The 144,179-nt window shown below is 45.3% G+C and overlaps 1 protein-coding gene across 1 annotated transcript; it reads left to right on the top strand.

The window, feature by feature from the left end:
* Positions 1 to 24,153: 24,153 nt before the first annotated feature.
* LOC138258852 (SH3 domain-binding glutamic acid-rich-like protein 3) lies at positions 24,154 to 125,485 on the top strand. Its single transcript, XM_069206145.1, has 3 exons — positions 24,154 to 24,281; positions 24,808 to 24,975; positions 125,366 to 125,485. Exons 1-3 carry the CDS (start codon positions 24,219 to 24,221, stop codon positions 125,483 to 125,485), a joined length of 351 nt encoding a protein of 116 aa, XP_069062246.1. The 5' UTR covers positions 24,154 to 24,218.
* Positions 125,486 to 144,179: the final 18,694 nt, after the last annotated feature.

Genomic DNA, 144,179 nt, shown 5'->3' with positions numbered 1-144,179 from the left:
GTTTCCAGTGATGCCTCTCTAGTGGGCCATTGGGAGGAGCAATCCCACCACCACATACGAAGCTTCTCTCACCTGCTCCTCATGGTACCATCAGGTGGGCCAATGTTAGTACACCACAAGGTATGCTGATGTCACTGGTGGGAGAGTTTGGGAGAGAGATAGGGGTTGGTGCAGCTGAAGTTCGATTTGGGATGCCTTTATTGCAATAACCAGAGTTTTCCCTGTGTCCTCCATCTAAATGACCCTTTGATGTCCTCCGCACTGTGGTGGTAGCAGGGTTGTTGTCAACTGGTTTTACACCGCAACAGAGGAGTCAAATGCACCTGATGAACAGGAAATGAAGGCAGTGATGTGGGATCCTATGCGCTATTTTCTGGTCGCAAACTACTGGTCGCATATGTTATATATATCTCCAAAATTATTTATCTTCTTTATTCCGCATCTAAATTACTAAATTAAGCTACTTGATGGTGTCTTGAAAATTCTGTTTTATGTAAATTGTGTTACGTGTAAAGGCAGATATTCAAAATAGGATTCTGAGTAATTAGGGTTGATTTCGTAAAATAGGGAAGGTCATTTAAGCATTATTCAACAAAGGCCAGTTCCCCTTTTCTCAGAACGAAAACAACAAAGTGCCGATTCACATGAATGTTCACATTTCCCTTTTTATTCGGAAACTAAGCGAACGCAGAAATGATTGGCCAATAAAACCTAACATATAGATCACATGGATGCATTGTTTGCTCGATTAGCTGGTTAGGTGAAAATAGATTGTTTAATCAAATGATGTTTTCAAATCACAAATTGTCATTATGATATTTAAAACCCTATATTAAATGCTAGAGGGGATCGTGTTCTTTAAAACTGTGCAGGTTTCCATGTGGATTCCAGAGAAGGTGTGTACCATTCCCATTATGACCCTGTTCCCTCTGTGAGGAGCCCTCCATAATGGACAACTACATGCAAGAGAAATATGATCGGCTGTGCAAATGCACACTTATGTTTTTTTCCATGGGGATTTTTTTCCTGTTGAGAACCCCCTCGCTTACTGCCCCATCAAATATGTTGTGATCCATTTCCCTACCCACCCTACAAAATGATTTACTATAACCCTTTTGTTTCCAGGCTAGAAATGAGAATGAGAAAAGTCTGTGAGAGACTTTTTTGGGCATTCACAATCTTCCAAGGCTTGGATAGACCATTTCCCCACTTACTGAGGGAAATGTATGGGTGCAAGTAACCCTGCACGTAACCCTGCACGTATGGTGGTCAGAGCTACACATGTAAATTGACTTACGTCTGCCCTGAATCAGTTTGCGATTTCCTGGCTCATGTAAAAAAGGTAAATGCAGCTGTAACTTTAGCGGTATGATAAGATGTACCTTTATTAACAGGATCTTTACTCTCTAGCCCCCTGTTAAAGTGCTTAAAATACCAGGTCCATTTACCCTATTTACAGGGTCATATGCACTATAGTAGGAAGGAAAAAAGAATGCAACGAAGAACGAAAGATGCAAAGGAAGAGAGCAAGAAGGATGGAAAGAATCATAAAAGAAACAAAAAAAATGAGGAATGAATAATGGAAAGGAGGAGATAGATCGAAAGAAGACTGAAAAGCAAAAGAAGGAAAGTAAGGAGGGAAATAATTAAAAAGAAAGATAGAAAGTGGAAGGAAAGCTATTGGAGCAGCAAAAAGACAAGAAAGAAGAAACAAATAAAAAAATCAGGCAAGAAAGGACACCAGAAAATGGAAAAAATAATGCAAAGAAGAAAATAAATATAGAAAGAAGGCATGCAAATGAAAGAAGAGAAGAACAAAGAATTAGAAAATTAGAAAAATTGAAAGGTTTAAAGAAGAGAAAAAAAGAAAAGAAGCCACGCGGGAAGATGGGAGAGTTAAGAATAGGAGGATGACAATAAGGAAGGTAGAAAAATAATGAAGAAGAATAGGAGGAAGGAATTAAATAAAGAAAGAAGGAATACAATGGGATGGAAAGAAGAAATACAGAATCTAAAATAGGAAATAAAGAAAGATGAAAAGGAAGAACTAGTGATCGACTTGAAGAGAGGGAAATAAAGAAGGAACGAATGCACAAGAAATAAAGGGAAAAAGAGATGCAATGAAGGAAGGAAATGAAGAAGGAAGGAAGAAAATAATCAAATAAGAAACCAGGAAAGACTTTTAAACATACAGCTTTTGGCGTAATGTTTTTGCAGTCATGCCGTTAAATGCGTCAGGTTTCATCATTTTTTACAAACTTTCTTTGGAGAAACATTTGCCACGGTCTGTCATAGAAACAGTTAGGATCTCCCATTGGGCTGCTCCACTGAATACCATATGATTCAAAGTAGGTGCGGGAAGGTTTCTTTTTCAGGCTTCTCTGTTGGGTGCAAACAGAAGACAGTGCATCTAATGTCATAATTGGACACAGAGTACTGAATGGTGCATACCAATTCATTTCGGGATTTGAACTCCTATTGAAATCCGACACACAGAGTCATAATCCACACGCACATACACACAAAACTCAACACACACACACACTTTGGTGTTCTGTCAAACCCAAACAGACCTCCAGGCACCTTGCTATCCCCTGTGCTAAAGAATTTGGCCTGCTGCCCCTTCCGGTGATCGTTCAGGCTGCATCATCATACAAATTTCTTGCTTGCACTCGTGAACAGTAAGTCACCTTCAATAATGGACTACTTTTATTAAAATGCATGGATCCATATGGGTACCTTGTTGATTTTATGGAAAATAAACACATGACCCTTGCAGTGAAAGTCCTGTGAGAGATGCATTAATGTTTTCTGTACCAATTGTGCCAGCTGTCTCTGCGTGTCTGCCCAACAGTCATTGCTGTTTGATAAGACCACCTAATGACTAGGTCCCCAGGCTGACACACTACACACCGTAGAGTGCGCCGACACACATGATTGCAGTGGCTTATGGATAACACTATTGATGTTGAATAACTACATAGCTAGGTTTGACCTTCTTTAGGAGGGAGCCCCCCTACAGAGGTCACAGTGGCTGTAGCAGCTTAAAGTTCTAGCTGCTCTTGCACCTATCATGAATATCATCTCCTTTGGTATTGTTCAGAGGCTAAGGATATCAGTATTGTTTCGCAGCCGGCTTTCCCCTACTCTATCTTGAGAACACAGACAATCATCAGCCGGTTACAATGGCATGGGAGAATGCATACCACTACCTGAGCACTCCTGATTCCCACCAGCTCCTGCCCCAGCACGGAGGGCAAGTAGAGAGAAATTGACTGTTAAGTAGGGAAGCTCAGATATCAAGTAGAAACCTATGCTTTTTTGGCCACTAGTCTTGAACAGAGTGTGCTACATATAGTTAGAAGACTCACAAGCTGTAGGTCATCAGTGACTGGCCTGCATGCTTTTTCAGGCCTGGCCAGTTCAGAGGTATCTAGGAGATCACCTGTGAAAGAGATGTGCCCTTTTGAGCTCCTTATCTAATAGTGCGAAGGAACCCTATTGCCCACCATTGTGGAGCTCTGGGTGGGTAGCCTTACAACCTGAAGTCCTGGCATTAGGAAGTCCGAGATCAAGATAGGCTTCTTTGTTACAGACATGGACAGAGAAATGGGTCAGGAGTGAGGCCACGTTTGATTCCTAGAATCTGGGAGCTGCAGTCATGTCATTAGAACACTTCACCCAAGGGTGGAGACTCGTAGCCATTCGCTATTGCCAAAGAGAAGGATTTGCAGCACTGCCTCAGAGATCACCCCATCAACCCTGCTGTTGCTGCTGTGACACTTGCCCTAAAAAGAGCCCAAGTGGTCTTTGTCATAGAAGAAGAAATTAAATTGTGTCACACACCAACTGTACCTGACTTGATTTTGTTGTTGTAACTGCAGCTCCTGCCACAAGTGTGCCTGAATGGACTTGTACCATGGTTAGCCGCATTGCACTTTCTCACTGTGTGCCCATGCACACTACACCCCAGAAGTTAATTTGTTGCCCCAAGGTGCATTGCAACTGTTTGTCCAAGTGACTGTGCGGCTATCAAGCCGCATAGCAGAAGTGTGTTCATTGGACCACAATGATGCTACACTAATGTGCCTTGAAACTACTCAGTTGCAATCCCTGGACCTGCGACCAGAAGCAAACCACATCACTGCCTCAATCCACGGAGGAGCCCTTAAGCAAATTAGGAAGCACTAAATTGATGAATTCAGTCAAGTCGATGAATCCAGTCAAGGAGGAGGGAGGCCCTGCTGCAAGCTAAAGTCCTTCCACTGCCAACACGGCATGTCCAGAAGGGAGCTGCATGCCGCTGCCTCTAGACACTGCTGTGCAGCATGCTTGGAAGGAGTGGGGCAGCAGCTTGATGCTCCTGCAGCCAGTAAATCTGCCCCCGCCATTTCCCCCACTGTGGGAACAAGGTTGGAAAAGCAGGAGGCCGGAGTGAAGCCTAGCACACACCTGATCTGTGGGTGAGCTAAATACTTAGAGACTGATTCCCTGCTACTGCCTTCCAGACCAAAGCGCACAGCAATTGTGCTGAACCCTACACCAACCCTGATGCCATATAACTACTGGGTATTGCAAGTGCACGCATAAGAAATATTGCATACATGAAGCAATATATATGGCTTAGGGGTTGTGCTATTGGAATGAAATAGAATAGAACGTGCAGTTGGTCAAATTCCCAGACCCCTGGATGAGCCAAGCAGGAATTAAGAAGCCTCGATGGGGTTTTAATTCACATAGAGCACAGTACATGAAGCAGAAAGCATTAACCGAGGCAGAATGAAAAGTGATTATCTGTGCGGAATGTACAACTTTCATATAGGAGGTCAAGCCGTACATGGTTTGTCCATCTCTTTCATCTTTGCATCAACAATACGCACAGGAATCCAAGTCTAACCATCAGAGCTTCTAGATGTTAGCTGTAGGTGAAGTCTTGTGCCAGACCCGGAATACAAATCAGAACTTTGGGCTACTGTTTTTGCATGTATGTATTTTTTAAACAAACTTTATTGAGTTTTGTCTTACAGAGAAAATGTACTTATTGAGGCATTTACAGTAGCAAACATTGTATCGGCAAGAACGATATGTAATAGCAACATTATATCGGGCTTTGCAAGTGACACATATCCAGTAGATAATTATATCTTCGCAGGAGATAATCATAGGCTGTGAAGCATATGGTCACTAGAATATTTCAACTCAGAACAATTTGGCAATACATTACCGCCCACCCTAACCCAAACTAGTCGTTTGTCATGTGTAACGTGAGAAAGAATTACTGTAGGAGAAAAAGACTCTGGTGTGGCGGAGCGGGGACTGAAGTGAAGGAAGTGGTCGGCATGAAGGGTGCGCTTTCACATTGGTGCTAGGCAAGCTCCGCGATAGGACAACAGTCATGGAAATGCCAGGGTGGTACCCAGTAGAGCAATAAAGTTGATTCTTCTCTGTGCCTACAGGCCTGTAGACCTTGTCAGCTTGGGCCTTAAATACTTCCAAAAAAGCATCCCATTTTAAGGCAATCGGGTGCCTCCGAAGTTCACAGTACTCTTCTCTGGGCAATGCATGCGCCTCGGCAGCACCCCAGTGTATGACCTCCTCCCGCTAGTTGGTCCAAAGAGGGGGACAAAGGGACTTCAGCCTGGTGATCTGTCCCTGGCTAGTAAGAGGGACAGGTCAGCGAAACGTGACAAGGTTTTAGTATGTTTAGGTCGTGGGTACAAGACTGCAGGCAGTGCTCCACTGTGTCGCAGTTGGGGACCGCCGTTAATTCCACCAATGAGGAGTGGACCTCATCATTCCAATAGTCCTTAGGAGAGGGGCACACTCAAAGCATATATAGTAAATCTGACTGGTCAGCATGACATCTAGGGCAGTCGGGGGGCACCATGGGGAATATTTTATGTCTTTTTGTATTGTGAAATAGACTAGGTGCAGTAGGGAAAATTGGATGAATTTGAACTGAAAATTACGAGGGATCATGGTGGATGTGCAATAAGGAAGCCCCATTCCTAGTTATGGAGGTTGCAATCGTGTTCCTCTTCCCAGCCAACTCAGAGGGGTGTTAGGGAGATGTGCAGGTGTATACAAAGCCAATTATACAGCCATTTGACCAAGTGACAAAGGTACCCATTTTGTATACTGACTGGATGAAGGAATGATTCTCAGGTTCTGTTCCTGTTGGAGCCATGTGTGTCCGGACACATCGGGAAATGGCAACGTGTCAAAAAAGGGAATTGGACAAGTCATGGGTTTGAGTAAAGTCCGGGTGGAACATGAGTTTTCCATTAGCGAACAAGTCTCCCAGTGTGTGAATGTCCGCAGACTCCGTGGATTCCAAACTAAGGGAGGTAAGTGGGCCCATCGTTGTCAGCAGTCCTCGCAATGATTTGTTTGGAGCATAATGTGGTGCGGCTGCTGTGTATTTTAGGGCTTCTCTTCAGTATGTAAGGGCATTTCTTAGGAACAGTGGTAGGTGGGAGGGGTGCTCCACACCTGGTGGCAAAAACATGTGTAGTTTACCCTGTCACAACATTTGAGGGGTATAGTCTATTTTGGTTGGATGAAAGACTGCCAACCAGTTTCGTAGCCATTGCAGTTGGCCTGAATAACAATAAGCCTGAAATTCCAGGTGCCACTCCCATCCTCTCCCGGGTAGCTGTAGGTGAGTTCACTCTATGTCTACCCGTGCCCCATGTCAAATCAGTGAGTAGTGTATTAAGTTGTATGAAATAAACCGCAGAAACCACTATTGGTAAATTTACAAAGAAATACTATAGACGGGGAACATTACCATCTTAGAGAATGCCAAGCAGCCCGCTAGTGATGTGTGACCCAGATCTGTACTTGAGCACGGAGGGAGGTAATGGGCTTCGCTAAATTGCCATCCAGCAAGCCTGCAGGGGACCTATAGATCTGTACACTAAGGTAATGGAATGTGTTGGAAGCAATTGGAATATTACAGTCACCCAGTGGTATAGTATACCCAGTGTGTGCTCCAGAAAGGAAAATGCATGAGATTTGGTGTGATTTACTCAGAGGCCTGAGAGATCTCCGAATAGGTGGAGTAAGGTGGCAAGTGCTGTAAGATCCATGGACAGATCATATATGAAGAGTATGATATCATCCGCGTACATGGAAACGGCATGATATTGTGGCCCTAATGGTATACCCTAGCCCCAGGCCATCTGCCTGATGCTATGTGCCAGGGACTACATTGCCAGTACAAATAGAAGCAGGAACAAGGGACAACCCTGTCTAGAGCCGCAGTATATAAAATAAGTGGATGATATGTGGGGGGAAATTTGTGCTCATGCCATAGGGCAGTGGTTCCCAATCTGTGTGCCGCAGCACCCTAGTGTACCAGCAAGACTAGCCAGGGGTGCCATGAACAGATGCATACAGTTTGGGAACCACTGACTGACACACAATAAGGGTAACACCGGGAGTGGAGGGCATGATGCTACAGACAGGGATTTGTAATGAGTGGCATCAGTTTGCATATTCCTGTAGTTCAAAAGGCATGGTGGCCAGAGGAAACTGGAGTCCCAGGAAAAGTTTTAAAATCCCTCATGTTCTGCAAGGGCACAACTTCTCTCTTCCCAGGGACCACTCAGCAAGGAAGGAGGTAGCCTTGCACAACACTCACACAGAAGGACGGAAAAGCAAAAGCGCTGCAGCACCTTGAGGAGGAGTTCAGGCAGAGCCTCTCCGGGGAGGGAGACAAGGCCTGGGCAGGACATACAAGCTCAGCAGGCCAGTAGACGGGGCTGCCAGGATTTGAGTAGGTGAGCCTGAAATGACACATGGAGGCACAGCACTGAAAGTAAAAGTAAACATTTGCAGACAGCCTGGTTTTACACACAACAGTCCATTCATAAGGATTTACAGCACCTGGGAGCCACCTCTGGAACAGTACTGCAGGTAGAAGCGGCAGGCGAAAACTCATGGCTACTAGCTGCTCCGATGTACACATCTTATGGAAAATTATCTTTCAGTAGGTTAATGTGCCTGCTGCTAAGAGCTGTGCAAAACCTGTGGGTCTCTGTGATTTTGGAAAGACTAACCCTGTGTTTGAGTGTAACTGGTGTGCATTTGGTTCCCTAGGTTATGGCTTGAGCACTATGTATACTTGTCTATGTCTGCTGCTGTTCGTCATTGACTTGACATTTGCTATTTGTTTTATCCATGTCCTCCTTTCACTGACCAAAGTGTGTGTGCTGCCCTCTGGGTGTAGAGCACACCACCCACTAATCTCCGTTTACTGGCATACCACTGACTATTGTACTTTGTCTTTGCCTTCATAATTTTCTATTCTTGCAAAGTTCAAACACAATGCAGTTGTGCAACAACAGTGATTGCCTTTCAATCTTCCATCGAGTCCTGTGCACCCAGACACATCCAGCACTTCCCTCCCCATGTGCACCACAGATTGTTTTGAACAAACCCTATTGTTACAGTTTGCACAATGTCATCCCAATAGTCATTGGACACTTTATTTTCCTAAATATGTCACTGCTTTGAAGGTCCTATTAATAGAAACAGGGTTTGTGTGCATCCCAGACTAGAGTGACTCAAACCAAAACGGGTTGCAGAAGCATCATAAATTGAAATGCACATTAATTAATACAGTCCAGTTTACTTATTGAATCATGATATAGTTTTCAGCATCGAAATCAGCCTTTCCAATCATGCAGCTGTTGGCCTCGATTCAGGCAGCGCTATGTTCACATGAATATACAAGTCGATTTTCAACTCTCCAAAGTTGCCTGCTCTGTAGACTCAGTGGAAACTATGTAGCAATGCTTATTGTCAGTGTAGTAAACACGGCGTGGTGGGACATTGAGAGCAGGACAGGTGCACTGCAATAATCAGAACAGTGAAACTTCAAGTAGTAAGGCAGCAGGTAGAAGCCTGCTCCACATTCCAGGGCTGCCCGTCTACACCATAATGCTGCTAATGCACATTGCAGATCTGCCAGTACATATCAGAGGGCTTCCAGTGCACATTTCAGGGCTGACAATGCCAATCATGGAGCCATCAGAGCCAGTGCAGGCCAAAGAACCCCCAGTCCATATTCCAAATCTTCCAGTGCAATCAAGTAATATTAGGGCAGCTTTGCCCTGCCCTCTGCATGAGCCGATTGCTTCAGGTTTGGTAAAGTACAGTCATGTGCCACTCCATTCCACACACATCCATAGTGCTTTACTGCCCCAAATTATGAAACACACAATGCTGCACTCTTACACCTAGCGATCTTGCGTAAGGTGCCAATGGGAATTATTTCTTTCAGCCTCCAGCCACCTCCCCCTCCACTAGGTTCCCAGGAGTGAGCCCCACATCTATGATTTTAATACCTTCATCGGCATGGTCCCAATTTTTTTCAGGAAAAAAAATGAAAGTACACATGAGGTCAGGCTTACAACCATCCCCACTCCCAGAAAAAGTAAGATAATGGGGAGCCATGGCCGACGGGCAATGGGTCAAGGGAGCCGTGGTTCGAAAAAGTTTGGGAACCACTGCCATAGGGTCTGTATATTGGAATTTGATCCATCTAATGCTGGTCAGAGGGATATCAAATTTAGTTAAGGTTGCGAGCATGTATTCCCAACAAAGGGTATTAAAAGCCTGCTGAAGTTTGGGGGAAAGGCTTCCAACATCTGGGTAGTTGTCTCTGGCTACTTCCATTACCTGGTAAAGGTGTCTAATGTTTAAGGAGGTACTACAGCGAGGGATGAACCCATTCTGATCTGCATGAATCAGATCCTGTAATACGGAAAGCTGCCTTTTTGCCAACACTTTGCTCAGTATTTTATATTCAGTTGACAGTAAACATGGTGATCCATAAGAGGACATGTCATCTGGGTTACAGTCGGGTTTGAGCAAGTACGTTACAAGAGCTTACCGAGTACAGGGTGAAAGAGTGGCAATCTCTAGTGAGGTTTAATACCATTTGTCCAAGTGTGGCAGCAAACGGGCTGTGAAGGTAGCATAGAATTCAACAGGCAATCTGTCCAGTCCAGGAGACTTTTTACGAGGAAACTCTGTTATTGCGCTGCCGATTTCATCCTGTGTGAAAGAAGATTCAAGTTTGGCTCCATGGGGTTGGTGTACGCTGTCCAGGAAAGTAGTGATAGTAGCAAGGGATGCAGGTGGACGAGGTCTTTAAAAGTAGGCATAGTAATCTAGCTCTATTAATGTTCATCTGTGTCGTGTAGCGGGTACCAGTGGGTGTGCATACTGACAGGATGGGAGTGGGGGACAAATTCGGGAGGATCATAGGTGCAAGTAGCGTTCCTGCCCTATCCCCTTCAGCGCGTATCCTTTGTGTATATGTATATGTTAATTACCTGCAGGCACTCTAGGAGTTCTGCATGTCGAATACAACATTCTTGTAGCTCGTCTGCACAGGAATCATTGTGCGCTGTTTCACACTCAAGCATTCACAGTTGTGCTTCTGCTAGTGTAGAGTCCTGTAGGACCGAGTGTAGTGCCCACGCCAATGTGAATACGGACCCCCTCAAGTGATCACTTTAAATGCCTTCAATTCTGTTAGGGGAGATGAGGAATTTTCTGTAAAATAATTAGTGATTCCAGTAGCTAGAGTCTCCTTAAATACAGTGTTCTCTAAGCGGAGGGGATAGGGCACTGGGCTGGGGAGAAAGAGGATATGAGCAATCTAGATGTGTGTCCATGACTGTATTGAAGTCACCTCCAATCATCAATTGTAAATGGGACCAGTTGGCCAGCACAGAGGAAAGATGTGACAGAAAGACATCTTCGTCTGAGTTTGGCGTGTAGACACTACCCAGTACTAATGGTCTACTGTCTAGGTTCCCATGGACAAACACATATCGCCATTTGTATCTATTTTGGTGTCAACATCTTCAAACGGTGTTCCAACCCACACCCAGACCACAGCAACACACTCATAAGCTGAGAATGTAGTGGCAAATAGTTGTCCTCTCTACTCCATCCACAACTCAAGAGACTCAGTAGAGGGGATGTGAGTCTTCTGTAAATGAACAATGTGGGCTTTATGGCAGTTCAGCTGGGACTGGATACAGTGGCGCTTAAGCGCTGAGCCCAACCCCTTGACATTCCATGTCAGCATTTTTAAAGCATTTGCTACTATCAACATTTATAAAGCATGTGGGGAAAAAAATAGAGTTAAGGAGTCCCTTCACAATCTCGAAAGCACAATTACATAGCACATGACAGTTGTTAAAACACCCGTAAACAAACCCCAATACCTGATTCAATGCCTCAAGCACACGCATTCAAGTTCAGAGGTCCAACCTTTATTTGGATTCTCCACCCTTCACCAACATGTGTTTCATCAATTGGGCGTTTTGCCCTTACGACTTCATCAGGGATAGAAATAAACATAAACAAGTACTTTTTGCAAACTAATTACAATTTTCCCAGGATATGTACAAAACACCCTGTGTCAAACAAATGAATGAACATGCCATACTCCAAGTTCATCCTCTGGTGAGAACCCACAAACAATGTTAATTTACATTATCTATAATTTCTTGAGTCACATAACACATTCCAAAACCTTAATGTGTCCAAGTGATCCCCAAACGGGGATAGAGTGGAGTGGATACATACTGTCCTGGGGGAGCTTTATTGATGATTGTTTCATGATTTGGACAGGCACTGTTGAGCAATTTGAATGATTCTGTAAGTATATGAACATGAATGACTGTAATATACAACTTACCTACCTATTTAGTGATGAGAGAATAGTATTCCTTGATGTTGAATTATATGTTCAAGACAGCAAAATACACAGGAAATTATTCCGTAAGCCTACTTCATGTAACTCAATTTTCCATGCATCTAGCTAACACATCAAATGTCAGATTAATGCAATTCTGTTTGGAGAAATGATGCGGGCAAGACATAACTGTAGTGACGAACAGGAATCCCGCAGGTGCCTACCGGATATGGAAATGCGCTTTCTACAAAGAGGATATAACACATGTACTATTCAAAGAGCTAGGAGTAGGATATTAAAGATTAGTATGTCAAGTATTCTTTCTATGAAAAAACGTGATAAAGTTTCAACAGAGACAGTCTGATTGATCACAGAATATAACTGGGTTGCATGTAAATTCCCTAGGTGTCTGCAACAATATTGGTACCTGTTACGAGGGGACAAAATGTTGCCGGATTGTATATCAGAAAGATCGGATATTATTTTTTGTACCAGAAGAACCCTGAGAACCTTCTTAAGTCCCAGCTACCCAAAAACAGTTACTGCATGGGAACTGGCTGACATCGCATACACTTGGCTTTTTTAAATGTGGACACTGTAGAATGTGCTGATGAGCACTCGATAACACTCGAAAATTTCAGAATAACAACACAAGTGAATATGTGATCCACAGCAATATTAATTGTGGTGCAAACATTTGTGGTCTATATTAATGTATGGAAATGTAGGGAGTATGATCAGGGCTCTCAGGGGCAGAATTGAAGAACACATGAGAGCATGAAAAAGAGGTGACGTGAAATATCCAATAGTGGTTCATGCCTTGGAATGTACAGAGCAGGGAACACCTAGATTGTTTCACTTTGTTGCCATAGACCAGAGACCCAGGAACCCTTGGGATGGGAATAGGGAACTGGAGCTGAGGTGAAGAGAAGCCTTGGGGATAATGTGATTATGGGCAGTAGAACAAGGGTTAAACACTGACCATGAACTTCAGTATTTTCTGGGCTATTAAAATAATAGTCTTTTGTGACTTATTATACTTAGCTTTTTAATGTGTCATATGCTTGAGTTGCCTGTCTATCACAGTAATATGAAAACTCAAAATGAGAAGTGATTGATTTGTAATCACTATGGTAGGGTAATAAGTACGGGTGGAAACAACTTATATGTGAATCACTATGGTAGGGTAATAAGTACGGGTGGAAACAACTTATATGAGGATTTGATTACATGTATTCTGGCCTGGTTGCTATCTACAATGCAGTTGTTAAAGTCGATATATGGTATTTATTATGTGGAGGTTTCGCCCTACCCATGGATAAATTTGAAATATTTGAGACTCCTTTATCATTAGAATTTATTAGTAACCTGGAATATTGCAACATGGCAGCCGGTAAAGAAACAATTTGAAGAGCCGGTTTTGCTCAACAACTAGACATGTCAATTTAGACAATACTGAAGATGGCAGCCAGTGAAGAAGTATGGGCTTACAGTCATTACATTGTAGATACATTGGACCTGCTATTGTAAAAGACACTTAAAATGGCAGCTGGAAAAGGCGTTAGGAGTTACAACCTTCACTCTGTAAATATAACATCCCTGTTTAAAGTCAGGGCAAAAATTCTGGGTATACTCTGTGTATACACAGATGAATAAGGATATTAAAGGTATGTATTTAAGAATTTCCCTGGCCATGAAGGTGTGAGCGCTGAAATTAATACTAATATTTATTTCATATAACTCCACATTTGATTTATGTAGAAAATGTATTAACATAGAAAATAATTTGTAAGTCGAAAATGTGCCTACTTGATTGGCCACCATCATATACGAAGTTGATTATTAATAATGTATTAACATGTTTTAAGAGTTTATCTAAATGTCGAAATGCAGTAATCTGCCTTACTTATATCTAAACATTATGAAGTTGCTTATGCTAACTGTAGGCCTAAACTTAGCGAGGCCTCGGCTGAAATGACTGTCTGCCAATATTACTGGAAAATGCAATGTTAGTAAAATGATCTCATGCTTGCTGAATAATTACTGCTCTGTTTAATGTAAAAAGTTGTCCGGAGCTGTAGTAACAAAATGTTATTCTCTCGAGGAAATGTGTGTAAACTCTGCATGTTCTTGAATGGTTACAAAGACTAACTTGTAGGGCCTGGGAAAGCAACGTTCCCAGGAATCAACAATGGGCCTACTGATTGAGGACGGAAGGATCTACAAATTGATTCTTATTGTATTGACTGATGTACGCAGACAGAGAACTGCCAATCATCGACATGTGAAAGACTGCTTAGTTATGTTTTAGATTTGAGAATTACAACCTATTGGACTCATGTTATCGCAAGATGCCGCTGACCAATGACAACATTGAACAACTTTAACTTAACTGCACTGCTCTTGGAAATTCTCAGCACAATTTTCCAATGCCCTGTCACTCAGACACTCTGTCACTTTGACACTTACTAGCCTGTCTCTTGACACTCTAGTATTTGCTATTCAAGTTTATTTCTTATGCTCCATGCAATGATGCTGGTGCTTACTTTAGCGCTTGATGCCTAGAGACTGTAGCGCTTTCTTGCTTGCCCTAGATTTTAATTAGATGGTTCAGAGAACTTAGAGCCCCGATTCTGAACCATTCCCTTTCCTTCCTCTCTGTCCTGATGCTGATGTCCCCCTGATGAAGATAATGCCACATGCTGATCCTTAAGGACAGGTATATGCTGAAATGTCTGTTGTTGACTTTGCTTTTTGTTTTCTAGGTACCAACGGCTGATTTTTGATAAAGCCCTAGCTAGATGTTTTCCAAATTCATGTTACTAAAAATTTAGCATGCAGCCCAACATGGTAATGCTAATCTGGAGTTAGCAAGGTCTTTCCTCAACTCATCTGTTTGACAAACTAACTGATGTCATTCAAATTGTTGATTCAATGTATAATATTTCCATTGTGCAATTACTCTTGCTACTGATCTGTACTGTCATCATTGAAAGTCTCGTTATTGATGCTTTAATCAAGTTAAAATTCTTTAGACGCTTCGGTCAGCCAGTGTTATTCCTCTATCTTTACCATGTGGTTATGAGATTGATTTACATGATCTAAGCATTATTAATCTAAGGAAATAAATATTCTAACTGATACTAAAAAGTGTGATTATTCGTGGCCAAATGGGTCACGGTGCGTGGTTTTACTGATTCTATTGAATTTGTATTGTTGTTTATTGTTGATTATTAATTATTTATGTTATGTTTGGATCAAGGGCATGATCCTCTTAACAAGGTCCAAAGGTCCATTGGCCCACAACAGCACGTCTCCTAGGTCACTCTTAGCCTACAGAAACCATAAGGCTTGACGTACTGCCACAAAGGAGGTTATTTGGGATTTCACGTTGGCAAAGGGTGTTAGTACATCTTATTATATTACTTTTTTCATTGTAATATAGTGCCCACAAATGCTTGGCACAAGTGCGTTTTTAATCTTACTGCTCTGGGCACGATAATTAGAATGGAAATAAAGATGGTAGCCGTAGTGAACGTCAAGAGATATCCACAGTGTATATGCTGTTGATAAGGCACAGACTGAGTGCTTAAACATTCTGCAAGTATGAATGTATAGCACATTTTGGGATAGGACTCAGAGCTTTAATATCAAATGCATTTTTTGAATGAGGTACAATATATATATATATATCATGTTTTCACAGATTTACTACTGCTGAGCTGTAGACGTACACGCCTCAATTAAGGAAGATTACAAAAGCAGTTTTGGAAATTTTGATGAGTGAGAAAGGTGATCTTTTTGTAATAAATTGAGAATTGAGTTTGTGGTGACTTTAAAAAAAACGTTGCTATAATATCTTTGACATAAATCTAAAAGTTTTACTGAATTAGGAAGCTATCTTCCCTGACTATTGATAAAGACAGAGAATGATCATACACTGGAGACTACGGTGTGTTTCTTTTGCATATTCTGAGTTTAAATATTACGTAGTGAGACATATGGTGGAGTGGTGACTTGACCCAGGTCTGGTCGTTGGGGCAGGTGTTATTTCACAAAGATATATGCTTTGAGGATGTACAGGATTGGGATTTTATCACTTTTGGTCTTTTGAAGTGTAATGTTTGGGATCACTTGGACTGTTGGAAGCTGGGTTATGGTTGCAGTACCTCCTCCCCCACTTTGTGCCTGTTTATTGATACAACTTTGATGGAAGTGCACTGGGATTCTGCTAACCACATCCCCAATGCCAGTGTTCCTTTCCCAAAACAAGACACCTGGTCACTTGATCCCGAAGTGACAAGGCCCTTCAGCACCACTGTAAGCCTCTAGTAAATGGTACTATTGGTACCTAGGGCATTGGTATTGAAGAGCGCCGATAAGAGCTGCAGCACAACTTGTGCCACTCTAAGGGATTCTACTTGTATGGGATGAGCAGATGAGGATGGAGACAGACGCTAGCGGTCCTATATTTAGAAGGTATGAATATGCTAAAGTGGATGCAGCATTTTTCTACAGTTTATGTTGTATGGCAGGTAAGCAATTTTAATATTTGTGGATTTTTTTACTTGGGCTTATAGGTTGAAGTCCCCTTGTGTGTTGCTATGGACTCTATTTTTGCAACCTGATGTAAGTAGCGGAATGTAGTTAGTTTGGTTTGAGAGCCTGACACAGTGTATTATGTGGTGCACGCTTTCAATGTTTTTTAGGTACTTCTTGAACTTTCTTTGCCATGTAGGTGGTGGCCTACACTAGTATCCACAGCAGTGTTTGTGGTGTTTTGTTTGGTTCAACAGACGGTACACATGGTGTGATTTGGCTGATTGCACATACTGTTTTATTGATAATTTTCCTTATGTGTAGGTATTATTTTACAACATTGAATCCTGATGGTGGCCTGATGGACCTCTGAGTGCCACCACAAACCGGAACGTCGACATTGCCTTCTCATTTGACAAGCTGAATTGAAAGACCATGATATTGCTTGAACTGGGACTGAAAAAAAAGCAATTACTGTGCAGGACTGTGTCCCCTTCGTGGATCTTCTGTTGAGATACAATCATGTGATCTGGGGGGGGATATACAGTGTTGTCCATGGTATGGACATTTGTTGTATTTGTTGTACATTTTCTGAACTTCCTGAATCCTATTAAATAATATATTGGATTTGAACAGTACGGAGTTGTCTTATTCATGCCTCTAGGATCATTTTTGAATGAGACACTCTAAGGGACCCAGGACTAACCTTATGCAGACTGCCATTGCAGGCGGCATGACAAGGTGCTCCCAAAAAGTTAAAACCTGATATGGCACACACTTTGGCCTATATTTATACTTTTTGACGCAAAACACAGTTTTGCGTCAAGAAGTATAGCGCCGGCTTGCGTCATTCCAGAGCACCAGCCAATCGACTCCTGCAAGCCGGAACAAAGGGTGGTCTAGCGTCTGGGAAAACAATCCATACCACATGACTCCTGTCTTACAAAAGACAGGAGTCAATCCCAACACCCCAATGGCCAGCACAGGGGACCAGGGTCCCCTGGGCATGGCCATTGTCCACTGTGCCATGTAGGGGGACCCATTTCAGGGCCCCCAATGGCACTTTCAAAAAGTTTTAAAAATACTTACCTGTACTTACCCTACTTACCTGGGATGGAGTCCCCCATACTCTGGTGTCCCTCTGATGGGAGTGTTCCTGGGCTTGGGGAGGGCACCTGTCGACCCATTGAATGGTGTCTGACTATGGAAATGGGTCCACATGTCTCTTAACGCCTGGTCTGACCGAGGCATTAAATATTGGTGCAAAGCAGGCTTTGCACCATTATTTGGTCCCTCGTCGCACTCGTGCATCATTTTACCATGGGGGGATAAATATGGGGCTATGGGGAAAGCACAATTTCTTAGATGGGAACACCTACCTTGCTTCTCATTGACACAAGGTAGGTTCACGCATCTAAAAAATGGTGCAAACTCCAATATTTGCATGCTAGACATGTCTAAAGTCAAAATGTAAATATAGAGTTAAGTTTACACTGCATTTGCGTAAAACAAATGACACAATTGCAGTGCAAAAAAGTATAAATATGGACCTTTGTGTGCCATGTCCCCTAAAACACTGCCTGTAATATTTGTATGTCACCCGTACAGAAGGCCTTACAGCACTAAGGCAGGGTGCATTATATTACATGTGTGTGCATATCTGCAAGAGCAGATATGCCCCTGATATGTCTTTGTTGATTTTAGGCATTGTCAGTGTGCAGTGAAGCCATTTTAAATACAATAAATTGCAAATCCCCAAAAAGAACTCCCTCGGAGTAGAGGAGCTGCTTCCGTGCATCCACAGGAACCCAAGAAAGAACTGTGATGAGTGGGACCACCAAAAACCTGATGCCGGACATCACCACTGCACCTGAGCTGCCTAGCCCATGCTTAAGAGGGCCAATGGTGTCAGTGTCTGTTCCCCATGCCCTCCATACATGAAGCCCACCTTGAGTGCACCCACTGGGGACTTGGAAACAGCATCTGCAGCCTGTTTCAGCAGACCCTCTGCAGCCACAAGTGACTAGCAGACAAAAATCAATGCCTCAGGACACCTCTGCACCCATCCGCTCATGACCGAGGATAAGACAGCCAGTGATGTGCCCACATCTCCCAGCCTCGTGAGACCTGAGCTCACTTGTTGGCTTAGTCAGACTAGGCCCCCAGTCCACACATGCAGACTGTTTCTGCAGGCCCTCCTGCAACCGCGAGGAACTCCAGCACCGGACCCGATGCCAGAAGACACCACTGTGCCCACGCCCCACAGCCCAGGGAGAAATGGACCAACGGTGTCCCCATGTGCCCGAGGACCTCAAGGCTCAAGCCCCCTTGTGGGTTCCCCTTAACCTTCCAGTCCATCCCTGCAGCAACTTTGTGACCAGTCTGTTCCTCATTGAAGTGAATGGGACATCCGCCGCCGTAACAGACCTCTGCACCTGGACACAACAAGGTGACCTGTTGGTGTGGCCTTGGACCCTGTCCCATACTCACCTTAGGTCCTCAAGAACAGTCCCATAAGTCGCTGTGAAGTGTCCGAATGCCGTAAATGTTTATCCCCCATAGAATAACATTAACACACTTAAAAAATCTTCTGTCAACTTTTAAAAACTGTAAAAATTCCCCTCTCAATAAGTGTGCACCTGATTCCGATGGACCTGGTATCAAAAGTTATATAAAAGTACATGTTATTTTTAAAAATTGGTGTTGGATTTATTTATTGAGTGTGTGTTCACCTACTGCAGGAGTGTGTGCCTTACATGCTTAGCACTACCACTAATATGCTTAACAGCTCGAACATACTATACAGAAAGAGAGCATTTGGTATGTCACTTGTGCCTCTGTCATATCTCTGGGGTTTGCTTGAACTCTTTGCGCAGTGTACCTCATTTTGGTCCACTATATAAAGAACCAGCTTCCTACATGGACACATTGAGGTTTTGAAATGCGGTCGAGGGGCAATTAGTATGTGACACAAGAGATTATGGATATAATGTGACTTTACATTGTTTGTGGGTTCTCACCAGAGGATGAACTTGGAGTTTGGCACTTTTACTTATTTGTTTGACACAGGGAGTTTTGTTTATATTATGGAAGAGTTGTAATTGGTTTGTACAAAATAGTCTCACAATGTGTTGGACATCTGGTTCGCAGATAGTGATGAGAGGAGGGTCATATTACAATAGCTTACGCTTGTGGCAGCACTGTGGGGAAAAGGGCCATATTGATGTTGAAGTCAGAGTCTGAGGCTGCTGGACGAGCTGGTTGGAGACTGTTGAGGTCATTTCTGCGTGGTCCAAGTTACAGTTACTACGAAAGCACGTCGCTCCACCAGTGCATGTTGAAGAGAGGGGGCAGCTTGATTGAAGGCCAATGCGAGGTCCCCTGTCCACAATGCCACTGGTGGTGCTCTATGGACCTTGCGATGTTTCCGAGCATTTGGGTATTGTGTCTATAGCCAATCCCAAACTGAGTCTGGGGTATCAAAGAACATAGGGGCTTATCTACAAGCCTGTTGCGCCTCCTGTGGATCACTTTTTCAATGGGAAAAAGTAACGCATTGGCAGCAAAAGAGACTTGTAAATAAGTCCCATAGTTCACTAGTCATGTGCTACCCTCAGGGGGGCTGGAAACATGCAGGCGCTATGGTGGACCATCTGCTCTGAGTTGTTTCTTTGCAGCAAGAAACAATGATTGTTTGCTTTTGACAACAAGAGAGCAGTCAGGAAAAAGGGATACAGTAGTGTTATAAACAACTATTGGAGCATTTGTCTTGGCCTTTTTCAGCACAGTGTCTCAGTCTCGGACGTTTAGGATATGTACTATGATGCCCCCGGAGATGGCTGATGTGTGGGGACTCTGTGTGCCCTCTCCACGATGAATATGTCCAAGAACCCCTTGGGGGCCACCCTGGTCTTCAGCCTGGTTTTGATGAACAATGTGTTGTTGGGCCTGAGGCAGTCCAATTATTCGCACATTATTACATTGTGCTATGCCCTCTACATCCTTAGCTCAGTCTTGGACAAGGTGCAGTTGGGAGCGCAAGTTATCCAGTTCCCTTGTGAGTGCCATCTGTTGTAGGGGGGTCAGAGCAAACAGCTCCATCTGTATGTACATCCCACAGCCTTGAAAAAGTCTTGTTGACAAAACATGTGTTGGCTGTTGTATTTCTGGGTTCATGATCGCTGTTACTTCTCAGAATTGTTTTGGAAGAATAAAAATCTCTACCATATACTCACGTTGAGTTGGAACTGTGATTGCTACAACAACAAGGAATGGACTTTTATGGTGTGCCTTCGTATAACAATATTGAATCTTCATGTGTTGATTGATTTTTCAACCAACACAACTGCAAGTGGTTGGGTGCTTACGAGATTGGCACCCTTGATAGTACTTTATGTAACATATGGACATTGCTTTCTGCATTACAATATACTTATATACAGGAGGTGCAAACCTTTTGCATAGCCACTTTTGTTTTGTATTCAGATAAACAGCAAGGTGTCCACTTCTGGGTTTGTGAGCCCTCTCTGTGTGCCCAGCCTAAGTGCACTAGCCAGGCTGATTTCGTGCTCCCTAATAACTCATGCAGCCAGATCTCTGCTACTGCTTTGATAGTGCTTCTTTGATAGCAGATCTGCCAAGACCATACAATTGTTAGGGCCCCAGGGCTGGCCCACCGTGATTCCTGGTGCTAGCAGCACAAAGTCCATTGTCAATAGCACATATGCTGGGAATCATGCACAGTAAGGCCACCACAGATGTGCTGGGTCCCAATAGCAATTCTCAGTTGGGGGCTCGCAGGACTTCAGTGGCAACGAGCGTGTATTGTTTAGGGTTCCCCAAAATAGTCTGTCCCAACCGGGTGTCAAACACTTCAGCAGGGCAGTTGATGGGACAGTGGTGGGCAGTGTGTAGAAAAAAATTGCAGTCCCCCAGAGCTGGCTCTTAAAGGGCTGATCTCCTCCCCGTAATATAGGAGTAGGTGTTAGAGGGTGGGGCCCTCTATGTGCTCATCACCACAAGAGATCTGCACCCACCTTGTTTGAGGCTGTAGGGCCGACAGAGATATGGGCCACAGTGGATCGCTCCCAAGCCATCTCCCTCCTACAGCATGGCCTGTATGGGGCCGACATGCTCCTGCTGGCCCCTAGGACCAGGCATTCTGTCCAGGCTGAGCCTTCTCTGCTGGTGAGGGCCCTGAGAAATGTACCCAATCTCGTGTCAGGCTGGGGGCCGCCAGCGATGCGGGCCGCAGCAGAGCCCCTCCGGGCCGTCTCACTTATGCGGGGAGGCCTGTCTCAGGCAGATGCACTTATATCATTTCCCAGGACCAGGCGATCCACCTGGCACAATGAAGCTCCATCATAGCAGGTCCCGGGGGTCAAAAGTTCAAGGAGAGGGCCTGCAGTCTGCAGGGCCGGATCAAGCTCCTGGCACAGGGTGATGGCAGGGCACTCAGCATCACCTGGCCCAGGCTGCACCGGTCGTCCAGTAAAATAGTCCCTGTGACAGCAGCCCACCGCCTCACCGTAGCCTCCTACAGTCCTTAAGGCCATCGTCTTGGGTACAAGGGGCGATCATCCACACTCCCCCGGCATTGTTCTAGTGGTTGTTGCCAGGATGTTGGCAAATGTTCATTAGTTTCCTAGGCACCCCTCGGGAGCGCTACACGATTCCATCTGCCATCTGAGGCAGCTGGCCACACCCCATTTTTGTATGTATGTAGGCAGTGCAAAACAAGCTAAAGAGCAACAGAGCACTGTTTGTGTGAGGGCTAGTCAGTGATCTAACCAGCACATATGGAGGATGAGGTGCTTTGATTGAAGATTGTGGACCACCACAAGTTCTGCCACTTCAAGTATCTACTCCAAACAAAACATCTGCTTAACTTTAGTACCCCCGATTGGTTGCATAATCAACCGCAGCACCCATGCTCACAAAGCATAAATTGTGAAACTCATCCATCTATCAAAGTATATGCACCTAGGTGTTTTTTGTGTCAAATGGCACCCCAAGATTTCTGGTGGATGGAAAGGAGCAGGGAGATCAAGTGGAAAAGAGATTAGTGGAGTCAAGGAAGATGAAGCTAGGACAGATGAATTTGAAAGGGTGGACAGGAGGGATCGTAAAGCAATCCAGTGTTTAATAGCTGTGAGACAGATGGCGGTACATACGTAGGTAAAAAGTGTGAAGAGAGGGCAAAGTGAAGAAAAAGGTGGTGCAGTCAATATATGTGGTAGCAGAAGGCAAAGGAGAAAGTGATGTCATCCTGTAACGCGTAGAGGGCCAAGACTGAGCCTTTGGGGATGCCAACTAGAAGCACAGTAAATCTGGACAGTGACGAGCACCATGGGGCACAGAAATAGATATAAGGATAGGCAATCTAAGGCAGTGCAAAATGACGTAAAAGAAAATAGTAAGAAAGCTGGAACATCACTTTCAAGGCAGCCATTATGTCAAGGAACACACCTATGGTTTACAGAAGGTTGTGATATGCTGAAGTGATGCAATTGAATACATGAGAGATGACTTATGCTGGCGTGAGCATGAAAACAGGGCTTAATAGCGTCAAATGGATGGATAAAGAAACAACCAGCAACAAGGACTTTAGAGAAGAAAGGCAGTTGGTAAACAGGATGGTAGATGGACGTGGAGGAGTCGCCAGTAGTTGTTTTTCAGGAGAGATGAAACCCCAACAAACATGAAACATTGTGAGTAGGTGTCAGGTTCAGAACATGCTGAGTAAGAGAGAGATGTGTGAATGCATGAGTGAAGAGCCAGAGATAAATCGTCATGGGGTGGAGAAGAAATGACGCATTTTAGTAATGGGATTAAGGAATTGAGGGATATAGTCGAGAAAAAGGGGCCTCAGGAGGTAAGGCGCTTCATATTTTTTCATAGAACGTGATTGTAATTTTTAATTTCTAGTATTTAAATTGACAATGCACCAATGTGAAAGGGTATACTGCGCTGGTTAAAATGCTAATCATAATTTTAGAATACAACAATCAGAACCTAAAAAGCTGGAAATCAAAGTGTATGATCTAAAACTTTCTTTGTGAGTCAACAAGGATAAACCACATGTTAAACAATGTATTATGATTGGCGCGGATTTACTCCAAATATGTCCAGTCTTTTATACTCCATGTTAAAATACATTGAAGTCAGTGCTCAATTTGTGCTTATTGTTTCCAGTGCTGAGCACCATCACTTATTTTTTAGGGCCGGGGCTTATGCTTCTGCCTCAAGCATTTGCTACCAGCAAAAGACACATGGGGAAGACGGAGGAAGAGAAAAAAATAAAGCGTCACAATGGGAGAAAACAGAAAGCTGCCAGTGAGCTGAAGGGGCAGAGAGTGTCTTTAAATGAATTGAAGAGGCCCGAGATGGCTTCAGGATTACTCTGCGTTTAAGAGGAGAGCTTTGGGCAGCCAGCACCTTTTTATTTTCAAATTAAGCACTGATTTAAGTCCTTTCTACCAACTCCTATCTGCGAGCATCAAAAGCAATTAACTTGCACTATGTGCCTAGATGTACGTAGAATATATCACTTTACGTAAAGCGGCAAAATATACTCAGGTACGATGTACCTACATATATATGCCTCTTAGTGTAAGACAATATTCAAGGCTACTCCAGGTGCCTAAACAAAGATCATCTCCTTGTAGAGTTTAGGAAAAGGCTTCAAATTCAGACTGGATCTTTCCCTCACAGCTGCGCGTTCTGAACACATTATGACATATGCAGATAGGCAAGAATGTTGCACACACAGAACATAACACGTAGCTTAGCAACAAGTATATGTTCCTGTATCCTAGAAAGGGAAGTACAAAGCGGATTCCGAGTCGATCATTGCATTTTGGTTTCGTTTCAGGTTGACTTAGTATATTTTTGCTGTTCTAGGTAGGCTGATCAGCACCCTGTAAAGGAGAAGTGTCTAAAAGAATTGTCATCTGCCATGTCTCCAAACAATCCCACGAACATAAAAGTTTACTATACCAGTGTCTCTGGCTCTAGGGAGGTAGGTAAAGACTTGATAAATTCAATTCATTGTAGTGTAATCTTTTCGGATAAATGTGTCACAAGAATCTAATACTCATGTATGTCAGATTATTTTTAGCTGTGGGGAATTGTATCAACAATTTTGTAAATGTTCGCAAAATATTTTATTGGCATTAACCATATTGAAAGACTTATTCTCAGGCGAAGTAGTTTAACAATTTTTGACAAAAGTTTTCTAAACATTTATGATTAGGAGAAACTGGAGCATATTCAAAGCAGTCATTCAGAATTTTTGTTTCAATTAAAGTGAGGCTAGGACAGCTATCTAACACAGAAACGTTCATACTCCAGATTCGTAAAATCCATGCCATAATTTCCCAATGTCCACATAAAGGAAATTAAAATAATACAAATCTAAATACATCTCATTTACGTAGGAGGTGATTGTCCTAAAAGTCCAGAAGGGATCCGCCTCCAGGACTTATACTGTAACTCTATAATGACACATAATGACTAACGCAGAGGTTTTTGCTTTATTCACCCAGGTGAAGAAGAGGCAGTTCGAAGTAACTCACATTCTAGATGCGAATCAAGTAAAGTATGAGCTAGTAGACATATCCATCAGTGAAAACCTACTGCAAGAGATGCGGCAGAAGGCTGGTAACCCATGTGCAATTCCACCGCAGATATTCAATGGCGATGACTACTGTGGGGTAAGAGAAAATGTCTAGTGACATTAACCTTTTCCTTGTTTTTCAATGAAGGCCTGCTCTTTTACGGTGTATTAGGTAGTTGAGCAAGACCATGCATATCAAGCAGTGGCAAATAATTGCTGCAGACACTGATCAAATCGTGCAAAACAAACCTGATCACAGCTAGCACTGTATCTAAGTGGGGCAATACACAGTACATGTAATGTATCCTGCTGGCAGCACCACTCAGTCAGCACCACCTATGGTAGAGGGGAAAATCCAGTGGATGCAGATGTCTGGATTTCTCACTTACCCTCCTAAAAAGAAGCAAGGCTCCAGGGGGTGTATTATAGAATGTGCCCCAGAGGCTCAACGGGCATATGTGTCCACTTTGTGCACCCCTTGGGCACTTTGGTATTACAGAACAGGCTGCAGAAGCTTGTGCAGACCCGTCTGTAATACTGATAGCGCTGGGGTATATGTGGTACTATCCTGGGAGGGCGTGCCCTTACTTGCATGACCCCAGACAAAATGAGGAATCACTTTGACTCTGCGCTGCACCATTACCGACACAGAGGCAAACAAGCTCTCAGGAGGCACACTGAAAGTGCTATACAAAATGGTGGTGCACTGTTAGTGCACCCCTGAGGACAGTCCTCTCATGGGGTGAAGTGGGGTCCAGACATACCCCTGTGGGTAGGTGCAGTCATTCACTGCCCCCTCACGCAAGGTGATCTCTAATCCCTCATGAAAGTGCAGGTGGGTTGACACTTGCACTGTGAAACACGGAGCATTTCTTAAACAGCCATTTCGTATTTCACTAGAATGTGCTGCCTTCGGGCAGCACAAGTTTGTGGGTGCCCTAGAGGCAGTGCATTCATCATAATAGGGTGCAAAGATGTTCAAAGTTATGCAGTGGTGAAAATAGGGAAAATGTGCCCTGCAGGAAACGGGCCCAGGTAAACACTCTCTTTATCTCTATATATTAACACAACAGGACGAGTGCAGAGGAACCATCCACAGCCATTCCAGACCCAACTATGTCCTTCACCCTCCCATTACATTCTAAATTCCTTTACCTCACAGAACCTTTCCTAAAGCATAGTTTTCCATCATCATCATAAACAAACCATAAAAAAGCAAAAGAAAAAGATCCATCACACCTCCCCCTTACGCACATTCCTCACTGTAAAACAATAATATTATAAAATGCACAATTCCATGGAAGTACATAAACATAAATCCCAATTACAATACTCAAAATTATCAGATAATCTTGACATTTAGCAAACAATTTAATTTAACCACACTATTCCTCACTTCAGTCACTCTTTTGGAGAAAAAAATGTGGACTCCCCCTTAGGTAGAATTCCTGATGTTTTACCCTCTCTTAATGATCAAGAGACACCTTGACATTTCTTCCTCTTTTGCAAACATAAATGGCTTGAACATACAATCTGTTATCACCCACATCGTGTAGTTTCATTTTTGGAAAAGAAGCCTCTGCCGTACAAGCCCTCAACAATATGGAAGAAGGAACCCTACCTCTAAGTAACACACAAAGTGGCACTCCTGTTTCAGTACTGGAAGTAGTCCTCACAGCCCATAAACGTTTTGTTAACTCCAGAACACAGTCTAACTCATTGTCCTTAGGAAGTATTTTGCTATACTTCAGAATGAGACTAGACAAAATTAAAGGAATGCCAACAATTTCAGCACTCTAAGTCTGAGTAATAAATGTTTTAAGGCACTTTCCAAGGTTCATATAGGGAAAGCGTGCAGGTCAAATGAGCAACTCAAGCACACTTCTGAAAATAATCACAGCAGTAGAATAATAATGATCATAGAAACAAACAATGGAAATACACTACTTCAATCATAGATAATATATCTACATATAGTGTATTAGACTTGGCATCCTTGGCGTGGTCTCCTCTAACATTTTGCCTCTGCTTCTTAGCTTGTTTTGTGCTGGACTCTGTTTTTGCTGTTTTTGATACTCTGGGCACTTTACCACTGTTAATCAGTGCTAAAGTGCAAGTGTTCCTATGTAAAATGTATGTGTAATTGGCTTAGCCATGATTTGCATATTTGATTTACTAGTAAGTCCCTGGTAAAGTGCACTAGAGGTGCCCAGGGCCTGTAACTCAAATGCTACTAGTGGGCCTGCAGCACTGGTTGTGCCACCCACACTAGTAGCCCTGTAAACATGGCTCAGACCTGCCTCTGCAGTGCTGTATGTGCAGTTTTCAATTGCCAATTCAGATTGGCAAGTGTACCCACTTGCCAGCCCTAAACCTTCCCTTTTTATACATGTAAGGCACCCCTAAGGTAGGCCTAAGGTAGCCCCATGGGCAGGGTGCAGTGTATGTGAAAGGTGGGACATGTGATGCTGTTTGTTACATGTCCAAACAGTGAATACTGCTCAATTCAGTCTTCACTGTTGCAAGGCCTATCTCTCTCATAGGTTAACACGGGGCTGCCTTTAAATAACTTTAAAGTGTAGATTCCCTTTGCGAGCAGATAGAAATATGAAGTTTAGGGTCTCTGAACTCACAATTCAAAAATACATATTTTAGTGAGGTTGGTTTTTATATTGTTAGTTTGAAAATGCCACTTTTAGAAAGCAAGCATTTTCTTGTTTAAACCATTCTGTGACTCTGCCTGTTTGTGGATTGTCTGTCTGGGTCAGCTTGACAGTTGGGCTGTTTGTGAATCTCCTCTAGACAGTGACACAAAGGGAGCTGGAGTGTAGCCTACATATCCTGATGAGCCATCTGTGCAAGAAGGGGAGGGAGGAGTGGTCACTCACACCTGAAAGGGCTGTGCCTGTCCTCTCACAATGCAGTCTCCACGTCCCTGGTCTGTGTCTGGGACCTGGCCTGGGCAAGGCAGGATCTTGTGAACATCACAGACTTTCCTTTGAAGTAGGCCTACTTCAAAGGCAGAAATAGGTATAAGTATTGGACTCAAATCCCCTGACAATTAGATCACTTCTGGAACCAAGTGGAACCTCTGCCAAGGAGAAGAGCTGAAGAGCTGAAGAGCTGAGCAGGAGTGCTGTCCCTGCCTTTGACTGTGTTTTGTTGGGCTATCCTGCAGTTGCTGCTTCTGCCTGTGAAAGGGGACAAAGACTGGACTTTGTGGCATATTCCTGATTGCGAAGAATCTCCCAGGGCTTGAGTTGAGCTTGCCTCCTGTTTTGAAGTCTCCGGCCATCAAAGACTGCCTCTGCTAACATCTGGACTCTCTGCTTAGACTCCTTTCCTGCCAAGTGGTGTCCTATCCAGTCCCTGAGACCTTGAAAGGAGAAGTTGGTAGACAAGAGCTGAAAATCCATGCACAGAACGCTGAGCGGGGAAATTTTGGACGCACCATCTGCAATGCGGCTGATAAACGACATGCTGCTGCCTCGTGGCTAAAATCGATGCCCCACGTGCATTTTGCCTGGGAGAGCAACGCATCGTGGATGGAGAAGTGACACGCAACATGCGCTTGCGGCTTCTGATAATGATGCAAACCCCACGCAAAGTGATTTTCTAAAACAGTGCGACCGTATGTTCGACAAATTGTCCCTGGGCATCAAAGTCAACCAGACTCAGAGCGGATCCGAGGTGCCCGTCAGGAAATTGACGCATCGCTCTCTTGCGAGGAAGAAAAATGACACATCGCCGACCTGACTAAAGAAGAAATTACGCACGGCCTCCCTTGCGAGGTAGGAACTGATGCATTGCTGCCCTTTTCTGAAGCACGCTAGCCCGTGTGGCTTTATTTTTTATGCTAACAAGGTACTTTGTGCAAAATCAACATTTTCATTGTTTTCTATGGAGCAAGACTCTTAGGGCCAGATGTATCAAAGGTTTTTACCCATTCATTGTCTATGAGAAAATGTTTTCATGCAAATGACCCTTATTTCTTTGAAAATTCATAATTTAACTTGTCTATGTTGGATTTTGGTCATTTTGGTCTTGTTTGATTTAGATAAATATAACCTATTTTTCTAAACTGATGTGGTGTACGTTTTGTAGTGTTTCACTGTATTACTGTGTGTGTTGGAACAAATACTTTACACATTGCTTCTGAAGTTAAGCCTTGCTGCTTGTGCCAAGCTACTAAGGAGGTGAACGGGGATTAACTGAGGGTGATTTTCCATTACCCTGACTAGAGTGAGGGTCCTTGCTTGGACAGGGGATACCCTGACTGCTAACAAAAGTCCCCATTTGTAACATAGTGCTTATATATTCATGCACAATACAAAGCTAAAAATAAGAATTAAAAATACATCACCATGGGGCATGATAGGGACATCATCTCTTTGCCAACTTAAAGTCGGTAACCCAGGCAACTGCCTAAAGAGAGAACCACCCTCAATCGAAATGAACCGGGCACAGGCGTCCCCCTCGCGGAATGAGTTCAATCTAACCCCAGTCGTCAAGTGTCCCTCTTAAATACCTTAAACAAGCTAGAGAGGAGACTTCTAGAAACTCCCCCCATACTGTAGGTTGATGTTCAAATGTTGGCTCTACCACTTCGTGTTGAAAGAGCATGTGAGAGATTGGCCACATCGCAAGATGCACTCCCAAGACCAAACTGTTCCCTGCTGTGCCATAGACATTGTCTGGTACATCCTTATCTTTCCCTCAGTCCTCCATGCCTTGGGGAGAAAGAGAGTGAAAACATGTTGCACAAGCTGTGCGCGGAAAAATACCTGATAGTGGATATAGCTGAGCTCAACAGAAAATGGAGTCAGTGGTCAAGATTGAGCTGGTGATTAAATACAAATAGCATTACACTCCACCCTTTGACCAGTGACTCTCATAACATACGGGTGTGAAATTAACTTGTTTTGGTTTAAACACTGCGAGCAAATTACATATGCATTATACACTGCAGCACAATGCTATAACTATCGAAATTACCCCAAGTATCCCATCCAAAACATTATGTAATTGTCCAAACGCGGGCAACCACTTGCATAATGAGTCCCACCACCCTTTATCCACATCTTGTTTTACTCCTTTCACCAATTCATGTAAAGTGTCAATATGGGACTGGATGGATTTAGAGTGGTCTGACAGATTAAAGCAACACATGCCTTCAAATTCAGTTCAACTGTGATCATGCTTTAACAATAAATAATCAATAGCAGCTCTGTTTTGTAATGCAGCTTTTCTAGTACCACATATATCTAGTAAATATTTGGACAAAGCAATAGAAGTGTGATTAATATTCTGAACTATTAAGCATGCCAATTTATTGATAATTTTAGTATTATAAACGGCTAAGCCAGATATGCCTACAATGGAGAGACTCAATCTTAAATATCCTGATTTAGATAATAATTGTATGTCAGCATCACAGTTTTCATTTAATTAAATAGCTTCTCCTGAATAACGAGCATGTACCGCATGAAATGGAAACATCATGAGTCCTAATCGTACAAAGGTACACGGTCCACCAGTTATATTAGTGCGCATGTAGATGAAAGTGATATTTCCACATGAAAAGAGCCAGCCCACCAGTAATTTAACATGCTTAATGTGACTAGCGGTGGTCACAATGTGAAGGCAAACCATGTTGTTGGTCATGTTTTTGCAGTGTTTATCCGTTCGATAACAACATAAAGTTTGGTGTTTCCACGGTATCTCTTGAGAAGACCGTGTTTTTGCCTCTAGGCCTAGTTGAGTGCATTTTCCCACATCATAAGGATTACAGGACATGCGGTAACAGGTGTCACCAGTGATGATATTATACACAGTTATCTGAGCGAGATTTTCCCACTTCTCATTTGTTGCTTCTTGACAGTCCCTACAGTACTCATGGGGACTGAAATGGGATATCACGTTGTGTTCCTGAACGATTCCATCCTAGTTGGTGGTGCTAGCTCTCCTGGTCATTAGTAAGTAAACTCATGAGGGACGCGTTTAGGCCGATTAACCTTTTGGATCGCATGGAGTATCCTAGCCATGTGGTGACCAGTGTCATCAACAATTAATGTAATCAATCAATAACCACTAAAAGGAATCATTAACCATTAAACGGTATATCAACAATTCATGAATAACCACAACTCAATTATACGTTTTAGCAATTTTCATTTACCTATTAGTTACAATTCTAAACCATCGGATTAGTTCAAACTTTATTCAATTATCTCATAGTTAATCTATTAGTGACCACCAATAACACAATCTAATCAGAACTTGAGAAAACATATGCTCTAATGCTTCAGCGTAAGCTAACAAAGATGAATATATCTACATTAATAGCAGAGTTCAGCAATCAGTTCGTCAATCATTTGTTACTGTCAACGTCACCCAAAGGAAGCTTACTGAACACAAATTTGCATTAGCATGTGGGACTTCATGTGAAAACAATTTAGAACACAAATTTAGAAAACATCTAGCTAAAAGAAAAACGTATTCAAACAGCGCAGTTGGTACCTAGAAAGAAAGGCACAAAAATTAATTAGTCACATTGTCATGGCTACCTATCCACAGAATGGATCAGCAACAAAGTCAGTCTTCGTCTTCAGGTCATCAATCAATCAGCAACCCATCAGGCTCTCAAGAGCATGAGCCCAATATCAGATTCTAGAATTGCGTCTTCTGACATTATCAATTCACCCCTCACATCTGAAGTTTTTAGCCCTCTGTCATGACTTTTTATTAAGGTTTTCCAGTCCATCCCCCTAATTCCTAATTGGTCAGTCAATCACCAGTTATTACCCTAACCAATAATATTAAATTTGCAAATCAATGAATTCTAATATTATGCTGTTCTCAGTTTGTTGATTGGTTTACTGTACAATGTCCTCATCATCTGGCTCATCAGGTATCGAAAATGTTGCATCTTCTTCTCCAGTCAGTGCTTCTATTGTTCAAGTCCTGGGAAAGTAAATCGAGTCTGCCTTACACCAAAATTGTTACATGTTTAGTTCCATCATCTCCTGTCCGTCGGTACATTGCAGAATATTCTAGCTCAGCAGATTTTATTACCATACGCGGTTCATGGACAATTCAACACACCAGCTTCTGTGCAGTGCGCTAGAAATTCAGCTTCTGCATGAGGCCTGGTAACTAGGCCACAACTTCGGCTAAGTTAACTATAACATAATGCAAAACATCGGTTATATATCTTAATAATATGACATACTACTACATTATTATTACACATTTTCATTATTTCACACATTTTTTGTCATTTTTTAATATAATTTGTGAACATTGGCAGCCACTCTTCGTGGGCAAATTTTCAAACGTGCACATTAATTTCTCTACGTTTAATTTTCTTGTAAATCAAAATACATAAACATTCATTAATAATTTCTAATTAGCATATCTGCCTCAACAGTGGCATTAAAAAATATCCAGTAGTACACTTGCAATTGTGGGTATTGCAATCAAACAAGTAGATAGAACATCCACAGTATTTTGCATTGATCCCATGCAAAAGTCCAACCTGTTCAGCACAACTTGTGCTAGGTGGGTCCAAATATTCTCAGTCAAGTGCAGTTGAGGTGCCGCTTGACATGGTCAATCAATCAGGTTTGAGTTGGGGGTCTTTGGTCCCTCTTGACCCCACACACACATGCCTAAAGGAGACCACACACCACAGTCAGTGCATAGACACTTTGTAGTATGATCTGTAAAACAGACAAGTATGATCATTCACACAAATCAGATTTGTCAACTGGGATGTGTTCCCACTGTTCCTTTCCTGTTTTTATGATCGGAAGAACATTATCTGGGCCCTTAGCTATAATTTCTGCTGGCTCTGGAGGGTGATTTGGGGATTCCACCCACACCTGAGCACCAGGGATTTTGCTAGTTGAATCAAAACCTCCCTCCCCACGTACCGTAAGGGTTGGGGCAGTCCCCTTTCTAACTATTCCTCCATACACAGGGATAATTATAATCTGCACAATTCTGTCTCCTGTTTGTAGCATCAAATCTGTGTCTCCACTTTTCAAGAGAATAATCTTGTTTTTTTCGTGGTAGTCTGCATCAATCACACCCCCTAAGAATTGAATACCTTTGAGTGCCAACCCAGATCTAGGCGCAATCAATCCGAAATGCTCCGGGGGAATCTGTATTCCAACACCTGTTTTACAAAGTGGCAAATCTCTTGGTTTCAATGAGTAAGCTTTTAACACATGTAGGTCAAGACCTGCAGATTCTGGTGTGGCTCGATAAGGAGCTAAGGTTCCTGGTTTTACTTCCCAATACATGACGGTGTTGGTGGCCACATGGGGTTGTATCTGCAATGCAGGGGTGAACATCCTCATCAGGGGAGTCTCAGCATTTATAAGAGGTCTGTTATTCAGAATTTGGAGGGCCTCATTTAAATACTCACTCTAATTTCTAAAAGTTCAATTCAACAATTTTCATAATTGGGATTTCAGTAAGCTGTTCATTCTCTCAATCAGTCCAGCAACTTGTGGATAATAAGGAATGGGATATATCCTCTCAATGTTGTGCTGTAAACAGTAATATTGTACCAATTTTCCTTTGAAATATGACCCATTGTCACTTTGGACCTGGAGTGGTACTCCATAATATAACATTACCAGGTCCAGAGTCCTGATGGTATTATATTGAGTGGCACATATACAAGGGACAGCAATCAGGTAACCAGAATATGTGTCCACTACTGTGCTAGCGTATTGACACCCCCGACTAGTCGGTAGTGGCCTAATGTAGTCAATGTACCATATCTGCCCGGTAACTTCCCTCTCCCCAACTGACCTCTGAGAGTTTGCGGGACAGACCTCTGTTGGGAGTGTTGACAAATAGGACATTGCATGATTGCAGTTTTTATCAAATCTAGGGCATACCTAGGGCATACCTCTAATCTCTGCCCACCTGTAAGTGGCTTTCTCTCCCAGGTATCCACATTTTTGGTGCACCCATTTAGCCATCCCCACCAAGTCCGAATTTGGTGTCACCATGTCTCTGTCTCTGAAATTTGGCTTTGTCATCTGCAGGGAAATTGAACCATTGTTCTAGTGAATTGGTGGACAATGGGCATCTAAATGATAAATAGTAACTGTACTTTGCTCTAACATTTCCCAAATTTCCTGCCACAATTCTTTGCCCCACACCTCCTTTGAATGTATTTGCTAGTTATGTGCATGCCATTTGGGAAGCCAGGTGGCTAACCCTTTGACAGTAGGCCAAGAATCAGTATAAATGTGACAAGTTCTGGGCAATTCTTGCTTAAACTCCTGATACGCACCCTACAGTTCTGCATTTTGATTAATCTTCCCTTCTCCTGTAGTGGTCAGCAGCTTTTTGGTGACTGGGTTATATGAAACTGCCTTCCAATGTCTTTTGGCCCCCACATATTTGACTGAACCATAGGTAAACTATAATTGCTTCCTATCCTCAGGGGACAAGGATTCAAATGGCTCCCCCCATCTCACTGGTGACTCTTTTATCGGGGGTACTGCCTGCACCCTCTCCTCATCCTGCACAGGGGCTTTATGACACCTGTTCATGTAGAGTGGCTGTGCCTGCTGGTCCCACTCGAGCCCTGTCCTGTATGTACCATTTCCAACATATGATACTAGCTTCTTGTACATGTCCTATGCAGTGCGTTTTAGGTGAACTCATCACACACTGCATTATTGGAATCTCAGGTCTCAAAATCACATTATGACCTAGGGTCATTTGCTCAGTATCCACTAGAGCCCAGTAGCATGCAAGTGAGTGTTTCTCAAAGGGAGTGTATAGCTCCCCAGCCTCAGGTAACTTTTTAGTCAAGAAACCCAGGTTCTTCCCTGTTTTTGCCACATGCTCCAATTTGCATATTGCCCCTGAACGTTTACAACGTTTACTCAATGTCCCCTTCTTGTTCTGACCACAAGTCTATAGCCTGTTGAATCACCTCTTTTGCCAAATCAAACACACTGCTGCTGTTTACCCCATTCAAACTCATGCATTTTTCACGTTACTTTGTACAAAGGGGCTAGGATTTGACTCAAATGAGGAATATGTTGTCTCCAAAAACCAAACAATCCGATGAATCGCTGTGTCTCTTGCTTAGTGCGGGGGAGGCAAACTCTAAAATCTTTTGTTTGGGCTGCGGCAATACCTCTCTATTTCCACTGAATCCCTAAAAACTTCACATTTTGAGAGGGTCCCTGCATCTTATCTGGATTAATCATCCCCTTTGCTCTGCAAGAGTTCCACAACTTGTTCCAACTGAGTCTGCACCTATTCTTGTGTTTCTCCTTGAATCATCATGTTACCAATGTAATGGGTCAATTGTACTCCTGGAATGATGGATACTTCATCCAGATGCTTTGCCACCAGCCGGTGACAGATGGTGGGGCTATGTACATACCCCATAGGTAAAGATAACATTCAGAATTGTCTGCCAGAATATGAGAAAGCAAATTGGTCTTGACACTTAGGGGTCAATGGTATAGAAAAGAAAACATTGGCAATATCAATAGTTGCATACCATGTCCCTGTATGTTTCAGTATTCTTTCAATCAAAGTGATGGTGTCAGGGACCACAGCTGTCAATGAGGGTGTATATATAATCAGCTTGCGGTAATCAACAGTCATTCTATAGCGCCCATCAGGTCGACACGTGGGCCAAAGGGAATTTTTCCATTCAGTAGTGGTTGAAGCTATTACGCCAGCCTCAATCATATCTTGGATAATCTTACTTATTTCATCCTGCCCTCCTGGGATACGTATTGCTTTGGGCGTATTACGTCGGTTGATAGGTTCACCTCCAATGGGGGTATCTTCAGATGACCCACCCTCATAGCTGTCACTGAAATATATCTCTTTGATCGATATTTATAACAACCATCATCCAAATACAAAGTCATTCCTTTTAAAATGTCAATTCCCAGTATGTCTTTCTAAATCAACATGTGGTCTGTTGGTGAACGGCTAATAAAGGTTTAAGAGAAGGAGGAAAAGAAGACAAAGAGCAGTAAAGATTACAAAAATAAACAGACAGTCACAAGACAGAAGCACAATACTTATGGCAACCACTAGACACCAGGGATGAGGTGCAGGGTGGAGCCTGCGGGTGGTGGAGGGCCTCGAACTCGCAGCAGCAGCAAGGGCGGGGTAAAGGGCACGGGCGCAGTCAGGTGGAGCTGCGCGGCATGGGGAGCGATCCCAACCTTAAAAACAGGTCAGGAGTCACCTAATAGAATAGCAGTTTTCATACTTTCTTCCTTAATTCTTTGCATGGCATCTCTTAAAGTGTACCAAGGCTTATCATTTGGTGGCCAGTCTGATTTAGTATGGTATTTTTAATTACATCCCATGACTGCCAATTGTAATAAATTGTTTGTTCCTTGATTCCCATAGTTCATGAATTGTTCTTGTACTAAGGGGTCCGTGCTAAGAGTACAAAACTTCCTTGAATCTCCCGAATCTAATGCTACCCCTGAAGCACCAGTGTCAAATAACCTCACCATCCACATAAGCAGTGCTTCCCCACTTTTCTGTTTAAATCGGTCCATAAAACCATTAACTTCTTGCTGAGTATAATTTTCTAAAGAATGCATTTCAATACCTCCCGGATTCTGTGGAGTGCCCTGTATTTTTCATCTCAATATGGGCTGTGCACGAACTACGTTCTGCTCATTTGGCTCACACTGGCCTTGACCTTTTTTAACCTCTTCATCACTGGAATTTGAAAAATCAGTGCTCTCCCATACATTAGTGGCCCATAAATCTGAATCCTAGTTTAATCCTGCATTGGCAATTGCTAAATGAACGGTCTTTGGATTTATTCTGCCTTTGTGTTTCTGAAATTTGTTCTGGGCAACTTTAACAGCAGCTTTCTCTGCCACGGACTGATAGATATCGCCCATGTCTTGCAACAGTTTATTCTGACAAGATAGCATAGTTACAGTATTTTTAGTTTCAACAAGACGCCTTTCTAATTGCTGATTCTCCTGTTCTAACTGCTTGCATTTTTCTATAAGTAGAGAGAAATATCCACCCTTGCTGCTCTAAAATAGATAAATCACCGGTACGTTCAAAAGGCACTTTCTTTAAACATAACAGTACGTCTTGCAGCTCTATGTCCTCAAACATATTTGCCAAACATATTTCACACTTTTCAACCTTTCCCACCTTTCCGACTACACCAAAGTGCTTTGCTATACTTCAGAGTAAGACAAGACAAAATGAAAGGAATGCCAGCAATTCAGCACTCTTAGTCTGAGTAATAAATTTATTAAGGCACTTTCCAAGGCCTGTACAGCGAAAGCGTGTAGGTGAAATGCAGCAACACAAATACACTTCTAAAAATAATCACAGCAGTAGAATAATAATGATGGAAACAAAGAATGAAAATACCAGGGGCAGCTGTACCGTTTGGGTGGAGGAGTATTGCCCCCTCCACCAGCAGCAGCAGCCAAACTTCTACACTACAACGATAATAAACTATGATTATTACCATTGTGGTGTAGAAGGGGCGGGCCACAGGTAATGGCGAGCACAAAGGGTGTGTGCTCAGCACTCCTCATCTGTAGGCCAGCCGTCTCAGGCTGGCCAAATATACATGCGCACTAACCTCTGTCCAACCCAGCCACACAGTGCCGGGTTGGAGAGATCAGGCAGACTCTTCCAGTCTGCCTAGGAGCGCCCTGGCTGGGCGCTCTGACCAATTGGAACGCTGCTGTCATGCTGGCAGCGGCATGACAGCAGCGTTCAGAGTGCGCGCAGGGCAGGCTGGGAGCCTGTGTCTGCAGCCTGTGGCAAAGGCAAGAGGAGTGTGAGGTGGCGGCAGCGGGGCATTCAGGTAAGTGTTTTTTTTTGTTCATTAATTTTTCTTCACCTCCACACACAGCCCTGCCCTGCCACGCGCTTGAGCTGCTACTGGAAAATACACTTCTTTAATCGTGGATAATATATCTACATATAGGGGGTGATTCCAACTCTGGCGGGCGGAAACCGCCATTTGGCCGCCACGCGACCAAAATTCCACGGCTCCTATTCTGACATTCCCGCTGGGCCGTCGGGCGCTAACCAAGTTAGCGCCCGCCGGCCCAGCGGGAATGAGGCCACAACACAGGTGCCAGCTCCGAATGGAGCCGGCGGTGTTGCGGCGGTGCGACGAGTGCAGTTGCACCCGTCGCGCTTTTCACTGTCTGCCATGCAGACAGTGAAAAGCAGGCCGGGGCCCTGTTGGGGGCCCCTGCATGCCCATGCCAGTGGCATGGGCATGCAGGGGCCCCCAGGGGCCCCAGGACACCCGTTACCGCCAGCCTCTTCCTGGCGGTGAAAACTGCCAGAAACAGGCTGGCGGTACGGGGGTCAGAATCCCCAGGGCAGCGCTGCTTGCAGTCGGAATGGGGATTGAAGCACCGCCAGCCTGTTGGTGGTACTTCCGTCATTCGTGGCCCTGGCGGTCCAAGACCGCTAGGGTCAAAATGACCCCCATAGTGCTTATATATCCATGCACAATGCAAAGCTAAAAATAAAAAATGCATCACCATGGTGCTTGATAGGGACATCGTCTCTTTGCCAACTTCAAGTCGAGAACACAGGCGACTGCTGCAAGAGAGAACCACCCTCAATGGGAATTAACTGGACAAAGGTGTCTCCCTCCTGGAATGAGTTTGATCTAACCCCAGTCGTCAAGTCTCCTTCTTAAATACCTTAAACAAGCTGGAGAGGAGAAGTAGTAAAATACACTACTTCAATCATGGATAATATATCTACATCTAGTGCTTATGTATTCATGCACAATGCAAAGCTAAAAATGAAAATTAAAAAGGCATCACCATGGGGCTTGATAGGGACATAATCTCTTTGCCAACCTCAAGTCGAGAACCCAGGCTACTGTCGAAAGAGAGAACCACCCTCAATGGGAATGAGCCAGGCAAACCGGGCAAAGGCGTCCGCCTCCTCGAATGAGTTTGATCTAACCCCAGTCATCAAGTCTCCTTCTTAAATACCTTGCACAAGCTGGAGAGAAGAATTCTGGAAAGTCCCCTCTCCCATACTGTAAGATCTTGTTCAAACGCTGGCTGTGCCAGTCTCTGTTGAAAGGGCACGTTAGAGATCAGCCACATCCCAAGGTGAGCACCCAAGACCGGACTGTTCCCTGCCGTACCATAAACATTCTTTGGTACATCCTTATATTTCCCTCACTCCTCCGTGTTATGTCCTTGCCTTGCTGAGAAAGAGAGAGAAACCATGTTGCACAAGCTGTGTGCGGAAAAATACCTGACAGTATATGAAGCTAAGCTAAACACAAAATGGAGTCAGTGGTCAAGATGGAGCTGGTAGTTAAATACGAAGAGCGTTACAGCAAGCTACAGATTATGTTTGAAGACTCTAAAAAAAACACTCAACTAGACAATTTCTCCTGGGATGGTATACCAAAGTTTTGGAATGTTTCAATCTAAACTAGTTGAAAAAAATCTTTAAAGTGTGAGGATATGAACTAACTGCCATTGCCAGTTAAAATTTCGTCTGGAATTCCTTCTCTGACACAAATTGACTTTATATTTGCAAACAGTTTAGACCCACCAGCTGTTTTACAAACTTAACTTCTGGCCTTTAACTGAAAAAAACTATGACCAGAAAAAAATAAATGACTATAATCCCATACTCTTGAATACCTCCACATACCTCAATAGAGCCAATGATGCCTATGGCCAACTTGCTCTAAGCTTTATTGGGAATAGCAATAGTCTAAACAGGATTAGGAACAGTAAACTGTGATTTGTTGATTTACAGCACAAGACAGGCAGTCACAACAGGCTCAGCACTCTTGTCCAAACCTAGTGACCAAAAATGTTCCTTCTTCCTTCTTTTTATCACGTGCATCCTTATGTGCCCCTTGGGAGTCAAAAACAAAACTTCATTTCTCATCGCAAAAGATACAGCATACATATCTGAAAGAAAAAGGAGATTATTAATAATGGGCTTTTCTTCAAACACATACTTCTACTTGTTATCCGACTAATCACACAGCTTCAAAAAAGGCCCCTCTTGAAGAATACCATCCCTAACCTCCACCAAATTCTTATCCTGGTTAAATGCAATCTAATAGTCATCCTTTGACATGGCACCCTCAGTCCCATATTCCACTGTTTACACAGACACTAAGGCCCCCAGTTACTAGATTTTCACACAGTGCAGCAGGTAACAATTCTGCCTGCACTGTGTGAGAAGGAGAGAGCAGAATAGTGCCATATGTACAGAAATCTAGCACTATCCTCCCCTATCCCTAGCATCAGCCCTGAAATATGCTACCGAACACCACACACACACCACTGCACCTTTCAGTACACAATACTATGCTTAAACTAACTTTAAAACTTTTCTCACTTTGTCTGTGTGCTGTACAGTGCAGCACACATGCAAAGTCAGAAACTAGAGGAGAAATAAAAGTATTTCACTGTGATAACACTTATTTGAAATGGGCACTATTTTTATGCAAACCCCTGTCTCTTTTATTTAATAAATTGGTTTTGGGGCAAAAACCTTGGGTATTTGCAAGGGAACGCCCATGCACCACCCATGGAGCGCCCTCTTGGTGCTAAGTAATGGAAAGCAAGAGTGCTTTGCATTACTTTCAAGTGATTTTCCAGCGCAAAACAAGATTTGGGCTGGAAAGTAAAACATTTTGCATCAAGTTACTTTTGTGACACAAACTCAGAGCAAAATCTTAGTAGATATACCCTCAGTGATCTATACTACAGTCTTCCCCAACCTGGTGGTTGTTAGGAAGAGGAGAAAGACACTCAGCTATCACATTTTTGGCTCCAGTAACATATTCCACTCTATAATTGTGCTCAAATAATCTATATTGCCACTTGGCAGTGCTCAGAAAGGCCCTATTTCCTCCTTTAGTGTTGAAAAGATCTACAAAAGTTTTATGATCTACCTAAATAGTGAAACGTGCCCCATAAATATGGCTTGAAGTGAGAGATGCCCCACTGTTAAACCTAGCATCCTTGACGTAGTCTCCCCTGTCTTTTTGCCTCTGCTTCCTGTGTTTTTGACTGTGTACCGGACTCTGTTTTTGCAATTTGTGGCACTTTAGCACTGCTGACCAGTACTAACTTGCGAGTGCTCTCTGTGTAAACTGTATGTGTAATTGGCTTTTTAATGATTGGCATATTTGATTTACTAGTAAGTCTTTAGTAAAGTGCACTACAGGTGCCTAGGGCCTGTAAATCAAACGTTACTAGTGGGCCTGCAGCACTGATTGTGCCACCCACATTAGTTGCCCTGTAAACATGGCTCAGACCTGCCACTGCAGTGTCTGTGTGTGCAGTTTTAAACTGTCAATTCGACCTGACAAGTGTATCCAGTTGCCAGGCCCAAACCTTCCCTTTTTATACATATAAGACACTCCTAAGGTAGGCCCTAGGTAGCCCCATAGGCAGTGTATGTTAAAGGTAGGACATGTACTGAGGTGTTCTACATGTCCTAACAGTGAAATACTGTTAAATTCAGTTTTCACTGCTGCAAGGCCTATCTCTCTCAAAGGTTAACATGGAGGCTGCCTTTAAATAAATTTTAAGTACACTTTTCCTTTTGGAGCAGATAGAGTTGGGGAGTTTGGGGTTTCTGATCTCACAATTTAAAAACACTTCTTTTGGTATAGTTGGTTTTTAGATTGTCAGTTTGAAAATGCCACTTTTAGAAAATGGGCATTTTCTGGCTTAAACCATTCTGTGCCTCTTCCTGCTTGTGTATTCCACGTCAGGGTCAGACTGACAGTTGGGCTGGTGTGAATTCCCTATAGATTGTGACACAAAAGGAGCTTGGGTATAGCCTTCATATCCTGATGAGTCTACTGGGCTAGAGTGGGGAGGGAGGGAGGAGCGGACATTTACATCTGAATGTGCTGTGCCTGCCCTCACACAGTGCAGTCTCCAACCCCCTAGTGTGTGTCTGGGTCAGGCTTGGGCAAGGAAGGATTTTGTGAACAACAGAGACTTTCCTTTGAAGTTTGCTTACTCCAAAGGCAGAAATGGGCATAAGTAGTGGACCCAAAACCCCAGATTTTTAGAACACATCTGGATCAAGAGGAACCTCTGCCAAGGAGAAGAGCTGGAGGAGGAATACTGCCCCTTTGCTGTGTGTGCTTTACTGGGATGGCCTTCAGTTGCTGCTTCTGCCTTAGAGAGGGTAAAGATTATACTTTGCTGTGTATCCTGCTTGAGAAGATTCTCCAAGGGATTGGACTGAACTTACTGTCTGTTCTGACGTCTCAGGGCCACCAAAGGCTTCCTCTACCGGCACCTGGACTCTCTTGCTGAGACTCCTACCCTGCCAAGTGGGGGCTAATCCAGTCCCTGGGCCCTTGAAAGGAGGAGCTGGTGACAAACCAAGAAGTGCAGTGACTTCGGACGACTCCAGATTGACACCGCTGCTGGATCCCGTGACACTGCCTGCAACTGAAGCCATGGTCCTTGCTGAAGTACAACAACCCTGCAGTCCGGACACAGCTGCAGCCTCGCTGAAGTCCACGACTCTGTGAGCCCCGAAGTGCTATGTCACCGACATCCGTGACACCTGACTTAGCCACACCACGGCCTGCCTGCCGGATATCGCTCCTGCCGGAAGTGCACAGATCCAATGCTTCACACCCACGCCGCCTCACCTCCACAGATGAAAGATGTTAGATATTTTGATTTATGATGTAGATTAATTTGGTGATAGGCCGAGGTCATAGTGAATGGAAGGAAAATCTTTCCCTCCTTCAAACTGGTAGACATTTCCATAATATTGGGAAGGGGATGCCTGTCCATTCAACTTTGTGAGTTTAAATCAAGGAAATCCACACACATTTGAAACAAGCCATTGGCTTTGCGGGCTAAAACAATTGGGCTAACCGATCAGAACTCTATTGGTTTCATAACATTCAGTGCACACAGTCTGTCTAGTTCCTTCCTTAGTTCAGTTCTTAAAGCTATAGGCACCCTGAGAAGTTTATGCACAACTGGTTAACCATTGTCCTTCAGAAAAATCTTGTGCACAAAACCTTTAAAGAGACCCAATTTCTTTTGATAGTTTTCAGGATAAGGAGTAATCTATACATTGTAGTTGACACAATAGACCCCTTTCAGCCCTGAATAAAGGATTGGGTTTCGTTCCGACTCCATCTGAAGACCCTTTCCGCCTCAATTGTGAACTTGCACAATTTTTCAGGAAGATACGCCTACATTTTTTCTTCCTAGATAGACCGGGTTTTCCTGGGAACAATGATACAGGACTTAGAAAACCATCTACTTTCATTCCCCCTACTCACTCTCTCCCCGTCGAGGTGTTAACTTTCGAAAAAGCTGTTATGGCAGATTTGGACACTATCTGTCCTAATAGACCATTCATGAACTTACCTGCCATTGAAAAGATGGCCCTGAAAGACCTAGCCTCTGATCAGTCTATCACTATAAAACCCGCTGATAAGGGGGGGTGCAATAGTAATTATGAACACTGATGAGTATAGACAGGATTGCTTACGTCTTTTAAGCGACAGTAGTCACTATGCCCATTTGATCCATGACCCTACTCCAGATCTACAGAAAACAATCAGATGTATGATAAAAGAGGCTAAGAACAATACATGGATCTCTTCTAAGGAAGCCGAGTTCCTAGATACTACACACCCTAGGACTCCATACTTTTACTGTCTTCCGAAAATACACAAGGGAATTTTTCCTCCTCCTGGTCGACCCATTGTATCAGGCATTGGGTCTGTACTTGAACCCCTTTCTGTATTTTGTGACTTTTTCCTTCAACCACTGGTACAAGAATCCAGCACCTTTCTGAAAGATACAACTCATGTTCTTAATTTGATTGAGAACATCAATTTATCTAATGAAGCAAAAGCCCTTATCACACTTGACGTGGAAGCCCTATATACAAACATTCCACAGGACTCGACTTTACAAGTAGTGGAAACTGCCCTACTTGCTAGTACATGGACATCTCCCACCCCAGTCCACTTCATTATGCAGTGTGCCACCCTAGCAATGAAAAATAATTTCTTCCAATTCGAAGATTCTCTTTTTCATCAAATTCAAGGGACCTCAATGGGAAGCACTTTTGCCCCTAGTCTGGCATGTTTGTATATGTATAACTTTGAGAAACTTTTTATACTACAAACTGCCAACCCATTTTATAATAAGATTTCCTTATGGAAGAGGTACATTGATGATATCCTCATTGTCTGGAATGGCCCGTGTGATGAGATTGACGAATTCACCTCTTGGATTAATTCTCTGGACCCATTCCTGAGATTCACTGCTCACTCATCCCTTACACAAATATAATTTCTGGATTTGGTGATCAAAATTGATAATGGCATACTCACCACCACTACCTTTCAGAAAAGTACTGATCGCAATAGTTTACTCATGTACGATAGTCATCACCCAAAAGCATTGCGGGACAATCTTCCATTTGGGCAATTTTTGAGGTTACGACGTAATTGCAGCACTCCCCAAACCTTTGACACTCAATCTCGAGATTTGAAACAAAAACTACAGGACCGACACTATCCGAACAAGATCATTAACTCTGCTTATAAAAGAGCACGTAACAACCATAGGGAAGCTCTGCTAACTTCAACACCTAAGGACCCGGAAACACGTTTGACGTGTGTCTCTACGTTTACTCCACTGTCTAACACCATTAAAAAGTTGATTAATAAACGGTGGAATATACTACAGAGCGGTGGAACAGTAATTCCTAAACCTCTTTTTGCCTTCAAAAGGTCAACAAATATACGAGACCTACTTGTCCACACTCGACCTCGTATGCCCAATGAGACACCACAACAAAACACACTGTGGAATTTACCCCCAGTGATGGGTCACTATCCGTGTGGTACATGCAATGTCTGTCCTCTCACTAAACGTCTAAACAGCATTGACCTTGACCACTTTGGGACTTGGCATCTTAAGAAACATACAAACTGTAACACACGACAGTGTATCTACCTAGTTTCCTGTCCTTGCAATTTGAAATATATTGGTATGACGACTCGCCCTGTCAAACTACGTATTAATGAACACCGGAGCAATATCAGATGTTCCCGCATCACCACTAAGCTCAGTGCACATTTCATTGATGCAAAACACAGCCCTGATGATATGTGGTGGATAGTGTTACAAGTACCAAGAAATGTCAGTAACAACCCTAACGTACTATTTAAGACCGAACAAAGATGGGTTTTCCGATTGAAAACCCACAAAGAAGGACTGAATGATGACATACCCTGGAATTTATTAACACCTTAATTTTAGAAAGCATAAGGGCTATCATATTCCAGCAATTCTAGACTTTACCTTGTCAGACTGACCCTTACCTGTCATCTGCCGTTCTCTTCTTTCTCTTTCCTTTTTTCTCTCCCCCTTTTTTGCCCCATTCTTAAATGTAATAAATAATTAACATTCAACTTAAAGCTTCCAATAAAAATTTGGCAACGCCCCTTTTGACATCGTTTTTTTTAATGTGCAGAATTGTTTTTTTCAAAAAAACAAAGAAAAGGTCTACTTTTGGGTTGTGTCTCCCCATTTATACAGACCTCCTTATTACTATTTCAAACAATATAAGATGGCCCCCATAGTCGACTTTCCCTTCCCAATGGTGCTTGGATCCGTCCTTTATGGATCGCCTAAGACGGCCGCCGCAACATTAGTCCATCGACTGTTTTCACTACCCGGAACAACCAGCTGGTTGGTTCCGGTACGGCCGCGCTTCTCAATGTCAGCATAAAAAACCTCGTACCGCAACTACATGCCGTCTACGGGCGCGCGGCGACGGGTAGGTTCCTGGTTGCACCGAGGAACATTTGAAGTAAGTGCAGGATTATCGGGGGATTTTTTGGCCATTTTCCGGCCCTTTTTTGAATTCTAAAGATGACTTTACTCATGCGTCATCTGGCCGACTGTTCACACGGCCATTTATTCTTAGAGCAACCTGCCACAACCGATGCCTATATACGTCGTGGCATATACTTGGTTTCCCTTTTGGAAAAAGTGTGTAATCGCAGTGTCTGGGTAAACATAAACTCTTACAGTATAATTTAATTCCAATAAGATTACGCAGCGAAATACAACGCCACCATTGAAGGTCTGAAATATTGCCAGTCAGCATAAGATATATACTTCTCTATCACAGTACTTTTTCCGAACACTATCAATGGGTATACGTATGTAGACAAGTGTGCACAAACGAATTGAATATTGAAATCAGTGATTCATTCCCATTATTAATATGCAATCATGTTCAACACCATGTTTCCATATACGATTGTGCGGTGCTAAATTTTCACATATCATTATCACTTTTATCTAGTTCATTCTCCTTGGTTGATGCTAGCGCAGACCCAGGGAGCCCAATCTCTAATATGGGATGGTAAGCATTGCTAAAACTTATCTTTTTTGAAAACCTTTTCAGATAACTATTTATTATTCACGGATTAAGGGTGGTTGTCACTATCTTTGCTTGAGATTGAGTGTTTTTTCAGTGTTATCCACCGGCACTAATTGTTTTTATGTCTTTTTTGATTATATGCAGGGCGACTGTACTGACCAACTGACTTAGACATATTCTGTCTTCTACCCTGTAAGTGACTAGATGTGCACTTAGTTAAAAAACATTTTGACACATAGGAGAAGTAGTATAACAATCAAAGGTTTTCGTGGGTCCTGAAGAAGCGTCATAGGATCACCTTGTGACCAACCATAGACGCAAAACATGTTGACCATGTCGGATTAGGTAAACTACCTTCCCTAATTATAGAGTGTAATGGTACATTACTCCCAACGACACTCTCATATTGCTGTTTTTAATCTTGGCCTGAACCCAATTCCTATCATATTAAAATAATGGCTCAGGTTCAGAGCCAATTTTATTAATCCTGTTCCTTTTCCTACACTCTCCGCACTTTATTCAGTTTCTTACCCAGACCCTTGCTGTGAGTAATTCTACATTGGTTGAGTGCCACCCAGAATACTGGGTAGCCCGCCAGGCATTGCAGCACCAGTCTGGTGAGGAGTAAGCCCGATGATGATACCTGTCACCCAAGTGGGTGCTTGAGGGCCCTCCTGAATTCTTCTGAATTCACTCAGTACTTAGTCGCTATTTTCAATCTCTTTTGGTAAGCTTATCTCTTTCTTTCTAGTGTAACAGTGCACCTTTATTCAAACTACAGACACAATAGACCCTACAATAGGCCTTATCAATACAACTTGAGGAAGATTGTTAGGGTCTAACAATATTCCACGATTTCTTTGATCGAGCCAACCCAACAAACAGAAATCTTCCTTGGGTACATACAGCACACCACTCATCAAACTATCCTTGATTTGAGGAAAGCATCACATTTTCCAACTACTTAAATAGGTTGGCCCCCACATCCTATGAGATGAATTAAAGAGTTTCTGGAGAAGACCACTTAAATGATTCTTCCCAAACTTTCTCACTAATTAGAGTGAAGTCACTATCTGGGATCAGCCATCACCTTAACTTCTATATCATCAATTTCTCTTAAACAAAAGGGACATTTAATCATGTCAGGCAACACCCCCACACTACCTCCTTGTTTACTCACTTAACAGATGATGCATTTGAAATGCACACACTATCTATAGTTAAAACCTCTTTCTCATTGCTGGAAGTTGTGTCATTATCACATAACTTACTTGAGTGAATTTTGCGAACCTTCTTGGGCAAATCACTGGCAGTGGCAGTGATAGACTTGCACATGCAAGCAAAATGCCCTTCTTACCCACACTTAGCACGTACACGATCCATGGCAGCACAAGCTTCAGAACTGCTCAAATGTGAAGAGCTTCCACATTTATAATATTCTAGAGCCGATTTGTTCCTCCCAGATATTTTTTCTTTTACAATTTATTTTGCTTTGGCTTTTCTAAATAATACTCCTTGAGTGTGTTCTTTATTTGTCTACCAGACTCATTTGTTCCAGAAATAAAGTTGTGCTTTCTATCCTTTAACACAGCAACCACTGTAGAGCCAACTGTCCTCTTCAACCGCCCCTTCACATTCTAAATTTCATTAACTCACAGAAAGTTCCCCAAAGCCCAGCATTCCACCAGCAGTGTTAACCAACCACAATTAAGCAAAAGAAAAAGACCCAACAATATCCCCCCACCTACTTTGTGGTATCCGTTCAGTGAGCACTAAATAATCAGATATCTTTAATATATAGTATGCATAATAGGCTGCGTCACACGATTAACAGCATGTGAAAATAAAGCACAGGTATGGCCAGATTCACAAATATTTTTCTGTGAATAAGTGTGAAAAAGTCTGACCTACTCCTGAACTTCCAGGAGTCACACTTGCAGACCTTGCAGAAAAGATCTTTGTGAACCAAGGCCTCCGTTGTCATAATTTGACACTATGGGGGTGATTCTAACCCCGGCGGTCGGCGGAGAGGCGGCGGTCGGACTGCGAACAGACCGGCGGTCCAAAAAATGGCATTCTGACCGCGGCGGTCACCGCCGCGATCGACCGCCACTTTCCCACTCCGACCGCCACGGCGGTCATGACCGACGGGCTGGAGTTTGCGCACTCCGGCCCGGCGGTCGACCCAAGACCGCCAACCGCATCATGACCCTGCTTACCGCCGCGGTTTTTGGCGGTCGGGAACCGCCATGCGAACCATGGCGGTAGGCACTATCGGGGCCAGGGAATTCCATCCCTGGCACTGATAGGGGTCTCCCCCACCCCCCACTACCCCCCACGAGTCCCCCCCCACACCCTCCACCCCCTGCCACCCCCCAGAGATGTTACAAACCCCCTGCCCCCCCCACCCCGACATGCACATACACGCACCCCGACATGCACGCACCCCCAACATGCACATATGCACACCCCCTACACACACACATACACAACGGGGGCACATACCCGCACACATACATGCCAACATGCGCACCCGCCGAACTACACACATTGCCCATAGGCACAGCAGCACCCCCCGCCCGCATGCACGCACTCACACACCCCCTCTACACACCCCCATGCACGCACACATCACACAACACCCCCCCCACCCCCTCCCCTCACGGACGATCAACTTACCTTGCGTTGGTCCTCCGGGAGGCGACGGGAGCCATAGGGACGTGACCGCCAACAGAAGACCGCCAACAGAAGACCGCCACACAGAAATGTGGGTCGTAATTCTGTGGGCGGTGTTCTGCTGGCGTGGCGGTGGAGGTTGACCAGTCTCCACTTTCCCGCCGACCGCCAGTGTGGCTGCTGGCGGTTTTCCGGCGGAACGCTCCCAGCGGTCGGAATACGCGCCGCGGCATACCGCCGCGGTCGTCGGTCTTTACCGCAGCAGTAACTCGGCGGTCTTGCGAAAAGACCGCCAAGGTCAGAATCACCCCCTATGACTTTATTCTACATCAATCTCTTATTGCCCTTTCCATCATCTCTTAACATACTTTCATTCAAAGTGCCTCTTCTTAAAGGTGAGGTGAATAGTGAGAGCAATCAAGCTGAGCAGCTTTAGATAATGACTTTCTAGTCTCTTCTATCTAGACCAATATTTCTTCTCTCTCCCTTAGAGAGAGCTTCGTGTCTATACACTTTCTAGTATTGGACAAGGAAAGTACCACAGTCCTTTTCTTCACAGGCCTGGGTGGAAACAGGTATTACATAAAATAGGCCCCTTCACAATTTAAATTCTAGCCATTGTTATTGTGACAAAGAACTTCTACATGGCTCGGAAAAGTTGCGCTGTCATGTTCTGTTGTTTTTTTTTTTTTTAAATAACAAAATTTGTATTAGTTTTAGAACCACCATGCACAGTGCAATTACAGCCATGTTCCACATTTATTCCGTATAGTGAGCATAAGAAGCCCAGCAGACCCCCATGAAGGAGAACACCATATCGGCGAAAGTTACCTTTGGGGTAGCAGAAAGTTACCAAGAAGCAGAGCAAGCTGCCACTCAAGTACAATGAGTCCCCGAGCCACGGGAGCAGACATAGACAGGGCCTAATTGGGATGCCTCCCCCTTGGGGGGGCATGATGGTGAGGCCCTGCTCAGTCGGCCATCAATCCCAGCTATCCCAGAAGCAGGGAGCCCCAAGTCTGAGCCCAAAGAGCCTCTCTGGCCCCCATCACGATTACGCGGTTTGTAGGAATGGGTATTCTGACTCTTTCAAGGCTTCTGTGGGCAACCAGCGGTGCCCCAACGTCAAACTCCACTGGTTCCCAGGTGGTCCACGGGAGTACGTGGGTCCCTCTGCTCCTCAGTTTACTCCCAGGCCTGCTCAGTGGTCTCAAAGAAAAATAATTTAGAGTTGAAGAGGACTTTGTGAGAAAAGGAGCATATATTGGAGGGCAAATGCCCAGAACCTTTGCTTGACCTCTGTGAAGGAGCGACGGCGCTGTTGGGCCACTCTATTATAGTCAGGGAATAATCTGATACGTATGTTCTGGAAACAGAGATCAGACCGTCCTTGGGCCTCTTTAAAGATTGCATCCCTGTTGCAAAATTTGAGGATCTGGGCAATCATGGTCAGTGCCTGGGCCTAAAAGGGAGGGTGCTGGGACAGGGATCTGTTGCCTACTCCGCTGCAAACCAAAGTAAAAGAGATTACTCCAGGCCCCATGAGTGAAACCAGTCCTCCAGAAATTTTGCAGCATCAAGTGACAGGGTCCTGTAGCCCCCCTCCATTACAAACCAAAGTAAAAGAGATGACTCCAGGCCCCATGATTGAAACCAGTCCTCCAGAAATTATGCAGCATCAAGCGTCCCATGCCCTGAGGGAATCCCACTCTGTGCAGATTACGGGAGCAAGAGCGGTTCTCTGCATCCTCCACCTGCTCCTCGAAGGCAGCTGTCGAAGTCAGAAGTCCAGCCACCTGCCACATCAGGATGGACACATCGTTCTCCATAGAGAACACCCGGCGCTTGGCTTTGCCCGATCTGGCAGTGACTTTGTGGAGATCCTGGCATAGGAGAACCACATCCATCTGCCTGCACCTTGCCAACCCTGTTGTCCAGAGCCACCTTCAAATCCTGTCTGCCCTTAAGGATAGTGGCCAGGTCAGGCTGAGCATGTCCAAGTGAGTCTGCCATGCGAGAGGAAATCCCAGAGCCCACGGCCCCCACGACATTATAAATCGCTACATTTTAGTCCGTACTAGGACAGGTGGCGGGGCCTTGTCTTTACTCATAGCAAGTAGTTCCAAGAAGCCAAGTTCAGTGGATTATGTGAGCATCCCCTACCTGGCCCGCTTACCAGTAGGCAGCATGAGCAGCCGGATATGACAGGTGCTGGAGTGCACTGGGTGTGGTGGCCGGCAGCAGAAGGATGAAATTCAGAGATGACCTTCCCTGTACTGCTTGCCTTACAGCAGCAAGAGCAGCAAGGAAGCCCTTAGGAGCAGGCCATCTTCAGGCTGGAACAGTGGCCTGGATCCTCAAGTCAGTCAGAGCAGGGCTCTGAGCAAAGAAGGGATTCCCCTGAGGGTGCAGGAAATCCGTGGCCCAGGGCATCACTGCGAGGGGAGGCCCCAGCAGAGTCAGACTAGGGGACGGCCCCCAAAGTAGGGCGAGGTCGCTAGAACCCCCAAAGCCCCATTGAGTACAGCACTACAAGGCAGGAATCAGTCGGCCCCCTGGAGGTGGAGCAGGGTCTTAATGGATGCCCCAGGCGGCCTGGGCACAACAGGGTCATGGCTCACCCACCGGGCCCTTGAGCAGTGCACTGACTAATAGTCCTTTTTCAAGTGGCCATGTTGTGTCCTCGGGCAACCCCGCCCTGTCATCTTCCTTCATCCCAGTTCCTTAGAGGTGTGCTGCAGCATCCGCAGTATCGGGCCATTTGCAACGAGAAAAAAGCTTTTTCCAATGCACAAAGCCAAATTTGCAATTTCATAATCACATTACCGAATCGCGAAAAGAGTTTGCGGGTCGGATTTAGGAAGGGGCTTTCCCTTCCTAATTGCGAGTCGCAGTCCGATTTATGATTCTTTTGTGACCGTGAATGCGGTCACAAAACAATCACAGTTAGCACCACTTTCAAATTGGTGCTAACCCATTCACAAAAGGGAAGGGGTCCCCATGGTCTATGTGCCCCAAATGCCTCAGGATGCCTTCCTCCAAGAATTATCCACAGTCCTTCCGGATCTCCAGCTGGACCTGACTATCATAGGCAGGGACTTCAACTTGGTTCTGGCCCTAGAGGAAGATGCCACTGGACCACCATCAGCAGTTCGCCAGACATGTGCCAGGTGACTCTCAGACTGGACCACTACCTTGGGCCTCTGTGATGTCTAGCGGGTATGGAAAACTCATTGGATTCAGTTCATTCACACCTCAGCAGCCCATCACATCCACTCCCAGATTGATCTGGTTTCTCTGCCAGCCCCGGACTGTCACTCAGTGACCAATGTTCAAATTCTACCTTGAGCCATATCTGACTGTGTTCCTATTCTCTTCCATCTCGGGCATCTCAACGCATGGTTCTTTCAAGATAAGACCTTTACCCACGCCCTGCGTGAGGACTTGCTGGTGTATTTTCAACATAATGCAGGATCTGTTGAGCTGGAACCCTTTGGGCCGCTGGCAAGGCGACGATTAGATGCCACGCTAAGGAGCATATTCTGAAGCAGGAGCTCACCCGTTTCCTCCACATTACACAACTTGAAGCATGCACCCTTCACTTAGAGGGTGAACTCTCTACTGATCTTCTGGGAAGGGATCCCCATTGGCTGGACATCATCAGGCAGGAGATCTGACTCTAATCATTTGAAGCTGCCAAACATCTTTGGTGAGCCTTGACAGCCATGGTTTATGATTAGGGTGACAAAAATGGGAAGCTCCTATACTGTTTGCTGTCTCGCCCGCTGACCAACAGTATTATCCCTGAAATTGTGGACAAGTCTTGGGTAACCCACCACTCTCTTCCAGACATCGCTAACGCATTTGAACGTTACTATTGTCACCTTTATGTGTCATCCCACTATCCAGACCCTGACGAAACCCGTCAATTCCTCCCTGTCATGCCTCTCCCAAAACTCTCCCAAATAGAGGCCCAAATTCTTGACACCTTCATTCTTGTCTTCTTGAAGAAGTGACCACCACCATTTAAGGCGTCGCTTCTGGGAAAACTCCAGGCCCAGACGGCATCCCCACAGAATACGACATTAAACTTGTAGAAACTTTGACACCTCACCTTCTTGCCCTGTACGAGGAGGCAGAACAGAATGGTGATGCAGCCACTTTAGTGGTCACACCAAAGCATCAGCCACCCTCCACCTCTTGTGCGTATTACGACCCTATCTCCTTAATCAATGGGTAGGTCAAAATATTTGCCACTTTTACTGGCTGCTTGACTTAAAACGATCCTTACCACACTCATCCTTGTGATTGTGGATTCATGCCGGTCCACAGCACAAGCCAATGCCTCTGCTGTCTTCATGTGGCTCTTGCACATCGCCACCAACTCCCGCCGCACCCAGCTCTGCTTTTCATTGACTTTGAAAAAGTCTTCTATTCAGTGGATCTGGTGTACTTGGGCCACATGCTGGAGCGTGCCAGCTTTGGGCTCCACCGCATAAGATTAGTCCAGATCCTATACACCAATCCCACTGCACGGGTGCAGATGAATGGGTGCTTCCCATTCGGAGGGGGATGTGACAGGGCTTCCTCCTATCTAGACTCCTCTTCACGCCGGACATCAAACCCCTTGCATGTCTCATCCGGTGCGACACCCAAATGCATGGCTGGAGGTGAAATGACAGTCAGGAGGACTGTGTTGAGCTGTATGCATATGACACCCTCCTGTATCTGTCGGACCCTGAGGTTAGCGGCCCTCACTGTCTCCATATACTTCAAAATTTTGGAGACATTTCTGGTCTCCGGGTTAACCTGGCCAAGTCAGTAGGGGTTCCGCTGGGCCTGACAAGAGATTGCTTTGACTGGCAAGAGACCATCCCCATACAAGGTCTTAGCTCCTGTTAATTGGTCATCTGAGTGGCACTTCACTGGTCTCTTAACATAGAATCACTAACTAATAAGGCAAAAGAAGACCTCAGTAAATGGCAAGCCCTACCACTAAACGTGATGGTACAAATTGCCTTATACAAGATGATGATCTTGCCAAGATTTCATTACATATTTCAGAACTTTCTCATCCAATCCCAAAAGCCTGGTTCCGAAGCCTAGAAAAAACAGTGACCTCCTTCCTCTGGCATGGATCTGGGTCCCACCTGGCACTGATTCACTGCCGATGAACCCAGTTTGAAGGTGGCCTGGAAATTACCAACGTGTCCACTTATTATAATGCTTCCCAGCAGCTGGTGATCAGTGACTGATTCACTGTGGGGGTGGTCCAAACCAGCCTACTGCTTGGAGGTGCTAACAATGGGGTTCCCCCAGATCTTGGCCTTGATGTATGGTTTCCCGATCCCAGCCGTGGTTCCAGAGGTGAGCGGGGGGTTTTCTGTTGTGGCGTGCATCCCTGAAACACACTTGGTGTGGTGCACGTCTCAACCAAGAGAACCCTCTTTAGCATGGAAATTGGCTTAGAGAAGTGGCGGCATTGAAGGGTTTTATGGGCTAGGATCTAGTTTTTATAACCCTACTCAGAGATGTGTGGACTGTCTCACACATGCGCTCCTTTCAAGATCTCTGTGACACTTATGCATTCACAAACATACAATTCTACAGATACCTGCAGGTGTGCCATGCTCTCCAGACACACATGACTAAGGCAGACCCTCTCCCTGAATTCAGTCTGCTAGAGGTGCTCCTAAAGGCCACACAGGGCAAGGAAGGAGTATCCCAAATCTACCTCACTCTGGTGACTAACTCCCCAGGGTCTCTTGACCATCTCCGGGCACGCTGGGAGAGATGGTTGGGTCCAGTTGACCACGTGGACTGGCGAGATACTTTGATGGCCCCCGCAGGTCCTTGTTATCTCCTCCAGGCTGCGTCTGATACAGATGTACTACCTCCACTGTGCCTACCTGTCCCTACCCTCCAATTTCATGCAGAAACTCTTCCCTCCCCTGCCTTTCCACGTTGCAGACAAGTTCCAGCAGACTTCTTTCACATTGTGTAGTCCTGCCAAAAATCCAAACCTATTGGACATCCATAGTGATGGAACTGACTGAAGTTTTGGGATGGGAAGTGGAGCTCTCGCCCCTTACTGATTTTGTTGGTGTCACAGTTTCGGGCAGGTCTTCTGTCACGGTTTCGGGCTGGTCTTGTCTGGACTCTGGTTGGAGCACCCCTTGAGGTCACAGAATATCTCCCAAGTAGGTAGTGTACCAAAGCAGAAGAGCAGCTAAATGCATACACGGGGAAAGGAGAGCTATGGTAAGGCAAAGAAAACAGGAATGTGAAGGCAGAGCAGCCTTAGTGTGAACAAACAAGGAACGGATCAGTAATCAACAAACACGCTGGGGTTATCACTAAGGTTGTACATAGGGTAAGGCCCACAGCAACATAGGGTAAGAACTTCCCACAGCAACAGGGAATGTCAATGTCTCTGTGCAGATTACTCTTTCAGATAGTCACCCCACAAACCCCATAGAAAGGAGGCAGCAGAAGTGATTCTGTCTCTGGACCCTTAGGCCACAAACAAGGATTGTACACGAGACTAGCCCTTGTAGGTCCAGCTGGAAACACAGTCGCAATTCCTGGAAAACAGCAATAGCACACTGTCACTGTAGGCACTAAAGACTACATTCAACACTAGACAAAGGATGGGGGCTGGAATTGCCTCCTGGAAACCAGGCGCTAACCCCAGTACAAAGGAAAACACTTATACACAGGTGAAGACTGATAGTACACTTACCAGACACGATAACCCAAGAGAAAACAGCAACAGAAGGAACAAACTAGGAGGCAAAGGCAGGAACAGGGAACAGGCTCAGGCTGAAACAAGGCAGGAACAGGACTGGAAAACAGGGAGCAGGCTCTGGCATTAACAAGCAGGAACAGGGCTGAGAAACAGGGAACAGACTCTGGCTGAAACAAGCTGAAACAGGGCTGAGAAACAGAGAGCAGGTTCAAGCTCACTCAGAACAGGAACAGGACTGGAGCACAATCCATCAAGGGGTATGGTACACAAAGGTATTGAACTCCAATGCATGATGAGGAGCTTCAGGAAATGGCAGCTTATAAGCAGTTCCAGGCAGCAGCAAGCCTAGAGCTGAATCACATGGCTGGGCTGCACAAGAGAGGTCACAGGGGTGTGCAGTTGCAGTCTTTCACAAGTCCTGGAGGAGAGAATCCAGTATAAAGGAACAACCGGACTTTCCCCATAGGAAGCAATGGACAGAAGATTACAGGTCTTACCGACTACCAGAAAGTGCATTATGGGACCTGAAGTCCATGGGAGCAAATGTAGTTCTTCCATAGCATGCCATATCGAAAAGGGAAGCAAACAGGAGTCAGAAAGGGACTCTGGGTGAGTGTTACTGATGATTCCCAGGCTACAGATAGACCATTTACCACACCCCCTAGAGATGGGACGGCAGAGTCGTAACAGTTGGGGGGATGGAGGGAGCTGGTTAATCAAGGGCAGACAGGTCTTTTCTGGGAGTTGTGCTTCTAGTAGCCAAGCACGATATTACCGCCAAATGGAATAACCCTATCCCTCCAACCCTGTTGCATTGGTAAAGGGGAGCCGACTGGTGTGCCCAGCAAGAAAAACCCTGTGTATGATGCCCGGGGTTGTCCAAAAAAAATAGTTGAGTGTGAGGGAACTAGTTGGGTCAATTGGTGTGAGGTGGGTGCCTATCAGAATATTTCTTGCAAGAGTTATATCACCATCTACACTTTTTGCCACTGTGGTTATCTCATTATGGTCTATATACTGCTCCACATGGTGTTACAACTTGCGCCTAGTGCAATACAGTGTGGCTCTGTTCAGAAAAATCTATAAAAATTGGTTTATAAAAAAATAATTTGATGGAAACAATAACCCGCTTCTCAGAACACATATCTCCCTTACTTGACTGCGGGTTGGGGAAGTCAGCATTGCCCAAAAGAATTAGCTTAGGTTACAAAGGTACAATAACAAAAACCCTTTTTCTTTTTTTTATCTTTCCACCCTTCCCTAGTCTCATTACCCCTGACGCCACTGGACAGCACACATAGATCACACCTTAAAATTCTTTCACTTTCTTCATAAACAAGGCATAATCTACTAAGAATGGTCACAGCCCTCGTAATTATTTCTGAAAACATAAATGGCATGCCACACTATATAAAATGGAAAGATATCTTAAGACATTAGGCCCTCTTTATGATATTGGCGGTAAATGGCGCTTACCGCTGTGCTGATGGCCGACAACTTACCGCCGCACTGGCGAATATCCGTCCACCATATTATGACACACACACACCAATCTGACAGAATACAGCCACATACACAAATCCACCAGCACAAAGGTCAGTGTTTAAGTGGCGGTCCAAGAACCCACACCGTCACGCCAACAGAGCAACGCCCATCACATTATGACCCACGAATCACCACAGCGGACATTCAATGGAGGTAAACCATTGGTGGTACATATCGCAGTGCTCAGAATGGACACCCACAGACAAAATAACACTACATTAGACAATTCAAACAACACACTCCTGACACCCATACACACACCACACCCACACCACTATAAAACACACACCCACATTACCCACAACCCTTTACAATTACAAATCATTGCCACCAGACTGACACCAAGACCACTGCGACAACTAGACACACACACCACTCATGCCCATACACCCCTCACGCACTCCACATCACACACCCCAACACATTACCCAACACACCCTCACCAACACACATCACATAACACCCATGGCACCACAAAGACACCCCTGTTTCACTGAGGAGGAGTTAAGGGTCATGGAGGAGGAAATCGTCAGGGTAGACCCACAGATCCTTGGAGCACAGGTGCAGCAGAGGTCAATAGAAAGGTAGAGAGAGCTATGGCGGAGAATCGTGGACAGGGTCAAAGCCGTGTGACAGCACCCAACAACAAGGGATGACATCAGGAAGAGGTGGAACGACCTATGGGGGAAGGACTGGCGGTGGACCCCCACCTCCTCCCACACAACTCATAGCATTGGGAGGAGCAGGTACAGGCAATATTGCATCCAGAGGGCCTGGCCGGAGTTGGAGGAGTAACGGACACTGGTAAGTCAACCTTCAACAATTATCACCCCCCATACCTGCATGCCATCACACACCCTCACCCTCGCTCTCATCACTTCACCCCATTCCACACACTCCACCATCACATCACACTAATCCCAATGCCAAGCCCTGCATGCTGTACCAATAAATGAACACCCCCTCACAGCCCTGCATGAACACTCATCACCAAAGTATGCACAGCATAGGGATACTAACATAACCACTATACACTAACATACACAAGCGTAATTCATCATTTACATCTCCATAGGTACCCCAGCCAACGTCACTGAAGAGGAGGTGCCACCACTATCCAGTCCCCCAACAGAAGAGGCCCACAGTGATGACAGTAACTCTGGACTTCAGGATCTGGATGATCTACCAGGCCCATCAGGGACCACTGGACAGTCGGTTACCCAAGCACAGTCACACACCACCAGAGCCTCCCTCATCAGGAACCAACACCACGGCACGCACCTAGCGTACCCACACCTCTTTCCCCAGGACACGTCAATCAGCGGTGTGTCCACCTGTACAGGGACCCCAGGCCACACCTCATATCCAAGACAATCAGGGACCTGGGGTGAGTGGCAGTGGGCACAACGTTCAAGGGACAAAGGCACAGGCCAACAGGGACACTTGGAGGACTGCTCTGCACCAGGGGGAGGAGAGGACCAGGGAACCAACTCTCCAGGAGGCACTCTCTGAGATCCTGGGAGCCTACCAGTATTCCGAGGACACGATGGGCCAGATCATTGACAACGTAAAGGAGAACAGGCGGCTGCAGGAGGGACAGTATCAGGGGATCAGGGAGGACTTACAGGCCATCAACAACACCCTGATCTCCATAGCAGTGGTGCTGGCAGGCATGGCCAACATTATGAGGGAGGCAGTGTCACGCCAGTGGGCCCCTACCATTAGCCAGTCAACTGAACAGCCCTCCACTTCCGCTGCCGCTAGTGGCCAGGAGGCCCCGCCACAGGACCAACAGGCCACCAGCACCCCTCCCCTGCAGAAGGTGAACCACCCCACAAGCGTTACGTGTAAATCAGACAGAAGCCACATTTGCCAAGACCACAGCCAGGAAATGAGACTCTCCTGATTGTCCCCCTTGTGTCCCACTCAGTCACCTTGTCCACCTTGAACTGCCATAGCTCATCTTCCTATGTCCCCATGGACAATTCACCTGTGCTACAAACAGACTGGAACAATACCCTGGACTTTCCTCCATCATTACCCCATCCCATTGCAATTGACCCTCTAGATATAAGCGCTACAATAAACACCCTTGGATAAAAATCAACTACGAGTAATTCATGTTTTGAAAATTTAAATTGAGTTAAACAGCAAGAACCATTGCAAATAGACAGTGCATACAGTGAGCATAGATATAATGGCCTGTAGCTGACTGTTGTGATCACACCAGGATAATGTGTCATATAACCAACATCTGCAAAATCAATACCCAGAGGTTATAGTAAGTAGGGGAAAGAAGTGGGTAGTGCCAGCATGGCCATGCCACACAGAATACAATAGTCATAGAAATATAAAGTTGCACTGTCTCACTTGTGTGTCATTGGAAGTACTGACGGATCACTAATATTCTGTTGTCCACATCCTCATCCTCTGCCTCCTGGCGTCTGAGGGCCAGGTTGTGCAACATTCAGCATGCCACTACTATCTGGCACAACTTCTTGGGTGAGTAGCACAGGGATCCATCCACCTGTCAGATGGAGGTGCCTGAACCTGGCCTTCAGGAGGCCAAAGGTCCTTTCTTTGATCCGTCTCGTTCACCCATGTGCCTCATTATAATGTTCTTCTGCCCTTGTCCTGGCATTCCTCACAGGGGTCAGCAGCCATGATAGGCTTGGGTAACCAGAGTCACCTGCAAATATTGGGGAACACCATTGAGCCACACACTATCCTATATGGCCAACAGCATAGGCATACACCAACATATACTGGGTGGGAACCAGGGCTCACCTATCAGCCACACCTTGTGCCTTTGTAGTTGGGCCATCACATTTGGGATGCTGCTATTCCTTAGGACAAAGGCATCATGCACTGACCCAGGATACTTAGCATTGACGTAGGAAATGTACTGGTCCACCAAGCACACCATCTGCACATTCATGGATTGAAAATTCTTCTGATTCCTGAACACCTGTTCATTCTACCGGGGAGTACAAATACAATATGTGTACCGTCAATCGGACCAATTATGTTGGGGATATATCCAATTGCATAGAATCCGGCCTTCATAGTGGCCAAATCCTCCTCATTCCACAATGTGCAAACATGTAATGGGACATTGTAATTAATGAAATTTGTGCCAATTGATCCTGTGACGCAGCAATTATCGATAGGCCTGTCCACCCCCCTGAAATGGCGACCGCCTGTCCTGTGTGGTGGGACAGGTGGAAGTGAGGTAATGCCACTGATGTTGTGTGCCATGGCGGTAGGCGGTCGTCAACCGCCATACAGTTCCTCATTGGTTAATATTGGGCCCTATGGGGTACAGTGGCCAATGGTGATCTACGCCAGTGGTGATGGACGTGACCAGCATTTTCTATCATATTCCTCACTTGTTTCCTGACCTTTCATAGGAGAGGACCTACACTGCATGTGCTGCTGTGACCTGTGTCTGGAACCTACCATGGCCTGGGTGACCGAGGAAAGGGTCACAGCCTTCATTACTGAGGAGTTGGGCCTCCAGACCAGCAGGTGAGTACACTGTGGGCACGATATATGTTGCCTGAATGCTTGGAGTTGTGTGTGAAGACCTCGTGTAAGGGGGGTGGACAGATAGGTGTACCTGTGGTGGGCTGGACAATGTATGTGCCAATGGTGATGGAAACGTGTATGGTGGGCCATGTGTGTGACAGGCTGGACTGTTAGTTTAATGGTGTTCTCCTGTCTGTATTGCCTCTGCAGGTCAGCCCCCATCAAAAGAAGGGGATATGGCGTGCCATCGCCAAGGAGTTGTGAACCATGGGGGTCTATGGCAGGCGGAGCAACCACTGTTGGAAACAGTGGGAGGACCTGAGATGCTGGGCACGGAAGACCACAGAGGCCCAGCTGGGGATGGCCCCCTATTGAGGAAGGGGTGCAAGTCAGACCCTGAGCCCCCTGATGGCTTGCATACTGGCGGTGGCCTACCCTGAGCTGGATGGGCTCTTGAGGGCATCAGAGCAGCCACAAGGGGGTGAGTATAGTGGGCATCAATAGATATGTTGGCTGGTGGGATGGTATCCAGGTGGTGGTTGTGTGTCCTTGGGTGCCCCTATGCCAGGCCAGGCGACAGAGGGAGCTGAACCCCACTGGACCCTGGAGGCAGAATCCACCGACGCTGAGGGCACCAGTGGGGAGGAGGGCGAGGGGAGCACCACGGTGGAAGACTGGAGGGGACAATACAGACTCAGATACCTTCTCCGATGGGACCTCCCTGATGGTTGCGGACTCTCGTGTGACCACCCCAGCTACAGGTACAGCCGCCACCCCGTACCAGCAGTGCCCTCCAGTAGCCCCTCAGCGAGTTGCCCTTGCCCGCTCACCCAGGAGGGTGGGCATCTCCTTCACCCCAGGCACCTCAGGCCCTGCCCCAGTGAGCCCTGCTTCCCTGAGTGAGGAGGCTATTGACCTCCTGAGATACATCTCTGTGGGGCAAGCAACCATTGTGAATGCCATCCAGGGGCTGGCAGCCCAGATGCAGCAATCTAATGAATTCCTGGAGGGCATTCACGGTGTATTGGCGGCCCAACAGAGATGAATTTAGGCTCTGGCCTCCTCTCTGATGACAGCCATTGTCCTTGTTTCAACCGCCCCCCCTCCAACCTCCACTTCCCAGTCCCATTCTCCTCAGCCCCAACCCACCCTAAGCACACAGGCAGATGAGCATGCACACAAGACAACACCCAAGAGTGTCACAGGCAAACACAAGCACCACACTTCATCCCATAGGCACTCACACAAACACAATTCAGTTGCAGACACGCCAACATCCACTATCTCCACTGTCTCCCCCTCCTCCTCCACCTCCCACCCAGTTGCATCTACTCTCACACCTGCATGTACTACATCAATATCCACTTCCAGCATCATCACCACACCAAGCAGAACACACACCTCAGTGGCTAACACCTCCACAACATCCATGCACGTGTCCCCTGTGTCCTCTCCCACCATGTCTGTCCCCCTTCCTAAAGTACACAAACGCAAGCATTCAGACACCCAACAGCCATCTACCTCACTACAGTATACAGCCCATGCACCTGCACCCAAATCCAGCAGACAAACACCTCCAACAACCACTCTCTCATCCTCCACTCCCATTACCCCTCCCTTCCCCACCCCAATGTCCCTAAAAAGCCTTTCCTTTCCCATAGTGACCTCTTCCCTACCCCTCCCCCCGGTCCTGCACATAAGGGCAGGGTAGCAAGGACCCAGCCAAGCACCTCAGCCAAGCAGTCCACGGGCCCAGTGGTTGCACCACCTACTCGTGGTGGAAAGGATTCCAGGACAACAGTATTGAAGGAGAAGGAGCCTGAACCAGATGCTAAAAATAGGAAGGAGCCTGCAGCAGCTGCTAAGAAAGGGAAGGAGCCTGCACCAGCTGCTAAAAAGGGGAAGGAGCAAGCAGCAGCTGCTCAGAAGGGGAAGGAGCCTGCAGCAGCTGCTAACAAAGGGAAGGCACCAGCGGGCAGAGGGGGGAAGAGCCCATCCACTAGTGCCAGGAAGGGTAAGGGATCCCCAACCCATGAGCAGGAGGAGAGGAGGCACTCTACGCCAGCGGAAGCTGCCAGCCAAACACCGCCACCACCACCAGCTGTCCCAGTGCCCCCTCCACCAGTCGTGGTTGTGCAGCCATCTGAGGGTGCAGGGGCTGAGCAGGAGCCTTCCACAACCACCAGCACAGTGCAGCCATCACCGCTGGCGGATGCCATATAGTCCAGCCTCCATGGGCTACTGTGCGGGCCGCCCCCTTCAAAACCAGTGGGGAAGACACCCACTCGAGAGACTATGGCATTACACTCCCAGGACAAAGCACAGGGCATGTTGCCCCCTCCAGAACCAGTGGGGAAGACACCCACTCGAGAGACTGTGGCCTTGCACTCCCCAGGACAAAGCACAGGGCATGTTGCCCCCTCCAGAACTAGTGGGCGTATTCCCACATCTGGCTGAGGTACCACCCCTCTTTCCCCTGAGGTGTCTTCCTATTTGACAACTGATGCCCCTGCATTGTTCTTTCCGGATTGGTGCAGGTTTTGAGTAGGGCCTTGGACTGTGCCCTGTGGCCATGTGGGCCCTTTGTGCTAAGGAAAGGGCAGTATCCCTTTGTTATAAAAATGTACAGATCTGTGTCATGGCTAAATCGGAATTATCATTTTATTGTTGGGCTGATTACAATAATTTTCTTCAATTCCTGTTGTCCTTGCGTTATTCAGCAGATTTTTGTGAAATTATTGTTTTTGTAATGCATCTGGTTGTGTGTATGGTGTGTGTCGGGTGTGTGTGGTGCATGTGTGTGTGTTACTCTCTTTTTCCTCCCCCCTTCCCTTGTGTGCTAGGCGGCTGTACTCACCGTCATCATCTTCGCCAGCGTTGGTGTTCGAGGTGGTGCATAACGTAGAATATTATCGGGAAAACTTGCAGTTCTGGCTCCAAGGCGGCGTGGTTCTTCCCTGTGTCTCCAATGGTGAGTCCTTTCACTTTTGTGCTCTGTTTCTGCTAGGCTTTTGATGGCTTTGGTACCGCCCCAGAAAAGGTGGCGGAATGTGGTGTCATAATATGGTGTTTGGAACTTTGTCTTCCGCCTGGCTGTAGGTGGCTACCGGAGTGGTAACTGCTGTTTCCGCCCTGGCGGTCAGTGTGGTACATTGGCTGTCTATCGGAGATAACACCGCCATGGTCATAATTTGGCAGTAGTTACCGGGAGCCTGTTGGCGGTATTACCGCCACTTTATCACCGACCGCCAGGGTGGTAATGAGGGCCTTAGCTTCCAAAAATGTAGATTTAGCCCTCCTTGAGGGAAACCCACCTCTCACATGAGGAGAGCCAAAAATTGAAATGCAACGGGCGCAGTCATTAGCCGTAATTGCACATTTGCAGACAATGGGGAGTTAACACCCTCCATAAAATAGCGCCAAAAAGTTTGGTGTAGCAATTATGATCAACAAGTGATTCCCCCACAAGGTGATCAAAACATGAATAAAATGTTCATACTTGGATAAATATATGCACCCACTACTGAAAAGTCTTATTTCTGTCTGGCATATACTGTATACTTCTTTCATTCAGCAGAACAACAGTGATTATGGGGAGGGCTGGAATTTAGCGGTAGACCCCATTCTAGATAAATCCTCTTGCTCAGTTGCAGCAAGACAAGTGAACAGGGTCATTTACGAGACCTAAAAAGAAATCACACACTAACCCACATCTTGGACTACTTCATCCCCAGGTTAGGGAATATTTATTTTTCTCCTGCCCACTTGGCACACAGACTCGTATTGACATTTTCTGATATGTGGTCAAATATTGGCAGATGTTGAATCATGCAACATTTTGGAAGGTGGTGTGTAAGAGCATTGCCTGATACGCCTGACACACGATCTGAAATGAGTAACTTCCCTGCCTTCAATATGGTGAATAAAGGCTTTTGCTTATATCACCTGCCCCAGAACAAAAACAAATAGAACAAATACATCTGCTTGTTTTTGGAGGATAAGGAGGGATCATTTTCCTCTACCTGAATGTTGTGGGCAGCAAGTAATGCAACCCAGAGAGGAATATTGATGAGAGACTCACCTATCCTCAAGAAAAAAAATCAAACTGGACTTAATAAACATAGAAAAATGAGGCAAAACTCCATCGGAGACATATTTAAGTCACCTCGCACCACAGACCAGGAAAGAGCTAGAAAAGGCAAAGATCTACCTTAACACCTTTTTCACTAACATAGCAGAGAAGGCTTTAGAAAAATTAAAATGGAGAAAGTATGACCAGGGAGAAAAAGCGGGTAGGCTTTTGGTACCTCAACTCCGGCAAAGAGAGTCACAATTGGCAATCCCTGCAATAAAAGTGACCAAAGGGGTGCTACATACACACCCAACAGATATAGTTAACAACTTTGTAAAATATCATAAAATTCTTTACACATCCGAAGCACAATACTACGTGGAGTGCATCAAGACTTTCCTAATTAATTTACATCTCCCAGTCCTCATTGATGGTGGATGGCCTATGTTGTCTGGAGAATTCACAGAGGAGGAAGTGGTGAAGGTTATTAAACATATCCCAACCTGTAAATTCTCCAGGGAAGATGGCTTCCCAGGAGAGTTCTATAGAATAGGAGTGCCACTGTTTACATACCTTATCATTAAAGCCCTCCAAGAGGCAACCAATTACAAAGAACTGGGCCAAATCTCAAATAAAGCTACAATATTGGTACTATTGAAGGAAGGGAAGTACCCGCTGGAATGTACCGGCTATAGACCAATCTTCTTCCTCAATAGCAACCTCAAAATCAAGGCACAAATCCTGATGAACTGCCTGGGAAAAAGTGATCCCCACACAAGTAGGACTTGTCCCTTGAAGATCTTCTTGCAATAACCTAAGCCTCCTTTCCCACTTTTTCTGACAGTCCAAGGATAGGCAAAAAGAGGTATTAGTGATACCCCTGGACTCAGAGAAGGCATTTGATCTGGCATAATGAGACTATCTATTCCATGTTATGACACATAAGGGCCTAGGTGATCATTTCATCAAAAAGGTAAATCTACTACATGGTAACCTAGTGGTGGGGGTATCATACTGAGGATTTCTCTCTGCTCCCTTTAACATTGGTTGAGCTAGCAGGCAGGGTTGCCCACTTTCTCCCCTACTGTTTCTGTTAGCTTAGAATCACCCACTCAGGTCATCAGACAATCTGGAGATGTGAAGGGTATAAAATCTGACATTGGATAAATAAAATCCCTACTATTTGCCGATAACATTTTCCTCCTTCTACCATAACATCAGAGCTTGGTTCAATCAGTAATCACCTTGATCCAGGATTTCACACAGTTCTTTGGTTTCAGGATGAATGGATTTAGAAGCAAGGCACTCCCCATGTCCAGCTCAACCCTTGTCTCTAGCATACAATATTTACAAATGAAGTGGGTTCGAAAAGACCTTAAATACTTGGGCATTAAGATCAAGATGGTTGTCTCAAATAATAGAGGACAATGTACTCCCCTTAATCAAAAAAGCGAAGCAAGATTTTACTAGATGGAGTGAACTGGACTTGTCCCTGTGGAATACAGTTCAAACAGTTAAAATGACAACAGCACCCAGGTACAACTACATCTTAGGTATGCTCCCACTTAAGGTGCCAAAATATCTTTTAAATAAAATTCATTCTAACATTAGCTGCTGCACATGGAGCAGTCGCAAACCACACCTCGGAATCTCAAAATTACATAGTCCATGTAAAAAGACCCTAGACTACTCAATATCGTTCTATATTATCCTTTCACCTTTCCCAGGTGGCACTGCACTTACTATCACATGCAGAAGACCCAAGTAAAGTTGGAATGACTACAAACTGAAACTAATGCAAGAACAATTACAATTTATAACAAGACCCCCAAGAACACTAGATAACTCAATGATACAAGATACCATGCATATATGGAAAGCAGCACATAAAAAGATACAAGTGCACATACTACTACACCACTGAGCCCCTGTATGGGACAATATGGACATCAGAAGAGGAACTGAGCCCATTCAGTTCATGGCACCCTCAAGGTCTACAGAGGATAGACCAACTAATAGACAAAGGAGTTCTTAGTCTTACACAGCAGCTAACAGAAACATTCACACTACAGAAGATAGAGGGGTGGAAGAGCTATCAGTTATAACAGTGCAAGAGAGTTGTGGTGTACCAGTCCCTATAATTTAGGCAGAATCTCAGATTCTGACATACCTGCAAATATGGAGACAATACACGGGGCTAGAATCCTAATTATACCTACTTACGCTGAAAATTGCATAACCAATCCCCAACATGACAAATGCCACCTCTAATGGAAGTCATTATTAGAATTAGAATGCACCACACAAATGTGGAATCAAATCTTGTTAGACCATGATAGAATGTTAAGAGAGTCACTTCAAATTTCTTAATAATTAGTGCTGTCCCCATGGAAGCTCATAGACACAAACTTGCTCCCTGACAGCAATTCTTGGAGGTGCATTGCTGAGTGATGTGATTTATTTCATAATTCTTGGACGTGCCCTCACATCTCGAGATACTGGTCTGAAGTATAAACATAATTAAGGAGACACAGTTCATTCAACTTCTTTCCTTCTCCCCAACTTGCAATATTACATAATGTATCATCAATAGCAAACTTATCATCTCACAGGAAGAGGTGGATAGTCACAGCACTAGTTGCCTCTAAAGTATGCATAGTGAGACACTGGCACAAGCCAAACATACCTACTTGCTCTGAATGCAGTACAGAAGTTTTCATAACTGCAGTGCACAAAATACACACAAAAAGTATATATATATATATATATATATATATATATATATATGAATATATATATATACACACTTAGGCCTTCATTATGACTTCAACGGTCTTTTTCTCACACTACCAAAGTCAAACCCGCCACATGACCGCTAGTGCTGTGGCTGTTCTCCGCCACTATTTGGCAGGGAAGCCACCAGCAGCCATACTGGCCATTCTCAGTCTAGTGGAGCTTGCTCCGTCGCCAACACCACATCACCACAACACCGCCTGCTGTATTACTACATTGTAGACAGCGTGGCGGTGTTGTGTTGGTGGGGTGCTGGTGGCGGAGCAGGCTCCATGGACCCCGTTACCTCCCGGACAACCACCAGGTAAGGTGATCGACCGACAGGGGAGGGGGGTGGTGAGTGTTGTGTGTGTGAATGGGGGGGGGTGTGAATGGAGGAGGGTGGGAGCATGTTGTGTGTGTTTGGGTGCAAGTGTCTGTGTGACTGTGCGTATGTGGCAGGTGGGGGGAGTGTCGTGGCCATGTGTGCATGTGTGTGAATGAGTGAGCATGGATGTGTGCGTGTATGTATGTGTGGTGTATGCGTGTGTGGGTGGGGCAAGGGAGTTACAGTACAGGGATGGGGAGGGGGTGTCGCTTCTTTGGGGGTGGGGCTTCTGATGGGATTGGGGTGGGGGGCACCGGCATGGAGTGAGGGTGGGGAGTCCTGTAGCGGCAACAGGAATGAGTATTCCTGTCACCAGTATGCTTACCGCCAGGGATTTCGTCGTGGGGCTGCCGCCACGTAATCCCTGGCGGTAAGGATACTCAAATTACTGCAGGCGGTGTTAGGTGGACCACCGGGTGGAAGGTGGACAACCTTCAGGCAGGCGGTCCTACCCCGCTGGCGGTACAGGTGGTGAACTGGGTGCAATGCAGCCACTTCACTTCCCTTGTCATAATTTGGTGGTCCTGCACCGCCACGCTGTCGACAGTCTGGCTGCCACCGCCGGTGTGGCAGAGCAGGACCGCCAGGGTCATCCTGACCCCCTTAATCATTTATGAAGCCGCCTCTTAGACTATATAGAAATTAAAACATGAATGGAACACAATTCTATTCAAGACCCTTCCAGATCCTCTTAAAACACACAATCAAGCCTCACATATATCACATATAATATATTAATAAGTCAAGGAGTAATTGCAATTCTAATCATTCTTTGATTTACAGTATACTACGTTGTGGACAAACCCCAAATGAAGAAAATAGTAATGTGTATAATACTGAGACCCTGCTGTCTTGTAAGAATATGTGGCATTGAAATATGATTGCAAACAATTTTATAATACATTAGGACACTTTCTATCATTTTTATTGTTGTAAATACCACTAATAATTGCAGGGGATGCATTGTATCTAAAAATTGTATAAAGAAAGATTACAAAAGAAAAAATGTATGCTACTATTAACTATGTACTATCACTCCAAATCTAAGAAAAACTCCAGCTATACTCAACATTCCACTATGAAAGCCGCAGCTCCTCTGCATTCCCACCTTTCATATCACAGTTACCTAACAACCTTTAAGACAACGTACCCTCTGACATGGTCAGCTACTCTATGGATTTTGCAAATGTTAGACCACACCAAGTATCCTTCCATTCCTCAGCACCAATGTTATTTCTGGTGATAGGTTTCAGCCACTAATACCAAATATTATTGGTCTTCCTGACTGCTACGCTTGGTCTGAGTTCTATGTGTTTCCTGTACAGCTATGCTCTCCTTTTTTAGATAACATTCCCCTACAGAGGATTGCCCTCTTTCCTCTAGGCAGATCTAGCTCTTTCATCAGTGTTTTTCCTGATGAAAGTCTTGGATTTGCCAAAAGCCCAAGCACATCTCATTAGTCATCTCATTAGATAGTTGGGCTGAAGACCCCACAAGGAAATTCTTTTCTGTGGATGCAGACCAGAAATCAACTTATTTCCAGCAGTCAATCACAAGTTATAGCTCTAGAACTCAAATAGTTCCCATCCATGCTCCAGTTCTGATTTGCTTTCTGGTCAATGAGATACCTGGGTTTCAACCTAGAATTTAATCTAGTTTTGGAGATGCAGATTTCAAACCTTCATCTATGGAGCTGATTTCAGCAGTTTCTGACTTTTGTTTAATGGATCCACACTGGTCAGGTTAAAGCCTTTTTATTCAACTTTAGGCAGTAAGAGGCCATGAATCTCAGCATTCCCTGATAGACATCTGGGAAAATGGCACAAGAAACGGTAATGCCTTCCCACTCGGTTGCTAAACAAATATCTGTAGCAACACTTCTGTGGAAAAATGAAGCTGGGAGAGGCCAAGTCCTACTCTTCCAAAGTGCATCCACTCTCATCTTCCTTTCCCAAGATCCAAGTTGACCTTTAAAGGACCCCAAGAATGTCCCTACAAACTACATCTCTTTTCTGGTTATCCTTCATTTTGTGTGTCATCCACACACTGAAGACCTGAAAAAGAGTAATTTCCACAAACAGTAAAGCACAACAGACACACTCCATTCACACCTTAATCAACACATACAATATGCACACTGTAGACATGTCCTCTGCATCTTACAGACTGCCCCTTACTCTAGCTGTCCTTGGACAGATGGCCTTATAACAAAAGGGTGGCACATCAGTTTGCAGCTCATAATCCTCATTTAAAAGAGCTTGCAGTGGCAGTGAGAGGTCCAAATATCAAAAGCTAGAAACAAAAAAACTAGGAGTTTTCATAGAAGGAACCCTATTTTCCAAACTCTTGTCATTAGACGTGGCATCTTTGGCATGGTCTCTCCTAACTTTTTGCCTCTACTTCCAAGGTTGTTTCTGTGCACTGGACTCTGTTTTTGCTGTTTTGTTTGCTCTGGACACTTTACCACTGCTGACCGGTGCTTAACTGTAAGTGTTCCCTGTATAAATTATATGTGTACATTGGCTTATCCATGATTGGCATATTTGATTTACTAGTAAGTTCTAACTAAAGTGCACTAGAGGTGCCCAGGGCCTGTAAATCAAATGCTACTAATGGGCCGGCAGCACTGGTTGTGCCACCTGTGAGAAACTGGGGCTGATTGCAGAGGCCCCCTAACTTTTTGCCCCCATTTTCCACTTTATGCTGGTGTTTTCCTGACTCTGATGGTGCCCTGGGTACTGCTAACCAGTCCCAGGGCCTGTGCTCTGTGTAAAATGGATATGCAAATTAGGCTAATTATAATTGGCTAAGTTAACCTACCTATAAGTCCCTAGTATATGGTAGGGCATGTAGGTTTAGGGACCACAGCATAGGTGGTGCACACCTAGGTGCATTGCTGAGGTGCCCAGTGTCATTTTAAAAGCAAGCCTGCCTTGCTGGCTGCTTTTAAATTAAAGTTATATGCAAATTCGACTTTGGAATTAAAGGTACTTCCAAAGTCTTAAACTACCTTATTTTTACATATAAGTCACCCCTAAGGTGTGCCCTATGTGCCCCTAGGGCTGGGTGCCATGTAACTATAAGCAGGGACTTTATAAAAATAGATTTATAAGCCCTGGTGAGGTAAAAACAGCCAAATTCGTTTTTCCCTCATTGAAGTAAATGGCCTTCATAGGCTAGAATGGGCAGACTTTATTTTAAATTTTAAAGTCTCCTTAAATGTTACATACCAAGAATTTGGTATCAAATTGATTGTTATAATAAATCCCACAACTTCCAGTTGTTGGATTTAATATAACTAGTGCAGGTAAAAAGTTTAGACTTTACCTAAAAAGTTGCCAATTTCAGCTCTGCATTGTTTTTGCTCCTGTGCTCTGATTGGCCAGCCTGCAGCAGCTTCTGCCAGGCTACTTTAATGAGGTGTGAAGTGGCCTGACTTCACACAAAGGAATGTGCTTGGGGGAGAGAATCTCCCCTCAGCAGATGGGGAAGCAGGAAGGGGGAGGGCTGCCAAACTGGTCTTCAAAGGCAGAGAAGGACATCTGGAGCACCCAGCAACACCCCCACATCCTGCAACCCCAGACAGCTAGGTGCCCCCTTGATTAGATTAGGAGAGGGCAGGAGAGGGGTGTGTTTATGATTTTTAGCCACACCAGTGGGTGGGCTCAGCCAGATCTCTCCTCTAAAAATCAGATTCATCCATTTTGGATTTTTAGAGACTGTTGCCTTCTGGGATGGATTTTTGCCACACTTCCCAGGAAGTGGTCATCACAGGGGGACGACCCTGTCCCTGATTGGAGGACCAGGGCCCCCCTGCTTTTCACCCAGGAGCAAGGATAAAACTGGCAGACCTGCACCCACGCCTCAGATCCCCACCAAATTTCAAGAAGAAAGAACTACAAGGAGAAGAAGGACTGCCCTGCTGGACCCCTGGCCTGCACCTGGACCCTGCACTCAGAAAGACTGCACCAGCTGCACACTTGGGCTTCACCACAAGAAGGACTTTGCCTGGCTTCCACTGGTTCAAGGAGGGACTCCCTGTTTGCTACAGGTGAAAAATTGCTAACCAGAGTCCCCTGCACCAACTCCTGAAAAAGTGACCACCTGACCACTGCCCAGTGGCCAAAAAGGAGTTTGCGCCAGGTGCACTCTGGGAGTTGAAGTCCGCACTTCCCAAGGACCATCACAGAACTTCTGGACCCTTGGGGTGAGCTGTGGACCCCAAAAGAACCTTAAAAGAACATCTGGGTGAAGCCCCAGAAGTTTGGAAAAGATTGGAGAAATTTTAGAAAAAAGCTCCATAAAGTGACCGACTCGACGCGGAAATTCTAGCCGGCTTGCCTCAACCGCGACCCGGCCTGACTTCGTGGTTCGTCCCGGTCAAGAAAAACATCTGAAAAAGAGACTAAGTCCGAACGTAAAAAGTTGACCGGGACCTTCCAGCCATCGTATCCGAGAAGGGCTCCACGGACGTCGGATCAAGATCCAGGTTTACCCCGGTCGAAGGATTTTCATCTCGAAAAAACGACTAAGTCCGAAGGTAGAAATCACCACCGAGGAAACCGACTTCGCGTATCCGGACAAGGGCTCCAGGAGGTCGGATCCAACTGGCAGGTTCGTCCCGGTGAAGAAAAACTTCAAAATAAAGACTAAGTCAGAAGGTAACTTTTTAACCGAGGCCTCCTGCGACCTGTAGCCGAGAAGGGCTCCATCGCGGTCGGCCTGAAAGTTTGACTTTGTCCCGGTCCTGGTGCAACCAGATGACCCGATTGGCGCTTTTTGTTTCTATGCGCTAGAAAATAATAATACTTTAAAAATTCATATCTCCGGTTCCCCTGAACCGATTTTAATCGTTTTTGTGTCATTTTAAAGATAAAAATATAAGCTATTTTTATAAATTGGTTTTGGATTTTTAAACTGTTTCCTGTGTTTTATTTAATTACTGTTTTGTGATATTTGAATGCTTTACACTTTGTCTCCTAAGTTAAGCCTTGACGCTCAATGCCAAGCTACCAAGGGTAGAGCTGGGATTAATTTACTGAGACCTAACTGTACTTTTGTGGAGGTTTGTGGCTTGTTGCTAGGTGTAGGTACCTACCTGCCCTACCAATAACCCATTTTCCAACATAATTGGAAGCAGCGACGGGATCCTGTACTTGTGTTCAATATCACGTTACAGTTTTAGATAAAACAAATTAAAAATCCTTTAAATTGTCCTAGTGCAAAAATTGTTTTTAATTTTTAATTTTAATTTTTTTTTAAATTAATTTGGATTAATTTCAATTATTGAATTTTTGTAATTTTTCTAAATTCTTGTTTCCAATTTTTGCAAAAAGTTTTTGTTGACACAAAACTAGGGAACCATGGAGCTTGATCTGGCTAGCCTACCCACACTGACAGTAGTCCAGCTTAGGGGGTTGTGTATTGAGAGGGGGTTGCCTGCAACCACTAATCTCAGGAAGGAAATCCTGATTAAATCCCTGACAGCATGGGCTGAGGCCCAAGAGGTAGAGACAGAGGAAGCTCCAGAGGAGGAACCAAAAGAGGATGATGCTAACTCTAACCACTCAGGGGAGGAAAGGCATCAGACCCCAAGTGAGGAAGAGGAGGAACGGTCCTCACTGGACACAGTCACTAGGGGCAGACCCAAAGCTAGTGGTAGGAAGAGGGTCCTTTCAGGAGGAGAGAACCCATCCATCAGGGAAAGAGAGCTGGAAGCCCAGCTAGCCTACATAGCTTTGGAGGCAGAGAAGCTGGCCCTAGAGAAGAAAAAGTGGGCATACAAAGAAAAAAGAGATGGAAGCAGCGATAAAGAAGCTGAGGTGTCCATGGGTGGGGGAGTTTGCCCCAGATTACCCAAGGGGGTAGTTCCTGCTTATATAGAGGGGGATGACATAGATAAGTGGCTAGGGGCCTTTGAGAGGGCACTCCAAATGAGAAGGGTTAAGCCTCAATACTGGGGTTCCCTTTTGTGGGAGTTGGTCCCCAACTCAGGGAGGGATAGGCTTCTGACCTTAAGGGGGGAGGAGGCAGATTCATACCCTAGTATGAAGAGGTGCTTAGTCAAGAAGTTTGGTCTGACCCCAGAGCAATATAGAATGAAGTTCAGGGACACCCAGAAGGTCAGTACCCAGTCTTGGGTTGACTTTGTGGACACCTCACTAAAGGCACTAGAGGGCTGGATTATTGGCAACAAAGTAAATACTTATGAGGGGTTATACAATCTGATCATGAGAGAGCACATCTTGACCAATTGTATCCAAGAAAGGTTACGCCAGCATCTAGTGGACTCTAAGCTGACCAACCCTAGAGAGCTAGGGGAGGCAGCTGATGAGTGGTTGAGAACCAGGGTGGTTGTCAAGTCCCAGGGGGGAGACTCCAAGAAGGGGGTGACAGGTCCCCAAAAACCTAAGGAGGGAGGTGGTAAGCCCACCACAGAGACTCCCTCTGTACCCCAGAACCCTAAAAAGGAGGAGAGTAAATCCCACTCCCACTCTGACATGCAGAGACAGGGAGACCCAGGGTTAAAAAAGCTCTTGGACAGTAGGGCTTGCTTTGACTGTCAGCAGACAGGTCACTTCAGAGGAGATGCAGCCTGTCCAAAGAAAGTGGTTAGCACTGGGCTGTCCAGTGTAGCCATAGAGGAGGATTCCTCAGATGATGAAGTCCTCCTAGCATTGTGCTGGGAGACAGGACCAGATGGTAAGCTGGTGATCCCTGAGGGTGGGAGTAGGCACTTCCACCACATTCAAGTGAATGGGATCCCTACCACTGGCCTGAGAGACACCTGTGCCAGTCACACTGTAGTGAGTGACCGGTTAGTGACCCCAGACATGTATGTCCCAGGAAAGACAAAGAAAGTCAGGATAGCCACAGGGGAGGTCACCTCCAAACCTGTAGCCATAGTGCCCCTAGAGAGGGAGGGTATCCTTGACTGGATTAGGGTGGTAGTCAGTGCTGACCTTCCCCTAGATTGTATCCTGGGCAATGACCTCCCAGAGGTGAGTCTGGTCACAGATGGGGTGGTCGCCCAGGGCGCCCCCCCTACCCAAAGTCCTGGGGAGTCAGTCCCTACAGTTAGGAGACAGGGGTCCCCAAGAAAAGGAAAGAAGAAAAGGAAGGGTAGGCCACTCTTAAAGAGAGTTCCAAGGAGCCAAAGGCCTTCTGCCCCAGTAGGGGGGGAGCCCAGAGTTGGCACTGGTGAGGCCTCACCTGACCCCAAGGAAGTCCTGAGTAGTCAGGCAGCTGTCCAGATGCAAGGTGTTGCCCCTGCACTGACGGAAGGGAGAGTGGAAGGAGGGTGTCTGCCACAGGAGGTGGTAGCCCCCCACTCTAGACAGCAAGAGGGGTACCAGGACCCCAAAGATGCCCCTAAAGCAGCTCAGCCACCTGTCAGTGGAGAGCTTAGGGTGTGGTTCTGGGTACTGACAGCTGTCAGTAGCCTCTGCTGGGTGCTAGCCTTCCTGGCAGCACTGTACTTGGCCTGGGAGGCAGACCCCAGGGCCAATAGCAAAGTAGGCCCCCTGACCCTATTGGTCATGGTGGGGTTGCTCAAGTGTTGGGTGACCTCTTTGGGTAAGCTAGGTGTTGCCCTAGCAAAGTTAGGAGTAGGGGAGGTGGGCACCTCACTACCCAAGTTGGCAGAGAGAGAGGAGGAAGACCCCCCTAGAGGGAAGTTTCAGTTTGAATTGGGTCCTTTTACTGTTGGGATGGCTTCACTACCCAGAGGGAGTGACCCTGACAGGAGGATATAAGGCAGAGTAGGCCCTGCAAAGGGACAGCCAGTTTTCTTCACTGTCTTCCTCGCCTAACAAGCCAGGAAGACTCTCCCAGGGTTGGGCTGAGTCTCCTGGGCGTGTGGGCTGGGGGGGGGTTGTGTGAGAAACTGGGGCTGATTGCAGAGGCCCCCTAACTTTTTGCCCCCATTTTCCACTTTATGCTGGTGTTTTCCTGACTCTGATGGTGCCCTGGGTACTGCTAACCAGTCCCAGGGCCTGTGCTCTGTGTAAAATGGATATGCAAATTAGGCTAATTATAATTGGCTAAGTTAACCTACCTATAAGTCCCTAGTATATGGTAGGGCATGTAGGTTTAGGGACCACAGCATAGGTGGTGCACACCTAGGTGCATTGCTGAGGTGCCCAGTGTCATTTTAAAAGCAAGCCTGCCTTGCTGGCTGCTTTTAAATTAAAGTTATATGCAAATTCGACTTTGGAATTAAAGGTACTTCCAAAGTCTTAAACTACCTTATTTTTACATATAAGTCACCCCTAAGGTGTGCCCTATGTGCCCCTAGGGCTGGGTGCCATGTAACTATAAGCAGGGACTTTATAAAAATAGATTTATAAGCCCTGGTGAGGTAAAAACAGCCAAATTTGTTTTTCCCTCATTGAAGTAAATGGCCTTCATAGGCTAGAATGGGCAGACTTTATTTTAAATTTTAAAGTCTCCTTAAATGTTACATACCAAGAATTTGGTATCAAATTGATTGTTATAATAAATCCCACAACTTCCAGTTGTTGGATTTAATATAACTAGTGCAGGTAAAAAGTTTAGACTTTACCTAAAAAGTTGCCAATTTCAGCTCTGCATTGTTTTTGCTCCTGTGCTCTGATTGGCCAGCCTGCAGCAGCTTCTGCCAGGCTACTTTAATGAGGTGTGAAGTGGCCTGACTTCACACAAAGGAATGTGCTTGGGGGAGAGAATCTCCCCTCAGCAGATGGGGAAGCAGGAAGGGGGAGGGCTGCCAAACTGGTCTTCAAAGGCAGAGAAGGACATCTGGAGCACCCAGCAACACCCCCACATCCTGCAACCCCAGACAGCTAGGTGCCCCCTTGATTAGATTAGGAGAGGGCAGGAGAGGGGTGTGTTTATGATTTTTAGCCACACCAGTGGGTGGGCTCAGCCAGATCTCTCCTCTAAAAATCAGATTCATCCATTTTGGATTTTTAGAGACTGTTGCCTTCTGGGATGGATTTTTGCCACACTTCCCAGGAAGTGGTCATCACAGGGGGACGACCCTGTCCCTGATTGGAGGACCAGGGCCCCCCTGCTTTTCACCCAGGAGCAAGGATAAAACTGGCAGACCTGCACCCACGCCTCAGATCCCCACCAAATTTCAAGAAGAAAGAACTACAAGGAGAAGAAGGACTGCCCTGCTGGACCCCTGGCCTGCACCTGGACCCTGCACTCAGAAAGACTGCACCAGCTGCACACTTGGGCTTCACCACAAGAAGGACTTTGCCTGGCTTCCACTGGTTCAAGGAGGGACTCCCTGTTTGCTACAGGTGAAAAATTGCTAACCAGAGTCCCCTGCACCAACTCCTGAAAAAGTGACCACCTGACCACTGCCCAGTGGCCAAAAAGGAGTTTGCGCCAGGTGCACTCTGGGAGTTGAAGTCCGCACTTCCCAAGGACCATCACAGAACTTCTGGACCCTTGGGGTGAGCTGTGGACCCCAAAAGAACCTTAAAAGAACATCTGGGTGAAGCCCCAGAAGTTTGGAAAAGATTGGAGAAATTTTAGAAAAAAGCTCCATAAAGTGACCGACTCGACGCGGAAATTCTAGCCGGCTTGCCTCAACCGCGACCCGGCCTGACTTCGTGGTTCGTCCCGGTCAAGAAAAACATCTGAAAAAGAGACTAAGTCCGAACGTAAAAAGTTGACCGGGACCTTCCAGCCATCGTATCCGAGAAGGGCTCCACGGACGTCGGATCAAGATCCAGGTTTACCCCGGTCGAAGGATTTTCATCTCGAAAAAACGACTAAGTCCGAAGGTAGAAATCACCACCGAGGAAACCGACTTCGCGTATCCGGACAAGGGCTCCAGGAGGTCGGATCCAACTGGCAGGTTCGTCCCGGTGAAGAAAAACTTCAAAATAAAGACTAAGTCAGAAGGTAACTTTTTAACCGAGGCCTCCTGCGACCTGTAGCCGAGAAGGGCTCCATCGCGGTCGGCCTGAAAGTTTGACTTTGTCCCGGTCCTGGTGCAACCAGATGACCCGATTGGTGCTTTTTGTTTCTATGCGCTAGAAAATAATAATACTTTAAAAATTCATATCTCCGGTTCCCCTGAACCGATTTTAATCGTTTTTGTGTCATTTTAAAGATAAAAATATAAGCTATTTTTATAAATTGGTTTTGGATTTTTAAACTGTTTCCTGTGTTTTATTTAATTACTGTTTTGTGATATTTGAATGCTTTACACTTTGTCTCCTAAGTTAAGCCTTGACGCTCAATGCCAAGCTACCAAGGGTAGAGCTGGGATTAATTTACTGAGACCTAACTGTACTTTTGTGGAGGTTTGTGGCTTGTTGCTAGGTGTAGGTACCTACCTGCCCTACCAATAACCCATTTTCCAACATAATTGGAAGCAGCGACGGGATCCTGTACTTGTGTTCAATATCACGTTACAGTTTTAGATAAAACAAATTAAAAATCCTTTAAATTGTCCTAGTGCAAAAATTGTTTTTAATTTTTAATTTTAATTTTTTTTTAAATTAATTTGGATTAATTTCAATTATTGAATTTTTGTAATTTTTCTAAATTCTTGTTTCCAATTTTTGCAAAAAGTTTTTGTTGACACAAAACTAGGGAACCATGGAGCTTGATCTGGCTAGCCTACCCACACTGACAGTAGTCCAGCTTAGGGGGTTGTGTATTGAGAGGGGGTTGCCTGCAACCACTAATCTCAGGAAGGAAATCCTGATTAAATCCCTGACAGCATGGGCTGAGGCCCAAGAGGTAGAGACAGAGGAAGCTCCAGAGGAGGAACCAAAAGAGGATGATGCTAACTCTAACCACTCAGGGGAGGAAAGGCATCAGACCCCAAGTGAGGAAGAGGAGGAACGGTCCTCACTGGACACAGTCACTAGGGGCAGACCCAAAGCTAGTGGTAGGAAGAGGGTCCTTTCAGGAGGAGAGAACCCATCCATCAGGGAAAGAGAGCTGGAAGCCCAGCTAGCCTACATAGCTTTGGAGGCAGAGAAGCTGGCCCTAGAGAAGAAAAAGTGGGCATACAAAGAAAAAAGAGATGGAAGCAGCGATAAAGAAGCTGAGGTGTCCATGGGTGGGGGAGTTTGCCCCAGATTACCCAAGGGGGTAGTTCCTGCTTATATAGAGGGGGATGACATAGATAAGTGGCTAGGGGCCTTTGAGAGGGCACTCCAAATGAGAAGGGTTAAGCCTCAATACTGGGGTTCCCTTTTGTGGGAGTTGGTCCCCAACTCAGGGAGGGATAGGCTTCTGACCTTAAGGGGGGAGGAGGCAGATTCATACCCTAGTATGAAGAGGTGCTTAGTCAAGAAGTTTGGTCTGACCCCAGAGCAATATAGAATGAAGTTCAGGGACACCCAGAAGGTCAGTACCCAGTCTTGGGTTGACTTTGTGGACACCTCACTAAAGGCACTAGAGGGCTGGATTATTGGCAACAAAGTAAATACTTATGAGGGGTTATACAATCTGATCATGAGAGAGCACATCTTGACCAATTGTATCCAAGAAAGGTTACGCCAGCATCTAGTGGACTCTAAGCTGACCAACCCTAGAGAGCTAGGGGAGGCAGCTGATGAGTGGTTGAGAACCAGGGTGGTTGTCAAGTCCCAGGGGGGAGACTCCAAGAAGGGGGGGACAGGTCCCCAAAAACCTAAGGAGGGAGGTGGTAAGCCCACCACAGAGACTCCCTCTGTACCCCAGAACCCTAAAAAGGAGGAGAGTAAATCCCACTCCCACTCTGACATGCAGAGACAGGGAGACCCAGGGTTAAAAAAGCTCTTGGACAGTAGGGCTTGCTTTGACTGTCAGCAGACAGGTCACTTCAGAGGAGATGCAGCCTGTCCAAAGAAAGTGGTTAGCACTGGGCTGTCCAGTGTAGCCATAGAGGAGGATTCCTCAGATGATGAAGTCCTCCTAGCATTGTGCTGGGAGACAGGACCAGATGGTAAGCTGGTGATCCCTGAGGGTGGGAGTAGGCACTTCCACCACATTCAAGTGAATGGGATCCCTACCACTGGCCTGAGAGACACCTGTGCCAGTCACACTGTAGTGAGTGACCGGTTAGTGACCCCAGACATGTATGTCCCAGGAAAGACAAAGAAAGTCAGGATAGCCACAGGGGAGGTCACCTCCAAACCTGTAGCCATAGTGCCCCTAGAGAGGGAGGGTATCCTTGACTGGATTAGGGTGGTAGTCAGTGCTGACCTTCCCCTAGATTGTATCCTGGGCAATGACCTCCCAGAGGTGAGTCTGGTCACAGATGGGGTGGTCGCCCAGGGCGCCCCCCCTACCCAAAGTCCTGGGGAGTCAGTCCCTACAGTTAGGAGACAGGGGTCCCCAAGAAAAGGAAAGAAGAAAAGGAAGGGTAGGCCACTCTTAAAGAGAGTTCCAAGGAGCCAAAGGCCTTCTGCCCCAGTAGGGGGGGAGCCCAGAGTTGGCACTGGTGAGGCCTCACCTGACCCCAAGGAAGTCCTGAGTAGTCAGGCAGCTGTCCAGATGCAAGGTGTTGCCCCTGCACTGACAGAAGGGAGAGTGGAAGGAGGGTGTCTGCCACAGGAGGTGGTAGCCCCCCACTCTAGACAGCAAGAGGGGTACCAGGACCCCAAAGATGCCCCTAAAGCAGCTCAGCCACCTGTCAGTGGAGAGCTTAGGGTGTGGTTCTGGGTACTGACAGCTGTCAGTAGCCTCTGCTGGGTGCTAGCCTTCCTGGCAGCACTGTACTTGGCCTGGGAGGCAGACCCCAGGGCCAATAGCAAAGTAGGCCCCCTGACCCTATTGGTCATGGTGGGGTTGCTCAAGTGTTGGGTGACCTCTTTGGGTAAGCTAGGTGTTGCCCTAGCAAAGTTAGGAGTAGGGGAGGTGGGCACCTCACTACCCAAGTTGGCAGAGAGAGAGGAGGAAGACCCCCCTAGAGGGAAGTTTCAGTTTGAATTGGGTCCTTTTACTGTTGGGATGGCTTCACTACCCAGAGGGAGTGACCCTGACAGGAGGATATAAGGCAGAGTAGGCCCTGCAAAGGGACAGCCAGTTTTCTTCACTGTCTTCCTCGCCTAACAAGCCAGGAAGACTCTCCCAGGGTTGGGCTGAGTCTCCTGGGCGTGTGGGCTGGGGGGGGGTTGTGTGAGAAACTGGGGCTGATTGCAGAGGCCCCCTAACTTTTTGCCCCCATTTTCCACTTTATGCTGGTGTTTTCCTGACTCTGATGGTGCCCTGGGTACTGCTAACCAGTCCCAGGGCCTGTGCTCTGTGTAAAATGGATATGCAAATTAGGCTAATTATAATTGGCTAAGTTAACCTACCTATAAGTCCCTAGTATATGGTAGGGCATGTAGGTTTAGGGACCACAGCATAGGTGGTGCACACCTAGGTGCATTGCTGAGGTGCCCAGTGTCATTTTAAAAGCAAGCCTGCCTTGCTGGCTGCTTTTAAATTAAAGTTATATGCAAATTCGACTTTGGAATTAAAGGTACTTCCAAAGTCTTAAACTACCTTATTTTTACATATAAGTCACCCCTAAGGTGTGCCCTATGTGCCCCTAGGGCTGGGTGCCATGTAACTATAAGCAGGGACTTTATAAAAATAGATTTATAAGCCCTGGTGAGGTAAAAACAGCCAAATTCGTTTTTCCCTCATTGAAGTAAATGGCCTTCATAGGCTAGAATGGGCAGACTTTATTTTAAATTTTAAAGTCTCCTTAAATGTTACATACCAAGAATTTGGTATCAAATTGATTGTTATAATAAATCCCACAACTTCCAGTTGTTGGATTTAATATAACTAGTGCAGGTAAAAAGTTTAGACTTTACCTAAAAAGTTGCCAATTTCAGCTCTGCATTGTTTTTGCTCCTGTGCTCTGATTGGCCAGCCTGCAGCAGCTTCTGCCAGGCTACTTTAATGAGGTGTGAAGTGGCCTGACTTCACACAAAGGAATGTGCTTGGGGGAGAGAATCTCCCCTCAGCAGATGGGGAAGCAGGAAGGGGGAGGGCTGCCAAACTGGTCTTCAAAGGCAGAGAAGGACATCTGGAGCACCCAGCAACACCCCCACATCCTGCAACCCCAGACAGCTAGGTGCCCCCTTGATTAGATTAGGAGAGGGCAGGAGAGGGGTGTGTTTATGATTTTTAGCCACACCAGTGGGTGGGCTCAGCCAGATCTCTCCTCTAAAAATCAGATTCATCCATTTTGGATTTTTAGAGACTGTTGCCTTCTGGGATGGATTTTTGCCACACTTCCCAGGAAGTGGTCATCACAGGGGGACGACCCTGTCCCTGATTGGAGGACCAGGGCCCCCCTGCTTTTCACCCAGGAGCAAGGATAAAACTGGCAGACCTGCACCCACGCCTCAGATCCCCACCAAATTTCAAGAAGAAAGAACTACAAGGAGAAGAAGGACTGCCCTGCTGGACCCCTGGCCTGCACCTGGACCCTGCACTCAGAAAGACTGCACCAGCTGCACACTTGGGCTTCACCACAAGAAGGACTTTGCCTGGCTTCCACTGGTTCAAGGAGGGACTCCCTGTTTGCTACAGGTGAAAAATTGCTAACCAGAGTCCCCTGCACCAACTCCTGAAAAAGTGACCACCTGACCACTGCCCAGTGGCCAAAAAGGAGTTTGCGCCAGGTGCACTCTGGGAGTTGAAGTCCGCACTTCCCAAGGACCATCACAGAACTTCTGGACCCTTGGGGTGAGCTGTGGACCCCAAAAGAACCTTAAAAGAACATCTGGGTGAAGCCCCAGAAGTTTGGAAAAGATTGGAGAAATTTTAGAAAAAAGCTCCATAAAGTGACCGACTCGACGCGGAAATTCTAGCCGGCTTGCCTCAACCGCGACCCGGCCTGACTTCGTGGTTCGTCCCGGTCAAGAAAAACATCTGAAAAAGAGACTAAGTCCGAACGTAAAAAGTTGACCGGGACCTTCCAGCCATCGTATCCGAGAAGGGCTCCACGGACGTCGGATCAAGATCCAGGTTTACCCCGGTCGAAGGATTTTCATCTCGAAAAAACGACTAAGTCCGAAGGTAGAAATCACCACCGAGGAAACCGACTTCGCGTATCCGGACAAGGGCTCCAGGAGGTCGGATCCAACTGGCAGGTTCGTCCTGGTGAAGAAAAACTTCAAAATAAAGACTAAGTCAGAAGGTAACTTTTTAACCGAGGCCTCCTGCGACCTGTAGCCGAGCAGGGCTCCATCGCGGTCGGCCTGAAAGTTTGACTTTGTCCCGGTCCTGGTGCAACCAGATGACCCGATTGGCGCTTTTTGTTTCTATGCGCTAGAAAATAATAATACTTTAAAAATTCATATCTCCGGTTCCCCTGAACCGATTTTAATCGTTTTTGTGTCATTTTAAAGATAAAAATATAAGCTATTTTTATAAATTGGTTTTGGATTTTTAAACTGTTTCCTGTGTTTTATTTAATTACTGTTTTGTGATATTTGAATGCTTTACACTTTGTCTCCTAAGTTAAGCCTTGACGCTCGATGCCAAGCTACCAAGGGTAGAGCTGGGATTAATTTACTGAGACCTAACTGTACTTTTGTGGAGGTTTGTGGCTTGTTGCTAGGTGTAGGTACCTACCTGCCCTACCAATAACCCATTTTCCAACACCACCCACATTAGAAGCCCTGTAAACATGGCTCAGACCTGCCACTGCAGTGTCTGAGAGTGCAGTGTTAAACTGCCAATTCGACTTGGCAAGTGTACCCACTTGCCAGGCCTAAACCTTCCCTTTTGTACATGTAAGGTACCCTAAGGTAGGCCCTAGGTAGCCCCATGGGCAGGGTGCAATGTATGTTTAAGGTAGGACATGTACTTATGTGTTTTACATGTCCTGACAGTGAAATACTACCAAATTCATTTTTCACTGTTGCAAGGCCTATCTCTCTCATAGGTTAACATGGAGGCTGCCTTTAAATATTATTAAAGCATAGATTCCCTTTGGGAGCAGATAGACATGTGGAGTTTGGGGTCTCTGAACTCTCAATTTAAAAATACATCTTTTAGTGAAGTTGGTTTTTAGATTGCATGTTTGAAAATGTCACTTTTAGAAAGTAGGCATTTTCTTGCTTAAACCATTCTGTGACTCTGCTTGTTTGTGGATTCCCTGTCTGGGTCTGTTTGACAGTTGGGCTGTTTATACCTCTCCTCTAGAGAATGACACAAAGAGAGCTGGGGTGTAGCTTGCATATCCTGATGGACCATCTGGGCTGAGGGCAGGGGACGAGTGGTCACTTACACCTGAAAGGCCTATGCCTGTCCTCATACAATGCAGTCTACAACCCCCTGGTGTGTGTCTGGGGCCTGGCCTGGGCAAGGCAGGATCTTGAAAACAACAGAGACTTCTCTTTGAAGTAGGCCTACTTCAAAGGCAGAAAGGGGTATAAGAAGAGCACCCAAAACCCCTGAAAATCAGATTACTTTTGGAACCAAGAGGAGAAAAGCTGGAGAGTAGGAGGAGGAGTACTGCCGCTTTGACTGTAACTGTGCTTTGCTGGGTTGGCCTGCAGTAGCTGCTTCTACCTGAGAGAGGACAAAGACTGACTTTTCTGTGACTTCCCTCTGGTGAAGAATCTCCGAGGGCTTGAACTGAGCTTGCCTCCTGCTGTTAGAGTCTCAGGATGAACAGACTTCTCTCTGCCAGCACATGGGCTTTCTGCTGAGAGTCCTGCCTGACAAGTGATGCCCTAACCTGTCTGTGGGCCCTTGAAAGGTGCAGCTGGTGGAAAAGGACAGAAATCCATGCAAATACTGCTGTGCGGGGAAACCTTTGGCGCACCACCTGCCTCGGAGCTGTGAAACGAGCCGCCGGGCCTCACGGCTGAAATCAATGCTCCACCTGCATCGCAGCTCTGAGTTTGATGCAACACATCTGGAGAAACGATGCGCAACACCCGCAGCGGCAACTGTTAATGGCCCAAGCCTCCACACAGTTTCTTGACCCCGTGCAACCGGATTTCAATGCAACATTGCTGGACGTGGAAAATCAACGCAAAGCCTGTCCGACCTGAGGTGCCCGTCTGGATTGACACACCGCTGTCTTGCAGGAGAGAAGAAACAACGCATGCCGACCAGACCGGAGGAGGAATAACACACGGTGTCGCTTGCGAGTGAGAAATCGACACATCGCTGGCCTTTTCCGACGCTGTAGTGATATTTTTGTTTTGACTACTGACTCCATGTTGCACTTAACCTAACAGCACACCATCAAATTAGTGACCACCAGCTTCATTTTGCCTATTGACTTTATTTTAGCATTAGCCACTGCCACGGTAAAAGCTGCATGTAGTTTTCCACATTGTACAAAGTGCACATATTTTTATTTTTCGTGTTCTTTACCACCAGGTGCTTAGGCTGTTAAGAATGTACTAAAATGGCAAGGAACGGTCTTGTTTTGAATTGGCACCTTGGGATTGTGGCCAAATCCCGACGTGTAATTTTCAAAGGTGGCCTAAAGCAATCAGCATTTTTTTAATAAATACACTTCTGCAGTGTGAGGGAGGATCTAGAATTTTCCTCTCTTGCTTGTACAAAGTATAAGAGGCCAAGACCAGATGGACCGGGGACAGAGAGTATTTGCTGATCTCAGGCATATCCAGGACACTGGAGTGTGTCATCCTTCCCGTGAGGATAATTGATCTCTCTCTCCTTGATCGATTCTGGGATCTGGCGATCTGATGATGAATAGGAGAGAGATGAAGCACTTATGCCCTTTCCTCATGTGATGTATATTTTATAATTCATTGTTTGCTTTGCATTATAATATAGATACATATATTTGCTGTGAATATTGCAGTGGAGAATCATTTGTACATGTTTTCATTTCATTTCTGCGACCATTTTTGAACGTGTGCTTTCAGCATGCTAACCTCCTTTTACGAACCTTGCGACGTGAAATAATAAATGTCTTTTTTGGACTAAGAAGTGCATTCCAGAGAGTTTTGTCAGTGCATGAGTGTTTCATCTCGGTGATTAGTGAAGCAAAACAGAAGCACACTCGTCTGTGCAGCTTTATTTTGACACTACCCAGGTACTTTTGTGCTTTAACAACGTTCTCACTATTTTCTAAAGGATTTAAGACTCTTTTTAAATTCATAACTTGACTTGTATATGTTGGATTCTTGTTGTTTTGGTCTTGCTTTGTTTAGATAAATATTATCTATTTTTCTGAACCTGTGAGCCTCTTCCTGACCTCCTGTCTGCTGGAGAAAAAGATGGGTCTGTGGAGGGAGTAATCCTCTCCCCCTCCCTGACCCCAGAGCAGCAGACGGACTGTTGCCAGGTGTTGGGTCAATTCGCCTCACTGTTCTCTCTGATCCCAGGGGTCACACACTTGTGTACACAAGATGTGGACACTGGGGACAGTCCTCCTGTTAAACACAAAGGGCCATATTTATACTTTTTTAGCACCGCATTTGCGTCATTTTGTGACGCAAAAGCGATGCAAACTTACAAAATGCAATTGTATTGGACCAAAGTTTCCAGAGTGACTGATAGGGCAAGAGCTAACATTAAAGAGGAAGTCTCTAAAATGTTAGCATTGGGGGTTATTGAGTTTTCCAGCAGCCCTTGGGCCAGCCAAGTGGTTTTGGTCCCAAAGCCTACTGCTCCAGGAGCCACTCCAGAACTCAGGTTCTGTGTGGATTACCGGGGCCTCAATGCAGTCACCCTTTTCCCCTGGCTGATGCCTCATTGACCGGTTGGGAGCTGCCACATACCTAAGTATGTTTCTAAAACTTGTCTATTCTGATGTGTGGTTCTTGTGTTTTGTGTGTGTGAGTGTGGGGAGGTGTGCGGGGTGATGGGGTATTTTCAATGTAAGCAAGTGAATAAAGCTTATCTGGAACACTCAGTGGAGATAGAGCTAGTAATCTCCCTGCATGGTGTCTTTGTCCACGATGGACATGCCAGCCTGCATATCCATGTGGTAAGGAAGCCTCCCAAAACCAATCTTAGATAGTTGATGGGGAAGAGGCATCTAAACCCCTGCCTTGGGACACTGTGGTTCTCCCTTCTCAGATTGTAATCTGCTTCATATCCCTCTTGCTGTATAGATGGCTATTGCATATCAATGGTGGCATTCAATTTAGCCGCATGCTGACCACTCCAATCTGGTCTGAATTTGAACTAGCTATATATATATAATTACTTGTCTCAACATGCAGCTACTGGATCCAGAAACCATTTGTAACTGGTTAATGCGGTAAAAGATTATTGTTAACTGTGCACAAAGCATTAAAAGGCTCTTTACCTAATGTGATTCAGCACTCTGGCTGTTCTGAGTTGGCCCTGGCGCAACATGACTTGGTGAGATTCAAAACTCTCACTTAAATACTTTCATATAGGATGAAGTACATTTAAAAGATAGAGTTAATCCCCGGGCCTCTCTCACAAAGGAATCCTTGCTGGTCGAAATCGATGTTATAGGCCATGTCTAGCAAAGGCAACTTGGTAATGTGAGGGTCATAGAGGCGGAAGACAAGGTCCATATACAGATGTAGCAGTCTTGGGGGAGTTATAATTCTCTTTCACTGTGGCTGACATCGAGCATCCAGGAAAAAAGACACCACTGACAGTGCCAAGTGGTGGGAATTAGTCTGACTGAGCAGCTTCAGCTCAGAGCCTATTGGAAGAGGTGGAAGTGGCAGTGCAGACCTGAGTGCCCTTCATCTAACATAGATCTGGCCATGAAAAACAGTTTCAAACGTATGTATTTTTTCGTGATGGAAATCTACACTTCCAGTTAATCCAACCGCTCTGTGATCAAAGATGGCAAACTACTGTCCACTCCTGATGTTAGTAACTGGCTCGGCCTATGAAACTGCAAGAATGTTATGTGAGCTTTGCCTCTCAAGCCCTCACAGATGAAGATTACTCTGAGGCTGAGGAGGAACTGGGCAGGGAGGACAAGCAAAAGAGCAAGCTAAATTCCAAACTAGTATAGACAAATGGAAACCATCATTGATCATCCTCTCTGGAGTGTCTTTTTAATGTGCCATTTTTCATTTTTATTTAATTTTTTGTATTTTATGTCGTAATTGAAAACAAATAAATCACTCAAAATCCAAAGCATGCGACAAATCCACAATGTTTAATTCTAAAGTATCTTAACGACCAACAGCGAGTAAAAGGTCAAGAAGATATATATATGAAGATAGAGATGGAAATATAATCACATATTTGTGCTCCTTAGGAGTGCAAATACTCTAATTTACAAAGAAAACAGGGGGTCGGACCTCAATATTAGTAAGAATGTAAAGGAAGAGATTCTGCACAGGTAGAAGTATATACGCCGTGAGGAAACAAAACTAAACAAAGTCAGTCATTCCTTACGTTACATTTACTTTTGCAGAAATTATCATATGATATATAGGACCTGATTTAGACTTTGGCAGGTGGGAGCTCTCTTGCAAACATGACGGTATCCCGTTCACCGTATTACAAGTGTCGTAATACATAATGTACTTGTATACGGCAAATGGAATATCCTTAACGTTAGTGATGAAGTAGCCCATCCTACAAATTCTAAATAATGCCCATATCATGCAGTCAGGCGAGCAGTTGCTACATCTGTACTCTTTTCAATTATGAATGATTACTGATGGGCCTTATCCCAGGCCCGCAGTCAGAAGTGTAATTTTAGGGGGGCATGGCCCTCAGCTATGAGCAAACATTAAAGCTGTGCGCTATAGGTGTTCTGTTTTCCAAATACTGGTTGTATGACTAAATATCAACCCCCAGAATACCATGGTATATAAATAACAAGGACAGAATACTGAAAGGTAACTGCATGTAAAACAGTACAATTTATTATTCCTAAACACCTTGAAGATATGTTTATATATTGCGTAGGTACATATATGTGGAGTAAGGTATAGAAAGAACTATACTTACCTGTCAATATTCCGTCCTCGATATTCTGTGCCTGTGATATTCAGGTGCACACTTTGTAATTCTCTGTGAAGGAATACAAAGCTTCTTTAAAGATATGTATTAGAGGACACTCAATCAACTTTTCACAATCTAACTTTAAATCCTTGATGGGATTTAAAGTAGAAAGATGTAAAATTGTAAAGTAGACTGACTTGCAACTTTGTGTATTTTCTTAACTGTTCAAGCTTTGTGCAAAACAAAGCTAATCAAACCTGTCATCAGCGTGGAGCACTTCCTCTGATACCTCTTACCTCAGATGGTGGATGTCCAGACTCCACATCCAAACTTTTTTGTTGGAGGATATCCATCCGGGGATGTTCTTCATCAAGAAATCATTACATTTGAAGGCTGAAAGGATAACCCTTACCTCAAGTAAATCTACAAAATGTCTTCTGCTTTGGAAAGTTTGAAGTTTCCTAATTCCTAACAGCTTTACAAGTGAAGTTTTAATTGAACTTGTCAATAATTTTAAAATTTTACAGAGAGCTTGGAGCATATCCATAAAGAATATTTTGAGAACTTTGTGGTGAACAGTGTGTTGTAAACATTTTAGGGCTGCAACAATGGTGAACATTAAATAGAAATAGAATCTCATTTTACACGGGACATGGGAAGGTCCCAAAATTAATTTCACAATAATGCTGTGAGAAAAGATAGATAGTTCAATTATATTGGATCAAAAGCACTAGTCAAAACTGCATGGACTTGAAGTAGTCTCTGCCATTGCCATACACCCCTCATAGTTACAGGCAGGTTGTATGAAAAATGTATAAAAGGAGACCTTGTTTAGGCTTCTTCTAGCAAGAGAGGCAGGCAGAGTAATGGATAGGTGATTGTGAGAGCCCTGGATGGGTCCAAATGAGGCCTGTGGCTTGGCTGAGGACACTAGTTCCATCTCCAGTTAAAGGAGCTGTAGATGGGCAGGCAACATCACTGCCTCAATGGCTATGAGTGATGGTTTTTCGGTTTTCATCGAGGAGCCTGCTCTGCAATAACATCTCTGTTTGATGCTGCTTGCATGATATATCCTGTTTGGATGTTACAGAAATGTCCACTTCGAGAATTCTGGACATTCTCTACTCTATCACACATAGTAGACTTCTTGGATGGAATCCTCAAGGTGGCACCCTCTATGTGGTTAACATTTCTTTGATGAGCATGCACTTCTTTGAGTGGTTGATGTAGAAATCATGCAAGCCTGACATATAGAAATGGAAAATATGCACTTTCAGGCATATTGTTTCAGCATTACTACAGTCAAACTTCACATTATGAAACAGATACGAGAGTACCATATTTAAATGTGCACTATAAACCAAATCACTCTTAATAGAACCTGGACTTCTCACCAAATATGTTGTACTTTCCAGCAATTATACATGGCTGATATGTATAGAAGACGTGACAGCACTTAACACCAAGAGTATAGAGTAAGAAATAACAAGAGGTTGCCATTGTTAAACAATCTGCAAAAAGTCATGTTGATCAAGTAACAGTGGTTAGACCTTATTAGGATTTTAAAGACCTCTGTGCAATGTGATTTTTAGATCTCACACTGAGATCCCTTCAGGAACCTAAGATGCAAAATTGTGTGTTGAAATCACGTTGGCCAGATGTATTAGCCAAAACATAAGAAGCTATAAATTCCACTGAAAATCTCCAATCATCATTTCTCAATGTGTACCTAGCTCTCATTTTACTCCTTTAGGCTCTCTCTTACTTTCTCGGTTCTCTTCGAATCTCTGTCCCCACTGCCTCCATCAACATCTTCCTCACTATCCCTTTCCTGTTGTGGCTGAATCTATCTTCTTATTTCTGTCTCTCCTTCTCTCTCTCTTGCTTTTTATATTTACTCTTCTTTCTTTCTCTCAATTTTGTCTTATTTTCTAGAACCTCTTTATCTTCTCTTCTATCCCATTGTACTTCTCAAAATTTGTTATTCTCTCTCTAATCCTCTTCTCCATGGACCAAGCATGGCAACTGAAACTTTCTCTTAGCTGTGCATGGCCATTGGCAGCACCTGCCATCTTTCTTTGACTATGTGCTTTTCGTTGCTCCTCAGTCCCAGAAACCTACTATGTGGGGGAACTGGAGAAGTCATCTATGATCATGGAACATAGGAGTTAGTGCAATGTGGCCATCATATTCCTGCAGCTCATTTTCAATTCCTATTGGACAGGACATAAGGCGGCATGAACTTGGTGGTTTTTAATTGCTTTAGGGTGAATGATGACCCATTGACATCCACCATACTACGTTCACAGTGCGTTCGATTTCAACGGGTCATCAACAGTACTGGAAATGAACATGTTTCTGGTAAAAACACCAGGAACATTTTATTTTCCAAAAATCAGAGTAGGCACATGTGGGAAATGCTTCCCCCACATCCATAGTATGATTTTTTGTTTTGCTGTATTGCTCGGCATGCAGTGGGCACTGATGTTACACAGCAAAACAACAGTGAAATGGAAACAAAAGCACTAATGGAATCTGCAGGATCCAGTTGTAGCACACAGTATTCCTACACGTTTCCCAATAACAATAGTACCCCACTTGTGTGACTGGGCTCTCTCATGTGAAGGGAAGACTATCTAAAGACCCTATGACACAAGGAAACATCAAGATTTTGCCTTGTATGTTGATCGATTCTGGAAATGTGGGTGGCTTTGGTATTTAGGCTAGGATTCAATTGACACTCAGGGAAAATTACCAGGCCCAGACCCTCCTGAAAACAAGGTACCTAGGATAGTCTGGGGTGGTGTAGCTTGCATGGATTCCAATACCTTTTCTTACACAGAATACCTTGCAAACACCATACTGTGGAAAAATCATAGATTTTCCTCATATTTCTGTGAAAGAAAATACTGGAATCTGTGAGGATACGCAAAACTCCTATCAACACTCTTCTCCCAAAAAAAAACGTTACCCCAAATGTTCACCAAATATTGTGCATTGAGTGCATTATAGAGGACTTCATACCAGCAATTTAATTGCTATGTCAAGAAATTAGACAAAGGTAAATGGGAATTTCAAAGGAGTCAATACATTTCAAAAAGCAGATTCATACTACATAAATCTTAAATTACAGTATTACAAACTCCAAAAATATTAGTCAGTGTGTGGAGAAGTCAAATAAAATACAAATGCTTTCAGCCTCAGATGCCCTGATTATGGTTACCCTCAATATTTGGTTCAAGGAAAGGAATCCTCAGCGTGTTGAGCCTGGCAGGGTTATCTAGTTATTAAACTATTGTTGAAAACTAGTTTGTTATATCTGTCATTTGTGACATGGCAGGCTACATCCGATCATTTCAGATTCAACCTACTGCTATTTAGGGTATTGGCCACCCTCTGCAGCAGGCACATTAACCGAACAAACTACCTGGCTCCTGCAAACAAAATAATAATCTCTAGAGTAGACATGTTACCTCACCAGGCTGTATTACACAACAGGCCAGCGTCCCTAGAAAGTCTGTAGGCTGGAGCAATGTCAGTCATATCCAAGTCATACCTGACTTGTGATGACTCTGCACCAGCACAGTAGGCTAATCAAAGCACTATGCCATATTGTAATATGGAGAGTCCTGATTGGATATCGCTTCAGAATAACAGGTAGGTTTAGTTAGTGACAACCCCTTATATATCGGAAATAGGATATGTAATTAAAGTTGCTGGCTAAGGAACAACATGGCTTAATGTCCTATGCAGTTGTACAATCTCTTCACCCAGCAAATTCTTGTTTGACATACTATATTTAAATGGTGAGAAGGGAGTTCTGCTAATGCCCATTGGATTCTTGGCCTCTTAGCTGTGACAGTGAACTAATGTTGGTACCACCTTTCATATCAGCTCCTTATACACAACACAATGAAATCCCACAAGGCTCCATCATATCTCCTCTATTATTCAACATCTACCTAACCCACTTACCAAACCTGATTAAATCATCCAACCTCACCTGTTAAAACAATGTAGATGACACCCAAATAATTTTTCAAAGTGGATGGTCTGGAAGACCTCTACAACTTGATGACTGCCTTTGGGCAATAAACACATGGATGATGAATAACCATCTAAAGCTAAATACCACATTGACATTGCTTATGACGTGTGGACAGAAATACCAGTCTAACGCCACATGGCCTAAGGAACATGAGGCCCCTCCAGCAATATCGAGAAAAGACAGAAACCTATCCTATACCTTGTGCACCCACATTCACCGTATGCAAAATACAACTCATCCAAAATTCTGCTGCGAGGCTTCTTCTCTGCCTTCTTCCAAGAGAACACAGGACTCTAGTCTCGTAATCACTCCTCTGGCTATCTATTGCAAGAAGAGCAATGCTCAGGCACTTTGCATAGTTCATAGAGCCTTCGATGAAAAGGAGTGCTACACATAAAAGCTAAACTCAAGCAATACAAACAAATCAGGACATTATGCTCCAGGCTTGCACCACTTATCATCATACTACCTTACAGAAATCTGTAGGAGGCACTGCTTTCTCAACACATGCTACCGTGCTCTGGCACACTACCAGCCAGCATTTGAAGTATCCAGGAGCATAAACACTTCAGGCAGTTGGAAACATGGCTATTTACAAGACAACTTAAAACAGGGAAGTACTGGGAGGTTTTGAACGGGCCAGTGTACAGTCTTGATGATGAAACATGCCACCTAATGGTGGGTGAGGGCACTTGCTCCCTCTAAGCAATTGCTTTATGTGACCACACCCCTTCTTCTAGTTGGAATTAAGGAGCAGAAACCATGGAACAGTGTACTTGAATGGATTTATATTTACAAAACAATTACACCAACCATATCCCACAGAGAAAATCTTGCGCCCTGAAGCACAATCTTTAGCTTACAATCCACAGGTTGGAAACAACCCAACTAGCAAACTACGTTTGATAAGCAGGCTTGTAAAGAACGGCTGATCAATGCTTCATCGGGTTATTATATAATTATGTAAGTTCATGCATAACATTTCTGGCCCACTCTAGTACTAATGATATAACACTCAGAGGTTGGCAGCTGACTGTAACTTACACCTCTTACATTCAATTAAGATATATTTGCTGCAAAGATTGCCCATCACCAGCACTGTGCAGCCAATTAAGCCGACGTGGAATAAGTGAAGAGATTTGTCACACTGCAGGTCAATTGGAGGACTTTAGTCTCATCCATGACTGAAGGTCCCAAATATCTACACACTGTGGATGCTTCTTTCGTCTCACAATGAGTTTCAGATATGAGATGATAGTAACAATGCACGTACCTTCAGATCTCCCCACTTCTCTCCCCCTCCAAGAAAGCCAGATCTGGACCAGAACTATACAAAATAGAGGGCAGATTTGCTAAGAGTTTATGATGGGATTGTGTCACATTTGTGGCGCATCACCAATAGTAAATTATGTTTGGTATTCATTAAACTATGCAAAGCCACTTTTTGTAGTTTAGTAAATACAAAGTAACACAAACCAGCACTTAGCGCTGCCAGCATTACCTTGCACTGCGAAGGCGTTCCATGGTTGGAGCATGGGTGTTCCCATGCATCCACCCATGGATTTTAGTGCATCCCCAAGTTTACTAAAGCTGGTATACCAGGGAATGTGTAAAAATGTTAAGCCTTCCTCAGTTAGTCGTAAGAGAATTATCCTTATTTCTCCTCATTACTTCCTCTTTCTATGTGTGCTGCAAGCATTGTTTTTGTGCAGGAAGGTGTCCCTTCCTGTCTAAAAACAACAATCCTACCCATCGTGCAGGCACCCTTGCACCATGGAACAAAGTTGCTTGCGTTGCTAGGAGACTGCAGAAAAGCAGCAAATCTTTATAAATATGGTGAATTTCTGCTGTCTCACTGTCACGCAATACAGTGCAGCAGGTTGCATTGTTATGTTGAATTGCACGAAATGTAAATCTGCTCCAAATTTTCTGATTTGACATCCCAGTGCAGTAATCAGCTAAGCAGACTACAATCATAATAAATACCATGAAGGGGCCTACATAGCTGTTCAAAGCTGCTGTGTCTTTCCCACCTCATCATCCACTACACTGCTATGAGCTGCGTCCTGCAACAACATAACCACACCTCAGTGGTCATCATGAATGACATGGAATCGCTTCCCACATAGACTCACAAACAAAGACAACACCCTCCCAGCCATATACCACCTTACATGGCCTAGCTTAATGCCCATGTAGGTATTGGCTTCAGTGCCACACATAGGAATAGTAGGCACTATACAAATATGCAATACAATATTTATCATTTCTGCATTACCAAGATTTGTTTTGAGCCTGCTTAAATATTTGTTTCCATCACACTTCAGAATTATAAAACAAAATGTGTTTCATTTGTGCTTTCATTACTGCTGGTTTATGTTAACAGATGTGTACAGTTCAGTATCATGCATTTAAATTTGTCATGAATTAGAAACAAATTGACATCATACAGTACTTCCTTTCACACTCCCTGTATGCAAGGCCGCTGGAACTATACGATTCTGTGACGTTTTCAACATAATTATGAATTTGCTGCATTGGTCACATAATCCATCATCTGCTACATGATCTGCAGATTTTTAACAAAAAAAACACATCTTAATTATAGCTCAAACAAATGAAACGTTACTAAAAATGATGCAACACATACTGCCACACAATGAAAAGTCCTTTGTAAAGGTTGGCTGGCCACCTTTCAGTGACTTATAGCTGTATTGGGATGTGAAACTGGTACTAATGAAGTGAAACTTTTGCTCAGACAGCGGTAACATGTCTAAAAATGACAAAATAATTGAGTGATACTACCACAAAATGTACCACACATAGCTGAATAATTTGTGTTTTCTTAGCAAATAATTTGGTATAGTGGCCCCATCTGTACCACAGACATTGTCACATATTTCACTTTATAAAATCCTCTCACTTTTCAGTAAAAAAAAAGTAAAGAACATCTCCACTTAAAGGAATAAGTAGCAATTGTCAAACATTTATCCTGTCTTGCAACAAACAGCAAGAAGATAAAGAAAAAACATAAAGCCATTTTTATTGCTCATTCACTGTCTGGTGTTTAAGAGTCTACTGGGGGGAGCTTCCACCTAGCAGGCTTTTTGAAAATGAATTATAAGCTGTGGGGCCATACTAAAGGTTTCTCCTTTAGTTGAATGAACTGAGTTTACACTGTAAGAATATTGTCCCTGTCCCACTCATTGTACTGTAGACAACACAGATTGCTTTGAAGGATATTCTCTTATCACTGGTAAAAAGTGAAGAGCTTTGAAATCAAAGTAATTTGGTCTCCCCTGTTTCAGTTGAGTACTTGTCTGGCTGCTGAATTCTGAATTCTTTGTAGCTTGTTGGTTAAATTGTTTTGGGAGTCCATTGCAGAGTCTATTTGAGGAGTGTGGATGACATATGACTAGAATGAGAGAGGTCAATATCCTGTGTGGTAGTCGTAAGTAGGGAACAATACCTTGAAGTGTTCTCATCATATAGAATGAGTTGCTTGTCACTTTATTGGTCTGGAAAACAAGTAAGAGCTTCAAGTCCATGATCACTATTGGCTTGTTGGCTTCATGGAAAGTTGCTGTTGGCTATCCCATATGGAAAGGCCAGGAGGATATCAGATTAGTTTTTTCCAGAATCCACAGATCAGTATTTCAGTTTAAGTGGAATGAAGTTTGAGATGGGTCTCTTTCATCCCATGTTCAGTGGCATTAAACATTTGCTGTGTTTAGACATCTGAATGTTCTTCCAGTTTTAAGATGATTTGAGTATGATCAATATGTAGCATGTGAGTTTGGCCAAATTCACATGATTAGGAAAAGGAGCTAGATGGACATAAAAAAGTAAGGGTACAATTGCTGATCGCTGCAGGATGCCAACATGTCTAAAGTATGGCGTGGACTTGAATGGTAGTAGAAAGACAATTTGGGATTTATTTTTATGGTGGAATTTTATCAATTTTAGCACAGCGCCCTGGACACCTAGTTCATATAGTTTTTGAGGTAAAATTTGGTGGTCATCTGTATCTAATGCTTACGAGTGGTCGAGTTGGAGTACATCAACTACTCTGTTATTTTCCATGATTTCTTGATGCCATCCTGTTTGGAGATTAGTGCTGAAGTTGTGCTTTTTCCAAACTGCAGACCATTTTGTTTATCCAATAGGAGGATGTTTATCTGGGAGAAGGTCACCTTTATGATTAAATTACCAAAGAAGGGCCTATTTGAAATAGGTCTGTAATTTTCTAGGTTCCCCTGGTCTAGTCCCTACATTGTTTTTAGTAGAGGTTTAACAATGGGTGGTTTCAATTTGCTTGGAAATTCATATCTAGGTAGGGGGGAGTTGATAAATACTTTCACAGGGGTTGCAGCAGAGAATTCCAGCAGAATGTTTTTGAAGATATTTGGAGGGAGTTGATCATCTACGGAGCCTTCCAAGTTTATACCTTTGATTAGTTCAATAGGATCATTTTTCAGTCAGTAGGAAGAAAGAGCACTAGTTTTGGTTGTGAATTCATGGCTACCCATTTTGCATCATAGGGTACTGGTTGATTCAATGGAGTGTGTTGCAGGGGCGTCACAGAGTTCCTGAGAGTGTTTTATGCTTCTTTGGACATGAGCACAGTTATACGTTTCATTGACTATAATGAAGAGCTCTACAGTGGTGCAGCCTCAGATATACGTTGGGTGTGGTGAGATCTTTTTGTCTTTTTAATGGTGGTTCTATAAATTCTGTAGGGCATTTGAAATCGCTTTTTGTCATTAGGGCTGCATGATTTCCTCCATATACTTTCAAGGGATCTGATTTTTGTCTTGTCTATGTTGAATTCTGGAGAAGCTTCAATAATGTTGTCATCATTCCAAATCTTAGGGGTTCTCTTTGCAACTAATGTCATGCTTTCTGGTGTGAATATGGTCTCCAGTGTATGACTCCTCAAGTGGGTTTGTCCAGTGACCAGTGGTGAAGGTCAAATCCTTCAATGTTAGCAATTAGACCAGATGTAGTCCTGTTTTATCAAACCAGATGTTCAGGTCCCCTAAGTTGCAAGGGTCTTGTATTTTCTTGATACGTTGACTATGGAGTTTAGGAGTGTCTGCAAAATCAGGGTTATGTGGAAAGGCAGTAAATGAGTAGGAAGGAGGTTAAGAAATTTGCAAATGAAGAGCAGCCATAAAGCATTGCTTCATGGTATGAGATAGCTGTGTTTCATGAAGATGTGGGTAATTTACTTTTGAGGATCACTGCAAGCCCTACACTACTTTTCACCAGCTGAGCAATTTCTGAAAAGGGGTTTGTTATCAGTCATGGGTTGTCTCATGTGGATCGTGCACTAGATCATCACCTATCAAGGTTGCTGTGAGTGATGAAAAGAAAACCTAGTTGAAAGTAACTAGAGGTTCATAGATGTTGTTTCTGTTTTGCTTAGTGACCTAGTAGTAATTAGCATGTGTGACACCTGATTGTTATTTTGATAGGCAGGATCTGCTATACTAGAACTTTAGATATTTCTTGAGGATGGTTTCCTGCCAGAGTATAGGACAGCTATTACAGGTTGCCAAGGTTGTGAAAGAGTCAGTGATTTTAAAGGAGAATTCTGCTACTTTACTTCTTTGGTCTGGATGCAGTATTTGTATTGTGATTGAGTACTTCTTGGAGAATTTGGAGGTATGTCTTTTTTAGGTTTCCCATATCCAGACATGCCTGTCTGGGTATTAGGCAACTATTTCGGAATCCAGAGAAGCAGTTAACTTTTGCTCCTGGTTTTTTAATGGGCTTGAAGTAGTTCACAGATTTGTTGCATGGGTCCTGCGTCAGTTTCTAGCTGAGACTCGTAAAGTAGTGAAGCTGGTGGACAAGCTCTTGTGGAAACTTTGACCTGTTGCTAACTTTGCCCTGTTGCCCCAGAACATGAGAGAGTAGTTTTTTCTCTTCTTTTATTAGTCTGGGTCTATGTCTCTTATGATGTATGTTGCAGTTAGAAGCATCAGTTAGAGGAGGCGGTGGGATATCAATTGTCCAAGTGCAATTATGATTTATAGAGGGAGATAAGGTGTAAGAGAGGAAAGTGATTATTGAGTGAGTTGAGAAGCAAATGAGAGAGTGTTCTGTTGGAAAGTTGTGTTAGTAAAAGATGACTTGCATGGTGCTACTACAGAGTGATTGAGTAAAATGAGGGTGGTGGGACATCAGAGGGTGGAATTTAGGGCTGTGCAACTTAGTTGTAAGTGAAGAAGTAAATTAAAGTGGGAAGAAAAGAGCGATTGGGTAGGGTTGAATGGAGCTAAGATGGCGAGAGTTGAGACAAAGGGAAGGTCAATGGAGAGTTGGCATTCGTTTCAGTGATATTGTGACACAGACAGGAGTATTCTTGTGTGCAACATTGGTAGTGCTTCTTCTCTAAAAAGGTGGCTCAAACTGTATGATGTGCCATACAAGATACCACTTTATGTTCAAAGTTAGCATTGTTCTATTAACATATTTGGAGAGACATCACCTATGGCACAACACCACTTACTGATTTTAGCTGAAGTATAGGTAAGAAAAACAGCATTGAAATACTGCAAGTGATACTTAAAAACTTTCAAGTAATGTAGCATCAGCAAAAGAGATATGGAAATGAAATTCAAGTCTAAAGGCTGCCCGACCTCTCCAAACTATTTCTTTAGGATTCCCAGCAAGTCATTCCTTGAATGCAAAATATTATGATAAGAAGCAAGTCCTCCAGGTACAGAAGCACTCTAAAGGAAGTTTCTATTGCAGAGAAAAATTGAAAAGCATTGACCTGCAGATATGCAGAATCTGACTTTTTGAAATACCAAAAATCATTTAATTTGTGTGGAAATGGCCCTTTCTGCAGGGTCATTCCCAAATTGTTGCCTTCCTCCTCCCCTTTTTGCTAGATTTGTTTTTGGTTGCTGTAGGTCTCTGGGCACTTTACCGCTGCTAACCATGTCCTCTCACCTTAAAACATGGTATAATTGGCTTATACCCAATTGGCATATTTAATTTATTTTTAAGTCCCTAGTAAAGTGCACTACACGTGCAGAGGGCTTGTAAATTAAATGCTTCTAGTGGGCATGCAGCACTGATTATGCCACCCACTTAAACATGTGTCAGACCTGCCATTGCAGAGCCTGTGTGTGTAGTTTTAGCCTGCCTGTTGAAGGCAGCACATTCTGGTTGGCTGAGGTGAGGTCCTAGTCAGGCAGAACCTACCACTCCCGTCAGGGGTGGGTGATTACACACACTGTATAACCTGCGCTCACCCTTCGGTAGCTTGGCACAGAGCAGTCAGGCTTGCCACAGAGGCAATGTGTAAAGCATTGATACAGCACGACCACACAATATGTATACTGAGCGTCACAAACAAGACTTCACATAAAAAAAGTTTGTATTCAACACACACAAATTAACACCACATGAATATCATGTAAATCTGGGCATAACTCACATTCAGAAACATCAATAATAGTATGAGGCCCAACAGTGGTAATATGATATCAGTAGTATGTACACATGAAGAAAAAACTTTCACTCCCGCATGCACATAGGGTACTATCGCCTTGGCAGCACGAGACCCACCCCAACGATCACCCCAATTCAATGTAAAACAGTTGTAGGATGCATCGCAGTTCCCAATGACAGCAGCAATGTATAAATACTGAGACTATAGCATTTTTTAAATAGCTTAACACTCCCACACCCTCACTCCACAATGCCACGGATGTCAGCCATGCTCAACTACACGCACTGGCACACACTCGCTTCTAGCACTCTAATGCGGCGCTCTGACAACCATCAGGTGAGGTGAAAATTAGCTCACAGACCCCTCGTGGACCCAAACCTTCCTCCACCCTCCAACTAATTCCATCTTCCCCCAGAGTTACAAATGAAGCAATCTTTTCCCAGATATTAGGCCATTCACAGCCAGTGATTAAACTTAGTCAAGATCCCGGGGCAAAAGTATGGGGGAAGGAGGAGAGATTGGCTGATCAGGCAACAGTTGGAAAATGGAGGTTTGGTCCCCACTCGTGAAGTTCACTCAGGGGTCTCCACACCAGCCTTCCAGTGTGGGCCCCGGTCCTCAACGCACAGGAGGAGGGTAGCCTTGGAACACGGTGTTCCCAGCAGTGCCCAGCCAAGCCAGACACGCCACTTCACAGATACTTACCAGTTTGGCACCTCCCTGGGCATGAGCACCACGTCTGGGGCACAATAACTTGGACCGCCCAGGCATCCTGGTTGCACACGAAGAGTTTATGAAGTTCTGTACCCTCCTGGTATGGGCACAAGGTCTGCTGCACAATGACCTGAGTTGCACCAGTCACTTCCAAACACAGACACAAAGTGCTCCATGCACCAGACAATTCACAAATCCACTTACACACAACAAGCTACCACTGCCGTGCCTCCGGAAATGAGACACAACGTTTGGTGTGTGATGACTTGAGTCGCTCCAAACAATCCCATTGCATAAGTAACATTCAACAGGACTGAGACTCCTCCCCATTATAAGGGTACATGGGCCACGAGGAAACATCCCTCTCTGTTGTCAGCCACCACTACTTGGTGAGTGGCTTGGGGGATGACCTGCTCTGGGGAGACCAGCTGACTCCTTACCATAGTCATGCTGGACCCTGTATCCCTCAGAGCCTCTACCCCCTGCCCATTGATGTGACCCCCTGCCTATATTTGGCTATGTTAGCTACCACCTGGATCCTGGGCAACTATCTCTCTGTCACCTAGGGACAGTAGGGTAACACCACTAGCCCCCTTCATTACCAGGGACCCCCTCATACCCATCACTGTTTACCACCCCTGGAGCTTTCTCTCCAGCAGGAAGGCACTCAATTTGGACATTTAGGCTCCCCCTTGTAGTGTCTGTACCCATCACACATGTAGCACCTAGGAGCCCTTGGGGTGGACCTTTTTCAGGGAAGGTTTTCCTTAAGGGAACGGAGTGGGAATTCAGGACAGGCCCTTTTCCTGGGGGCTGCTTTTGAAGACTGCTAGAAGACTCCTTCTTTTTGTCACCCCCTGCCTTCTTTTGGTGGGAACGCTGCCCCCCCCTCTTTTTGGAGTCCCCCCAGCAATTTTTTGGGGCCCTCGGGTGCTGGCCCAGTGGTCCGCTTCCTCAGCAAGTTTCTGGCAATCAGTCAGCTTGCTGTCTACAAGGTGTTGGTGCAGATCGGTAAAACAGGTTTCAATGAAGTGCTCTCTCAATATTAAGTTATACAATCCTTTATAATCATTTACCTAGCTGCCCAACACCCAACCCTTCAGTGCTTTACTCACATAATCTATGAAGTCAACCCAATTCTGTGTAGCCAGTTTGCAGCTATCCTGAAACTTCTGGCGGTATCTTTCCGAGGTCAGCCCAAACTTGCTGACCAACACAGCCTTTCTGGCAGGGTAGTTAGTCTGGTCCCCCAGATCTAAGGTAAGGGGGGCGTCCCTCCCCTTAGGAGGCATATACCACAATAAACTACCTCCCCAGCTCTCCTCAGGAGCCTGATGTACCTGGTGGTTGCCAAGCCATGATTTTTTCCATCTTAGCCCGGAGGTGCTGCACCTTGCCGCCACCTACCAGGTGACGCAAATACACCATGGAACCCTCCCCAATCTGGCACTTACTGGCCTTGATTGTCAGTCCTGCCTATTGCAGGGCCTGTAGATCCTCTTGAAGGTGAAGCAGGTGTTCTCCCCAGCTAGCACTGTAGGCGGCAATGTTGTTTAAGTAGGCTGCACAGACTGCCTCTTTACCAGCTAGGACCCTGTTAACCAACTGTTGCAAGGTAGCAGGGGCAAAGCCAAAGGGCAATACTTGGAACTGGTAATGTCCTTCAGGTGTTGAGAATGCTCACCTCTCTTTTGCCCCCTCATTCAAGGCGATCTGCCAGTACCCTGATGTCAAGTCAAAGTTACTGAGGAATTTGGAAGGGCCTAGCTTGTTAATGAGCTCATCAGTTCTGGGGAAAGCGTGTGCGTCAGTCTTGTTGATGGAATTGAGACCTCAGTAGTCCACACAGAACCGGAGTTGTGGTTTGGTGTCCCATGGGGTAGCCTTCGGTACCAGCACCACTGGGCTGGACCAGGGACTATTAGAGGTTTTAATCACCCCTAAAGCTAGCATCTTGGCCACTTCCTCCTTGATACTGGCCTTCACCTTGTCTGACAGCATGTAAATGTTCTTTACAGGGGAACTGTCTCCTGTGTCAATATCATGGATGCACAGATGTGGGAGTCCAGGGGGAAGGGAGAACAGGGAGGAAAACTGTCCAAGTAACTGTTAACAGTCACCCTCCACTGACCCTTCAATCAGAGAGAGGAGGTCAGGGAGAGGTTCACTCCCCTCCTTCACACCCTCATCTCTCACAAGGAGCATGCTGACTTCAGACCTCTCAAAGTGAGGCTTTAGTCTGTTTACATTGAGCACCTTCAGGGTGTTTCCAGGGGTCTGGAGGTTCACTAAATAAGTGGCCTCCCCCTTATGCTCCTTTACTCTGTATGGGCCAGTCCAGCGGTCCTGGAGAGCTCTGGGCTCTACTGGTTCCATGACCCATTCTTTTTTACCAGGTTGAAACTCCACCAGAGTGGTTGCGGAGGCCCAGCATGTAGCTGACCACATCCTGGGGGGGTTTCCTGGGAGCTTTCTCCCATCCCTCCTTGACAATGCTTAAGGGCCCCCTGACAGAGTAGCCATAGAGAAGCTCAAAGAGACTGAACCCTACCCCTTTCTGGGGCACTTCTCTATAGGCAAAGCGAAGGCATCACAAGAGGACGTCCCACTTACGCCTCATGGCCTCAGGTAGGCCTGCAATTATGCCCTACAAGGTCTTGTTGAACCTCTGAACTAGACCATTGGCTTGAGGGTGATAGGATGTGGTGAACTTGTAAGTTACATCACAGGCATCCCACATGGACTTCATGTATGCAGTAATGACGTTAGTGCCCCTGTCAGACATTATCTCTTTTGGGAACCCCAAACGGGTAAAGATCCCTATCAAAGTTCTGGTCACCACAGGTCCTCAGAGGGATTGCCTCTGGTTAGCGTGTGGCATGGTCCACCAAGACCAGGATGAACCTATTGCCTATGGCTGCCTTGGGGTCCAATGGAGCAATGACCTTGATGCCCACCCTTTCAAAAGGGGTGCCAATGATGGTAAGTGGGATCAGGAGAGACTTCCGCTTTTTCCCTGGTTTCCCACTGGCCTGGCAGGTGGGACAGGACCTGCAGAATGTATCTAAGGCTTTCTTCATTTGGGACCAATAGAAGTGGGTGACAAGCATGGCAAAGGTCTTGTCTTGCCCTAAATGTACTGCCAGGGGTATGTCATGAGCCAAACCCAGCAGGAAGGCCCAGTAACACTAGGGGGCCACCAGCACACGTGCTGCCCCAGTACCCGGAAACTTAGGCTTACTGTATAGGTGATCATTCTCCAAGTAAATCAGGTGATCCCCAGAGGCTTCACCTGCTGCGTGAGCTGAGGCCTGTCACCTCAAGCCCTCAAGTTTGGGACACTCTTTCTGCACTTTGCCAAATTCCTCCCTGATTGGACCACCTTCAACTTGCCAGCTGGCAAGCTCAGGTAGGTCACCTATGGCGGCATTGTCTCCCCCGGTTAGCTGAGGGGCCTCCTCATGGACCCTGTCAACCTCCACCATGGGAACTTCTGACCCCGGTTTCAAGCACCCTGTGCCCCTCTCCTTGGCAGCTGTCTGGGCCTTTCTTCCAGGCTCCAGACACCCTTGACTCCCTTTCTGCGCTGGCATGAACCTTGTGGTCATACAGACCCACTAAGGCAATCCCATCTTCTCCAAGTGAGAACTAAGCTCAACCTCCCTAAAGGTAGTTTGCTGTATATCATTGTCTAACAGGCAGTCTACAGGCATGGCAGGACTCACAGCTACTTTCAGAGCAGCAGAGACCTCCCCCTCACTCAAAGGGAACCAGAGTCACCAGTAGATGGCTCCGCAATTGTCAGCGACTATGACTTGGTGGAATGTGCTCAGTAGGAACTGCTCTGCTGACACCAGCTGACCCTTGGCAGTAGTCATGCTGGCTCCTGTGTCACGTAGAGCCTCCACCCGTTGTCCATTAATGGTGACACCCTGCCTATACCTAGAACTATTGGCAGGCATGTGGTCTTTTGACACTATCTCTGCCTCTCCCAGGGACACTAGGGTTACCTCAGTCTGTTTCCCAAAGCTACCTGGGACTACCTCCCCCACGAGCTCTACACTAGCCAACCCAGGTGTCTGCCCTCCAGAGGGGGGCTGAGCCCTCTTTGGACATTTTGAGTCACCCTTAAAGTGCCCATATTTGGAGCACCCTACACATTGGGGAACCAGCCAGCTCTAATTCCCCAGCTCCACTTGTGTACCCAGCCAGAGACATGACATATAGGATTTAAAAGATGCAAAGCAGGGAAAATTCCAGAAAAAGAAAACAAATCAAACTGACCTTTGACTGTGGATGGGTAGTGTACACGTATTGAAGGCAGAACATTCGGGTGGCTGAGGCAAGGCCCTAGCCAGTCAGAACATACCACTCCTGTCAGGGGTGGGTGATTACACTTACTGTATAACCTGCGCTCACCCTTTGGTAGCTTGGCACAGAGCAGTTAGGCTTATCACAGAGGCAATATGTAAAGCATTTGCACAGCACAACCACACAATAAGTACTCTGAGCATCACAAACGAGACTTTACACGAGGTGTATGTAAATAAAGTTTGAACTCAAAATTCACACGTGAATTAACATTACATGAACATCATGTAAATCTGGGCATAAATCACATTCAGGAATTTCGCTAATAGTACGAGGTCAAAAGGTGTTATTACGAAATCAGCAGTATGTACATGTGAGAAAAATAATACTTTCTCTCCCTGTACCCGCATACAATACTACTGCATTGGAAGCACAAGACCCAACCCAACAATCATCCCAATTCAGTGTAAAACAGTGGTAGGATGCATCCCGGTTCCCAATGATAGAAGCAATATATACATACAGAGAATATAGCACTTTTGAAATAGCTCCGCGGCCTATGCCAGTAAACATCAATGTCAACCGCAGTAGTAAACAACGTGCACAGCAATGTTGCCGCGTGGTGAAATTAAGCCTAGACACTCACACCCTCACTCCACACCGCTATGCAGTGCCATGGATGTCAGCCATGCTCACCCACATGCATTGGCACACACTCGCTTCCAGGACCATAATGCGGTGCTCTGACAACCAACAGATGAGATGTAAGTGAGCTTATAGACCCCTTGTGGACCCAAACCTTCTGCCACCTTCCAACCAATTCTGGCCCCCCTCAGAGTTAAAAATGAAGCAACGTTTCTCCAGATATTAGGCTGCTCGCAGCGAGTGGTCACACTTAGTCAACGTCCCGGGGCAAAGGTACGGGGAGGAAGGAGAGAAGCGTTGATCAGGCAACAATTGGCAAATGGAGGTTTGGTCCACTCTCTGGAAGTTCACTCAGGGGTCTCTACACTGGTCTTCCGGCACAGGGCCCCGGTCTCCATCACACACAGGGGAGGTAGTCTTGGGACATGCTACTCACAGTGGTGCCCAGCCAAACCAGACACTCCACTTCACAGATACTTACTGATTTGGCACCTGCCAGGACAGGTGGCACCATTTCTGGGGCACAATGACTGGGACCGCCCCAGGCATCCCGGTTGCACATGAAGAGTTTACCAAGTTCCTTGCCCTCCTGGTATTGGCACAAGGTCTGATGCGCGATGACCTGAGTAGCACCAGACACTTCCAAACACAGATGCAAAGTGCTCAATGCAGGGATTCCCTTGGATCAGGCCCAACATCTGGTATGTGATAACTTGAGTCTCAAGAAACAATTCCGCTTACACACACAATGCAGTGCCTCCCGGAAATGAGGCACAACATCTGGTGTGTGATTACTTGAGTCTTCCCAGGCAGTGCCACTGCACATGAAAAGTTACCACTTCCATCCCTCCCAGGAATGATGCACAACGTCTGGTGCGCAATGACTTGAGTTGTACCAGACAATCCAGCTTCAAATGAAAAGTTACTGTAGGAAAGTGCCCCTTTTGGCATGGTTACCCCCCCACACACACTTTTTGCCTGTTATTGATGCTAACTTAACTGAGAGTGTGCTGGAATCCCGCTAACCAGGCCCCAGCACCAGTATTCTTTCGCTAAACTGTACCATTGTTTTTACAATTGGCACATCCCTTGCACACAGCTAAGTCCCTTGTAAAATGTACTAGTGGTACCAAGGGGTCTGTGACCAGGGAGGGTCCCTAAGGGCTGCAGCAGGTATTGTGCCACCCTAAGGGCCCCCTTACCAAACACATGCACACTGACATTGCAGATTGTGTGTGTTGGTGGGGAGAAAAAGTCAAAGTTGACATGGCACCCCTCTCAGGGTGCCATGCCCACAAACAACTGCCTGTGCATAGGTAAGTCACCCCTCTAGCAGGCCTTACAGCCCTAAGGCAGCGTGCACTATACCACAGGTAAGGGCATAGCTGCATGAGCAATATGCCCCTACATGGTCTAAGTCCATTGTAACTACATCGGCTGGGAGTTTGTCATTACAAACTCCACAGCTCCATGATGGCTTCAGTGAAATCTGGGAAGTTTGGTATTAAACTTCTCAGCACAATAAACCCACACTGATGCCAGTGCTGGATTTATTGCAAAATGCACCCAGAGGGCATCCTAGAGATGCCCCCTGTATATTGACAATCCCTTTAGTGTAAGGCTGACCAGTCTGTGCCAGCCTGCCACTAAAAGACCAGTTTCTGACCCCACAGGGTGAGAGCCTTTGTGCTCTCTGGGGACAGGAACAAAGCCTGCTCTGGGTGGAGGCGCTTCACCAGGTTCCCTGCAGGGAACCTGGTGGTGAGCCTCAAAGGCTCTGGCCTCCTGTTACAGTGTCCAAGGGCATTTCAGCTAGTTCAGATGCCCGCCCCCCTGGACCAAGCCCCACTTTTGGCAGAAGCTCCGGCAGGAAAAGTAGGTAAAACAGGGAGGAGTGACCACTGCAGCTAGGATCACCCCTAAGGTCCCCACAGAATCCTCCATCTTGTTTTGGAGGGTAGGGACCAATAGGATTAGGAATGGGCCCTCCTCCCCAAATGGGAGTGGGCACAAGAAGGGTGTAGCTACCCTCAGGGATATTAGCCGTTGGCTAGTGCCCTCTGACCCCTGTAATGCCCCTAAATCTAGTATTTAGGGGCTCCGCTAAATCTAGCTCATCAGATTCCAGGTGACCTCAAGCAGACAACAAGAAAGAAAAAGGACTGTTAAGCCGATCCCAGCAGTGAAGACTCCAGATGACAACTGATTTGGCCCCAGCCCTACCGGTCTGTATGCAGCTTCAAAGACCCTGCTCCAAAAAGGTGACCTATCCTGCAGGATCAGCAACCTCTACAAACCTCGAGAGGACTGCCTGCCCAGCAGAGCGCCAAGATCTCCGAAGACAGCAGCCCTGTCCAGAAGAAACCATTATAAAGGACTCAAGAACCGCCCCGGATCTCCAAGCCCTGCCCACTCTGCATCCGACACCCACAGCCCAAGTCCAGGTGGCCCACTGGTCCAGAGAAGGTCACTAGGCAATTCTGACCTCGAGTCCACCCTGGGTTGAGCACTTTTGACCAGCACAACAACGCATGCAGCCTGAATCCGGAAGGTCCCCTGACCACAACCGAGCCGATGAAGATATCTGACCCCCAAGGTGACCCCTGCACCCGCAGCCCCCGGCCTTGGGGAATCCAATCAATGGTGCAACAATGTCCAGCAGGCACTTCCATGCCTGTCCAGCCTTTAGTTTCCTGGAACCAACCTCCTGGGCCCAGCCTACAGCATCTTTTGTGACACCCCAGGGCCCCCTCCATTGAAAAGCTTTTGGCGCCCAGCTCTGTGTTTGCACCCTGCCCCCGGCCACCCCAGAGCCCCTGAGGGTGTGTGTTTGGTGTGAACCTGGGCCCCCGTGCTGATCTAAAGCATCCAGGCCTGTGTCCTGGAACCTTGCATACTTCCATGCAATCTGTTTTCTACTGAGCACCCCCAGTCCTCCTAGGATTTCATTGTAAACCTGACGCCAACTTTGACCTCTGCATCCAGCCGGCCCCGTGTTGCTGGTGGTGCACTCTTGGGGGCAGCCTAAATTCTGATCTGTGGACATCCTAATTCCCAAAGACTGGAATCATAAGTCATGTACTTACCTGTTAACTGTGCTAACACTTTTCCCCCCTTAGGACTCTTATGACTCCTATGAAAAATTGCACTCTGTCAACTTTTGAAATGGAAAATTGCTGCTCACTTGTAAACTTCTTTACCTGCAAAAACTAAACAAAGTACATTTGATACATATGATTGATACCTATTGACAACTGTACTTACCTGCAAAATCTATCTTCTGGTTCTAGAAATAAAGTAACATAATGTATTTTTGCTATATAAAAACAATTGGCCTGGAGTTAGTCATTGAGAATGTGCCTAATTTCTTGACTGTGTGTGTACAACAAATGCTTTGCACTACCCTTTGATAAGCCTGACTGTTCAACCACACTATCAGAAATGAGAGCATGAGTATTATCTACTTTAGCCTCTGTTAAGCCTCTGGAGAACCCCTGGACTCTGTACATACTATACCTCACTTTGGTATAGTATATACAGAGCCAGCTTCCTACATTTACCACTGCAATATCTCTGTTGAATTAGGCACAACATCTGGTGCACAAGACTTGAGTCATACCAGACAATACCACTGCAACCGAAAAGTTACCAATACAGCACCTTCCTGGAATGAGACATCATGCCTGGTGCGCGATGGCTTGAGTCGCACCAGGCACTTCTGAACACCCAATCAGTTCCTTTTCCACACCTCCCTGGAATGAGGCACAATGCCTGTTGTGTGATGACAAAAGCCACACCAGGCAAATCCGGTTCACAAACACAGAGGTGCCAGTTCAGCAGTACTACACAAGGTGGAATGTGGCCCTGCTCCGGGTATGCCCACTCTGAGGGTCACAATCAGTGATACGGACACCGCACGCAATGAGTGTGCAGTCGGTTGTCACACGAGGGAAATGCGGCACACTTGACAACAGCGGGCAATGCACCCCGAGTAATCCGTTCACTACCAACCATACACATATGCGTGATGTGGCCCCACGATGAAGGGACACAATTCCTGAATGCAGGCTGTACTTTGCAGGTCCAGCACCAGGCAAATCCGCTCACACCGCTGCTACCAGATGAAATCCAGCAGATGACGCAGACATGAAGGAGGGCACTGCTCTCCAGATAACACGGTAGATGGTGGAGGTCCCTCGCAGGAAGTCTTTGATGTCCCTGCAACCTCCACGCAGAACGGGGGCAAGCCAACAAGACCTTGTAGAGCACACTTCAGAGTGTCACACTTCAGCAAGCATTGTGCCCAGGCCATCCAGGAATCAAGAAGGGTATGTGATCCCTTCCCAACATCAGTAAATACTCCTGTGCACAAAAGATTCCTCTGGCAGTGCTCACAACATAGTATGGGGACTCCGTCCTGCGCTCTTGCAAGTGTTTCCCTAAATTGCTGAAGTGTGGTCCCTCTAGTTATACTCAAGTGGGCCTTTCAAGTTGGGAGTGGTTTAAAGGGTTCCCCTTTGAACCACAGCTGTCTCCCCTAAATTTAGGTCCTGCCTGCCATGGGGCCCTGGAATTTGGGGCCAGATGTAGTAAGATATGATTTTACGACTCAGAAATTACGAGTCGGTGCGACTCACAATATCCGAGTCACAAAATCATATGCAGAATGGTGTCTCAGACACCTTCTGCGAATCGCAAGGGGGTCGCAAAGACCCACCTCATTAATATTAATGAGGTGGGTCACAATTTGCGACCCCCTTGCGATTCCCCGCACTCACAGGGATGGTGGCCTGCTGGCGACAGCAGACCTCCATGTCTGTGACTGCTTTTTTAATAAAGGAAAACGAGTTGCAATACAAAAGAAAATATGAAACCATTTGGTTTCGTTTTTTCAGAGTAGGCAGTGGTCCATTTGTGGCGACATTCACAAAGGGGAAGGGGTCCCATGTGGTCTCCTTCCCTTTTGCGAATTAGTTAGCACCCACTTGACTAACTGCGAATTGCTTTGCGACCGCGTTCGCGGTCACAAAGCAATTCTGCATCGCGGTGCGAATCGCAAATAGGAAGGGAACACCCCTTCCTATTTGTGAGTTGTATTCCCATTTTGCGATGCGCGTTTTGCATGGCGCAAACTGCGAATTTCGCAGTTTGCAACATGCAAAATGCTTTGTACATCTATCCCATAGATCCTTATCTATAGAGAGGCCAGGATCTCGCTCTGAGAGGCCAAGTGACATAACCTCTCCCTTTCATCTATCCAGCCAGGCTTGCTGATGGCAGAGCTCTGTTGTTTCGGTTGTCCAAGTTTTATAGCTGTCACTGGGGAATGCACAGATATGTTTCCCCCCAGCTCACAGTGAAATGAAGCTTGAATTGAAAAAGCACACAAAAGGGATTTTAAAACATGGAAATGCCTACTTTCTAGAAGTGGTGTGAGATCCCTTCCCAGGACAGTAAGGTATTACTGACAAAACCACCTTTACCATTGGAAAGGGTTTGCCATTGGGAATCTAATGATAGTAAATATAATGAGGCTGCTCCACTGCAATTCACTATTGCAGCTAGGATCAATTATAAACTTTGCACACACATGCGTAGAGGGGCAGACTGGACACAAGTTTGAGAACACCCCCAAGGGTGCAAGTGCACCCATACATGCCTGCTGAGTCAGGCTCAGTACATACATTAAAACCCTAATGTGCAAGTGTGCCCATACTGGCAAGTTGTGCCAGGTTCATTATGCATAAGGAAACTCCAATGTACAAGTGTGCACATGCTGACAAGCGCCACTTCCTAGCAGATGTAGGAAGGGCACACACACTTTCACACAGTACTCAGAGTGGATAAGTGTCCAGGGCCTAAAGGCCATTCAAAAAGAATCAGCAGAGCCTCATAGAAAAAAGCAAAACAGTTTGGGGAACACCTGGCTTAGCGTGTCAGGTCTAACACTGCCATTTCAACCTGACGAAATAAACATTTGTACTGGCTTAAGCCTTCTTTTTTTAGCTCACATATGTCACCCCTAGGATAGGACCGGGTGCAGCCCAATGGGCAGGGTGCAATGTATTTAAATAGTAGGACATATACATATTAGTTTTACATGTCCTGGTGGTGAACAACTCTTAAATGAGTGTTTTCACTACTTCAAGTCCTATCTCTCTCATAGGATAATATTGGAGTTACCTTATTACATTTTATAAGTGGTATGTCCATATGGGAAGAGATAACCCTTTCAAGATTGGTGTCTCTGGAATCACAATTTTAAATTCTAACTTGTGGTGAAGTCAGATTTTAATTTTCTATTCTGAATATTCTACTGTTACAAAGTTGGCATTTTCTTGCATTAGCCATTTGGTGCCTCGAGCCTGTCTCTGGTCCCATGACTGGATGAAGTTGGCAGTTGGGCTTTGTGCAGGAAGCTTAGGTGTAACTTAATGGGTCATCTCTGACTTGATGGGCCATCATAGGCAGGATGGGAGAGAAGAGCTGGACACATCCTCACTTATACTTGAATATTGTATGTCCTGACCCCACGCAAAGGGCTACATACCACCTGTAGTTAGTCTGGAGCTGGGGCAGGGAGGGCAGTACATCTGTGCACTTCAAATGCATGTCTTTGAAGTCTCCCCACAGCAAAGGCACTGCCGGGTATAAGAACTGGACCTCAGCTACTACCACTTCAGTACACTTTTGGACCTGTGAATACTCTGCCATGAAGAAGGATTGCTGTGCTGCTGAAGGACTGCCACGCTGCTGGACTACACTCTATTGAACTCTTGCTTTGCTGTGCTGGCCTGTTGCCTGAAGCCCTCTTGTCTGGGAGTGAGAAGGACTGGACCTGCATCTCTCTAACCTACAACCCAATCAATCAATCAGTCATGGAATTTGTAAAGTGCACTACCCACCCGTGAGGGTCTCAAGGTGCTGGGGACGGGGCAAGAGGGAGGAGTGCTTCTACTGCTCAAACAGCCAGGTCTTGAGAAGTCTCCTGAAGGTAAGGAGGTCTTTGGTCTGACGCAGGTGGGTGGGATGAGTGTTCCACGTCTTGGCGGCGAGGTGCAAGAATGATCTGCACCTCGGTTGTAGTTCTGCGGATGCGTGGGACGGTTGCGAGGGCAAGGTCGGCAGAGTGGAGTTGCCGGGTTGGGGTGTAGAAGTAGAGACGTCTGTTGTGGTATTCTGGTGCGGCGTTGTGCAGTGCTTTGTGAGCGTGGGTAAGGAGTTTGAAGGTGATTCTCTTGTCGATGGGGAGCCAGTGCAGGTCTCTCAGATGGCCTGTGATGTGTCACTGGCGGGGGATGTCCAGGATGAGGCATGCAGAGGCGTTTTGGATGCTTTGCAGCCTTTTCTGGAGTTTGGCCATTGTTCCTGGGTGGAGGGTATTGCCATAGTCCAGTTTGCTGCTTACGAGGGCTTGGGTGACTGTTCTTCTGGTTTCAGTGGGGATCCATTTGTAGATCTTTCGGAGCATGCAGAGGGTGTTGAAGCAGGAGGAGGAGATGGCGTTGACTTGCTGGGTCATGGATAATGAGGAGTCCAGGATAAATCTTAGGTTGCGTGCGTGGGTGGTGGGAGTTGGAGCGGGTCTGAGAGTGGCAGGCCACCAGGAGTCCTCCCATGCGGAGGGAGTGGAGCCGAAGATGACCCCAGTGTGACCCCAAGTGCTAGTTGACTAGCCTCCTGGTCTGAAGCCTCAGGGACATAAAAAACCTAAAGCCACCCTGCTTCTGCACCTGGACTCTGCCATCTGTGAGTCTACCCTGCCAAGTGGAGTCACCCCAGTCCGATGCATCCTCTCTGCTGGGCAGCCCATCCCCAAGCAGAACTGACGCAGCTGAATAGTGTGTCTTCAAGCAGAATCAACTTTTTTGTGTGGCATCTTCAATGTTTTAATGTTTGACGTGTTGCACAAATACTTTACACATTGCCTTCAAGTTAAGTCTTACTGCTCTGTGCCAAGCTACCAGAGTCAGCACAATTTAATTTGGGATTTGCTTGTGCCTTTCCCTGACGAGAAGTGTGGTTGTTACTTGACCCCAGTCAAAAAACAACACAAGTTTTCACAATTTGTATAGCTGATATCATTGTAATTACCCATCACTGAGAAATCACTTTCTAGAGACTGCATATTAATGGCATTTTCAATGTATCTGAGTCTCTAAGAGCTGGTCAGTTATAGTAAAGCATATTCAGTAGCACTACTAGAAACCTATTGTGCTGATAACACAGCCACACTGAGTCAACTTAAAATTACAACTGGGAGATTCATCCATTTTTCTAGTAATTCTCTTTGAACAAATTTGATGAATAAGATGAGTGTAACATCAAAGCAGCATCTACGACAGTCACCTCAAAAAGACTGAGAGGAAAAATTGAGCAACTCTATTTTCAAAATTAGCTTTAGGCTGAAACCACAGAACAGATATAGACATCAACCACCTATTCAATGACAGGAACAATGGTCGAGAACACTGTATTAGAAGTTGTCTAAAACAAATGGATAAAGCATAAGACCTATAAACTGCTGCATAAACATAAATGACTCGAGAAAAAGTTGCTGAAAAAAAGACACTTAAAACCTGTAAATTAGGAAAAGCTATGTGTTGTGTCCTGTATAATGTGCTCAGTATAAACTTTAAAACAGAAATGGGATTATTAATTTGGGATGAGTACCCCTACAAACATAATATACCCACTCTGGTTAGGTAAGGACAAGGTCCAACAAGAATCGTTGCTCAACCCAGTTACATATGGCACAAGCTGCAGGAAAGCCTGAGAGAAGTGCATGTTAGGTTCAAGCACTTCTGACAAGTATAAAATAACAAATAAAACACAATGAAATTCCCAAACCAGATTAGACACATGGAGAAACACTAAGCAAACATACACTATGACCAACAAAAGAGTTTTGGGAAACTCAGGAATTGAATTTAGAGCTTTTGAAGCAAATAACAACAAGTAAAAGTTAAGTGCAACCAGAAGTCACTGTTTGTGGTTGATGAGATGTGATTTCAGGCCAACCACAATTGAACAGAGGTTGGATACACAAAATTGATTGTCCCAGTCAAAGTTTTCACCTCCTCACTTAGTCTTTGAAAAGGAAGTCAAAATATTCCAGTGGGACAACATCCAAGGCTATGACCGGCAAGGGTCCCTCATAGTCGGATACATTGTGTCGAGCTCATGCTGAAGCTGTTGGTTTTGGAACCAAATGTTCTGAGTTAGACAATTCTTGCTTTAGTATCCTTGTACCTTTTTGAGTTAGATTTCCTGCCTTGCCTGGTTTAAGGTTTTCCCTTTAGAATTAGTCACTTTTTTCAGAATTCAAAAACCTCCAGCGGGGCAAGGCTGGAAGCTGTAGCCATGAAGGGCTTGATGAGACCAGATAACTTCACTGCAAGGTACCATTGAACCAGTTTACAGCACAGCAAAAAAGAACCCAGTGGGACCATGCTGATTTGCTTTCTTGCCTTGGGTACAATCTCCTTGTGTAAGCCTCAGCACTTTCTCGTGGCCTCCAGAGGACAAAATATCTAGGGATTTGATTTAGTGATTTCAATGCCAGCTGTTCGCAAAATCACAGGGTTTGCAGCCACAAAACTTTTTGTTGTGTACTAAGCCCATTTTCTGATTCTGTAACAGATTATCAAACCACAAAAAGGGTTTAGAAATCCATAATCAATGGCTATTTGGAAGAAATGCATTTAATGTGTCCTTTCCAAATAATTATTTGTTAAGGTCTGTATCAATTTACTTGACCAAAATCAGTTCATAAAACAGTGAGGTTTTACCATGTTGTGTTATGATCATATAACTTATAAATCGCTGCAATCACCAATGAAGGGGTATGTTGGTGCTAAAACAGATACAGTCAGGACACAGATGCCCATCTAGAACAATGCAGTTTTAAGCAATTTCTTAACCTAATAAAATCAGAACAGAAATAAACATGAAGTGGTAGATTGTTCTAGTAGAATGGTACCAAATAAGTAAAAGATCTTCTCCCACTTCTCGTCAAACAAATGCAGGTAACTGACAATGAAAACCTGTCCTTGGAACGTAAATCCCTAGAGGGACAGTAGTGTTTAAGCTTCTGGGTTATGTAAGAGGGGCCATTTCCAATCAGAGCTTTCTTGCCTAGACAGCAAATTTTAGAAAGTGACCTTTTCTCAATGAGGAGCCAGTGTAGGGCTCTCAGTAAGGGATCAGAAGCAGCGTTGGCAGGGAGGTTGCAGACAAACTGGGGAGCTGAGTTTTGAACCAATTGCCATTTTGCTAGTAGATTTGCATTGGCAGCAGCAAGTAGAACTTTGCCGTAGTTCAGTTCGCTTGAAATCAGGGCCTGAATTAAAGTTTCCTAGAAGATTTGGAAGAAAATGGAAAGCCTTCCTTGAAAGACACATGTTGTTGAGACAGCTGCCACTAATGGTGGCAACATGATCTTTCATCAAAAGAGAGTGGTCAATATTTAGACCTGCGTTTTTGACTACCAGCTTGGGTTTGGGGGCTGGACCTAGATTGATCGGCCACCAGTCCGATGACTAAGATTGCTGGGCAATTCTAAATGGCATGATCTCAGTTTTCTCAGCATTCAACTGTAAACAGTTGGTAGCAATCAAATCAGCAATAGCATTCATGCTGTTGGTAAATGAATTCAAGTTCTTATCAAAGGAGATCATCAGCTGTGTGTCATTGGCATATGAAATTATGCTGCACCCAAAGGATATAACTATTTCTGCAAGGTGAGGGGCTACATATTTGTTAAATAAAGTTGGGCTAAGACTTGAGCCCTGAGGCACACCCTTGTCAACAGACATAGAAAGGACTTGAAGGGGCCTAATGAAATGTTCTGCAACTTATTACTGAGGAAATCTTGGAATCATTTCAAGGCACTCTCTGAGACACCAATCTCGGACAGTCTATGAATCAGTCTGGGATGAGACACAGTGTCAAAGACAGACGATAAGTCTAATAAGACCAACACAGTCGGGATGCCTTTACCCAAAGAGAGTCTAATGAAGTCTGTCACTACGACCAGGGCAGTCTCTGTACTATGAGCAGCCCTGAAACCGGACTAAGAGGAGTTGAAGAACTTATTGGCCTCTAAATAGGCTGAGAGTTGAGAATTTATCAGACCCTCTAAATACTTACCCAGAAGTGGAAGCAGGACTTTCGGACGGTAATTAGATAGATTCAAAGGGTCAACATTAGCCATTTTAGAACAGGTACAGCGTGAACTATTTTCTACGCACAAGGGATGCTGTCAGAGTCAATGAATAAACTAAACAATGTCCTTCCCATAGAGGCCAACTGGTGCAAGAGCACAGCCAAAATCCACGGGGGACATGGTTCCAAGAATGAACCTGATTTGGCCTTAGCTAAAGCTTGTTGATTCAGCTGGAGTGAGAAAGAAGCAACCTGTTCCAGTGAACAGTTATCCCTTTGACAGTGGGTGTTAAGATCTAGAATCTCTCAGGAGAGTGCTGTAGACAATGTGAATTTCAAATAAATTGGATTGATTTTATTATCAAAGCAGTAAACTAAGGCATTGCACAGTTGCTAATAAGCAGGAACAGTTTGAAAGCAGGCAGAAAGGTTCACAAAATCATTAAGAATTTTGAAGAGAACTTTTGAAGAATTCCCTGCTAGCTCTATTCGAGAGATTATGTGAGCTTTTCTGGCTGCTTTAATATGCTTATGGTTATGGTAAGACGTGAGTCCTGATCTGAAGGCAACTTTGTCACTGTAGGAACCGTTTTTTTGCCAGCATCTTTCTAACCATCTACAGACAGCTTTCTCCTATCTAAGCTCCAAGAAATACCATGGAGCACTTAACCTTGCAGGTTGAGTCAAACTGTGCTTCATAGGAAAAATATTGTCAAAGGCATCAGCTTAAAGTAGGTGTTAACTCATTCCTAAATGGACTCCTTCGGACCTTTTCCCTTCAGTGAACATTAAAAAACATTGTTGTCTACAGAGCTACTGCCAAGTCTCTCACAAACAAACAAATGTAAACCTTTTTTTTAAATGCAGCAGTCTCTCTTAAATAAAACGTGCCGCATTTAAAAAAAGTTGACTTTATTTGAAATACATTCACAGACATGGTAGTTTACTGCCCCCCTCAGAGACCACCATCCCTGCAAAGGCATCCAATCATAGGGAGTAGCAATTTACAAACTACCTCGTGAATAGTGATGAGGTAGGTCTGATTAGAACCCCCTGCAATTTGGAATTTTGTGAAATGCCTATTCCTCTCCATTTGCAAAAAGTAGGTGTGCAACTTGCGACCACTTTTTGCAATTGGAAATTTTATACATCAGGCCCTAAGACCCATATTTTTTAAGGTTCTTGAAAAGTTTGTCTGGGTCAGTCCTGCAGTTCCTAGCTCCTCAGGTCAGGCTTCTATGCACCAGGCCTCTCTCCACCCATGCACCCTGCAGGGTTTAGTCCCCTGTGGTTAGCTGGTCCTGCTTTTTGTGACCCTAATGCAGGCAAACAGGAAGACAATTTTAACCCTTGGAGAGCAGTTACAGTCCTTTTAGTGCCAGCTGGATTCAGAACAACATGAGTCCATGGGTCAGTCATCTTCTTCCAGCACGAATCAGATGTTTTCTTCCAGCAGTAACTTCTTCCGATGGAGTGTTCTCAGTTTCAGTAATGTCCCCACCTCTTTTTCAGGCACTTCCTGTTTGATTTACCATACAATTATACAGTGTTGGACCTGGTCCTTTATGCAGGGTTATCCCCGACCTGTTTTTGTTAGCTTTAGGACTTTGGGCACCTTACCAATGCTAGCCAGTGCTAAAGTACATATACTCTCTGTCTAAAATGTATTGGTGATTGGTTTCTCCACGATTGGCATGTTTTATTTGCTAGTAAGTCCCTAGTATAGTGCACTATGTGTGCCCAGGGCCTGTAAGTCAAATACTACTAGTGGGCCTGCAGCACTGATTGTGCCACCCACATGAGTAGCCCTGTAAGCCTGTCTCAGACCTGCCACTGCAGTGTCTATGTGTGTAGTTTTAAACTGCCATTTCGACCTGGCAAGTGCACCATTTGCTGGTGTGTTTTACATGTCCTGATAGTGAAACACTGTTAAATTCAGTTTTCACTATTGTAAGGCCTAAATCTCCCATAAAGTAACATGAGGATTTCCTTGAACTATGTGTTAAGTGTCATTTCCCATTGGGAGGAGATAGAGATCTGGAGTTTGGGGTCTCTGAACTCATAATTTAAAAAATACATATTTTGGTGAAGTTGGTTTTTGAAATGTAGGTTTCAAAATGCACTTTTAGAAAGTGACCATTTTCTTGCTTGACCATTCTGTGCCTCTCCCTATCTGCTGAATACACGTCTGGGTCAGGATGACAGTTGGGCTGTTTGTGTATTCACTCTAGACAGTCGTACAAAATGAGCTGAGATGTGCCCTGCATTTCCTAATGGCCCACCACTAGACTGATGGGTCTTCCTGAGCTGGAGTGGTGGGAGGAGCTGACACTTACACCTGAATAGGGCTGTGCCTGTCCTCACACAAAGCAGTTTCCAACCACCTGAAGTGTGTCTAGGGCCAGGGCAGGGAAGGGCATGGTATTGTGCACTACAAAGACATCTCTTTGAAGTCTGCCTACTTCAAAGAGAGAAATGGGTATAAGTACTGGGCCTCTAACATCACAGAGTTAGAACACTTCTGGACTGAGAACATTCTGACAGAAAGAAGAGCGGGATGCTATAGAAGGGACTCCCACTCTGCCTTTTGCTTTGTTGTGCTGGCCTGCTGCTTGCTACTTCCATCCTGGGACTGAAAGGACTAGACTTGTCTTTCTACATCCTGCTTTCCAAGGGTCTCCAAGGGCATGAACTGAGCTTGCCTGCTGTTAAGAAGTCTCAGGAACACAAAGTAGTTCATCTGCCAGCACATAGGCTCTATTGCTGAGAGTCCTGACTTGCCAAGTGGTGCCAAATCCAGTTCCTGGGCCCTTGGAAGTGAGCTCTGGTGCAACTAAGAAGAAACCAAGCACATTAACTCCAGAGCAACTTTGGAAGCAGCACTGCTGTCTGACTCCATGCCACCGCCTGCACCAGAGCTGGGGTCCTCACTGAGTGCAACAACTGCGACCTGCAACACATGCCCTATGCTGCTACAGCGGTTCAGAAGTCCCACCACAATGTTAGTCCCGAGTTCCATGTCCCTGACATCTGTGACACCTGACTCCAACTCTGCTGCAGCATCTGTAGCCCAGCAGTTTGATTGTGACACCGCAAAGTCGATGCCTTGCATCTTGGCCTGCTGGATTCATCTACCCCGCCAGGTCATAAGGAATCGACCCCTCACCACTGAGGCCACACCACCTCGCCTGTAACCGCAAGGAACTGATTCCTCACCTCCTCTGCCAAGCTGTAAGGAACCAACACATCACCTCCCCAGTAGCAGCGAGGAGCTGATGCTGCTCCGGCTCCAGCTACGCCTCACCTCCCTGAGTCTGTGCAAAATATTTGTCTCCTCATCCTTTTTCAACATACTGTACCTGGGGTTCGTGCGACTCCGTGACCAGCCTGTACTCCCTCACTAGTGGCATCAGACTGTTGGGAACAACTCTGTCAAGACGACATGATAGCCCCAGTTGGAGCTATTGTGTTTCTAAGCCCTATACTAAGATTTGATCTTTGAAAATGTGTTACTTTAATTGTGAATGTTGGATTTTTGTCATTTTGGTCTTGGTTACTCTGATCATATTTTTCTAAACTGGTGTGGAGTACTTTTGTGGTATTTTCTGTTACTGTGTGTGTGTGTGTGTGTGTACAAATACTTTACACATTGCCTCTGAAATAAGCCTAACTGCTTGAGCCAACCTACCAAGTGGGTGAGTAGGGGTTATCTCAGCTGTGTGATTCCCTTACCCTGACTAGAGTAAGGGTCCGTACCTGGACAGGGTGCAAACCACTGCAACCTACACCCCCCATTTCTAACATCAAGGATCTCCTGTTTCTAGATAACAAAATACACCTGCCACTAGTCAGGCCTAGCTTCAGTGCCTTATTCACTTTCCTATTTAGATGAGCTCTCCTTCCACCTGGAGGAGAAGAAATGGTTCTCTCCTGCCCCCTACTGTTACTGGAGCCTAGTTGCATGGGAATGAATAGGATACCCCCTCCCTAGCATCTGCACTCAAAAGAGGTCATGCTAAAGCTGTCCTTTTTTCTGCCAGCTGTCCTTGCCTACTTCCAAAAAACAATCTCTGGTAAGTAGTTAGCTCTTAATATCTATTTGTTCTTCTTCAGCTAAGAGGCAAGCTCTTGTCTCTGAGCTGTTAACTTAACAAGCCAAGCATCCATCAGTGTAGTGCATTTGAACTATAGGCAACCAGAGCATAGTGGTGCTCCAGGCAGTTAGTGGGTGGTGTGAATTCACACTGCCGCCTGTATATGACAATTAACTTCCACTAGTTTTCTCTAGCCTCGCTATTCATCAGGGGCAATGGCGATGGAGTGTCACACCACTGGCTGAGCCAGCATCTGAAAAATAAAACAATATTTTACTGTTTTTTTCTTTTTCAGCTGCTGGCTCAGTCAGCATGTGCAGGGAGGGGTGGGGCTGGTCCATGGGAGAGGGGAGGAGAAGGAGTGGAGTGAGTGCACTAAGTGCGCATGTCAGTTTGGCCGGCTGTCTTAGGCCAGCCAAACTGACATGCGCACTTAGGTTTCTCCAACCCGGTGGGTTGCACAGCCGGGTTGGAAAAACTGCACAGACTCCAGTGCATTGTCTGAGCGGCAGTCCAAGCCTCTCAGACCAATCCTGGCACTACGCTCATGCTAGGTATAGCACGAGAGCAGCGCCAGGATTCCATGGGGAGCCTGTGCTGGTGTCCCAGGGACTGCTGGGACACCAAGACTATCAAAAGAGAAGCGAGGCGGCCTGCGGCGGCAGGAACAGTTTTTTGGTTTTTGTTTACGTTATTTTATTTCCCCCATCCCCCTCCCACCCCCCCCTTGAGATTTGCAGTGGCCACCACTGCTATTCATCTGAACAACCATTTTCAAGAACTAATTTAGACCCCACTGATGATCACACCTAACTTCTATCAATCTAACCTAATACAAACAAACTGGAGCAAACACATGAAAGTATTTCTTTGAGAGCATAAGATTAATCCCAATAACCAAAAATAATCAATAACCACTGGATTTGCCATTTAGCTTGGGATCTGTAGAAGCGTGCTACTCACAATAAAGTACTTCCATGCCTAGTCAAGGGTAGTAAACACTATGTAAATGCAATTACAGTATACTGCAGTGCACTATAACTACAAGTCTTACATGACAAATAAATAGATGAGTTGGGTGAAACAATATTTATCACTAACATTTTACAAAAACAGCACACTGAGTGGCACTGATTAGAAGTGACACAGGAAATAGAGACCAAATACCGCCAAAAATAGGTTCAAGAAAGACACAAAAATCTCTGGGGTGACCCTACAGAAAAGGGGAATGTATTCCATTAATACTTTGCCATACAAATTAACAGAGGTTGCTGGTTCTTCAGAAAGACTTCCATAAGCAGTCACAATTATAAGGGAATAGTCTTCCTTCCAAATGTTCACTCAAGGATTAACCTCAAACTTTATCGAAAGCACTTTTAGTGACTAAAAAGAAAACTGCAAGTGCGCTATTATCATGTTTGGCCAAAAGAAGCTAATGGCATAGATAAAAGAGCAAACCGGTCTGTGTCCTCATGTAAAGCTATGCTGCTTTTGTATTACAAGATGATTTAGAACACCAAGGGCCATATGTAGGAAGACATTTTCCCATAGACATAGAATGGGTAAAATCCTTTGATACATCTGGCCCCAACAGTTTTGGTATAAATTTCACCGTCAGTATGCAGCAATGATATCAGATGGTATGATGCACAGCTTTGTGGACTTCTCCCATCTTCAGAGTCACAGATATTCTCTTGATGCCTTGTTTGTGAGACTGACCCATCAATCAAAGCAGCAAAATCACTCACCTTCATAAGAGAAGGAGCCCATTTTGAAGCCTAGATACAATTCCCGTGTAAGAGCACCCAGAGCCTAAGATTTCTGTGTCCTTTTTTATATTTGCACTTTCAAATACCCTTCTTCTCCTGTGTTAGAGAGGCGTGTGACACCCAATATATGTATAACTTTACTTCTTTTAAATTGCTCCTCCGGCTCTCCCTTACAGAGTTAACAAAAATCACCAACACTGCAAAATGCCATTATCTTCTTCAGCTAAGTCTTCCACAGTTTTACGTGTTGTATTGAGTTTTGCTTATGCCACATTCTTTTTTTAAATGCCTGGCAAAACATATACACATATGTTGGCCTTCCTTATACATTTGACAGTGGTGTAAATTCCTATTTTTGAGCACACCCTCCTTCTCATCTGCTATCAATTGTTCTCATGCAAAAAACACTATGAAGCTGGCAGTACCGCTACCACAAATGTGCTTAGCTTCCTGCCTATGGCCTACGGAAGGTTCACTGAGACTGAACTGGAAACGCAGCCTTGGGACTCAGCCAGAGGCTAGTGTTTCTGGTAACACACGTATGCAGGGGTTGCTTATGAAGTATAGTTGAAGGTTAGATCTTTGGACTGTGACAGAATAGTACTGACGTTTTCTTAGATTGTGTGCACCTTACTTCACATCTCCCTAATCTAGAGGCAATTGTGTTCAGCAGGTCCATGTTAGAATAAAAGAATATGTGTGTAGATCGATGGCGGGCTGTCCAGAGAGACATAGCTGATTATACATGGGAACCTGGATTTGATTGTAGCTCATATTAGGAGCCATTTATTGTTTCCATTTATTTACTTGTATATTTTTAGTGTAGACCTCACAAACGGGAAAACACTAATTACTTTAAAAAGTGTGCATAACTAACTTGGTCCAAGTGAAACGCAGACATTAATAGTTTAGTGTGAGCTTTTTTTTAATGGTTGTTTGTTTAGACGCCCTCTGATTGCAGGGACACTGGCAGTCTTAGCTTTCAAGTGGTGTGCTAAAAAATGTTCCGAGCACAGCACGAACATCATTGTTTAATTTTTGTGGTCTTTTATTTACTTAGTCTGTTCAGTCGCCAGGGTGGCTCATGTTTTGCCTTTTCTGCTTTCTGCTATGTTGTATTATTCCAGAGATTATTATAGTGTGAAGGTACCTAGTTTGATGAAGGTGTAACGGTTTCTATATAATGAAGCATGTCTCGCATCCATGTATTAATTTCAAAGATATCCAGTGAAGATAATTCAGAATATGTGTCATGTCAATATGTTTACTCTGGAGACCAGTCTTGCACCTACTTTTAGAGGAGTTGCGGATGTTTTGGGTGAACAGGCCAGATAACCTTCTCATTGTCTAGATGAAAATAATGTCACAGCTTTGGTTACTTGTTGTTAAGTCTTCACTGAGTTCAAAGGTTTTACACTCTTAATGAAGTGTGCTTGTGCTGACGTTTTTGTTATTTGCATGATATGATCTTGGAGATACAGGTTTGTGTCCGAAATAAATAATATGAATTGCATTACTCATGTTATATTACAGGAGTGATTTCTAATGCCCTTTTGCTTTAAGTTATTTTCGAATCTCGGAGGGTTTCTTTCCCAAATGGACTAGAAAAAATGTGTTGGTTAGGCTTAGCTTTAAATAAAACAAGTGCATCCTATTATCTACTTTGTTCAGAATGTCAGACTTTTCTGTAATGTCAGAAAGGAAATCTACTCTCAAGCAAGGTTTGGAGTTACTGACATTGAAATAACATTTTAAATATGGTGGGAGAATACACCCAGCCTCCACAGGCTGGAGGAAGAGCAGGTTGACTTGAAAAACCCGTTTGCGTAACTGGTTTCCACCTGTTGGGACGGAAGCAAACTAATTCAACACAATATCACTCTCTTTGAGTCACCAAAAGCTAGTTTTCTGCATTTTGCACCTTCAAAAGTTAGTCAATTAGACCATTGCGAAGACCGTAATTACCAAGTTTTAGGTATCGTTGACATAGGTTCCTAGCATAGTAGAGTGAGGTTCAGATGCAATCTGTAAGAAAGGGTGTACCGGAACATCTATATCTTCATCTAGTGTGGTAGAGATAACCAGAAATATTACACATGCAGCATAAAAGGAGCAAAAGATTTTGAGATCAAATGTGTTGAATGTGTTAACTGTGTCAAAGACCAAAACGTAGTTTAATGTGTTCGTTTTCTTCCTTTTAGGACTATCAAATGATGCATTATGCAAATGAAAATTGTAAGTTTCTGAAGTTCTTGAAGCTGCCAGTGGTAGACAAGAATAAGAAAACAAATAATGTGACATGTCAATCGCACGTATGGTAAATAAACAAAACAAATCTTAATGTTCCAGAAAACACTGGAACATTTTGAATAAATGTATGTATTTTGCAAAGAAAATATATAAAAGCATTTGTATTTGTACACATTTCTTTAAGTTGCTCTTTTAATTGAGTCAGGATTTTATGTGCTGTGCTTGTGTTTTATTGAATGAAAAGAACAACGTTAATTACACCAGTGAGTGATATCTTTTTTAATACTGTTCACACTTTTCGGATTAGTTTTTGTTGCATTACCACTCTGCCGGGGAGAAACATAGGCCCCCGCAGCTTTGCGGTCCGGGGGTAAGGGTTGGTGGGGGCTCCAGTGGGCCCTTTCAGCACAATACCCTGGCCTGCAAACGCCTGAGTGAGCTTAGAAGGGCCCCCCTCAAACTTCGTTACGCCACTGCCATTCCGAAGTGTGACACTGTCATTCAGTGTCACGGTGTGGTGATCTGTCAATGCAAACGTAACGTAAAACTCGCTACACCCAATCTGCTTATTTAACTTTCCAGTATGGTAACTGCAATTTGTCACAAGATATGCACTAGTGGCATGGAAGTTAAAAGTCACATGTGGCCGCAATATATATTTCTCAATATGGTGCCAGGAACATGGTTGTGACCTGGTTGGTTGTAGGTTAAAAACTGAGGCAAAACATGCCAAAAAAGTGCTATTCTATGTAGTCAAGAGCAAGTTACTTAACTTTCCACTTTTCCGGTGGATACTCTATCTAACCACAGACTCCTCACCTTCTGAATGTCCACAGGCACTAGACTGGATCCAGATTTTTTAAAACAATAGTTTCGATGCGCCGGAAGGTAAGCACTGTCAGATTTCTCAGCAGCCTTGCACTGCTTCCTGAAGTGCCCCTGCACAATGACATCAGTCTTTTCAAACTTTTCTGCACCCTCAGATGCAGCTCAGCCTTGACAAAAGGTATATTATAGTGTGCCAATTCTAACTTGGGACCTTTTTAACTTTTACATAAATCCACGCCACAGAACATGAAGGGAGGAGAGCAGTGCAGAATCTGAGGTTAGACAGAGCATCCACAAAAGAGAATGTTACAGAAGGCAATCAACTTTCTTCTTCAGAAGGCTATTCCTAGCCATAGACTTCTCACCCCATGAATAGAACCCAATCAGTATCTCCCAAGGGAGGATGGTCTGAGAAGTGGATTCATTCCAAGAAGTCCTGCAAGACTGGGTGGCAAATTGGGACTCGTTTCAAACCTGGCTGTTGAGGCAGTAGTGCTTGTGGGAACAAATACATGAATGACCATGAAGGATCATGTAGCAGCCTGGCAGACTTCTAGTACAGGAATTCCCCTCGCTAATGCTGTTGAAGTGGTCTTGACTTTTGTGACTTTTGTAAGCTCTCGAGCCAGGGCATAGCACGGCCAGGACACAGCATGTCTTTATGGGTAGGGTTTCTTTTCTGTACCACCTTCCACTTTTAGCTCCAGCAAACCCATTAAAAGCTGATCATCATCTTTGCATTCTCATGTTCACATGATGTAGAAGCCAAGAGATTTTTTTCAGTCTAAATGGTGAAGCCTTTCACACTTAGTGGTATGTAGTGAAGAGAGAAAGGGGGGAGGGCAATATGCTGGCCTACGTGAATGGTGACATGACTTTTAGCACAAATGAAGCATGATTCCTCAGCACCAATTGGTCAGGGAAGAAAGTGATGTACAGGAGTTGTATTGACCGTTCCTTGCAATCACTAAAATGGAGCACAGACATAAATTTAATAAGAAACACTGTCTTCATGGTGAAGAGTTAACGAGAACAGCTGAGCATGGGTTAAACAAACTTGCACATTAAGGGCCTCATTTACGAGGCATCTGGTGCAGAGCTGAACAGCAAGTGCCTTTGCTTCACCACCCTGCGCCACAGGGAAAGGGTACAAATGTGCTGTATCCACAAGATATGGCACATTTTTGTCTTCTCTCCCTGTGGTGGTGCAAAAAATTTCTGATTAGCACCAATGCAGGCACTCTTGCACCATGGTGCAGGGATGCCTGTGTTGCGGGGATGATTGTTTTTGTGCACAAAGGGACATCTTCTTGCACAAAAACAATCACAAGAGGTGTTTGCCTCTTTGTATGTGTGCTGCACAATGCTGTACACATAAAAAAGAGGAAAAAAGGGGGAAGAATAAAGATATTTCCATGAAAGATAACCAGGCCATCTCCTTTGTGATGCAGATTCTGTCTGAAAGGCATCCCCCGAGCTGTGCCCCTTGAAAGAGGAGGATTCACTCAAGGCCCACGTGTGCCAACAGACTTCGGAGTCGATAAGGATTCATGGGGCCAAGAGACCAAGAACCCTCAGAACCATCTGTATTGGAACCCAGGATTGAACCTAAAACATCAGGATCATATCTTGAATGTCCCTGCCTCACAGCGGGGTGGGAAAAGCTTGAAAGCTACTGTGCCCAGGATGGCCCCAATGAAGGGATTCCTCTGTGCAGGCAGCAAATAAGACTTCTGTATGCTGAAAAGAAGAAGGACAGCATTCAGGGACCTAAGTGCTATGTTGACAGAAAAGCACAATCTTTTGCCAAATGCATCAATGCATTTTGACTTCATATCTGGCAGTGCAGAAGGGAATGCACTTGGGTTGACCCTACTTGTGAAAGGTTGGACCACCAAGCTCTCAGGAATTAGCTGCTGAGTTAGAAATGCACAATATCCAAGGGCTAACCGGTGCAACCTACTGTCCAGGCAAGCAACTAAACTGGCTGAGCATGATGCCTTAAGGATGTCTTTTAAGGCCTCATGAAATGGTTATAGGGGGCTCTGACAGCAAACTCACAGCCTCATTTATAAGAATCGGGCCAATGAGTCAGATTTCTTGCGCTGCCCAATGATTCCATAATGACGCCATGGATGTGCAGTATTTATTATACAGAGATCCATGGCACACGTTTTTCCACATACGTCAAAAATTCTGGCGCATCTTTGGGGCTAAACTGATGCATTGCTGGACTAGCGCCATAACAATGGCACTATTCCCGCAATGCGATGAAGCCCCATTATAAAAAGCCTTGTGTCATTATTCCGCCTACTCTGAGCAGGCAGTAGAATTTTGATCCAGTAAAGTCGCAGAATGACTCAGTGAAATGTTGTAAATTTCACTGTGTCAGTTCTGCGTGGCTTTTTTCCTGGGAATGCCTACCTTGCATACATTGGCATAGGTATAATGTGGTGCAAGGGTTTACAAACTTATGCACTGGATCCAATGCGTCAGTTTGTAAATCTAGAGCAATGTAAAGCACTGCTTAGCGCCACCGCTGCGTCAAAAAAAATGATACAACGGTGGCACAAAGGCCTTGTAAATGAGGCCCTCGGGATGCAGGATCTCTGTCAAAAGGTTGACATTTGTTTCAATAGTTGGAAGTCTAAGGTCTAGTAATTATCCCGCTCAGTGGACAACAACCATGAAACAGGCATTTTCCTCAGTGGGGGGGGAGGGGTTACAAAACTTGGAGCACCAGTGGCCCTGTGACTTGAACCAGGCCTGTTGTTTCAAGTGCTATCTGCTCTGCTTTTAGTGTTCTGTAACATAGAGTTTCACTTCCTCCTCCCTAATAACCTTTGGGCACATCAGGGAACACAACGGAAGCATAACTGGAACCTAGACACCACAGGCTAATGTCATGCAGATCTATGGCCAGTAGCTGCTTTCTGCAGTCAAGGCATGGCTTAAGGTTTTGAGAAGACATTTCAAGGCACAGAGTGGTATTTCTTAGAATAATTTTTAAGGTCAGTAAAAGCGACAAAAGTTAGGCACTGAGATCCCAATTTGTGTAGAAGGGCATGGAAAGAAAGGCACTAACGTTGATACATGCAGCTCCCGGGCACTGCTCATGGAAGGGAGAAGTGGCGGGCAGCGCAGTGCTTGGCGGGGGACCAATAAAAATGAATAAAAAAAACTTACCTTTTTGCTGCTCCACCGCACCGCTCCATCTGCTCCTCCATCGCAGGCTGCAGGCACAGGCTCCCAAACTGCCCTGCGGCCAATCCTGATGCTGCTCAGAGCAGCTTTTGGATTGGCTGGGAGAGCCCAACCAGGGCACTCCCAGGCAGACTGAGAGCCTGTGTATGCTCTCTCCTTCCCGACAACTGTGTTGCTGGACTGGAGAGAGCCTAGTGTGCATTGCACCCCTCACCATATCTACCCTTACCACACACCAGAGGAATATGTTGGGCAATCGTAGAAATTGGTAATATCACCAGTCTGTATTGTCACTCTGCTCAACACTGGCATCGGAAGTCCAAAGTGGATATCTAAGACAGAATGGGATCTAACCTCAACAGTGAAAAGGATACCCATTACAAATATCTTCATGCAACTAGCTGTCTGTGTTCTGGTTTGAAGATAAAACTCTTGGATTCTGATAGGCTTAGTTTTGAGTTTGAATTTGTGTAATTCAAAACCAATGAACAATCATTAATATCGGTGGTTCCTGCTCTTAGCAATATATCACTTGCTAAATACTAGGGGGCATATTTATGAGGATTTGGCATCAAAGTGAAAGGGCAGGAATGTGCTGTATCTATAGCATACAGTGCATTACTGTCCTTTCCCCCTGTGCGGTGCACAATGGGCTGCCTAGCGCCAATGCATGCACCCTTGACCCAAGGGGCAAGTGTGCCTGTGTTGAATGCGGGAATGTTTTTGTACAAGAAGAGGCATATTTCTCCTTGTTGCACCTCACCTGGGGAGGCGTAAGCTTTTGGTGCATTCCCCAGTGTTCAAGCTCTTCTAAATCTGGGGATGCGTCAAAATCCATGAGTGTTGCATGGGAACACACAGCGCAATGCCCATGGAACACCTCCCTTGCGCAGAGTAAAGCAATGTAGCGTTTTGGCCTGACTTGCCTTACTCCATATCTATGAGGCCATTCAAAGCCATGCAATGTGGCTTAGCATGGCCTCCTAGATATGAGTTCAAGGTTTGTACTACAGTTGCATCACAAAAAGTGATGCAACGTTGGTGCAAAGGGCTCATAAATATGCCCCTAAATGTACTTTACCACATAATCATATAGACATATCACAAATATTTAATAATCTTGAAGCAAGAATCCTTCTTTTCAGGGGTGCGTCCTCTTACTGAGCAGAGGAGTGTTGCCCTGCTGTGGTGCAGCAGGCAAACACAAATAAATAAAATGGCTTAAAAATGCCATTTTGTTTTGCCATCAGCTCGTGCTGTGTACAGCACAAGTGTGAGGGCATGGGGCAGGGCTAAATTCTGCAATAGCAGGATGACTGCTGCCCCTTTCAGTGTGCCTGTCAGACTGGACAGATATCTGGCTACAGTCAGCTCGACATGCATACTGTAGACCCAGCAATCCCAGGGCTGTCAAGAAGCCAGGGGATTGCTGGCACAGGCACCCAGGCTCAAAATGAGCACTGGGTTAGCCTGCGCCCACCAATCCTGGAGCTGCTGTCATGCTAAAAATAGCATTACAGCAGCTACAGGATTGGTTGGAATCTTGTCCACTGAGCAAAAAGGAAGTCCTTCTATTTCTGCTTGACGACACTGGGGAAGAAGTGCCACACCGGGGAGCTGCAATTATGGTAAGTTTGGCACCATGGCACCCCACCATATTTTAGACCTGCAGGCCGCCACTGCTTCCTTTCCTCCGTGAGAATAAACCCAAAGTTCATATGGAACAGTCTCTGTCTTTATAATACAACAGTTGTTGAACTAGTTTAAAGTTTGTTCAATTTTTGTTTAGTTCGGTCTTTTAGCACAGTTTAATTTTGAGAATACTTCTCTGTATTCCCAAATTGTTCTGCAGCAACGTTATGAATTCGAATGACAAGGTCATGGCTGTAGCAACACTGTAGCATTTCTGCCTATTAAGGATGCTGTAGAACAAGAGAAAACCTGTAGCCAATGATTCAAGATGGCTTCTATCATTGCCAAATAACGTGAGAGATCAAGAATTCCAGGGAAATGTTTCATTGTCGGCCAGGGCTGGCTCTAGGGCAGTGCTACCAGTGACACAGCAGCAGGTGCTGACTTTGGGTGGGCGCAACATGTTTGCAGGCATATTATGGTTGTTTTAAAAAAAAAACTTTTTAAATTGATTTTTGATAATGAAAAACCACAGTAAGAACAGACAAGCAGTGCATAGTGACATTTCAATAGGAGGAAGATATCTAGGGGGTCATTCAGACCTTGGCGGACGGCGGAGGCCGTCCGCCAAGGTCCCGCCGACAAATGACCGCACCGCGGTCAAAAGACGGCGGCGGCCATTCAAACATTTCCGCTGGGCCGGCGGGCGCTCTCCAAAAGAGAGCCCGCCGGCCCAGCGGAAATGCCCCTGCAACGAGGACGCCGGCTCAGAATTGAGCCGGCGTAGTTGCAGGGGTGCGACGGGTGCAGTTGCACCCGTCGCGTATTTCAGTGTCTGCAAAGCAGACACTGAAATACTTTGTGGGGCCCTCTTACGGGGGCCCCTGCAGTGCCCATGCCGTTGGCATGGGCACTGCAGGGGCCCCCAGGGGCCCCGCGGCACCCCCTACCGCCATCCTGTTCATGGCGGGTTTCCCGCCATGAACAGGATGGCAGTAGGGGGTGTCTGAATCCCCATGGCCGCGGAGCGCGCTCCGCCGCCATGGAGGATTCAATGGGGCAGCGGTAAACCGGCGGGAGACCGCCGGTTTACCCTTTCTGACCGCGGCTGAACCGCCGCGGTCAGAATGCCCTTGGGAGCACCGCCAGCCTCTTGGCGGTGCTCCCATGGTCGGTGACCCTGGCGGTCACCGGCCGCCAGGGTCAGAATGACCCCCTGTGTGTCAGTAACCCCAATGTGACTGGTCCAATGGGGTGAGATGAAGCAGCGGAAACCAAACAGTACTGTAGGGACCATGCAGATGCTCAGTAGGCCAATGAACAATGGACTCTGAGGATATACAATGCTTTGAGGTATATAGTAAGATACGTTGGGAGGGGGATTGGGAGCAAGTAAGGTAGCCTGCAGTGCAATCCACTGACCCCTACCGCTTGAGTTCTGTTTTGGGGCCACAGGCACACTACAGTGTTGAAGGGGCGAGCAGTTCTAAGTCCACCATGCAGGGAGGCAGGGTGGAGGGAATTACACAGGGAGAATTTTGATTTAAGTTTGTCGTTAGTTAAGTTTTTGTGGAATTTTGTTGATTCACACTGTACTGTCACTAGGGATTAACACATTTACCTATATCCACTGACACCAACTCCTAGGTTCAGAGGGTGGTTTACATTGACCTGTGGAGTTTATCTCTCAAACTACGCAACAACAAAATGCCAGAAACAATTTCTATGAAGATAATGTCCTGGAATGTAAATGACCTGGGGCCAAAATTAAAAGGGGTGTTATTCTAGAATATATCAAGCGTCAGGCCCCAGGTGTGGTCCTCCTACAGGAGACTAGCATGGTGTGTAACAACCACAGTGCTCTAGCTAAATGGTGTTACAAAATGGTGGTCCATGTGGGTTATTCAAAAGGCTCATGACAGGTGAGAATTTTAGTGAAATGTTCGCTCCCACTTAATATCCAGCACACATGATCTCACACACATAGGGCAGATATGTGCTCCTGTCAGGGAGCTGGGAGGGACTGACATTTAACTTCTGCTCAACCTACTTACTGCCCCATCTCTATAATATTACTTTCCCCAGTCTGAGCGTTCTGTGCTTCAACTGCCTAATGGAAAATTACATGTTGGGGGAAACATCAACCTTGCGCTCAGTGATGAATGTGACCGATGGCCACCCGAATGCGGGGGACCACCCACTGACCACTCTTAGATTTCCTGGATGACCATGTGCTGACAGACATATGGCTAGCACACAACCTTGAGGAACACCAATACACTTTTCATTCAGAGGCAGATGGTAGCCTCTCCCCAATAGACTCATACACACCCTGCAGGTTCATCATTATTCTGAAGTGCAACACTTGGCGCGTGGCATAGCAGATCATTCTCCGACATGGGCATTGTTCAGTTTAGACTACATAGCAACAGGGGGTGGATCAGGGCTAAAAAACCCTGATACCTTAAGCTACCTTTCATTGGGGAATGCTTGTTTTAAATGACAGAACACTATTTTAATGAGAACGCGCCCTCTGTGGCTCCACCTACCTGAGGCCAAACACACATTAGCCCTAAAAACAGAAGGAGTTTAAAGACCTGGTTACGGAAGTTGCCAAGTTATCCACCAGGCTACCCAACATCTCCTCTATGAGGTGGGGAATAAAGCAGGCAAGCCACTGGCTTGGCTAGATAAATGGGAACAGTCCCGACCCTGGGTGTTGAAAGTTAAGACACAGGAAGGGATGATGGTCAGGGAGAGGCAGCATATGGTAGATGCCTTTGGTGACTACCATGCCCAGGTTTATTTTCCAGTATTGACCACCATGGCTAATGATGCCTAGAGATTCTTTCGGCTGTCTGTATGCCAGGTATCTCAGACTCAGATAGAGACCTTCTAGATGCAGACATTACTGAAGAGGAGCTTGTGTGATTGATTCAAGAGCTACGCCCAGGGAAGGCAGTGGGCCCCAATGGATTTCCAATCAAACTCTACACGCAAATGGCCTCCACACTAGCCCCTTACCTTCTAAAAATGTTCAAGGAAAGTAAGCAAAAGGGAGCGCTGCAGCGAGAACAGGGACTGGCCACCATTGTGGTTGTCCATAAACATGGGAAACCATGGACTGTGCCTCATATAGGCTTATCTTGCTTTTAATTGTCGAAGTCAAAATATTAGCTAAGGTGCTGGCTCTGTGCCTGGTTAAAGTGATCCTGACATTAGCCAACCCGGATCAATCTGGCTTCATGGCCAAGTGGAGCACGACCTTAAACACCTGACGTTTACATGGCACGCTAGCCAGAGCAGCTAACTTCCGGGAGCAGGCTTTAGTGCTGTCTTTAGACACCAGGCTGACGCTTGACACAGTAGAATGGGACTATGGCGGTCATTCAACCGCCAGGGCAGAGTGCCGCAGAAGCACCGCCAACAGGCTGGAGGTGCTTCATGGGCAATTCTGACCGCGGCGGTAAAGCCGCGGTCAGAAAAGGGCAACCGGCGGTTTCCCACCGGTTTACCCCTGCCCCAAAGAATCCTCCATGGCGGCGCTGCTCGCAGCACCGCCATGGGGATTCCGACCCCCTTCCCGCCATCCTGGTCCTGGCGGTAAAAACCGCCAGGAACAGGATGGCGGGAACGGGTGTCGTGGGGCCCCTGGGGGCCCCTGCACTGCCCATGCCACAGGCATGGGCAGTGCAGGGAATTTTCAGTGTCTGCGTAGCAGACACTGAAAATCGCGACGGGTGCCACTGCACCCGTCGCACCCCTTCAACTCCGCCGGCTCCATTCGGAGCCGGCTTCTTTGTTGAAGGGGCTTTCCCGCTGGGCCGGCGGGCGGCCTTCTGGCGGTCGCCCGCCGGCCCAGCGGGAAAGTCAGAATGACCGCCGCGGTCATTTGACCGCGGTACGGTCTTCTGGCGGTTCCCGCCATGCGGGCGGCTTCCGCCGCCCGCCGGGGTCGGAATGACCCCCTATATCTTTGAGGTGATGAAGAAACTGTGCTCTGGTCAGACTTTTATACAGTGGGTCCGCTGGCACAAGTTAAAGTTAATGGGGGTCTGTCTCAAGAATTCCGGCTCCAGAGGGGTACTAGGCAGGGATGTTCCCTGTCATCTCTAAATTTAGCCCTGGCCTTGGAACCCTTGGTGGCATTGATCCGACAAGACCCGGACGATGTGCTGCTCTACATAACGGACACGGAAAACACACTGAACAGACTGATGCAGGTTATCACCATTTTCATTCACTATTCTGGGTATACCAACAATTGGCACACGTCCTTGATACATCCATTTTAGGGACATGCCCCGCGCTTGATGCGTGACTGCATGGCAATGGTCACAGCAACGGGGTCCCGCCACCTGGGGATTTATATCACACAGGATCCAGACCATTTATTCCACAGTACCTTAACCCGGTTGCTGGAAAGGTTGAAAACAGATATGGAACACTAAAGATCCTTATCACAGTTAATCCTGGGCATGGATGCATTATTTAAAATGATGTCCCTGCACAATTTTGTATATGCCCTTCAAAATATGCTGTACGCAATACACAAATCATAATTTAAAGCGATAGAGGGGGAGGTTAAAATGCGGCTCTAGGATGGGGGCCTGGCACGCCACAAACTCACATGGGGCTGGTATGATGGATGGTAGGCACTGCCTGATGTACAGAAATATTACTGGGCACCCCAACTCAGCACCATTAATAGATGGGTTTTCCACCCCTAAGCAAAACCTGCTTTCTGGTTGGACAGAGTGGCTCTGTAATCCAGACAGTACCTCAGGGCCCTTTATGGATGACATAAGCTTGCCGACCTACCCGACCCCACACAAACTGTTGTTGCCACCTGGCACAGAGCAACGCTGTTGTTGGACTGGAAAGACAAGATCACGCAAGCGACCACTTTGGGACACTGAAATTCTGGGTACATTATGGAAACAACCAGGGTTTGTCAAATGGGACCTCACAGGGCTGTCACAGTGGGAGACCTGGACCCAAGGAGATGTCATCCACCTATCCAACCAGCAGGGCTACTGTCATCTAGCGCCCACTGAAACATATTGCTACATACAACTCAGACATGCCCTAAGAGCGGTGTTACCTAGTGGTACTGTTCTCCGGGAATCCTTGTCCATAGAAGATAGTCTCCTATTCGAATGCATGCCCAGTAAGGCCACTTCATTGGCACACAAAAAGCTGCTAAATAGCATACCTGAGGCACTACGGATCCTACGGGAGCAATGAACTCACAACCTAGAGGGCTTGGAGGACAATGAGTGGATCGATGCACTTGCATCTCCTTGGCAGCTGGCCAAAAGGGCAGGTTTTCCGCTTGGTCCAATTGAAGGTCCTCCATCACTCAATTATGCCTGAATAACAATGATAAAAATGGGGAAGACAGTGGATGGGTGTTGTTTGTGGGGGTGCAGGCTGACGGGGACATTTTTCCACATCCTCTGGGAATGCCCCAGGATTACAAGGATACTGGAAGGCAGTAGTTGAAGGAATGGGGGCTGGGAGTGGAGGACCTATGGAGGTCTCCACCAGATAGTGTGTGCTAAATATCTGTGGAGAAAAGATTAGCCAAATGCCACAAATTTGTGTAACGCTAGGTTTAGCATAGCTAAAAGAAATATAGCATAGTTGTGGGGAGCTCACCAGACCCCGGCTCAAGGACCGGAAGGTAGACTGGTGCATGCTGGCGGAGAAGGTGGTCTACGAGGGCAGAGGATGCTCCCAAAACTCACCCTTTTTTCACATGTAGGTAGTTGTAGATTTTGGACGCTAGCTCACCCGGCACCTACGGAAACCCAGCAAACCTTTACATTTTTTTAAACGAAACACCTAGGGGTATCCATGGAGGGCTGGTTTGTGTGGCTCTCAGCAGGTTTTTTGAATCAGAATCCCTTGCAAACTTTGACTAAAAACACCTGTAATGAAAAGATCTGGAATCTGCAGGGAGCCACAAACTTCCATCCACCCAGCATTCCCCCATGTCTCCTGATACAAATAGTACCTTATTTGAATGGGTAGGGGGTAGGTTTAATGCCCACAAGAAGAAATGGCGCAAAACGCAATATGGACACATCACATTTTTCCACTCAACACTGACTTTTTTTTGCAAGGAAGATAGCTGTAGATTTCAGACCCTCACTCAGCCAGCACCTAGAGAAACCTCATAAACCTGTAAATTTTTTTAAACTAGACACCTAGGGGTATACAGGTATACAGCTCTCACCAGGTTTTTTGCTTACCCAGAATCTCTTTCAAACCTCAATCTTTGACTAAAAAACACATTTTCCTCACATTTTGTGATGGAAAGTTCTGGAATCTGGGAGTAGCCACAAACTTCCATCCATCTGGCATTTCCTTAAGTATCTCAATAAAAATACTACCTCAATTGTGTGGCTAGACCTACGGCCAGTGACAAAAACAAATCAAACTAAGGTTACTGGGAGTCCCCTGGCGAGAGCGCCCATTGACCTTGGTTTGAGCCGTTCCTGTAGTGGGCAATAGGCCCAGACACACAAGTAGGGCAGCGCTTTTATCAGCACAAATGGGGTAAAGCAGAGTGGTAGGAATTTTGTGGGTTCCTGCAGATTCTGAAAGTTTCCAACACATAAATGGAATGAAAATGTGTGATTTCAGCTAGTTTGAGAGTTGCAGTTGCATTGTGGGTTAGAAAACCTCATGGGATCTGCCACTCTGCTGGACTTTGCTGGACTCTTACTCTGCTGCGCTGACCATAGCCCTCCTTGCTTGGTAGTGAGAATGACAGGACCTGAATCTCTCAAACCCAGCACCAGTGTGACTCCAAATGTAGGAGGCTGGCCCTCCATATAGTGTACAAACTCAGCACACTGTTGGAGGGGGTCCAGGCAACCACACATTGGTTTCCAGGGACAAAAACTAGATCACCTAAATTTTGAGGTAGATTGGTCGAGCAGTTAGTCTAATCATGGAGAAGTGCAAAGCATTTGTTGTACTCAGAGTATCATTCATGCGACTCACACACTCAAAGGATTAACTCAAGGGCAATTTATAAAAATACTTTAGATTTTTATATAATTTTTGAGACCAAGATTATAAAAATTGGTTCAGTACTTTGTAAGTTATTAATTTTTCAAGTTTTAATAAATGTAATTTTCTGTGTGTAATTACGCACCATTGGAATCAATGGAACGCCACCTATAAAAATGCATATAAAACTGTACAGTTGCTTTACCAAGTTCAAGTTTGGGTGGCTCCCGGTTCGGGTGGGAGCAGCGTTGGAAAGTCTCTTGGAGCTGGTGCAGGGCCACTGTGAGAGACCATGTGGAAAAGGTCTGCAGGGGCAGGTTTAAAAGTGGTGCCTTGGGGTCACCTTGTGGTGTTGAGGTTGCAAGGGGTGAGAGACCCTCGGGGTACAGCTGGTTTTTCGTTGCAAGGCGCAGGGTGGCCGGGTGCAGGGCGAGTTGTTGAAAAATGAACATGCTAAAACTGTAAAAAGAACAATTGTTCAAACTAAAAAATAAAAAATAAGCGTCTTTGTGATTAACGGAGCTGCAAGAGTAGCTCTGACTTTGTCGCGTGCCACATCTGTTCTATTCTGTTTTTCAGTCTGAACAACTGTTTTTCTTACAGTTTCAGTATTTTGGGCTCCCGTCCCTTAATCGTTTGTGGCAGTTGATTTGGTTTGCTTTGGCAACTATTAGGTAAGCATATAATATTCCTGTGTGCCATACTTTTTCAAACATAGGTCACGCACGGGCTCTGTGTCTAACTTTTCTCCAATTCTATCTTTCAGTCTGTATGACTGTTCTTTATACCGTTGTAGTATTCTGGGCCCTTGTCCTGCATTATTCGTGGCAGTTTATTTGGTTGTTTCTGGTAAACTACCAGGCAAACACATTATTTCCTTGCATGCTATATTTCTGTAAGCATTGTTTTTGCATATATTTTGAGTCTAAACTTTTTTCACATCACAAGTCTTTGTGCGGTATTCTTGCTTATTCACTTTCCCTGCACTTTCGGTTGTGTAAAAGGTCCTCACACTCACTGACACGGGTATTCCGACACGAGAATAGACAATTGTTATGCCCCTACTTTATGCCATATGATCGTTATAAAAGTTTATATGTCTTTAACTTATATATAGATTTGAAGATATGACGCTGCACGCAATAATGGATATAGTGCCCTGATGAAGGTGGCTGTGAACATGATGAATTTATTCTAAAGTGTAAGCCCACCGAAACGCGCGTCGGCAGGAAAGATGACACATAAACATATGGAGTCACATCTCTAATAAAGAACTTTATTCTAAAGCCATACCGGACCGAGTCATGTCAGCTAGAATCTTCATTGACATTACAAGCATTGTATCCAAGCATTGAATCCCGTGATTCTAATCATAATATTTGATTGTATGGACTCTTTCAGAACTTATTATTGAAGACTATGTGGATACGATCTGCACATTAGCCAGATATCTGCTTTGATTTATACATAGGATTCGTAATAGTTTTTGAGTAAAGTTGTTGTGATATATATATTGTGTTTTGAGACATGTATGTATGTAAAATCATTTGTGATTCCGATGTCTGGGTTTTGTTTATGTATATGTTGTATGTGTGATTGGTTGTCTATGGTCCTTGTTTGTTTCTTTGAATATTTGTTAGGAGTAATTGTGTGGTGAAGGGGGGCGTTTTTATATGTTTCTTATTAAAGATTTTGTATAAAATTGAATATTGATGCATATATACACATATCTATGTACGAATTGATTGTTAAAAGGAAAAGATTTTGTATATCATTTAAGGCCTTCTTTTATTTAGACTAAGCAGGTCTACGAAATCTATAGGAGAGTGACACATTTTCTACTTCTGTACTTTTCCCTGAATCTCTCCTCATATTAAGTCAGGGACCCTGTGCTCTCTTCTTTGACTTGACCATGCAGAAGGGCCAGGTCCAACATGACCCCCCTCTTGCCTAAAGCCAGGGCAGACTAATCAATACCTTAATGGACTTCCTGCTTAGGCAACAGAACTTGGACAATGGTCCTATACTGCAGGGGCATTTGTCAGTACTACACCTCTCTGAACTCAAATGGATCCCTCTGTCTATACTCTCTGTGGCCACTGAACCGACCCATATGGAGCTCTTCTCCTCACCTCTAGACCCCATCTGTGCAATCCCCAATCTTAACTTGTTCACAGAACCATCCTAGTGGGCAGGCAGTACCACCATTGCCAATAAAGTGATGTGGCCCATTCCACCCTTCGGGTCTGACTTCTGTTCTCAAACTGGGGAAAACTATGTCTACAAGGACAACAACCAACAGAGGCTACTGAGAGCTGTCAGTGTCAAAATCCGGGCTCCAGGTAATCTGTGGCTCTCTGAAGTATCTCAGAGTGGGGGGCAGTAGCCCCAGATGGCTTGCACCCTTTTTCTATCACCACCAGTTCAAGGATAGTATCCTGAAACTGGTCCTTCAACCCAGGGACTGTACCCTTAGGCTGAACAGGTGCCTGGCAATCCAGGACTTCCAGGGGTGTACCACTACCCTATGTGTGTCATTCAAGAGTCTGCTTGGTGCAGGTCCCCAGCTCTCTGTCGCTGTGACAGTGCATGGAGCTCCCGAAGGGCCAGATATGGCCTCACCAGGGTCAGCCTTGGGGTTCTCTGTTCTCTGAGCTGGCAGCCTCTCACCCATGGGCCCTCTCACTATGGACTGTTTCCACCTCCTGCCCACCATATGGGCCCCTGTACCCTCCGTTGTGGAGTGGTACCCCCACAAAACAGATCTGGTAGGACAATTGTAGCAGCTGCTCCACCCAGCTCTCCCGACACTGTGAAGCTACCATCAGTGGATGGTCTTTCAGTACAGCAGGTCCCCTGCTTGTGCCCCGTCTGGGAGTAACCCAAACTCTGAGGCTGGAAATAGGGCACCCTGAGCCTCTGCCCACTTCTCCTCCTACTCTTAGAAGGGACATTGGACCATTCCCACCCATCATACTGGACCCTGTCTGGGTCAATGTATACCCCCACTCATTCTGTTCAAGGGAACCTGAACTACCCTCCTTAGGACCATTCTCCAAGGCCTTCCCAAAGTCTCTGGTACTCACTGCCTCCTTTGCAAGTTCCCCAGGGGTCAGTGAACTTGCAATTCACAAGGTTTTAGCATTGCTGTGGAAAACAACGACTGAACTTGTGTTCCCTAGCAATCAAATTGTACACCCCTTCACTACCCTTCGCCTAACTATCCAGTGCCTTACAGAAGTACCCTACAAAGTCGAGATGGTTTCTGACTGCTGCTGAATCTCAACATGCACTCTTCTGGGGTGAATCCACATCTCTTGGCAAGGTTCTCCTTCATGGTGGAATAAATCAGCATGTCCCCCTTCTCTAGGGTTAGTATGGCTTCCCTACCATCTCTAGGCATATGCCTCCATACACTAGCTTCCCAATCCTGCTCAGGGATGCTGTGCAGCTTTAGAGTACCCTGTTATGCCTCAATCCACCTGTCTATGTAATCCTCTTCCTTGAAGTCAGGCACCAAGTCCATGGGAGTGTGGATCCTTCTCTCACCACTGGATACTGTGGTATTGCTGCCACCAGCTCTGCTAGACACTACCAGCTGTTTGGACTTCAAGACCAGCTCCTTAAGACTCAGTTAATGAGTCAACAAGACCTTGTTCTCTTTGAAGGCTCTTTCAGCCTCTGCCCCCCTCTCCTCCACCAGGGCTTTCTCAGCCTCAGTTCCTTCCTATGCTGACCTCTCAGCCTGTCTGTTCTTTAACTCTAGAAGACAAAGTTTGTGAGGAGACACTGCTTTCGACATTGGATCCTGCAAGGGACACCCTCTCTGTGAGCTCCCCTTCTCCTCTGGTACCTTTGTCAAGCCATTTTTCTTCTCCTCTTCCTTCTTCTCAGGGTCACTGGCCTCTTGGGCCTCTGGTGGACAGTCCAGGTGTAAACAGGGCTCTGAATTCTCTAGTTCTAGAGCTGCAAAGGGAATCCTACTTTGTTTCAGACTCATCCCTAGAGTCATCCGTTGGGGCCTCTAACCAGTGTGCTTCCTCATAGCATTACTCAGGGTTGACTGGAAATCCTGCCTCGTGGACCTCCTCCTAATACCCAGCCCTCCCTCCTTGCAAATTCCTTCAGATCCTTCATGTTGTAGGATGATAGGGGGTCGAGATCCAGGGTTATCCCTATTCCGTCACGGTATCACGAATGCATCAAGAGGTGAGTACCAATGTAGGAAGATGAAGCAGAAGTAAAACTAGAAAAATGACCAATTAAGAGAAAAAGGAGAAAGACTTGTAATGGTCTTCTGTGTGGAATGGTAGTGTACACCAAGTTGCTATATGGCAGTGCACAAACACAGTCTCATCCTCACCGCTGATCACCAACATTAGAAATTAGGTTTCAGGTTGGCAGAGGTAAGCAAGAATCACAATCCTAGTCAGGGCAAGTCAGAAACACACTAAATGTTTAACTGTGCTCACCCTCTGGTAGTTTGACACAGAGCAGTAAGTCTTAACTTAAGAGGAATTGTGCAACACATCAAACAGTAAAACAGTGTAAACACTACACAAAAAGATAGACCTTACTTGTATGAGTAAAAAAAGGCCAAAAAGACTAAAATCCAATAAGTAGAATTCGAGATATGAATTTTCAAAGAATAAAAGGCAACAGAGTGCCTAAAAGCAAAAAGTGTCAACCGGGGATAACTGGTCATGTTAGACTGGGGTAAATCCGGTAAATCACACCGACCACGATGGGTCACAGGTCTTATACCATTCCAGGTAAGTCCTGCAGAATTGACCCAAGAGTCCCATTTGTGGGTAAAGGTTTTCCGGGAGCAAGGAGAGCAATGTGGTGGTGATCCACAGGCATGAAGAGCCAGTCAGTCGTCGCAAATGGGTGGAATGGAGCCTCATGGCCACAAGCAGCTGTGCTTGCTTTGTAAAGAGAATAACTTATAGTGGCTTGGGCTGATTCTTCGTGCGAGCAGTGTGGTTCCGGTGCAAGTGGGTTCATTTGCAGTTGCGAAGAGCCTAAAAGCTTGGTTTCAGGATCCACAAAACCACTTTTAAGGCCCCAGGACTGGAGAGGTGCCTCTTGGGGGCAGGAGCTGGTTGAAGACTAGTCCAGGAGCTATTGCAGATGTGTTGGAAGTCCTTTGTGTCCCAGAGACTTCAAAAGAACAGGATGCAATCCAACATGTCCTTGGAGTCACTATAGTTCTAAGTAGGAGAGATTCAGGTCCAGTCCTTCTCACTACCAGGCAAGAAGAGCAGCAGGCAGCAGGTCAGCAAAGCAGGAGTCATGCAGAGTGACAGTCCTTTCAGAAGCTTAGCAGTCTTTCACCCCTACAAAGTATCCACAGGTCAAGAAGTGTACTAAGTGGGTGGTGTCTGAGGTCCAGTTCTTATAACCAGTGGTGCCTTTGAAGTGGGGAAAACTTCAAAGAGAGACCATCCTGTCATGTCTCCAGACTCACTGTAGGGGTAGCCATTTGTGTGGGATCAGGACACAGCCCATTCAGGTGTAAGTGTCAGCTTCTCCCTCCAATTCTTCCGAGGATGGGCAATCTGTCTGTGATGACCCATCAGTCACACCTAAGCTCCCTTTGTGTGTGGATACCTGGAGGGAATGCACAAGGGTCCAGCTGTCACCCACCCAGATGTGTATTCAGAGACAGGCAGAAGGCACTCAATGGTTAAAGTAAGAACATTTCAACATACTAAAAGTGGCATCTTCAGGATTACAATTTTAAAAACAACTTCATTGTAAATTGTAATTTTAGGCTGTGATTCCAGAGACACCAAACTCGGTGGTCCCATCTCTTCCCAATTGGAAATTACACTTATAACAGATAGTACCACAATTCCAATGTTATCCTATGGGAGAGATAGGTCTTGCAGTAGTGAAAAATGAATTTAAGAGCTTTTTCACCACTAGGACATGTAAAACGTAAAAGTACATGCCCTACTTTTTAAATACACTGCACCCTGACATTGAGCTGTATAGAGTCTACCTTAGAGGTGAGATATGTATTAAAAAGGAAGGTTTAGGCCTGGCAAGAGAGTTAACTTGCCAGCTCGACAT

This window comes from Pleurodeles waltl, chromosome 2_1, assembly GCF_031143425.1.
Source record: "Pleurodeles waltl isolate 20211129_DDA chromosome 2_1, aPleWal1.hap1.20221129, whole genome shotgun sequence".
NCBI lineage: Eukaryota > Metazoa > Chordata > Amphibia > Caudata > Salamandridae > Pleurodeles > Pleurodeles waltl.
This window is presented reverse-complemented; position numbering and strand designations above follow the sequence as displayed.

What these genes read in the sequence shown, in the direction of transcription:
- LOC138258852 (XM_069206145.1), top strand. Translation starts at nt 24,219, where the DNA reads ATGTCTCCAAACAATCCCACGAACATAAAAGTTTACTATACCAGTGTC. An exon ending in GTGTCTCTGGCTCTAGGGAG is followed by an intron (nt 24,282 to 24,807) that starts GTAGGTAAAGAC and finishes TTATTCACCCAG; the next exon opens with GTGAAGAAGAGGCAGTTCGA. An exon ending in ATGGCGATGACTACTGTGGG is followed by an intron (nt 24,976 to 125,365) that starts GTAAGAGAAAAT and finishes TCTTCCTTTTAG; the next exon opens with GACTATCAAATGATGCATTA.